This window comes from Thermobia domestica, chromosome 11 (assembly GCF_964235325.1).
Source record: "Thermobia domestica chromosome 11, izTheDome1.hap1.1, whole genome shotgun sequence".
NCBI lineage: Eukaryota > Metazoa > Arthropoda > Insecta > Zygentoma > Lepismatidae > Thermobia > Thermobia domestica.
Window position 1 is genome coordinate 128,422,032 of NC_137464.1, and position 144,179 is coordinate 128,566,210.

General features: G+C 36.7%; 1 protein-coding gene across 2 annotated transcripts; it reads left to right on the plus strand.

Moving 5' to 3' along the window:
* Positions 1-12,590: 12,590 nt before the first annotated feature.
* Positions 12,591-82,970, plus strand: LOC145664438 (uncharacterized). 2 transcript variants are annotated; one of them, XM_081731122.1, is made up of 3 exons: positions 12,598-12,817; positions 49,178-49,342; positions 77,205-82,970. In XM_081731122.1, exons 1-3 carry the CDS (start codon positions 12,638-12,640, stop codon positions 77,799-77,801), a joined length of 942 nt encoding a protein of 313 aa, XP_081587248.1. In that variant the 5' UTR covers positions 12,598-12,637; the 3' UTR covers positions 77,802-82,970. The 2 variants fall into 2 exon arrangements, with proteins under 2 accessions (XP_081587249.1, XP_081587248.1); XM_081731123.1 differs by lacking the exon at positions 49,178-49,342 and having other exon boundaries at positions 12,591-12,817.
* Positions 82,971-144,179: the final 61,209 nt, after the last annotated feature.

Below are 144,179 nucleotides of genomic sequence, written 5' to 3' on the forward strand. Positions count from 1 at the left end.
AGGTTGAGGTACCAAGTTGATCCTCCGAATGAGTGGAACATTCCCAGATGGTATCGACAGTTTGTAGATACATGATGTGTATGTAAAGGAAAGAGTCCTGGCCGCCCTCGTGTTCCTGAAGAAAATGTTGCACGAATTCAAACTGCTTTCCAACGTAGTCCTTCAAAATCAACTCGTCGTGACAGTCAGGAGTTACAAGTGCCGACATCAACAATTTGGCGTGTTTTGAGACGTCGCTTGTTTATGAAGCCGTACAAGTTACTGCTGTTACAAGCTCTGCGTCCTGATAACAAACGCAAACGTGTGGCATTTTGTAACGAGATTCTGGATGCTAATGACAATGATAACACTTTTGCACAACGCATCGTGTTCAGTGTTGAAGCGACTTTCCGTATTAGTGGTCAGGTAAACAAACAAAGTGTTCGAATTTGGGGCCTACAGAACCCACATGCAGTCATTGAACATGTACGTGCTTCGCCCAAAGTCAATATGTTTTGTGCGATATCCCGATCATCTGTTTACGGTCCATTCTTCTTTAATGGAAACACGGTTAACAGTCAGCAGTATCTCGCTATGTTACAAAACGGGTTGTTTCCGAGGCTGCACGAAGACAACTTCATTTTTCAATAAGACGGGGCACTCCCTCACTGGAGTCGCCAAGTGCGTGAATATCTGAATGAAACTCTACCGCGTTGGATTGATCATCAAGGAGCTGGCGACTTAGCATGTCTCAGCTGGCCTCCACGGTCTCGGATTTGAACCCTGTGACTTCTTCCTGTGAGCTTTCGTTAAAGACAACGTTTATGTACCACCACTCCCACAGAACCTGGAAGAGTTGAAGAACCGGATCCGTACTGCCATAACATCAGTGACGCAGGACATGCTTGCCCGAGTATGGGAGGAATTTGAGTATCGATGTGATATTGTTTGTGTCACTGATGGCTGACATATTGAACATCTGTAATTTGAACTTTGAACTGTAATTTGAACTTGAAAGGTTCGTAAATATGTGTGTAAAATTTCATATTCGTATGTCTTAAAGTTTCATAAATATATGCATTCGAAATATGTATATTCTTTTTGAAACAGGGTGTATTTGCGGGTGATTACTGCACGTCCGTTTTCCAAACAGAACAACGCACTAGGGCAGTGATGGGGAAACATTTGTTAAGAGGGCCAAAGAAAAAATAGGAAAATCTCATGCAAGCCAATATAATTTATGAAAATAAAAATGTAACATAGGCATCGTTCTTGTAATCCTAAACCCTATTAATGATTCAAGATTTTTCATAACCTGATTTGGACTGGAATGTAGTGTTCTCAGAAATGAAGTTAAATGAATATGTTCTGGCCTATTACTAATACAACAATTTCGAAAAAAAAATCTTCAATTTATTCGTTAGATAAGATTTTATGTCACGTGCCGGATAGATTCCTTTCAGGGAGCTAGTTTGCCATCACAAAACTTTTGGATTTTGAATAAATTCTTGACTATTTTTGTTTGCAGTGTGTACTGTGTAGTTGATAAATTGAAGTAATTGACGTGTGCACGAGTGTGAACTTAGCAGTACCACTTTTGAAAATTATAAATATTTGCATACCATACGTTTGTACTGTGTTTCTACCGGTTTGTACCGTAAAACTTTTCGTTTGTACCGGTCTCAAATTCGAAAAATCGAAAAATAAAGTGGTCCTGCTAAGTTCACGTGAACTTAGCAGCACCAGGATACAAATATCTACAAATCTGGAGATTTTTCTGTACTAATCGTTTGTTCTGCGTTTGTACCGGATTGTACCGTAAAACTTTTCGTTTGTATCTGTCTCAAATTCGAAAAAATCGAAAAATAAAGTGGTCCTGCTAAGTTGTGAACTTAGCAGCACCAGAATACAAATTTCTACAAATCTGGAGATTTTTCTGTACGAATCGTTTTTTCTGCGTTTGTACCGGATTGTACCGTAAAACTTTTCGTTTGTACCGGTCTCAAATTCGTGAAAATCGAAAAATAAAGTGGTTCTGCTAAGTTACGTGAACATAGCAGGAACACTGATAAATTTCTACAAATCTGAAGATTTTGCTGTACGAATCGTTTGTACTGCGTTTGTACCGGATTGTACCGTAGAAATTTTTGCTTGTACCGGTTTCAAATTGGGGAAAATCGGAAAATAATGTGGTCCTGCTAAGTTCACTTGAGGATAGCGGGACTATTGACTAATTTCCTCAAATTTTAAAAATATTGTAATGATTTTGGTAGAGTCAATAATGGACCGAGATTTTATTCCCTTCACCAATTTATTAAAATTTGATAAATACGAAACGTCTTTGACTTACAAAGAGCAATATAGTGTCTATCTTGTTAGTATCCAAGTAAGAGGAGAATGGGTGTTTTGCACTTGCCCCTTCTCTCATGGCAGTCTCGAAGGCACCTGCCGGTTCCGGTGAGTCTTGAAGGATAGCCCCCTCAGCTCAAGGCAGCTTCGCGAGGCTTAGTTGTAGAAAGGACCCTAGTCCAGTGCGATCTCGGAAAGGATAGTTGTACCCCTAGTCCAGTACGACCTCGGGTCGGTGTAGGTGATTTGATCAGTTGGACGATTGATGCTGGGTCCCTCGGTGGTCCTTCTTTTATTTGTCCTCTTCGGGTCCTTCCGTGAGGTCCGTCTTCTTTCGGCGTTCCTCAGTGTCTTTTGTGTCGTCTTCTTGTCTGCTGGGTTGTTTATAATCAATAGCACGTGATGAGTTGACACGTGCGTCTATAGTGATGTGAAGATCCTTACACCCCCACACTGGAAAAAATAGTCTGGAAGATTATTTTGAGAAAATACACAATTGTTATGAGAGATATTTATCGGCAATACAACACTGACACCTGTGGGGATATCGTACAGACACTGGAAGACACTATAAACACTATGATACACCAACATCACTATGAAAAACTTGTTAAATATACACATAATGCTAATAACACAGTAGTTTCGTCCCAACTAAGCAGGATCGAAAACAGTTTATCATTTAACTCAAAGTGGGCAGAAGTGTCATCACTGTTATTAATATATATATATATATCCGTTTATTAGGGATCGGTCACATCCGGTATGGGTAGTCTATATCGGTAGAGTCTTTCGTTGTATTAGTAGGCGCCAGTGAATTGAATTTACCTAATGGTGAAGATTTTTTTTTTTTTAGCTAATTGGTTAAGTTTTGTTTTGTAACGGGACTTATGGAAGATGAGGAAATAATAATTATTATTAGAACGAATGAAAAGAGAAGAACCAGTTATGCAATATAATAGCTTATTTTCTTAAAAAAAAATATAGAATGTGAATTTTTGGTCACTTTGTATAATGGAATTAGGAGCCTCATTGTATGAACATCCTGTATAAGGAGAAAAATGACGTATTAAGCATTCATGTATTCGTATTGAAGAGACGATGCTAGAAACAAGAAAGCATTGTATTTCGAGCTTGCAACGAGTAATGACTTTTGAAACTAAAAAAGCAGGGAGTAATCTACACCCCCCTCCCCAACACCTCTCCAAATTTCTTTACACACACCCCTGGATAGAAAAGGAATACTCCCCCAAATCCAATTGTATCAATCAGTATCATATAGGTTATTTATTACATCAAGTTAAAAAAGTTTAGCGTTTAGGAAAGAAGGCTATATTCTTATTTATTTATTTCACTTCAAAATACGAAGCGATCTCGTTCTTATGTACGGCTTCGAGAACCACATGACCTCATTCTTTCGGGCGGTGTTTAATCGAAACAATTCACAAAACAGACCGCTGATACCTACCCTCCTGGGCTCCGCGGTCGTTTCCGAGAAAAGAGATTGATGGACAGATGCAGATTACTGAAATTGGCAACGTTTTGAGCGGTCATTCACCTACCTCTTCCTCAATAAGGAAAAATGTGACAATATAGTAATAAGCCTATACCAAATGCAGTTGGTAAGTGCTACTCTACAACAGGCTCGCAACCAGACGGGGCTAAGGAGTGCCTAGCCCTCCCTAAATTTTTCATGTCCCCTCCAGACCTCAATACAAAATGCACAATTTAGATATTCGTAAGAGAATTTTTAACGACTTGCCCCTCCTAACATATTCATGGATCCCAAAGCTCTGTGGCTGGTTTCGAGCCTTCTCTGCAAGTGGTATATCAACGGATGAACGTTAGAAGGGTATAGTCAAGTCGTTTTTAGAAATGAAGAGATCGATCGAAGTAAGAATTATATATTTTTTAGACTGAGTCTAGTGTTATGCAGGAACGCATTTGGCGCTAGCTTAATTTTTGTAAAGTATATTTTTATTCACGTAAATTCATTGAGCGGAACAGGGCTCATAGCGAGCCACTTTTTAAACTAAAATTTAATTTTTTTCAAGTTGGTCTCTAAAAGTTACTTTTTTTCAAATTTGTCACTAAAATTAACTTTTTTGAGAGGTAAAATGACTTTTTCGTGTGATGTATGTTTTGCATTGGCAGTTTTCTAAGAAAAACATAAAAACAAATGGAAAAAGGCAGAAACTTGTTACTCATTACTCTCCTGAAAGCTTCAGTACTTGCTGCCACATGTGAAACAGTCAGCTTTATTCTCACTTCAGCTTTTATTCTTCCTAAAGCACAGTGGACGGTTGGTGGATGCTTAAGCTCTCAAGGTGGGGTTGAGAACCCTTCTGTGTCTATTCTTTCTTCTATCATAATAATCTTTTAGTTTTCTCTCGTAATAGTCAACGCTTCGTTCAACGTTGTGTGTAACGTTGTAACGCTTCTTGTATATTCTTAAGAGTAGGTAATGAATTTGAATATTTCACGTTTTTGATCGGAAATAGGCCAGAACTGGTTCCACTTACTCAGAAGCTTTTTACATCTGCTAAGTCTGCTTACCGTAACTACAAAGATACTTTGAAAACCTAAGAAAGGAGGAAGCTCAAAAAGAAGTAAAGAAGAAACAAAAGAACAAAGAGAGAGGTGATGGAGAAATTCACAAAGGAAAAAAAGGGCATGATGAGATTTTGGTCACTTTTTCGTGTGCTTTTGGCCATTTTTGGTCACTTTTCAACTATTTACAAGAGATCAGACCACTATGAGCCCTGGGATTATTAAAATTAGGGTATATTAAAAAAGACAAAACAGAAAGATACAACATTTTTGTAAATTGAAAAACTGGATTTCTGGAAAACAACTAAATCAATGAATAATTTTCTTATGAAAGATATTCAGATCCAATAACGTAGCCAGGAAGGGGCAGGAACAGAGATTAAGAAATCAAATAACATTACAACAATTAACGTTAACAACAGGCTTAGAATATTAAAATAATGAAATTGGAACTATGTACAGTATTAATTACTAAACGAATGTGATTTCAGCTTGGGACGAGGGAATTTTTTCCCAATTAATATTTAAAAAAAGCACCCACTAAAACTTGCTGGGTTGAATAAATTGAAATAATAGCAGAATTTTGCAAAATAATTAGACTACAATAATTTGTATGTAATCAATTCACATGTAATTACTGGGTAAAATAGTGGAGGTTAATTCCTAATACAGTGAAACCTCTCTTAACGGGCATCTCTCAATAGTGGACATCTTCGTAAGAGGACAAACTTTCTTATTCTTCCATGCCATAAATATGTGTGGTATGGTGTTATGAGAGAGGACCCTTCCTTTTAGGTACACCTCTCATTTACGGACAAATAATCGGTTTCACCGATGTCCGTTTTGAGAGATTTCATTGTATTACTTAGTTTATTAATAATAATAATAAATGCTCAAATGTGTGAACTTACTTTATTGAACCTACCACTGCGAAGAGCTGATATTATTATTATTATTATTATTATTATTATTATTATTATTATTATTATTATTATTATTATTATTATTATTATTATTATTATTATTATTATTATTATAAGTAGTATTGTCCGTTCACTCTAGGATGGAAGATTGTTTACAAACAACAATTGTAGTGCGAGCGTCAACACCTTGCTTCTCACCCCCTACATGGTAAATTCATGGTTGCCAGGCACATGAATCGCCGGACCGAATGTACCTACTTCTGCACAGTCATAGAACAATTGTTATTACTACATAAATTGCTGCTTTTGGGATGGCTGAGATATTAACGTTATGACAAATCGAGTTAGTTATTATGTAATACAATCTTACATATAATGCACACTCAATTTTGTACAAGTGTTCTTGTTCGAAAGTGTGCGAAAACCTTGTACGCCTGGCAATATTGGAAGCATGCAGCTTGTATTGTAAACAATAAACAGAGAAAGCGAACACCGTTAGGTTCGCTGGACAGTGTTGTTTTCATGATAAGGCGACAGAAACATCTTGCACTGATTGTAAACAGAGGCTGGGAATTTCGATGCGAGTATAGGTGGAAATATTCTCGCCACATTATTGCCTGTTGGTGAAGCTTTGCAATGTTGCAAACTGCCAAGTCTAGGATTTCATACTAATTGAGCGAGCTTTGAGAAGGATTAGTATGATGCAATAATTATAAATACTAACAACCATAGACTTAAAGTATTAGGAAATAAAGCATGCTGCTGTAAGAAGAATATAATACACATTAAATTACGTGTTCAAAGTACAGTATAAAGCGAATTTTCACATGTAAATATTTTAAAGCAGTGCGTATTTACCCTGTTTGGGTGCCCTTACCAGACACTGTGCAACACACAAAAAAAGGCATTAAAATAGATAGATCGAGCGTGGGCATGAACCCATCTCTGGCTGGTATTCCTTATTAAGGTTTTACTCAGTCCCACGAGGTGAATGCCTAGACGATAGCTTCTGTAAGGCAGGGGCGGATTCAGGACGGACTTCTGGGGAGGGCGGTGGGTTTTAGTACTGCTACTTAGAGCTACTTTTAAGAGCTCCAAACTCTGGGATGGGTTTTATTTAAATATATAAAATAAGAAAATTTCCTCTCCGGGGGGTCCTGATCGTCCCCTGGATCCGCCACTGCTGTAAGGCCAGAATTGGGCCAAACACTGAGGCCCCAGAATTGGCGGGAAATATATTACGCCAGAATGTTGCCAACACTTCCACGAATATTATGGTGGTGGGTTCCGATATCTCTTTTTCGTTTATATGTGTTTAAATTCATTATGAAGTAAATGTAGAAGTGATTCTTTCATTCTCTTTCTTTCTTTTTTCTCATTTTTCTCATCCTCGCTCTCTTTTCCTCACCTTCTTAAAATCTGAATACTATCCTCCTGTAAGATTGTTTCTCTCCACGACCCAAGGTTTAAAGAGACCAATTTGATATAGTTAGCTATTAGCAGAACTGTACCAATAAATTCATATTAGAGAAAGCGCCATAACTTAGATTTTTTCTGGGGGACAAGCATTAATACGTGTATTTGGGCCTCCTAAAAAAGTTTTTTCTCATTCTAAGGCCCTCCTCTTTCTGTCTTTCTCTTACTATTTATGTCTCCCGGAGCCTGTGGCCCTCCCTCACGGCAAGGTTTGCGGGGCCGTTACTTACGCCCCTATGCCGCTTCCATACATGACAGGGGACAATATTGACAAATCTCAAAACCATACGAATAAATGTTATTTCTAGGGCCCCTAATAATAGACGTTTCTTACTGAAGTGGGCCCAGGACTTACTTTTGTTTTATTTACCTTTTGTGCGCTGCTTTATGTAATGTAGTGAAACTGTTTGATGCTTCTTTTATAATTTCATGTTCGTATCGTATATGGATTAAGAAAATTTTGCCTCAAAATGGGCCCCTTCGAACGGCGAGGAACCTCCCTGGGGGGCAGTTGCCCCTCCCCTGCCCCACACAAGTTACGGGCCCTGATTAGAGAAGAGGTAAACTGTTTCGAAATTTACGCAACTTGCAAATACCAAACTCTACTAGTGCTAAAGTTGATGAGTTAGTGCCACTGTTACCACTCCGATAAGGGGAAAGAAGGGGAAGGACTGCTAAGATTCGCTAGCCAGTTTTTGTATCAAAACACAGCGCCAAGCTACAGTAAACGGACAATAGTAGTAATAGTAGTATTAATAGTAGTAGTAGTAGTAGTAATAGTTGCGTAACAAAATATACTATTTTCTTGTTTGAGTTTGTTTAAAAATTATAACACTATTCTGAGAGCACACACACCCTTTTATTTTCAACACCCACCCAAGTAAAAATTTCTGGCGTACTTACTGTAAAAAGGAAAGAGAAAACATGCAAGAGGAAAATCTTGCATTTTGCTACAAGAACGGAAATACAAATGTAACGAAGTTGAATAATAGAGTGAGATACAATTTATAGTTGAAATAAAGAAGTGCGAATTTATGTCAGTGCATCTTTTTTTTTTTTCGTTTCTTCTGTTGTTGGTTCCTCTTCTGTTCCCGGTAAGTACTTGGAATTTTGTTAAATTATTCTTCTTGAATTTGTGCCTCTTTTTCCTTAATTTTGTCTTCCCTCTGTTTGGTCCTCGTGAAATGGTTTTAAGCGGTCGACCGCAATTTCTTGAATTCTGTTCTTGAATTTAGACGGTAATTCTACTCTATATAAATTTGAATTAATCTTCTCCACTACGCGTGCCCGATCGTCGTAGTGATCTGTGAAGTGTTCGGGTAAACCTACTTTCTTTGTGGGATAATATACCAAAATAAGGTCCCCCGGATTATAAGTTGTCTATCTATGGCGCTTATCGTAAAACTGCTTTTGTCTGTTATACGCCTGTTCCAGGTTGTTTCGTACTTTTTTCCTGATGGCCGCTAGTTTATTTCTGTCAATTTGTATGTGTTGTTTTGATTCGAGTGTACATTCTGGCGGAGTCCTGAGTTCGTAACCAAATAATAAAAAGCTTGCAGAATATTTGGTCCCTCCTTGTACATACGTATTGATACCAAAAATAACATGCGGTAACCATCTTTCCCAGTCCGTATGGTGTTCTTGTACGAAAAACTTAAGCCAATTCTGTATGATTTTATTAGTTTGTTCTACTAACTGTATAGAAATATGATTATATGCAGGTGAGTACTTATAGACGAAATCGTACTTCTGCGCCAAATTTTGTAAACAAGTTGCTCCATGTACTGGGTGTCGGTCCCAACATAATGCAAAAGCTCCAAATTTGAGGATAACATCGTGTTCCAAGAATTTCTCTATATTTTCCGCATCTATGGCGTCTAATGTCTTTGCAATCACATATCGTGTGGCTAGTTCCGTGGCTACTAGTATGTACTAATTTCTTCCTTCTCTGCTTGGGAAGAGCCCTAGCTCGTCATATAACCATGTTCCTTGCTATCTCTCCCACCGGGTGATGTAATAATTCAGCTTGTTTCTTTTGTGGTAGTTTCTTTAGACGTTGACAATCTGCATACTTGCGTATCTTGTGAGCAAGATAGTTTTTCAGATATGGCATATAAAATTTATTGATAGCTGTTTTGTATGATTCTGAAAACCCAAAATGTGGACTGGCCGCCTGGCGGTGGAAGGTTGTAAACCACAAATTAGCTAGGGACTTCGATATGCATAAGATATGTAGTAATCCATAATCAGGGTGGTTTTGTTTTCGATATAAGATGCCGTTTGCAAGACAAAAAAATCTTGCTGATCTGACTGTGGAGAACTTGTCCGGCCCCTTTCCCTCTAAAACGGAAATGATGTCTTTGTAATTGTCATCCTTGCGCTGTTCCCTTGCGATATTCGGTAAAACCTCGTTATCTCCTGCTTCTACAGTATTAACTTGAAGGCTATTTGATTTAAAAGCATAGTAGTCTTCCCCCTTTTCTTCGTCATTTTCTTCTTTTTCCCCTTCTTTCTTAATATCTTGGGTTTGTTCGAGCCTACTGATTATATCTGCTGGGTGTTTGAATTCAGGCAAATACTGTATATCAAAATCATAATCAGCTAAGAATAGTTTATATCTTGTGTACTTCCCAACTTTGTCCGGCTGTGTGTTCATCGTCGCTATACACTTTGCGTCTACGTACAGATTAAATTTTCTATTTAGTAGAAAGTAGCGAAATTTGCGCAATGTGTATATGAGAGCGTACAACTCTTTTTGCCATATGCTAGCTTTCTCTTCAGTTTATGTCAGTCTTCGAGAACAATAAGTCACAACCTTTTCAGTGTCGGTTTTTGGGTCATAGCAGGCCAACATTCGAGCTATTTGCATAAAACTACTATCGCTATAGACGCGGATTTCTAGTGGGTCGTCAAAATGAGCTAGTGATGAAGCGTTTAGTATGCCTTCTTTCAATTGTTCAAAGAGAACGTCGTGATTCTCTCTCCATTTAAATTTAGATTTAGATGTTACTAATTGCTGGAAAGGCTCAATTTTAATCGTAAAGTCTTTTATGTGGGTTCTAAGGTATGAACATAGGCCGATAAAATTTTTGAGAATCCGCTTTGTAGTCGGTATCTTAAAATTTCGTATCTTCTTAGCTATTTTTAGAGATATTTTAATGGATTCTCCACTAACAAGGTGTCCTAATACATTAAGTTCCTGGTAGCCAATGTGTGTCTTCTTGGGTGATGCCCGTAAATCATGTTTCCTAAGCTTCTGAAATAATAATTCTAAATCCTGCAAGTGCTGTGGAAAATTATATGAACTGGTGACGAGGTCATCGGCAGAACTTGTAATTCTGTCTGGTAGTTCTTCCAAAATCATCCTAGTAGCCAGAGACAAGCTTTGACTTGAGGTACAATGGTCCACCGTACATCTCAAAAATTCAAATGATTTTTTACTATGATTGAGCTCGAACGTCATATATTTACGGCTCTTAGGATGCAACAAGATTTGGAAGTAGGGATCGAATCGAATCGAAAGATCGGCCGTGTTTAGAACGTCCTCTGTTGATTGAAATGGCACTGATAAATACTTGATATAACTGTTACATTTCTGCAGATTGGGAACTATCCGGAATTCGTGTGTGTTGGGCTTCTTGACCACCAGAAGTGGAGAGGCGAATTCGTTATTGTCTGTGGGCCTGATTATGTTTGCCATGATAAGGTCTTGAATCTGTTTATCTACCTGACTTTTGATGTTTAATGGAATAGGTGGGGAGCGGTCGTGGAATACGGCAGACTTAGAAATTTTAATTTTATGAACGTATCCCCTAAAATATCCAATGTCATCAGGAGCATACGTTATAACGTCTCTATATTTAAATAACAAGTCATTCACTGCTTGTTTTTGGTTTCTGTCCAGGTTGGGGTTAACGTCAAAGAAGTCTTTATTGAAAAGTGTTTTTGTGTATTTTAGACGTTCTTCCGTTTCCTTCGAGAAATAATTGAAAAAGAAAGTGGTCCTGCTAAGTTCACGTGAACTTATCAGGATCACTTTATTTTTCGATTTTTTTCGAATGTGAGACCGGTATAAATACAATCCGGTACAAACGCATTACAAACGATTCGTACATAAAAATAATCAAATTTGAAGACATTTATCAGTGCTCCTGCTAAGTTCACTTGATTTTTCGATTTTCCGAATTTGAGACCGGTAGAAACGAAAATTTTTACGGTACAATCCGGTACAAAGGTAGAATAAACGACTCGTACAGAAAAATCATCAAATTTCTAGAAATGTATCAGTGGTCCTGCTATGATCATTTGAACTTAGCAGGACCACTTTATTTTTGGATTTCTTCGAATCTGAGACCGGTACAAGCGAAACTCTTTACAGTACCATCCGGTACAAACGCAGTACAAACGACTCGTACAGAAAAATCATCAAATTTATAGAAATTTATCAGTGGTCTTACTATGTTCACGTGAACTTAGCAGGACCATTTTCTTTCTCAATTTTCTCGAATTTGAGACCGGTACAAACGAAAATTTTTACGGTACAATCCGGTACAAACGCAGTACAAATGATTTGTAGAGAAAAATCACCAGATTTGTAGAAATTTATCAGTGATCCTGATATGTTCACGTGAACTTAGCAGGACAACTTTATTTTTCGATTTTTTCGAATTTGAGACCGGTACAAACGAAACTCTTTACAGTACAATCCGGTACAAAGGCAGTACAAACGATTCGTACATAAAAATCATCAAATTTGACGAAATTTATCAGTGCTCCTGCTAAGTTCACTTTATTTTCCGATTTTTCCGAATTTGAGACCGATAGAAACGAAAATTTTTACGGTACAATCCTGTACAAACGCAGTACAAACGATTCGTACAGAAAAATATCAAATTTGTAGAAATTTATTATTGGTCTTGCTATGTTCACCCGTGAACTTAGCAGGACCACTTTATTTTTTTGATTTTTTCGAATTGGAGACCGATACAAACGAAAATTTTTACGGTACAAACACAGTACAAACGTATGGTATGCAGATATTTATAATTTTCAAAAGTGGTCCTGCTGTTCACAGTCGTGAAGTGTGCACCGTTTTCGTTTTTTATATCCCAAGAAGGAGGAGACAATGTTTTTCAGCGAATAGGTATACCAAACTTTGACCTGGTTTCTGTTTTAATTGATTATGTTTACGTATACGTCTTTACATAATGCTTCACTAAAACAAAAAAATGAAAAAAGGAAAGAAAGAGTAGAAGATACATCGTTTTGGGTCTTAATTCGGTAGATATTTGTTTTGGCGACTTTCGGGGCTGAATTTAGGACATTTTGTTAATAAGATTTGGTAACAGTGGTCGGTCAATATGGAGGAGGGAAAGGAGACTACAAATTTACCAAAAGATGATAGAAATAAGAAATGTAGGCACTATGTTGGAACCTGCCGTTTGTGTTTATCAAAAAACGGATTGAAAATTTATATATTTTCGAAGGAAGGAGAACGGCGGCAACTTAGAAGAAAATTACAAAAATGTTCATCAATTTTGGTAAATATTCGTACATCTGATAATCTGTCCAGTATGTAATAGAGAGTTTTCTCAAGCTAAAGTCAACTTCCTTACGTGGTATTGCTGTAGCATGAAGGTTATGAAAGGAATGTAACTACGTGAGCTTAGCGATTTAGGATATTTAAACGGAACGGTCAAGTTTAGACACTTTGATATTCAAAATGTACGGGTGAAATATATCAGAACAAAAAGGGATTTTGTGAGTAATTAATTTTTGAGAATTTATGCAGGCAAAGTGCGTATAATGTAAGTAGCTAATAGTAAAGAAAGGCATTACTGCTGATCGTCGCAGAGCACGAAAATCAAATAAAAAATAAATATTATCCTTTCCCACAAAATACTAGATTATGACCCTATCTCACTTAGTGATTATCGTTCGAAATACAGTGTAAACGTATGGCATAAAAACTACTGCATGAAATACCGAACAGCCTGTTCGTGGTGGCTATTAAAAGACAAATACCATCTAACCGAGTCAGGGCAGGAGAGCAGCATGGGGACCGATAATTATCAAGGAAGTGCGTCTGTAGGAAGCAGGCGCGTCAGTGGCGGTGGGTTTGCGCATGAACTAGGCTACTGGAAGAGCATTTGACACAAAGTGCATGACGTGTGTGTTGCACAGCTTTGGGGGCGATACTGAATTCCATCCAAACAAGTGCCAGAATGTACTAAATTCGATAGGTTTGGTTAGATGTTCCTCGTCTTTTCTGTAGTTTCAATTCGTTTCCACACTTACGATAAATTGTTCGTTTGTTTAGTAGACTGCCTTTCACTCAATTTTAACAAGTGGCACTCGTTATTTTTGGGACAGTTCAAATGAGATCGACAAATGATGGTTGCTGACAAAATTTATTTTTTATTTTTATTTTAACCGAAGTTTGTACCATATTAAGAAAGATGAAAACGGGAGTTAATTTATTTTTTTAGGCGCGCAAGTTTTGTCGTAGTGGCCATTTGGTATAGGCGCGTGAGTATTTTGAACTAGAGGACTGCGTTAGACTCTGTAACTTTTTACATTTTAAAGGCAATAGTTCAAAGCAAATCCATATGAAAGATAGTGGAATGGACAACATTCTGCGTGTGCACATTCAAACGTACTTTAGAATGTCGGAAAAAAAAAACTCTAACCTAGAAATGGTCAGGTCTGAGTGAAGCAATTTTATCCATTTGTTACTACAAACTATCGCGTCTTTTCAGCAAATTTGGGATTTCTCACTTTTGTCCTTCCTGAGATATTGTAGGTGAAAATACACGATTTTCGAAAATTAACAATGTTTAAAGTTTCCGAAAAATCAAGTATATGGTTCTCAGATCTGACACTTATTTGGGACGTTGTCTATTAACTAGTCTCTATGTAGACAAAAATTAAAGGTGAGTCTCATTTATTTCGTTTCAAACTGTACATTCGAAAATGTCCATTTCAATGTTTCCAACCTCAGTGTTCAGTTTTTTTTTGTTTTTTTTTTTTTCTCCGACGTTCTAAAGTACGTCTCAATGTGCACAGATCAGAACGTAGGATGTTGATCTCATTATCTTTAAAATCTAAAAAGTTACAGTGTTTAATCGGATCCTCTAAAAAGTGCAAAATACGCACATGCGCCTATACAAAACATCCGCTACAAACAAACCTGTGTCGCTAAAAGGCAGGGTTGGCTGGTTTAAACCAAGGTGGTTTAAACCATGGTTTAAACCAAGGTTTAAACCAGCTGGTTTTTTCAAAAAAACCAACTGGTTTAAACCGAAGAACAAAAAAATGTTCGTAAAAGTGTAAGTGTTTGTAAAATCTTGATGAACACACATTTGTGGGTTATCACGTTTCACTCCCGTATATTATTCGTATTATATTCAGACCTAAATTCCCCATTCATTACTCAAAAAGATCATACTACAAAAGCAACCTTTTTTTACAAGTTTATAAATGTTTATTTTGTGATTTTTTTTGTAGTTGTTAATATTGTTATGTAATTGCAATCGAAGAAAAATTCTAAATATTGTTTCGTTTCAATGTTTACTATTGATAAAATACATAGAAAATGCCGTACATTTTGTGTGTGGGGGGGGGAGGGGTCATACAGACCCCACGAGAGGCATTTAGTGAAATAAGTATCTTTGGTATCTATTTATGTATAAATGAGTTTGAGTCAAAGTGGACTCAAATAATTCGTATCTTTATTCACTTTTCTTATTGATATGCAGATTAAGTCGGTGTATTTCTTTAATTTGGACCAATAAAAGTCGTTGTTAACTAACTTGAACTAAATTAGTTCTTCAGTACTCCGTAGTACTTTGAAATTGTTCATATGTAATTCTGTGTAATGGTTTCACTTGTGCAACTGTTTATCTTTTTGTCCTTCTGAAATGACTCTTGACAGTTATATTAAGAAGCATGTAAAGATCAATACAACGTATTTTTTTTTTATCAGGATTCCTTCGTGAGTGAGTCGGCAGACGTATCGCATTTGTGGCCAATTAGTCCTGGTTCTGAGTTCAAATGGAGGACAATTTCTCTCGGATGTAACTCGAGAAGCGGTTTTTATTCCACTTTAAGCTTATGTGACCCCTTCCAGCATAACCCGGTTGTTGCATAATAACATCAAGGCGAAACAAACTTATTTCTGTCCATATATGATATGAATATATAGAGCAAATCATTTAAACCATAAAAACCTGGTTTAAACCAAAAAAAAACGGTTTTTTTGGTTTTTTTAATAAAAACCATGGTTTTTGCCAACCCTGCTAAAAGGTAAATAAATACCATTTTTCAACTCCCGGATGTGGTACAATCTTAGGTAAAAAATTAAATAAATTTTTGTCAGCAATGTTTGACCTGGAAATTGATCGATTTCATTGGATTGCCCCTTTTGTATAACCCAGGGTTGGCCGGTTTAAACCAGCTTTTTTTTTTTTTTTTTTTTTTTTTTTTTAAACCGAAAAATGTTCGTAAAAGTGTAAAATATTGATAAATATACATTTGTGGGTTATCACGTCTTACTCTCGTATAATATTCGTATTATATTCAGACCTAATTCCTTATTCACTACTCAGAGATTATACTACAAAAGCAGCTTTTGCTTTTTTTTAAATAAGTTTATGAATGTTTCTTCTCTGTTTTTTTAAATAGTTTGTTATTATTGTTATGCAACTGCAATCAAAGAAAAATTCTAAATGTTGTTTGGTTTTAATAATGTTTACTATTGATGGGTTAACTTTACAACGCCCACTCCAGCAGGTATACTCACTCACAAACGAGAAATTACACACTAATAATTTTATGAAAATGGATCAAAACTTACTTAACCTTAAGCTAACCCGTTCCTAACCCCTACCCTACTTATTTATATCTTATTCTACTCTACCCTACCCTACTCTACTCTACTTTTTAAAAGGGTCCTACTTATCGATGCACAACTGGAGCGTGTCTTGTAAAGTTTACCCCTATTGATAAAATACATCGAAATACCGTACTTTCTGGGGGGAGGGGTCATACAAACCCCACGAGAGGCATTTATTGAAGTCAGAAGTATCTTTGGTATCTATTTATGTATAAACGGATCAGAGCTAAAGTGGACTCAAATAATTCGTATCTTTATTCACTTTTCTTACTGATATGCAAATTAAGTCGTCGTATTTCTTTAACTTGGATTAATAAAAGTTGTAGTGAACTAACTTGGACTGCAGTACTTTGAAATTGTCCATATTTAATTCTGTATAATGGTTTCAATCTTTTTGTCCTTCTGAAATGACTTTTGACAATTATATTAACAAGTATGTAAAGATCAGTACAACGTATTTTTATCAGGAGTTCTTCGTGAGTGAGTCGGCAGACTATCGCATTTGTGGCCAATTAGTCCCCGTTTCGAGTTCAAATGGAGGACAATTTATCTCGGATGTAAGCCGAGAAGCGGATTGGATTCCGCTTTAAGCTTATGTGACCCCTTCCAACATAACCCGGTTGTTGCATAACAATACCAAGGTGAAGCAAACTTATTTCTGTGCATATGTGATATAAATACATAGAGCAAATTATTTAAACCAAAAGACCTGGTTCAATAAAATTTAAAAAAAAAGGGGGGGGTTTCAATAAAAACCATGGTTTTTGCCAACCCTGGTATAACCCGATAAAACTCATGTATAAAACACGATATGTCACAGTCTTGTCATTTACGCAACATTTCCACACTGCTTTTCCCATAAATCATAACAAGTGTACCTCTCCGCCAAATAGTCCCTTCCTCCTTATATAGTGCCACTTACAACATCAAAAACAACTTTTTTCTTAACTTCAGCTGTTCCCCTCGTCTGGCTTTCACTCACTCTTCCTCACAATGCAAACTAAATTCTCCAATTCATCTGGTAATTTTTCTAAAATTGGTCCAGCGATACAGCAGTTAACCCGTAAAGAAATCACTGAACAAAAATTAATACCGTGTACGATGTAATTAACATTAGAACCATGGTACTGTGACAAGGTGTTCCAATTTTTCCTTTGAAAATTTCTTTTTACCATCAAGTTTGCACTAAAATGTAATTTCCAAAGGCTTAAAAAATGCTTAGGGAAACTGCGTTTAAGAAAGGTAGGCGCAGGACATGTAAGGGCTAAGGACCCCAAATAAAAGCCATATAGGCTTAATAGGAAAGGATAGGTTAAGTTAGCTTGGCTCCCATCTGCGGAACAGCCATATGTAAGTCATATCTATTAATGTAGTTACAGTGTTAAAATTTGGGATTTAGTACTATGCAGGGCATACCTTTAGGTTTGGGGTCCAGCTTTTTATGAGAAAATAAAATCACACTAATTTTATGTTTTCTTCGGGTTAGCTTAGGTTTAACCAGAATTTGCATTTAGCTTCACAGTTTGTATAAATCCGACATTACCTTTAAAAATATGTGTACAACCCAATGGCAGAACTTTCTTTGTCTTTCTGCGATGAGCTTTTGCAAGTCACAAATTTTCTGCAGGAATTCGAAATTAAAAAAAATCAAGATGATACTATCATATTTTTATTACACCGTTACATGAACCATAATAAACAGTTTTCAGCGGTATCCCTAGTTCGAGTTACAATCTGTGAAGTCACATTTTTTGAAAGAGTTTTGCTAAAAGAAGCAGATTTAAAATATTTATGATACGATACACCGTATTTTGTAATGAGAGCAGCTTTAAGGAATTTACTTGTTTTTCATATCCTGATGAGGATCCATTTAGGATAATGTATGTAAGCAGGTCTTTTGTTCCAATATCATCACTAAGTCCATCCTTTGCTGCTGGCTTTTTCTCCATCACATTAGTTACCACTCAACCCCAGAACACACATGGCGTCACATATGGCCTCAGACAACGGTATACTAAAACAAAAACATTAACTTTACTGTAACAAAGTATTTGTCTCGGAAATCTGTTACTACAACTTTAAGGAGAGTCTTAAATTAAAAAAAAAAATAAAAAAAAAAAATAATAACTTTCCTTCATTTCTTGAGCTGGTTACCAAGTCTCGCGTAGATTTATTGAAAAGCTTGTATTCAAAAAATAATCTATCCTGATCTATATCTATCATAAACTGAAATGGGAATATATTCGCAAACTCGAAGAAGTTTGAAGACGACGGAAAATCCTTCTCTGCTTGCTCAACAGATACGTTACAAATAACATCAGTCATTAGTTCCAGCAGAAGAAACACTTGTGATTGTTAAAAATATGCTTTACACGACGTAAAACACAAGTTCAAACTATATTTATGCGAGTCGGTCGTGCCTTTAAGACAGGGACGCAAATAACCACTCGCTCGGGGCGAGTGGTTCATCGGTGCGGGCGAGTATTTAATATCATACCGAAGATAAGTAAATACATTCTATTGTGGGATATGGGCTAGTAGCTTTATTCTTGGGCGAGTAAAATTTTGTTGCTTATGTGCATCCCTGCTTTAAGACATCTACACATAGCACGAATGTTTTTTACACTTTTCTGCTAACTATTTTATTTCTTCCTCTGGCAATTTTTCTGCACAGGCACGGTAAATTTTCTGCGATCACATCGCAGATCGCGGCATGTTCTGCTATGGGGGTGTACAATAATCTGCTCTTGAACTAAACATCTGAACAAGTATTCGGCCAAATAACTTTCCATGCGCTCTTTCCTGTTTGCAAAGACAGGCACGGAATACTTTGCCCAACGCCACCTACTCGCAATTGTTTAAATGTGGACGCTCCTTTGTTCACCGTTTGCGAAAGTCGTTACAAAATGCTGCTAGTAAAAAATGATTTATCCAAAGGCGTGTAAAGTTTCATCTACAGCATGCACGACATCATTAGTGTCAAAATGAGTACCTTACAATTTCATTTTAGGCTTTGAAAAGAGATGAAAATCAGAAGGTGCCAAATCATGCGAGTAAAGGGTGGGGTAGCAATCCGTAGCTGCAGTCTTGAATTGTCATTGCGATGATTGACTTGTGACTAGGGGCATTATCTTGATGGAGAAACACACCTGCTGTTAGTTTCCCACGACACTTCTGTCGAATATTATCAGGCAGTTGTCGTAGAAGACATACATAGTACTCCCCAGTCACTGTTCGCCCGTTTGGAAGATCCCATCACTGTCCCTTCGAATCCCAGATAACTGTAGCCATCAGTTTCCCACCTGAGGGAACTGACTTTGCCTCCTTCGGAGGAAGATGAGGACTGTTATGGAAACACCCCCTTGGAATTTTGTTTGGACTCTGGTTGGTAATGGTGGACCCAGGTCTCATCTACTGTTATGAATCGAGTGCGAAAGGCATCTGGATTTGTCCAGAAGAAATGAAGATAGTCCCTTGAAATGTTGCGCCTGGTGAGCTTTTGATTAGATGTAAAAAGTTTTGGCATCCATCTCTCGGAAATCTTGCTCACTCCCAGATGTTGGGTTAAAATTCGGTCAACGTTTGCAGTAGATGTCCATTGTCTCAGCAATCTGCCTGATGGTCATTCACTGATCATTCATGATGATTTCATGCACTTTGTCGATGTTCTCTGAGAGTACTTCCACGAGCCTTCTGATCGAATATAATGTTCAATGGATTTTCTCCCACTCTGAAATGTGGTTGCTTATTTCTTCACTGTGACATATGAAGGGGCACTATCACCTAAAGTACCAACCATGTCGGCGTAGAACTCCTTCGGCCTTAAACCTTTTTTGTGGAGATATTCAATAACAGCTTTCACCTTCAGTTTCTTTATTTGGCCACACTTTGGTCCCTGTTCTTTCTTCCTGTACCTACAACAACAGAATAAAAGTCGATATTAATACCAAATTTGGTATGACATCATAGGTAGGTTCAATAAATACGGCCTTAAAGTATTCCATGTCTAGTTCTAATATTTCTTGGTTAGGCTTAGAATTGGTGTAACAACCCTAGTATTTCCTTGTTCATTTCGAACACCTTTCCACTTTCTTTTGTACACAGAAGTTCTACTGAACGATTAACACGAAGGTACTTGTAAACTTCGTCGTTAAGCAGTCATAGGCTTTCCAGCAGTCAGATATCGTCGTTCCCGTAAAATGTTGTCTTTTATTACTGCTAACATGAAATCTTTGTCTTTTATCAACGGCGAGTAGGAAAAATTTTGGGCTGTTTCCACGGTAAATACCCGTTGTCTTTCTATCCTTCGTCCTCTATTATATTTCTTTTTACCAAACTTCGACTCATCAATTTCCGCTACTTCGCAGTGCCCTCCTATTTGCAAAGAATTTTTGATCACCCAGTCAATATACACTTCTTGGCAATAGATGCACCAATCGACAAATGTGGGTCGGCTAAATTTCAGTTCGTGGCAAAATAGAACCTCTCTATCCTTACGAATTTTACACCAATACACAATAAATTATACAACTTTCTCAACAGATACCCTTGCTCCCTCGAAGAATGTACCTTTCACAGCAGACCTCTTCCAGCGACACTGTACCATTCACACAATGTTCACACCAACTATACTACTCAGCGAAACGAAACTACTCAGAGATAACGAAATAAGTCCGTTGCTATGTTTTAAACCAAAACCTGAATTTTTTTTTTTTTAGTCCAACCGAACTTGGGCTGAAATGTTGTCACCAATCAGTTTAGCGGCCCTGAAAACTATGGAATTGATACTAATATTGGTCGTTTTCTATTCTTTTTACATAGCCTATCTCGTGCATAGGGATGTACCGATATATTGGTGTCGGTGATATCAGCCACTTTTGGGAGTGTCGGTATCGGCAAATGGACACCGATATTTACCGATACATTCTCCGAACTATTTTCAGTTTGTTTAGTATTAACAGTGACACTTATATTTCATCGATTTCTTTTAGACTTAAAGTTGATCTAAATTATTATCAATTGTACAGTGAATTTTTTAATGCACATGTACACCTTTGATTTGCATTACTCGTACTCAACTAATATTTTTAGTCTCTCCGTGCCAAAATACTGGTGAAGAAAAGCCAAAGGTCCTCAGTCAGGATCGTGGGCGCCCGAAGAAAATTTTCTAGGTAGGGCCCATTTCATGGTTGCTATATTACGTCTGGTATTTAACATACGTGGTTTGCTACATTACGTATACATTTTCGTGAGCCAGGGGAGGCACCCTGCCTCCCCCTTCGGGCGTCCATGGTCAGGATAGTAAACCCGTCATTTGAATCCCAAACAAGACAGATATTTCGATTCCGAAGAAAATGCTATGGAAGAAACTCACAAGACGCTCAATTTGTCATTATTTTCTTCTACATACTTTTTAAAAACAATTAGTTCTAAAGTTAATAAATAGTTTTATCGTTTCAAATTCGCTTAAATAACCCTCTTTATTTTTTTATGATTCACCAAGCATAATTTTTTAAACAATAAAAATTTGTAACTGTAGTATCTGTTTCCAGAATATGTATACAGGGGTGAGGAGGGCAAGAGGAGGCAGTTGCCCTCCCACTTTTTTGAACTGACCCCTTAATGTATATAGTTTCATTTGGAAATGTGAAGTTTTTGTATGTATTACTGGTTCATAGAAAAAAAAAAATGGTGCCATATAATATTTGCCGTGGCGTGAGTACGTCTTGGTTATTTGTCTTCCCGTGAAGTTAAGAAAGCTATATGAATTGCGTTTTAATTGCCATGGAAAATAGCCCAAAAATTAACCTTTTCGAGCGCAGTAATTCCAGCGTACATTTGGAAGAACATTTCGCAAAATAAGAAAAGTCTTTCACAAGTTATTCTTTAATTGCACAAAAGTCGACGGTTCCTAAATTTTTTTTATTTTATTTTTATTTATTTATTTATTTATTTATTATTATTATTATTATTATTATTATTATTATTATTATTATTATTATTATTATTTTTGTAAGGCCTCCACATTCCTCTGTCGTTGCCAATTACTTTTGGACTTATTATAGGGCAGTCGCAACTTTTCCTGTGCCTTTATTTTCTCTCTTTTACTTTTATTTTCATTTATCTATCTTCTCTTCGGCTATTATTCCTCAGCAGGTTGAGGTGAGGCTTATTTTCCTAGCATGGCATCTAATACTTTAAACCATGGTGACTTCCATTTCAATTCAGGCAGAGCATGTACCATCACCATCTCAGATATTGTTGAAACTTTTTTTATAGCAACTAGACATGTTTTTAAGAGACCCATATTTTTTTGTTTTGTCGAAAAAAATTTTCCCGCCAAGTAATGGGCCACCAAAGACGGGGAGTACAATTTATGAATTGTAGAAGACATGGAAAATTGTCAACTTCGGAGCCTCACCATTCGGCTATGGAGACAGGTAGAGTTATAATTCTTGTTGTGGTATGTACATAGGGATATAAATAAACTATATTTTATTATAGTTTGGTTTGCGCATGCGTATCTTTTTGTACATAAATTAACAAATGAACGTCAATTTATCTGAAAAGTCGAAGTTCGTTAATTTTTTTCGAGCACTTCCGGTTCGAATTTTAAAATTCTGTTTTCACGTTTGGTAAGACCTAGTTACCAACTTTCCGAGAAAAAAAAATGTATCGCTGTGTGCAACCGTTTTGTCGCAAAAAATTCGAGAAATTGTAAAATTTTCAAAAATCTCCATATTTAGGCGCCATTTTCTAGAACACACCATCTTTTAAAATCCTGCAATTTTGACAGATTGTTCAACTTTACATGAATAATAAACACACCAAATACCATTCTCGACCAATGCTTCATGAATTAACTGCAGCCTTTTAAAGTTAGCGAAGTTTCGTTAACTTTTATGTCACAGTTAGCAACACTGGGAACAATAAAAGTGCAATGATTTGATGATGTTTGTGGTTCACATTCATTAAATGAAGAATAAAAGGTTTTCTTGACTGGTTTTTTTATTATTTTCATCAAAAGGCTCTCTGAAATAGTAAAATTAGCCTCCCCCTACTCCTCCGTTTTCTTAAACCGAAGTAATCTGAGGTGGAAATTACGATTACGAAACACACAAATTTTAAGTTTATTTGAAATGGCCATCCAATAAATTCTGATGATCTATAAAAAGCCTGAACTATTACCTCAGTGATAATTTGGAATACTCCAGACAAAGTCTCAATTAAGTGCGATATCATTACAGTGATCGAAAAAGGACAAAAAGTTAAAAAAATTGAAACGTTTTCTTACGCGTTCCAAACAAATTTACTGACTTTTTAAACAGCACAATCCCAGCATAAGAATGGATCACTCGGAATTTTATAGTATTCGACTAAAGTGGGTCAGTCCGCGACCTGCTAGGGAAGTGTGTGTGTGTGTGTGTGTGTGTGTGTGCATTGTGCAAATTTTAAGTTAGCTGCTACTGCGTTGCTACAAATCAAAGGTGCAGCCTGTATTGAAGCTGTCATGAGTGACCTATTTCCTTTAGTAGTATGATCCGTAGAAAATGACAGCTGTCTTCATCAGGAATGTGGTGAATGTCCTGAAGTGGAAGGAATAAGTGTGGAGTCTTTAATTATTGATCCTGATGAAAATGAAAGTGTTATGTATGCCATATGGGAAAACAATGATCTCGTTAAAAAATTGTGCCACTTTCTGTTTTCGTATCGTACATTGCTGGTTTAACTGTAAGAATTGTAATTCATGACTACGTCAAGACAATCCAAAGAGAATTAATTGCTACCGAAAAGCACCGTATAAAATTTCAAGATACAAATTCTATTGTACTTCATGTGGACTTCGTTGAAAACTGGACTGTTATTCTGCAAAGTGAAATTCAGTTATATCACTGGAATATGAAACAACTGACAGTTTTGTTGTAATAAACGACGATTCGGCTCATGTACTTATAGCCATAGACAAGATTCTAAAAATACTCGAAGAAAAGCGAAAATATATTTTATAGAAAAAGGTTTGAATACGTGAAAATAAGTGTCTACAATTTCCCAAACCGTGTCATTGATTTCTGATGGTGCTGCATCCCACTTTAAAAATCGCTTTCAGATGTTCGAGATGCAGGCAGGTCCGATAAAGCAGTGGTTTTGCAGTGAAACCGGCCATTCAAGGGTCTCTGCGACGGTATTGAGAAGGGGGGGGGGGGGGCGTAAAGAATGTGGCAACGCGGCATAGCCTTAGGCAAAAACAGATGAGACTGTGATTATGAGAAGTGAATGAAATGGAGGAATGCAGAAAGTGGGAGGAAACGGGATAACCCCGAGAAAACCCACGAGCACAGTGTTTGTCCACCACAAAGCCCACACGGCGTGAGCTGGTATCGAACCAGGGACCCCAAGCACCGGAGGTGAACGCTCTACCACTGAGCCACCACGCCCCCACTAAAACCGCAGAAGAATTCGTGAGTATAGTGCAAGTGCAAACTCCGAGTATTACTCTCGTTTTGTTGCCTGGAACTGAATTTGACGACTTCCGGAAGAAAAAAAGGGAAAGTATGCGACCGGTGACTGGTATTCAACGAAGTCGTCTTTGGCTTTCGGAAAATGACGAAGTTTTTATCGCAGTAACGGGTCACCATGAACTAACTTCATGCTTCCCCCAAAATCGAACTTCTGCAATTCCAAGTGTAGATTTAAAAAATCTGCAAAAAGGAACTTTTGTTACATACATATATTTATAGTAACCAGTGGTGCATAGCAGAAATATTATAAATAAATCATGAATTACGTGAAGTTGAAGTGCTGTTTATGCTTCCACATGGACCTTCAGCAGGGTACAGGTTTCCAGAAGAGCATAAGAGAAGTGAAAATAAGTGTTTTGTGACTATCGACAATCTGCTACGTAGGGGCGGATCCAGGACGGAATTCTGGGAGGGGGGGTTGTAATGCTGCTACTTAAAGCTACTTTTAAGAGCTCCAAACTCTAGGATGGGTTTTATTTATATATAAAATAAGAAAGTTTCTTCTTCTCGGGGGGCAATCGTCTCCCTAGATTCAGTCCTGGGAGTGAACCAACACCTACTGGAGCACCTGCATGGATACATGCTATTAGCGAAGAAGACACCAACCAAGCAAATGATTGGTCCATGTAAAAAAAAAAAAAAAAAAAAAAAAAAAAATAATTAGAGAGAAATTTTGTTTCCGAAGACCATTTCAAGTAAGTGAACTTGAAATTTGTGTGTTTCGTAATCATAATTTCCACCTAAGATTATTTCGGTTTAAGAAAACGGAGGCGTAGGAGGAGGTTCATTTTACGATTTCAGAGAGCCTTTTTGATCAAAATAATAAAAAACCAGTCAAGAAAACCTTTTATCCTTCATTCAATGAATGTGAACCACAAATATCATCAAAACATTGCACTTTTATTGTTCCCAGTGTTGCTAACTGTGACATAAAAGTTAACGAAACTTTGCTAATTTTAAAAGGCTGCAGTTAATTCATGAAGCATTGGTCGAGAATGGTATTTGGTGTGTTTATTATTCATGTAAAGTTGAACCATCTGTCAAAATTTCAGAATTTTAAAAGATTGTGTTTTCGAGAAAATTGCGCCCAAAAATGGAGATTTTTGAAAATTTTACAATTTCTCGAATTTTTTTGCGACAAAACGTTGCACACAGAAGCGATACAAAATATTTTTCGGAAAGCGGGTAACTAGGTCTTACCAACCGTAAAAACAGAATTTTAAAATTCGAACCGGAAGAGCTCGAAAAAAATTCTCAAACTTCGACTTTTCAGATAAATTGACGTTCATTTGTTAATTTATGTACAAAAAGATACGCATGCGCAAACCAAACTATAATAAAATATAGTTTATTTATATCGCTATGTACATACCACAACAAGAATTATAACTCTACCTGTCTCCACAGCCGAATGGTGAGGCTCTGAAGTTGACCGTTTTTCATATCTTCTACAATTCATAAATTAATGGCCCATTACTTGTCGGGAAAATTTTTTTCGACAAAACAAAAAAATACGGGTCTCTTAACATGTCTGGTTGCTATTTAAAAAAAAAGTTTCAACAATATCTGAGATGGTGATGGTACAATTTTATATTACGTTGATTATACTCTCGCAACGTGGAGTACAACAAGGCGATCCTCTAGGTCCCGCTTTGTTCGCCATGACAATTCAGTCCATAGTGTCTAGGATTAACACTGAATTAAATATCTGGTACTTGGATGATGGCACTATAGCAGGAGATCCTGACACAGTTATAAGTGAACTACACAATATTCGAACTATGGCAGCAGACATCGGACTACACTTAAATTTTATGAAGTGTGAAGTAGGATTTTTAGGAATTTCGCAAGATCAAATAGAAGTGTTATATTCACAATTTAAAAATTCAGCACCGGGAATACAACTTATCACAACCTCGTCAGCCTTTCTACTTGGTGCAGCTCTTTCACCTGAGGCAACACGTAATTTGTTAGTCGAGAAAACTAAAAAGTTAAAATTTTTCTTGTCACGTCTGGCCCTAGTCTCCGCACATTCAGCTTTTTATCTCCTTCGTGCGTCGTTCTCCATACCAAGAATAATCTATTTTTTACGCTGTTCTACTTCTTGGCGGGAAGTCGATTTACTAGAGAAGTTTGACACCGTTCTGAAATGTGGACTAGAATCGTTACTCAACTGTAACCTAAATAGCAACGCATGGATACAGGCCTCCCTTCCAGTTGATTCTGGAGGTCTTGGTATTCGTCGGGCTGTCGATTTGGCGTATCCTTCCTTTTTAGCGTCGTTCTATGGCTCCCGGCATACCATTGAGATACTCCTCAACCAACTGAATGAGCCTCACATAGAATTTGACGTCCAAGACTGCATATCTGACTGGTCTAACCTAGTTGGTTTAAGCCCTCCTGAAATAACGGGCAGAAGTTCGCAATCAATTTGGGACAAGCCAATCATCAAATTACATCAATCAGTGTTATTACAAGAAGCAGACAGTCAAGAGGATAAGGCTAGACTTCTCGCCTCCTCATCAGCAATTTCAGGTGCTTGGCTACAGGCATTACCTTCACACACCCTAGGACTGCACCTTCCAAACGAAAGTTTTCGTATTGCAGTTGCACTTCGCCTAGGAGTAGACATCTGTGAATCACACAACTGCTCTAAATGTGGTGCATCAGTCAAGCAGAATGGTCTACACGGTCTGTCTTGTATAAGTAGCTCCGGAAGACATGTGAGGCATTCGAACGTGAATGACATTATCTGGAGAGCACTCACATCGGCGGAAGTTCCATCTGTCCGTGAACCTGTGGGGTGTAACAGATCTGATGGCAAAAGACCAGATGGCATGACGCTGGTACCATGGAAGAGGGGAAGGATTCTTCTCTGGGATTTCACCTGCTCTGACACTTTCGCGTCATCTAATTTGACTCTTTCTTCATCTCGAGAAGGGGCTATTGCAGCCCGCAGAGAATGCGAGAAAAGAAGAAAATATAAAGAGCTGCTCAATAGATACATGTTCGTGCCCGTAGCCATTGAATCGAGCGGCATTTGGGGTCTCGAAGGGCTCAATTTCATCAAAGAAGTAGGCCAACGTATAACACATCTTACTGGTGACAAGCGGGCTACTACTTTTCTGATACAACGTATCAGCATAGCAGTTCAGCGAGGAAATGTGGCTTCCATTTTAGGTACATTACCTCCTGGAAAATTATTAGAAGAAGTTTTTCTTTTATAACTAACTGTTCAAAATTTGCTGTTTATTTTATATTTTTTTGCCTGAGTTGAAATGGAAGGCACCCCATGCCCTTTTATGCATCTTTTCTTTTTTTATTATATTTTAATTTTCATTTTAATTATTATTATTACTACAAAAAAACGGACAACCCTATAAAAGAATAATACATATATGCTTAAGATAATTTTTTTTCATTTGTCATTCATTGAAATTTCGTTGCACTATATTGGACTGCTTCCTCTACCGCCACCTGAAAATAAACTAAAAAGAGTATACAATAATAACAATATGGCTACAAGAGACACATGCGAAACAGATATTAGTTTGGTACAAGTTTCTTCTGAGTTTTTTCTGTCTTTTATTATTTCTTTTTATATTATTAGTATTTTGTTTACGTCTTGAGATCGCACCAAACATTCACAGTTAAGACACACAAATAACAATATGACACTAGTACTGACACTAAACACAAAACAAAAGTAGCGTCTTTCTATTCCGGTTTTCAATCCAATAATTTTCTTTTATTTATTATTTGTGGACAGAATTCTGTATGTTTTTTTTTCTTCTTTATAAATCTAGTTTCTGTTCTGTTCTCTCCTTCTTATGTTTTCAATTCTTCTATTCCACATGTTTCCCACTATGTGTTTTGTAAATTCTTGGAACTTCTGTAGCTTTATTTTATCCTGTCTGATGTTTTCCCGTGTATCATTTTTGAGTTCATCTCCGATATTTATTATATCTTCTCTAGTTATGAAATGCAGACAAGTCCATGTTACATGTTCGGGGTGTCTGGGCCATTCTGCAGATACATGTTTGGGTTTCTTCTGTCGTGATCCTATATAAATGTGACTTAAATGGACTGTGCCCAGAGAGGTCCAGAAAGATCTCCATGGTCTCCTTATTTAGGCTTGGCAACTCTTTCCTTGTTTGTATTTTCGGTATATTTTCTTTTAGTTTTTGTCTTTTACTTAAGCTTTCCCATTCCTGTTGCCATTTCCTTCCAATAATTTTATCTAACTCTGTCTTTTTGTTTGGAATTTGTCTTAGTATTTCTAAAATTTTTGTCCTTTCGTTATTTTTGTCCACATTTTATAAGCCTGTCATAGTACCTGAAAATGTATTGGTTCTTCCTGAGTCAGTACCTGTAGAGCCTCCGTTGACATGGTTTTTATTACACCTAGGGTTCTTATAAGTACCACTCTTTGGGCCCGATTTATTTTTTTGTCTTAGCTTTATATTCATAAAAAGTCTGTGGCACCAGACACTGGCACAATAGCTAAGTACTGACATGATCACTGTTTTGTTTGCAATATCCTCTTAGAGGTTTGGTAGTACCTTCTTGCTATTGTTAATAATTTGTGTGCTACTTTTTTGCTCTTATTCGTAATCTCTTCTATATGTTTTCCGTAATTTAATTTTTCATCTACCCATACTCCCAGGTACTTAAACTCTTTAACTCTATCTTTTTGTTGGATATCTTTAGAGTAGGACCCCTTTGGATTTTCTGTCCAAAAATTATATACTTCGTATTTGTTCCAGAAAGAGTTAAATTGTTTGTTGAACACCATTTTTGTAGCTTTTCGAATATATTTCCCTTTCTTTCTACTTCGTGTCTTCAAGATGCCGACAATACTATTGCTATATCATCAGCATAACCAACCACTCTTTCTGCTTCTTCAAGTGGATTGAGACATTTCAGACATGGATCTATTACAATATCCCACTATGTAGGATCAGATATGGATAGTTATATTTTTATTTGGTGCTGTATATGTTATGTTCCTATGGGTGCAGTAATCTGTCATCAATTCATACAGGGACTTTGGTACAGTTCGCGGCATAGAAATTGTTACAAAAATTCTAAGTCCAAATTAATAACAAACTCTTACCCCGTTTTCTTATGCATCCAGAAATACATGTCTCAATCGATTAGTTGCTTCTAGTACGATCCAACTCCTCTCCTCCTCTACCTCTCCTTGTCTAAAGGAGTATGTGTGACGTAGTACACTCTTTCCATTCAGACGAAAAAGAAACATGAATCAAGTTTACAATGTTATAGCTCTAATATAGTCTTTTTCATTCGTTTGTTCTGAAATATCTTTTAAGAACCTATTTTTAAAAAAAGTCACACAATCTTCCCATAGCTTCATTAATACCTTTAGTTTCATTCTTTTCCTTCTTTAAAGACTGCAAGCTAGTAACATGATCCCTAAGAAATCTATGGAAAATGCCAATAACGACAGTAAGTTTTCTGCTTCCTAAAGTCTGTAATGCACGCACAGAGCTCGAGAATATCTACTGACAGAAATGAGTGTTATTCAATGATTCATTTCATTTCTTTTCAGTAATTGCAAGTAAATGTTCCAAGAGCGTCATTTGGGCAGGACAGGAGGGTGTAATTTCCCCTCCCTTGAGCTAAATAAGTACATATTGTTTGAGCAAATGTATAGTAATAAACTAATAAAAAAGCGAAAAATTTTTGTCGGTGGAGACTACTCCTCCCTTCCGAATAAAATCTAAAATGACACTGCTTTTAGCAACAAACCTATAAAGTTACGATAGCACATTGCTAGAGAGCTTACATTTGGTTTCAAGAGTCGAAGGTTTGATCTCAAGCCATATGAGTTCCTGGGCGACATTGAGAGAGATTGAAATATGGAGACAGAGAGGAATGATTATATACACAGATTTAGAACTGGGGAAAAAATGATCGGACAGCGTTCGTATTATGACGAAAATTGTGATTTTGTGAAACAGAAGAAGGGAAGGTTTCGAACTTCGAGGATCACATTAGGCAGTTGTCGAATTAAGGTGGAGAACACTTTCGAGAACATCAGATGATTACGAATAGAGAGAAAGATCTTGAGAACTGAGGAATTAAGAATTTAAAAAATCTGCAGCTTCCGACTCGGGTTTCGAACCGCGAACCTTGTAGTTATCGAACCATGACTTTATCCATTCTGCTACGGAGAACTCTGTACTCATGCACATACGTTTCCTTTAGCTACGTTGAAAGCTAACTTAATGGGATATTCCAAAGTTGACTTGGTGGATGCGCCGTTCTGATAGGATATAAACCTCTTGTAACTTAGTTACAATGTGCATAATGAACTACTTCTTGTTCAGAACACTTTTTAGGGCAGTAAAATTTGTTACTATTGTGTTAATTAGGTTACATTTGATAGAACCACCTGATAAAGTAGTGCCAAACCCTGTCCGTCATTGTCTGTTAGGTGAATGGTTAATGTAAGTTACTCCTACGTGTATGGTCCGAGCTTCGAATCAAGACCATTCTTATTGATTATTTTCTTTTAGCTACGCTCACAATGTACATTCCACAAATTCAATTTTGAAGTAATGTAGTCACAGCTAGTTTAATTCGAAATTATTTTCAAATATGATATTTGTTATTACATGCGTTTCTTTAACTTGCGATATTTCGAAGTTGATATTAAATCTTACAACCTTAATGTAACTCATTTCCCTACTGCATATCATGAATGTTTGCACAGGCGTTAATACAAAATTCAGTTCGTATTGTAATGTATGGATATATATTTAGAAAGTTTGACTCAGAAAAAAACGTACAGTGCAACATTGACTCTTGGAGAAATTTCAAACGAATTTACTATACGTATAAATTACCATCTCAACAATTTACTGTGGGGGCTAAGACACTGAAACCATTCCAGGGAGGGAAAGGGGTTATAAGTAAAAAAAAAAAAACGTAATAGAATACAAAAAATATTGGTGTCAAATTCATAGTTTTTTAGTTCGAAGAGATGAATAGTGGCTACTAGATGACACTCCTCACTTGTTTGTAACCTTGCATAAATGGATTTTTTTTTTAAAAAAGCTTGCCCTTCAATATTGTTTTATAATTATTTTCTTCTGTATTTCTTATTTATAATAACATATTTCTATATATATATTGTATTCTATGTTATACGTTTGTTGTTTACATTTTACGTCTTACATTTGAAGAGGAGCTTTTGGCAATTCAGAGCAGCAGGGACATACACAGAATGCAGGCCTTGGTAATCCAGAGCTCCTGCCCCACGAAATCACTACTTTTCTGTAAATTATATCTAATTTTAGAGATGATGATAGACATTTTAGTAAAACATGCCCTCAAAAAGCCTTGTCTGCGACCCTGCAAAGCAGTGAAAATTTTAGAGTGCGAGCACTTAGTAATGTTTCCCCAGAAGTTACAACTCCGAGAATTTCGAGTGTGATATCAGTATTTGTGCATTATCAATTTTCACCCGCAGCGTATTGAAACGTACTAAAAAGCAGTTTTGGCTGATGGTTTAAACAAAAAAACGAAAAATGTTCGTAAAAATGTAAGTGTTCGTAAAATCTTGATGAACACAAATTTGTGGGTTATCACATTTCACTCCCGTATATGATTCGTATTATACTCAGACCTAAATTCCCCATTCATTACTCAAAGAGATTATACTACAAAAGCACCTTTTTTTTAATATATATAAGTTTATGAATGTTTGTTTTGTGATTTTTTTATAGTTTGTTGTTATTGTTATGCAATTGCAATCAAAGAAATTCTAAATATTGTTTCGTTTTAATAATGTTTACTATTGATAAAATACATGGAAATGCCGTACTTTGGGGGGGTTACAAACCCCATGAGTTGAGTTGATTTTAGTTTAGCGTCCCTTTCAGCAGCGAGGCTATATGAGACGTGGACCTACTGATTAACGTGGAATCCGAACCACATGAGCTCCCGCCGGGAATCGAACCCGGGTCTCCCACGCCAAAGGCGCGTACGCTAACCGCTACAAACCCCATGCAGTTATTGAAATCAGAAGTATTTTTTGTAACTATTTATGTATAAATGGGTCAGAGCCAAAGTGGACTCAAATAATTCGTATCTTTATTCATTTTTCTTACTGATACGTAAATTAAGTCGTCGTATTTCTTTAACTTGGACTAATAAAAGTCGTATTGAACTAACTTGGACTAAATTAGTTCTTTTGTACTCTGCAGAACTTTGAAATTGTCCATATGTAATTCTGTATAATGGTTTCACTTGTGCAACTGATTATCTTTTTTCCTTCCGAAATGACTCTTGACAATTATATTAACAAGTATGTAAAGATTAGTACAACTTTTTTTTTTTTTTTTTTTTTTGTTATCGGGAGTCCTTCGTGAGTGAGTCGGCAGACATATCGCATTTGTGGTCAATTAGTCCTGGTTCCGAGTTCAAACGGAGGACAATTTCTCTCGGATGTAAACAGAGAAGCGGTTTGGATTCCACTTTGGGCTTATGTGACCCCTTCTAGCATAACCCGGTTGTTGCATAATAACACCAAGGCGAAAAAAACTTGTTTCTGTCCATATGAGGTATAAGTACATAGAGCAAATTATTTAAACCAAAAAAACCTGGTTTAAACAAAAAAAAACACGTTTTTTGGTTTTTTTTTTTAAATAAAAACCATGGTTTTTGCCAACCCTGCTAAAAAGAAACTGTTCTGAAGTCTTCACTGGTTCCCCCTATGACCTCATGCCAATAGGGTCAACCTTGGACATATCCACATCTGAAATACAATCTTTTATGCCAGAGGTCACGAAAACTATCCATTCGACACAAATATAGGATATTTTCGATTGTTGTTGCCTGTCACTCTTCCATTGTCAACTCCATGCCAACCAATGCTTAATTTGGACTTACTCAGCATCCGCAGTGTCACTATTCATCTTTGCACATGAATTCGACACTAATATTATTCGTATTTGACGTCTTTTACATGTCATCTTCACCTCTTGGTAGGGGTGGTTTCAGTGTCGCGCTCCCATAACTATGGAGAAATTTCAACCAACGTAAGTATAATTATAAATTACCATTTGAAAAATAACTGTACAGGTGATCTTTTTCGGAGAGGAATTCGTTAACTATTTTTCGATACCAATGTATTGCTTTTTTTAAAGTAAGATCCTATACTCAAACACAAATCATGTCTTTCAAAGCTCTAATCGAAAACGAAACGAATCGTCGTATACATGTTACGTTTTTGAAGAGAAAAAGAGCAAAACGTTGATTGCACAACCGTATAATGGTATCATTTGCATGCAAATTTATAACTTATAAAACGTGTTGGCTTGATAGATGAGGGGTTAGTAAACGGGATTCTTCTGCTGGTTGTCCTACCTTCGAATCTTGTCCATTCTGGTTGCGTTTTTCTTTTAGCTACACTGAGTTTGTGCATTCCAGATCTTCAAGCTTGAACCAAATCTAATACCAGTTAGTGAATTAAAAGTAGCTGACATTATTTTCAAACACGAGACCTTATTACATGTTTTTCATTAGCTTACAGTACTCAACTTTGATATCAACTCTTCCATCCTTCATTTAACTCATTTCTTGACGTGTTTTGTTACAAAATTCATGAATCCTGACGGAAAAGTTGCTTTACCAGTTAATGGTGACTACTTTGACAGCAAGTGCAAAATATGAGAATTAAATTTGTCATATCTGTAGTTTCATGTTGAGAAGAAACAAACTTGTGAACCAAAGGTTTAAGAACAACTCAAGTTATTAATATAAACTTTGCCGAAGATTATTCACTTATATCATAAAAGAAATACGAAAGATTCTGAAACGAAGAAATATAACATACAACTTTGCAAGCGGAGGCAAAGAAACCTAACGTAACAAGACTAAAGACGAATTATTTACGGCGTGGTAATCGTGGTTGAGTTGTCAAGGCACTGCATCAGTAATCTTGAGGTTCGTGGTTCGAATCCGTGTCGCGCACTTTTTTTACTTGAGGAGTTTTTATGGCGATTGATCGGCGATGACACACGTTTTATTATATTCAGATATTTGAATACCCGGATGTTTCAATACTTCAACTATCAAAGCTTCAGGGATAATAATAGTAATAATAATACTTATTATTATCTCGTAGAAGATTAAAAACTAGGAGCTAATTATCGCTCCGGTCATACCGTTACAAGCAGAAACGTGACATTTGGCAAGAATATTTCTGTTTTGTTTAATGTTGCCCACGAGAAGAGAAATTTCTCATTTTGTTTCTAAAACAAACAAAATAACATGAGAATTAACATTTTACACTCGAGACGGGATAAGGGTAACTCAAATTATGATGTCGCTTTAGAGATGAGAATCGAGACGAGATGAAAAGTATCGTAAACATTTCTAGTCTTGTTACGATTCTCGAAATACTGCATGTCCATTGTTTAAGTAACAATTGCTCTGTAGACGGAATCTTATAAGCATTTTGTTACTTTGTATTTTACAGATCATTGAATTATGGTCTGTGTAGGTATTTTTTTTGTAAGGCTTTTATACCTACCTCTGCATATCCTAAAAAAATAGTATATTATATGCCTTACTGTTGAGCGATATTCAATTATGTCTATTACAGTTATTTTTCTTAAAACATACAGTAGAACACTTTCTACATGAAACGTTAGTGGAAAGCTTTTGTTTAAAATGTGGGTAGTTGCAGAGGTGTATCTTGAAGGTACGGAACCCATTTCTTCCAAATCCCTACGTTTAAGTGAGTTTCTCCAAATTTTAGGGCAACTTTAAAATTTTTAATACCGTTATTATTATTATTATTATTATTATTATTATTATTATTATTATTATTATTATTATTACTGAATATTTGAGACCTAAATATTACGTCCTATTCCAATGCAAATAAGCGTACTGAAGTAAAGAAAAATCAAAACAAATTTGTTGGGCCCTCTATAAGGATGAATTGCCTTATAAGAGATACTTTGGAAGGAAAAGAGGGGGGGGGGGGGGAGATGGTGTCAGCTACTGGACAATATGAAAATCGAACCTTCGGATGCCTTAACAGAAACTAAGTAGGATTTGTCTTCATCACGATACATAGTAACGCCCTTTCTTTGGGTAAAAGACATTGGATTATGTTTGCGTTATATTGATATTTTAACAAAATATATATACAAAAAAAAAAAAAAAATGTTCATATTTACCAATTTTGGTTGAACGAATATACGGAACGTGTTTGAAAATGACGAACGGAAATATTATTATTAGGTTTAGTAAGAGTGGAAGAACTTAGAAACAATTCCACAATGTCGTTTCAGACAAATTTATGACTCATACTAGATCTTAAGGATGACCGTTTTGTATTCATGAAATGTTTGCGAAACATGCGAAGTTTTCAGACAGTAGGAATCGAGAGTGTAGACTGTGACGTCATGTTGTTAGTTTTTCCCCTGTAAAGGAAGTCGTTTCAACTCTAACTTGTAAGAACGAGAGAAACTGACTATTTTTCATGTTATAATACATCAGAAATATCAACTTTGTAAATTATAAAATTTCTCTGAATTTCGTCGGAGACTCATCTTTCGTCTCCTTTAAAAAACAGTTCTAACAAATACAACTCAATTCACACAGCAGAAAAAAACTCGTACTGCCTTAGAAAATATTCCTAAAAGGGCGAAACTGTATCATGCACCCGGCGTAAATAACGGGAGTGTGGTGATGGAGTCCTACAGCGAAAAGGAGCCCACTGAAGTTTCGAAATTGCACTTTGGAGGTTTTTGTATACTTTCACACTTTTTCCTCAATGTCTAAAATGCAACTACTTGAGCCTTAGATGAAAAAGAAGTTGTGAAGGAGCTATAGACTGTAAAGTCTACTGAAAAGATTTATCACGTCCTTGCAGGAACAACTTTAAGTTTTCGAACAGTAATGAAGAACAAGATTGATTGAAAGTTTACCTTAGAATGAAATAGCTAAAGATCTAATCTTATATAACTCTCATTGATAGTAATGTTCCCTATTTGTTTAGACGCCTATTCTTTTATAACTTAACCTGTGGTGCATGGGGTCCTTGGTTCGATCCCCGCTCGCGCCGAATGAAATTTATTATGCACAAACACTGTGTGCATGAGTTTTCTCGGGTTTCTCCCGTTTCCTCCCATTTCTTCATTCCACGATTTTATTCATTTCTCAGCATCAGCATCACCATTAGCGTAATCGGTATAAACGTGGGATGTAAACTTAAACATTTCATTTCATTTTTCTTTTATAACTGTATCTCACTTTTCCTATGACGAGAGCAACATCTAAGCGAGCATTCAGTGAATTAAATCACTAAAACCTATATTCATAGCACAATTGTGCAGATGAAATTAAGCCCTTTGGCAATTTTTACCATGGAAAGCAAAAAAAAAAAAAAAAAAAAAAAAAAAAAAAAAAAAAAAAGCAATACATCGATATCGAAAAAGTAGTTAACGAATTTCTCTTCGAAAAAGATCACCTTTACAGTTATTTTTCAAATGGTAATTTATAATTATACTTACGTTGGTTGAAATTTCTCCATAGTTATGGGGGCGCGACACTGAAACCACCCCTATCAAGAGGTGAAGATGACATGTAAAAGACGTCAAATACGAACGATATTAGTGTCGAATTCATGTGCAAAGATGAATAGTGACATTGTGGATGCTGCGTAAGTCCAAATCAAGCCTTGGTTGGTATAGAGTTGACAATGGGAGAGTGGCAGGCAAAAACAATCGAAAATATCCTATATTTGTGTCGAATGGATAGTTTTCGGAATCACTGAGATGAAAGGTGATATTTTAGGTGTGGATATGTCCAACGTTGACAATATTGGCATGAGGTCATAGGGGGAACCAGTGAAGACTTCAGAACAGTTCCTTTTCAGTGCGTTTCAATACACTGCGGATGAAATGTGATAATGCACAAATACTAATATCACGCTCGGAGAACTTCTGGGGAAACATTACTAATTGCTCGCACTCTAAAATTTTCACTGCTTTGCAGGGGCGCAGACAAGGCTTTTTGAGGGCATGTTTTACTAAAATGTCAATCATCATCTCTAAAATTAGATATAATTAACAGAAAAGTAGTGATTTCGTGGGGCAGGAGCTCTGGATTACCAAGGCCTGCATTCTGTGTATGTCCCTGCTGCTCTGAATTGCCAAAAGCTCCTCTTCAAATGTAAGACGTAAAATGTAAACAACAAACGTATAACATAGAATACAATATATATATAGAGAGAAATATGTTATTATAAATAAGAAATACAGAAGAAAATAATTATAAAACACTGTTGAAGGGCAAGCTTTTTTTTTTTTTTTTTTAATCCATTTATGCAAGGTTACAAACAAGTGAGGAGTGTCATCTGGTAGCCACTATTCATCTCTTCGAACTAGAAAACTATGAATTTGACACCAATATTTTTTGTATTCTATTACGTTTTTTTTTACTTATAACCACTTTCCCTCCCTGGAATGGTTTGTGTCTTAGCCCCCACAGTAGATTGTTGAGATGGTAATTTATACGTATAGTAAATTCGTTTGAAATTTCCCCAAGAGTCAATGTTGCACTGTACGTTTTTTTCTGAGTCAAACTTTCTAAATATATATCCATACATTACAATACGAACTGAATTTTGTATTAACGCCTGTGCAAACATTCATGATATGCCGTAGGGAAACGAGTTACATTAAGGTTGTAAGATTTAATATCAACTTCGAAATATCGCAAGTTAAAGAAACGCATGTAATAACAAATATCATATTTGAAAATAATTTCGAATTAAACTAGCTGTGACTACATTACTTCAAAATTGAATTTGTGGAATGCACAGTATGAGCGTAGGTCAAAGAAAATAATCAATAAGAATGGTCTTGATTCGAAGCTCGGACCATACACGTAGGAGTAACTTACATTAACCATTCACCTAACAGACAATGACGGACAGGGTTTGGCACTACTTTATCAGGTGGTTCTATCAAATGTAACCTAATTAACACAATAGTAACAAATTTTACTGCCCTAAAAAGTGTTCTGAACAAGAAGTTCATTATGCACATTGTAACTAAGTTACAAGAGGTTTATATCCTATCAGAACGGCGCATCCACTAAGTCAACTTTGGAATATCCCATTAAGTTAGCTTTCAACGTAGCTAAAGGAAACGTATGTGCATGAGTACAGAGTTCTCCGTAGCAGAATGGATAAAGTCATGGTTCGATAACTACAAGGTTCGCGGTTCGAAACCCGAGTCGGAAGCTGCAGATTTTTTAAATTCTTAATTCCTCAGTTCTCAAGATCTTTCTCTCCATTCGTAATCATCTGATGTTCTCGAAAGTGTTCTCCACCTTAATTCGACAACTGCCTAATGTGATCCTCGAAGTTCGAAACCTTCTCTTCTTCGAAACCTTCTCTTCTTCTGTTTCACAAAATCACAATTTTCGTCATAATACGAATGCTGTCCGATCATTTTTTCCCCAGTTCTAAATCTGTGTATATAATCATTCCTCTCTGTCTCCATATTTCAATCTCTCTGTCTGTCTCTCTCAATGTCGCCCAGGAACTCATATGGCTTGAGATCAAACCTTCGACTCTTGAAACCAAATGTAAGCTCTCTAGCAATGTGCTATCGTAACTTTATAGGTTTGTTGCTAAAAGCAGTGTCATTTTAGATTTTATTCGAAAGGGAGGGGGAGAGTCTCCACCGACAAAAATTTTTCGCTTTTTTATTAGTTTATTACTATACATTTGCTCAAACAATATGTACTTATTTAGCTCAAGGGAGGGGAAATTACACCCTCCTGTCCTGCCCAAATGACGCTCTTGGAACATTTGCTTGCAATTACTGAAAAGAAATGAAATGAATCATTGAATAACACTCATTTCTGTCAGTAGATATTCTCGAGCTCTGTGCGTGCATTACAGACTTTGGGAAGCAGAAAACTTACTGCCGTTATTGGCATTTTCCATAGATTTCTTAGGGATCATGTTACTAGCTTGCAGTCTTTAAAGAAGGAAAAGAATGAAACTTAGGTATTAATGAAGCTATGGGAAGATTGTGTGTGTGTGTTTTTTTTTTTTTTTAAATAGGTTCTTAAAAGATATTTCAGAACAAACGAATGAAAAAGACTATATTAGAGCTATAACATTGTAAACTTGATTCATGTTTCTTTTTCGTCTGAATGGAAAGAGTGTACTACGTCACACATACTCCTTTAGACAAGGAGAGGTAGAGGAGGAGAGGAGTTGGATCGTACTAGAAGCAACTAATCGATTGAGACATGTATTTCTGGATGCATAAGAAAACGGGGTAAGAGTTTGTTATTAATTTGGGCTTAGAATTTTTGTAACAATTTCTATTCCGCGAACTGTTCCCCCATTTCTTTAAATTGCTGAAATAGTGATGGCCACCATAGGTTATCGAAGGCCCCACTTATATCTACGTATATTACTATCTGATATTTTTCTTGCTTACCCTTCTCCATTAGTTCCAAAAGTCTCCTTATTGCAGTCTCAGTACTTCTTCCTTTCCAGAAACCATGTTGTAGTCTATCATTTTCTATATTTCTGTATTTGTTTAATCTTTGTACGATGACTCTCTCGAAGAGTTTGCCAATTGTATTTAGGAGTCATATTGGTCTGTACGCTTTTGGATCGTCATTCATTTTGATTATGACTAAATTGGCTTTCTTCAGTTTTTAGGTACCCTTCTCTGTTTTAGACACAAGTTGCACAGCCTCGGTAAATATGGTGCCCATTTCTCCATTTGATCCTTGTATATTTCTGATTCTGTATTGTCCGGTCCCGCGGCTTTCTTGTTTTTCAGCATTTTTATGTATGCTATTATCTCTTCATTCGTAGTTTCTTCTATTTGTTCATCATTTCTCGGTGGTATTTTCATCTGGTTTCGTGTCTGCCTATGTTCGTCGTTGTTTTTAGTTGGGTCGTAAGTCGGTAAGAGCTTTGTCATTAAATAATTTACTGTATTTTCCCAACCCTTGATATGTTCTCCATTGTCTATTTTGAGGGTAGAAAGTTTTGTTGGCTTGTTAACTTTGTTACTAATTATTTTATATGGTTCGCCCCATATATCTAGATTTATGGTTTCCTTTAAAAATGCTTTCCAACTTTTTAATTTTGTTTCTTTTAGTTTATCTTGATATTTGTTTTTAGTTTCTCTATATTTTTCTAGTCTTCTTTGTCTGAGTTCGGCATCCCACGTTGCTTGGTATAATTTCCTTGCTTTTCTGGTTTTCGTTTTCAGATTTTGCAACTCCCCATTCCAAAATTTTTTTCTTTTAATCTGTTTGTCATATTGTGATGTTGTTTTTGTAGAACTTTTGATAGCCTTTATTATTTCGGCTTCTATTTTTACTGACAAATCATCTACATCATCATTATCATTTATGTCCGATAAGTTTATGTTTCTCCAAAATTTTTCCCAGTTTATTCTTTTGGTGTTGTAAATAAGTGTGTTTTCTTGTGCTTTCATATTTTCGTTCACATTTATACCGTGCATCTCGAACATAATAACATTGTGCTCACTTAGCGTGGCCGTATCTAAAACCCTCCAGTTGCATATTCTGTTACTTAGTTGTAACGTTGATAATGTTACGTCTATATTCGATTCTCCACCTTGCGTGTTTCTAAATGTTGGCGGATGTCCTTCTTCATTTATAACCACTAGCTCATTTTGCGCGATCATTTCTTCTAACTTTTTCCCTTTTTCATCCGTATTCCAGATTGGTGATTTAGCATTTGCATCCATACAAATAAGTATTTCGTCATTTTTATGTTTCGCATATTTTTGTCAAATTTATTAAAAAAGGTTCGATGTCCAGGCTAAACTGACAGTAGCAATTTATGATTTTGCTAATTGATTTTGCTTTTGTATACTTTGTTGACATGTTCTAAGAGATTGTGTATGATCCTAAAATGTTTTTTCTTCTTTCTAATAGTAAGAAATATTGATTAAAAATAGAAAAATGAAATGAAATCTTTGAGTTTTACATCCTACTGTTCTGCCGGTTAGGCTAAAGGAGACGGTGATTATGAGAAATAAATGAAATGGTGGAATGAAGAAAGTGGGAGGAAACGGGAGAACCCCGAGAAAACCCACGAGCAGTGTGTGTGTCCACCACAAAGTCCACACGGCACGAGCTGGGATCGAACCAGGGACCCCAAGCACTGGAGGTGAACGCTCTACCACTGAGCCACCGCGCCTCCCTTGATTAAAAAGAGAGTAATAAGAAACAACTACCTTTTCCATTGTTTTGCCTACAGCATTTATGATATTTCGCAGTTACAAATTGGTGGTAAAAGAAAGTTTTTCAAATTGGTGGTAAAAGAAAGTTTTTTTTCTTTCATTTTTTTTTATTAGCAGACACAACAGTGCCCTTTTCGCAGACGCAACAAAGCTAATTGTCCATGGATCTCTAAATTGAATTAAATTTAATGTTTTAAAACTCTTGTTTTTATTTACTATAACCGCCATTGGTTTCTCTCCTGTGTTATTTTTGTTCGGTATCTCCTCCGTGCCTGGTTTATCACCTGTGTTAGTTTTTTTCGGTTTCTCTCCTGCATAGATTATCTCCATTGATCCCATTGCTGTTAATTTATTGTTTTTGGTGTAGGCATCTTGTATGAGAATAATATCTATCTCCTCTTTTTTTGCTAGTTCTTGAATCTCGTCCATGACCGTTATTGACTTTTCTGCGTTGATCTGCATGATTTTCTTATTGTTTGTAGTTAGTTCAATCATTTTGATGATCAAGGATTAAAAATTTTGACGTGGCAGTGTGGCAGCTCTGCTTTGTGGTCAAAGACGATTCTCCCATATTGTTTAGCGAACTCTCTATACACCTTTTGCAAGTCCAGTGTCATTTCTCTTCTTTTGTATACTTTGTTGACATGTTCTAAGAGATTGTGTATGATCCTAAAATGTTTTTTCTTCTTTCTAATAGTAAGAAATATTGATTAAAAATAGAAAAATGAAATGAAATCTTTGAGTTTTACATCCTACTGTTCTGCCGGTTAGGCTAAAGGAGACGGTGATTATGAGAAATAAATGAAATGGTGGAATGAAGAAAGTGGGAGGAAACGGGAGAACCCCGAGAAAACCCACGAGCAGTGTGTGTGTCCACCACAAAGTCCACACGGCACGAGCTGGGATCGAACCAGGGACCCCAAGCACTGGAGGTGAACGCTCTACCACTGAGCCACCGCGCCTCCCTTGATTAAAAAGAGAGTAATAAGAAACAACTACCTTTTCCATTGTTTTGCCTACAGCATTTATGATATTTCGCAGTTACAAATTGGTGGTAAAAGAAAGTTTTTCAAATTGGTGGTAAAAGAAAGTTTTTTTCTTTCATTTTTTTTTATTAGCAGACACAACAGTGCCCTTTTCGCAGACGCAACAAAGCCCTTTTCGTTTGCTTTTTTCTTTGAGCAAAAAACAAGAAAGAAACAGTTGAGAATGCTAGAAGAGCATTGCAAGAACGAACTTAAAGAGGATTGATTTGTTAGAAATTTATATGAAATTATATATTAAATGTATTTGATTAAATTCAATAGATAATATTTGGAACCCGCGTATTGGGGAATCTGTTGAATTAGCTACATTGAGCTATCACTAACGTATTGAAAATGAAGATATAACCAGTAGTCACCAGTTACTATTTGTTAACAAAATGTTTACCATCCTCTTAGGAATTGATCAACACCAATTTAATCTCTCTATGACTTACGGTTCCCGAGATATCGCTCCTTAAATCTCCCGAAATCGGAACATTTCGGCCAATATATGGGGAACGGTGACCAGTTGGCCAGTGGCAACCGGTTACTATCTAGTACCAAAATATTCACCATCCTCTTAGGTATTGATCAACACCAATATCATCTCTCTATGATTTACGGTGCCCGAGATATGGCTTCCTAAATCTCCCGAAATCGGAACTTTTTTGGCCAATATCTTGGGAACGATAACTCATAGAGAGATGATATTGGCGTTGATCAATACCTAAGAGGATGGTGGACATTTTGGTACCAAATAGTGACCGGAGGCCACTGACCAAATCACACAATTTTCCTGACAGAATTTTAAGATGTTCATGAGCAAGGAATCAAATCTCTTCTTAGTTCTTCGTTGTTTAAGAGTATAAAGGGCTAATACCTACCTGCGTTGCTCTTGTCAATTTACTTAATATAATATGAAATACTATATGCGGTATTTTAACTGAAAAAATCGTATCCTATCAATTATACAACCTTTCGTCAAACAAAGGGTTACAAACAATCAGGAAAACTAACATTCATATTCAAATATTCAGATCATATCTTGCTCCTCCCCCCACTTTTAACGTCCAATTGCCGCCACTGTATGTATGTAATAGAGACTAGTAAATGCAGTGTAACTCTCAGTGTTCATTATCACTAATGTCCGGATTTATATGTAATTACATATTTTTTCCTTCATATGTAGGTTCGTCAAATCCTTAAATGTTTGATTCACACCTGTAGGGTGCTTCAACTCAAGTTTCATATTACATATTTTTACATATTTTGATCAGTATTACATATTTATATGATTTCTACATATTTTTTTTTTTTTTTTTTTTTACATAAAACAATCTAAAAATTTTGCGTTTACTGAAATTTTAATTCAAAATAAAAAAAAATAAACTCTTCAACTGTGCAAGGCTTGCATCTAGATTCAATTTTGTCATGCCTATCTTTTCGTTTCTTTACCGAAAGAAAAATCTCTCTCTCTTTTTTTTTATTTGTCAAACCATGTTTCGCAGGATTTTCGCCGATAACAAAAAAATATAAGAAGAAACAAGTAAAAATCCTCCCTTCGGGGTACATTAGCAGCGCCCTTTATTCCCAACTCTGGAGGAAGACAGATCACGTGCCTGACAGGCGACTGGCCAGGAAATTCCTAAAATGAAGTCTATTTGATTGTTGTTTGAAGTTAAAACTGTGTGCTAGGGTGCTTCCAGGAATTTACTGCAAGAGTTCGTTCTAAGAAGCTGCCAACAATGTCAATATCATAGCAGGTAACCTAAGTTTTCAAAGAACTTCGCTTGTTCAACTGAATGACAGGACGACAGTACTCTAGTATTGCAGTTGCAAAACGCACGTGTTCTGTATTGACCGTCGAGGTTAGAAATGGCTCCGGTTGCCTCAACTTTATCTGCGAAACTGCGGTCGTGGGTAACTATTGATGATGCGTTTACTACGGACGGTAAAGTGGTGTTGTGCCAAGTATGATTAAAAAATTGGATGTTCAATGAAATCTCAGTTAGAACATTTACAAAGTGCACTTCACGCAAGAAATAAAAATTTGCGAACTGAAAAAAAAAAGTACTCTTGGCGCAAATGCTTCAAGATACTTCAATGAGTATGCTTCAAGGTACTTCAGTGAGTGAGTTTTTCAAAGACTTGTGCCAAGCTATGATAGCAGCAAACATTCCTTGGAACAAAGTTCAAGTGCCAAAATACCGTGCTTTTCTGGAGAAGTACTGCGAATTCCTGACAAATCCACTCTTCGAAAGTGTTATCTCGAAGTTTGTTATAGGTAAGCTATAGATACCATTATTGCAGAAATAGGTAGTTCTTATGTTTGGATTTCTGTGGACGAAACAACAGACGTTTTGGGACGTTATGTAGCAAATTTAGTGATTGGAAAGTTAAGTGAAGATGCTCCATCTAAATCCTATCTTATTGCGAGTAAATTGCTGAAACACACGAATTAATCCACGATTACTCGCTTTGTAAACGATGGTCTTATAGTGTTGTGGCCGGGAGGAGTTCAGGAAGAAAAAGTCCTTGTTCTCTATACAGACAGTGCAGCGTACATGTTAAAAGCGGCTAGAGCACTTACAGTTTTTTACCCTCACTTAATTCATTTCACCTGTATGGCCCATGCTCTTCAGGCGTGTTGCTGAAGAGGTGAGAGACAACTTTTGCGAAGTAAATCAACTAGTTTTTTCCACGAAAAAAATGTTTGTTAAGGCGCCACAACGTGTTCAAGTTTACAGAGATCAACTGTCAGACGTGCCACTTCCTCCGGAGCCTGTGCTAACGCGATGGGGCACTTGGATACAGGCAGTACATTTCTACAATGAATACTTTCAAAAAAGTAAGCCTGTTGTTCATTCATTTCCATCGGAGTCTGCTGTGTCAGTTGGCATTGCTCAGAAACTGTTTAATGACTCAAAACTAGCGTGTGATATCGCATACATAGACAGCAATTTTGGTTGGCTACCTACAAGCATTAAAAAGCTAGAGAGCTACAAGCATACTGTTGGGCGGCCTCTTCCGGAATCCATGGAAATCATAGAGGATGCAAAGAGACTGTTGCAAGGTGTGTGTGGAGATGTAGGAGAAAAAGTTCGAAAGAAACTAAATTCAGTGCTGGAAAGTAACCCGGGTTGCGACAGCCTATTGGCAGTGTGTGAGATTCTCAGTGGCGAAACAAGAACCCCCTCCCAGAAGATATTTCCCGCAACTACATCCCCCTGTTGAAATACGCTCCTGTTACCTCATGTGATGTGGAGAGATCATTCTCTGCATACAAGAATATTTTATCCCATCGCCGACAAAATTTTACTTCTAATAATTTGGAAATGTACCTTGTAACCCATTGTGCATCAACACACAGTTAAACTGCAGGCACATCTTTTGTAAGTACTTTGTTTCAAATTAAAAATGTTCATTAGTGGAAATATTCTTCAATCTTAGTTCAGCTGGTATTGTTTAAAAGATATAGGACTGTTTTTTACTGCATGAAATAAATATATATAAAACAATACATTTCGTCTTAAGTTGCTTTTAGTATTTAAATTTGTATATTGCGTATAATTCATTTCAAGATTGGGCCGTGGTGACGGATGCGCATTTCGTGTAAAAGGTTCTAGATTTGAAACGGGACCTCACCACACGACATGAGATATCTGACGTAAAAATGCCATATGCATTGCTTTTCTCGGGGCTTTCTTGTTTCCCTCTAGCCGATTCACATCTTTCATTCGCGTCTGATTTTTATTCTCCTGCAATCAGTCACGTCAGTGACGTATGGCTATCTTAGCTGTTCAAGTATTTCACTTCATTGGGGAATTTGCATTAAGCAGGATAAAGTGTAGTAGATTTTCCTTTTTATTTTCATAATTCATTTAAATATTGCATACTCATACGCGTGTTAATATTAGTTTTCATAAATATGTAACATATGTAATACTACATATTCTTATATAATATTACATATTTCTTACATTTGTAAGCGATTTTTGTTACATATTTAGGGGGTTGATATTACATAAAAATCCGGACTCTAATTATCACTCTAAATATCAGTCACTGAGTCTTAGAATTAAGTTTACACTATATAAGTATTTGTTGTTTTTTAGTTCATTTGATGTGAACTGGATTAAATTTAGAGGAAGTACATTTTTTGTGTTGAACCTAATAAATAAATAAATAAATAAATAAATAAATAAATATATATATATATATATTTGTCTTTGTGTCAAATTTTGGCCTTATATCTAATATACCCCATTACAATGTTGATCGTTTCATTATTCTGAAAATTCCTGATAATATATAAGAAATGTGCCCAAAAGTATCGATATCGGGTATCGGTGAAAAAGTGGTATCGGTACATCCCTATCGTGCGAGGGATCCCTGGTTCGATTCGAGGGTGTGAGTTAGTAGTGGACAACTTTTGTATCCATGTTTTTTCAGAGTTCTCCCGTTTTCTCCCCACATTCTCACTGCATCAATGCTTTCATAATTCACTTCATTAATCATCCTGCTTTCATAACTCACTTCATTAATCATCCGTCACCTTTAGTCGAAAGGGTATAACCGTGGGATATTAAAGATTTATTTTTCCTTGTATTGATGTTGTTTAGCAATCCCTTTTTAAATGTATTCATTATTAATATAGATGTAGATGTAGTAACAGGAATTTGCGCGTGGGGAATTAAGGAAAAGAGTGTTGTTTCGTGCAAATCTTCAAAACTTCTATGTGTAGTATGACGAGTATGTGCGACATGGTCGTATGAGTTCTGTGATTTCATACATATTATATAATATATAAAATTATATTTTATATATTAAGCAAGTGAAAATGAGAACAGAAGAGGCGCTCGAAAATATATCACAGGGATAAATAAATTGTGTGGTTGGTTGATTCGGGGTTTAGGGTCTCGTTCATCATTGAGGCCATGCGAAACGTGAACCTACATCTTAACATGCAGTCCGAACCACATAAACTCCCATCGGGAGTCGAACCCAGGATGAATTTTGGCACAGTGAGGTTAATTATATTATTTTCTGTTACGTTATACTGTAAGAATATGCGTATTTTATTACTTCGAACTAAATTATAGTGCCTTTGTATTACATGCTATACTAGTAATGTTGAATTTTTCCACTTCAACACAATAAAACTCTATTGACTAGTTTATAATTTGAAATCCCTTATCAGCAGCATGGTTACATAAGAATGGACCTACATTGTAACGTGTAATCCAAACAATTTGGGTTTCAACCGAGAATAGAAATTCGAATCTCGTATGTTAACCATAAGCTACAACAGGGCTCTAGTATAAAACCAATTAATTACTGACTAATAAACAGTGAGTTGCTGTGCTTCTTGTAACTGAAACTGAATATATTATATCGTGGAAAATGACCACTGATGCGTGCTTCGTGAAGTTTAGGACATGTGGAAATGTAGATGCGTTGTATTTCATCGCGTATAATTGTAAATCAATTTTGCTTGTGTTTCAAAATATTTGCTAGTAATGTTTCTTTTAAAATACGTGAACGAGTGAGCAAAGATATGTTAGAACAGTTCGTATGTCACTGGTGAAAGTAAGACACAAACTACGTTCAATTAAGGTCTTTAGAGCAAGGTACGCAGTAATATATTCGATCTCTTATGACTGCGGATCAGGATCAATAGGGCAAACGATTTTACAATGCAAATCGTTGATAGCAGCACAAATGATAGATTGCCTGAACCAAAAAGACAAATTGGGATTAGCACAATGCGCATTAATTCAGAACAGTAATCTTTCAGTGCTACATTAGGATAGAACTGCGAATTCCTATAACTGACTGATATGAGATCCTTTGGAAATAAAATTAAGTACTTTAAAAAATTTAAGAATATTTTCTTATGAACAATTGAACTTGTTTTGTTCAATTGTTCTAACAACGTTTTTGAAACATCTTTCTTTCTGTGAACAATTATATGATTTATTAATTCTTAACAATTTCATCGAAAACGGTTGTAGCTTTTAAGAACCTAAGTAGAATGGATTTAAAATGATATTAAACACGGATGAAACAAAAATCATTTTATTCATTATAAGCACTGACCTTGTTTAATAGTACAACGTTAAATTAAGAAAATTCTAAAATTTATTTTGTGTTTTGATTACAGATTACTGAAGAAGATGGTCTTTCCAAATTAATTTGCCATCGATGTATTTATAAAATTGAGGCATTTTGTGACTTCAAAGATAAATGTAAAAGTTCACTTACTGCTTACCAAAGGAGACGTGAGGTCTTCTTAAACGAAGACGTGTTAGACATAAACAGAGAAAAGGTAATAAATAGATAATTTATATATATACATATAAATGCCCAAAAGAACTAATTTTATTAGTAACACTTGCGAAACAGTTTTGGCATTGTAATATCAGATACGTTATGAAAGATCAATTCAAGAGTAACAACTTAAATATGAAAACACAATGAAAGGAGGTTATTCTCATCCAAGAGCCAGTTAAGTTTTTTTTTTTCTTTCTTCCTTCTCTTTGGACATCCATTTGTACAAAACGTAAAATTTTAATTTTTAATTAAGCGTTAGTCACATACTTGCCACAATTTTTTTGCACAGGTGCTCTGAATTTTGGATACCTTCCTGGCAGGAGCGTAATTTCAGATTTTGCTTTGGGGGGGGGGGGCAAGACCCCTTGATATAAGTAAAATTTCGCGTTTTTCACTGATTTACTACTATTCTATTGATAAAATCTATATACACCTAAAACTCAGGGGGAAGGGCAAATGCCTCTCCCTGTCCCCCCTAAATGACGCCCCTGCTTCCTGACGATGTTGTGAGGTTTTTAGTAGTTTCCTTTTTCATTCTTTCTGTTGTGTTTCGTCCAGCACCTCTTTCTGTAACTCATGAATTATAAGCCGATTCGTTCAGTTCATCAATATTGGAGTTGTTAAAATTATTCAAATAATTTGTTTTGTGTTGTTCGAATATTCGTTTTCAGTATTCGAATAATTATTTGTTATCCGAACTATTTTAATAATTATTAGTTACCCGAATAATTATTTTAATTTTAACAATACTAATTAATACTTTCGTGCCATATTTCTTAGTCCATCGAGCTTCTTTTCACTTCCGTATTACACGATCTCCTTTTCCTCTCCAACCCTTATATTCTTTCCCAATCTCTTCTATGTCCTTTTCTTATGACCGATCACTATATATGGCATGAAGTGTGTTTGACACCTTCAGGTAAGGCCGCTACAGTAACCAATTAATTTGGAGCTATTGACGTTGAAAATGTAGCAACTCTAGTATACAATTCATCCAGCTGCTGTTTTGAGCATACAACTCAATATTTCTGATCATTTTTGTATACATGAAGAAACACAGAGAAAACAACCGTGACACTAATTCAGTTTTAAGCGTCTTACAAGAATTCTTATTGCTCTTCTTAGATACCTCATTTTTCTCAGAACCACGTAAGACGCAGTTCTTATTTTCCCTTTCGTTAGAGAGCTCCTTCGTGGCTAAGCGGTTAGCGTAAACTCCTCTGGCGTGAGAGACCCGGGTTCGATTCCCGGCAGGAGCTTATGTGGTTCGGATTCCACGTTAATCAGTAGGTCCACGTCTCATATAGCCTCGGTGCTCAACGTGACGTTAAACTCAAAATCAACTCAGCTCAACTCCTTTCGTTAAAACACATATTTTAAAGGCTTACAGTAACTAATAGAAAGTACATTATATAAGCTTGCAAAGAAAACATCTTGTCTTGATTTTGCTTCACATCTTTATGCAACACCAAGGCTATGAACGACAAGGTCTACTATTTATGTGGGCTCCTAGTCACGCCAGTGCAGTGATTGAACCCGGTACAGTTCGGAGGTGCATAGAGGTCATGCAAGGTCACCTTGCACAAAACTCTTCCCCACAAAACTATTTCGTTTCCAATAGAACTGGGGTACGGCGCTACGCCATAACTATATATGTATATTATGTCAGATGGCGCATTTGTTTAGAGTAATGTCGTTTTCTAGGAACGAAAAGCGAGATTAGATCGACATTGTTCTATTGTATTACTCGTATTGGTAGTGCTATAGATGATTCCTTTCCGTTTGACTGACAGCTAAAGGCTTCGGTTATGAACATTCTACAGCGAGGAACGGAGAGGGGCAAGGAGTAAATCCATTTGTGACTCAACACGACCGCTCTTAGAAAGGAATGCTTTGTTTCTTATTTTCTTCGTCACAGTCAACTACATCTGGTAGAATACAAACTTCGATTTTCTATGTGTATTCGTGGCCCTGAACTTGCATATATATCGCCTGTTTATTTCAAGAGTGACATAACTCATAAATTGCCCTTATTAACTTAAGGCATAAAATGAAAGCTGATATTTATCTCTGGTAAAAATGTTACACATGTGCTTCCAAAACTGGGCATTAGAGAGCACTTGTGTCGTTCTTGCGCCAATCGTTTTCACTGCGTTTCAAAACTTTCAAATACTTCTCCTGAAAAGTTAGGAATTGTGAGTTATGTCACTCTTGAAATAAACAGGCGATATGTATTATTGAAGAAAGTTTATTGAAAGAGAAAATTTCCTTAAATTCCGTTATGCAAGGCAATCATTTGTTAAGTTTCATATGCAGTGGTAGGTTATTTTATTATAAATATGCATTAATAATAATCAACAAGCTACTTATCTGCACATTACGATGATTTTAGTATTTTACCACATTTCCTTTCAATGAGTAATCTGATCAATGAAAAATACACGCTTTTTACAACATAAACGATAAGTGTCTTCTCTCGATTTCTAAATAAACTGAAAGAGTAACTAACTGAAAGTAAACTAAAATATGCAAACAAATAAGCAACTTATTATAAGAGAGAGAGCAACGTAACTTATCTTTAATGAGAATTTTATATGGCGAGTTCCATCTTGAGAGGCTTGTCAGGTACTATATTTTTGGTAGAGTTCCTTTTCCCTCGTAGAATACGCGTTTTAGTGAAAATGGCATGCGAAAAACTCGCTCGAGCCAAAAGCGCTAACTGCATTCAGAAAATCGTTTCATACGATTCAGTCGTTTTTTGGTGATGTAACGGAGAAAGACAACTTAATTTTGTTATATAGATTGATTAGCAAATGTTCCCACGTGTTATTACGGATAATATCGTTGTGTGCATATGCTACTGAGTCTTACCTGGTCTTAGGAGCACAGAGCACACTGAACGTTCTTGTCTAGATGAGGTTTCCGTACCTGCAAACCTAGAACGTATCTTCATTTTTATGTTATTAGGGAGAGCATTTTGGGTGAATGAAATGAACACAGATTTCGAGGAGGAAATGTGTGAGTATAAAGGAAACATTCATTCACAGCAAAGGCAGTGTGTGAGGCTTTAATGCAAGTGTCTTTGTTTCTTAAAACGAATCTAATTTGAAATTTAATTCCCGATAAAATTTTGGGTTAGTGTTGGATTGGAAACAACACAGCCTAAAAGGAAACATTCAGATATGAGAGCAGAACGGAGAGTATATGTAATAGAAACTGCAACTGATTCGGATTTGCCAATAAATGAGTACTACTTACGGATTTAGTTCCATCCATTCCAGTTTGTTGTAGTCTGTATTAACACTCACACTAGCACTTCACTAATCCACAGTTCCTGAAGATTGTTAAGTGGCACTTGTATTAGTCCGAAAAATGAGGTGGGAAGGTCTTTAGTCCATTAAGCATCTAAATTGCTTGGAGATCAACTCTGGGCGACGACCAATTAGGAATCTGGACTCCAGCATCGTTGACTGCAAGGCAACGATCTCTTCCTTCTTTTCTGTATGGGCGAAGTTTTCGGCGACTTTCCCTCTTTTGGGAGGACCACGAGGGTGTCTCCTAAGGTTCTAAAATACCCTAAAAGTCTATGACAGTCCTTTTCTCATTTTAGGTATTTTCTTCTTCAGATTCGTATATGCTTTAATAACAAAATAAGACACATCGGAGTATCTCGCACACAGAGATGTTGCGAGTTTGAAATATCGAGGTAAAAAGCTTAGTGTTACAAGTTGTTGCTTCTATTTGTAACTTCGCTTGGCGTTGTTCGAAGGATCTGGCGTCTCTATCTCAGCAAATCAATTGCTTGTGATGAGAACGTTCTCTTCAGTGTATTTCCATCTTATGTCTGCAGTTTCGTTGTATGTTTTTTTTTCTTCTGCTCTATCTGCATGTTTGCTTCCGGCTAATGTTGAACTATTGAAAGCTAATTGCATGTGACACGAAAAGTAAACGTTTCTATGCAATGGAAAATTAAATTTAGAATAATCGCGTTTCTTTATTATTTCCTTTGTACTCTTTCTGATTTATTTTGTTTTCCTTTTAGAAATTACAAATTAGATCTGTTTTATGATATTGTACGTTCCTCCTCCTGTGTCTTTCGTATAGAATTCATCTGAACTCGGAATCTCATTCGAAATTTGAATACCTTTCATGGTCATCTTAGTGAATTACCTCGCCCCTTCCCTTCGTTTCTAGATGAAGTATCATGTTTAATTATTTTAAATGGAAAGCCCAAATACAAAAATTTATGTCTAACCTTAAGGAATTCCGACAAGTAGACATCATACTATACATATTTGGTCTAGGAATTAATTCATGCGGTTGGTACGCACACATTGAAGCTGTAGTACAAACACAAAATACATAAATACCTTAAGAAAAATATTGTCCATCGCTAGCCACCACTTTCGCCCATCTGTCAGGCAATGTACGGATTCCGTGGCGAAAGAAGTCCTCATCCTTGGAAGCGATGCAGTCAGAGACCCATGTTTCGATATCTTCTGAAGAAGTGAACCGCTGTCCAATCAAATCGTTGTTCATGCAATCGAACAAGTAGTAGTCCGAAGGAGCAACGTCTGGTGAATACGGCGGGTGGGGTAAAACTTCCCATCCGACATTTTCTAAATAGGTTTTGACCGGTTTTGCGACATGTGGGCGAGCGTTATCATGTTGAACAATAAGTTTATCATGTCTGTTCTCCCATTCTGGTCGTGTTCTGGCCAGAGCTTGCTTCAAACGCATTAATTGTCGTCGATAACGTTCTCCATTCATAGTTTCACCCGGTTGCAGCAGCTCATAGTACACCACACCTTTCATATCCCACCATATGCACAGCATAACCTTTGTACAGTGAATATCTCGTTTTGGTTGTGATGGACCTGGTTCACCTGGTTTCCCCCAGGCCTTTTTTCGTTTAGGGTTCTCGTAATGGATCCACTTCTCATCACCCGTAATAATTCGATGCAGAAACCCCTTTCTGCTCTGTCGTTGAAGCAGCAATTCGCAAATGGTTTTTCGTCTTTCAACGTCTCTGTCTTTCAATTCATGTGGAACCCAATGTGACATCTTTTGAATCATTCCCATGGTTTTCAAGCGTTTGGAGACTGTTGTTTGATCAACGCCTAATGCTGCTGCAAGTTGTTCCTGCGTTTGACACGAATCCTGCTCGAGCAATGCTGTCAATTCTTCGTCTTGAAATTTTTTTGGCTGTCCAGCTCGCTCTTGGTCTGCCAAGCCGAAATCACCACTTCTAAACCGTGCAAACCACTTCTGACACGTTCGCTCAGCTAGAGCATGGTCACCATACACTTCCACCAAAATACGATGACTTTCAGTCGCACTTTTCTGCATGTTAAAGTAATGCAGCAGGACACCCCGCAAAAACACTTTATCAGGCACAAATTGCGCCATGTTCACTTAACTACAAACTGGTGTTGTTGACGCTTTAATCCACTGCCCTATACTACGAACGATACGCGATGACAGGGGTTTGCAACACATGTGTGGATACACGGAACTGTGGGACGCTCCGTTCGTTGCGCCATCTCTTGTCCACCCGCAGGAATTAATTCCTAGACCAAATATGTAATAACTGCAACTCTCATCCACCTTCTGCGTCGAATTTCCAAAAATAAATTCTTAGTAGTTCCTAAATATCTCATATCCTATGTACTGTTCAAATTTAAAGTCTCTAGCTTAAACATTTTAGCCTAGGCGCTGATCTGCAGTCAGTCAGGACTTCTTATTTTGTATATAGATATAGTTGCACAACCTCCAAGAAAGTCAACTAAAACAGTCAAAGTGGTCAGTGTGTACTGTGTATCTCCCATACGTCCAACTAAATCTTTCTCATGTATGCATCGTCTGAGAAAAAATCCGGGAAAAAGCACACCAACTCACATGTACAGTCCTCCACAGTTTGTTATATACCAATATAAAACCTATAGAGATTAAGTTTAAGCACACCACTCAAAATAATTGTTGAAAAGTTATAATTGTTTCAATAATTTTCTTTTTATAGTCCTCTGAACAATTTGCGCTGGGTGACATGATATACCCCACGTAGCACAGATGTAATTCAAGGGGACCAACAAAACTAATTGTTGAAAAATTAGAATTCTTACGCGATTTATGCATGTATACTGCTTTCGGACATACGGTATTGAAAACTACAGTACAAAAACAAGCCAACTAGTGCTAGGTGGCCATTAAACGGCATGAATCCTATCGAACTGAGTCAGGGTAGGGCGAAGCTGATGTGCCTGCACGATGGCGCGGGGGTGTCCGAAGGGAGAACACACATCAGCCACGGTGGGTATAACACGGAAGCAACGGGAGTGAAAATACGTCGTGATACGAGTTTCTATAGCTTACAATGGTTTCATACTAGTAACTCTACAGGAGTTGTGGTGACTCAGTGATAGAGCGTTCACTTGTGGTGGGTGGGATCCCTGGTTCGATCCTAATTCGCACCAAGTGGACTTTGTAGTGGACGAACACCGTGTGCGTGGGTCTTCTCGAGATTCTTCCGTTTCCTCCCACTATTCATTCCATCACTGCATTCATTTCTCAGTATCACTGTTTTCTTTAGCCTAGCCGGAATAACTGTGGAACTGAAAGATTTCTGGTTATTTCATAGTAACCCTACACTTGTAAATATAAAATACAGCTGTGTTACTGCCACCTGCTGACGTTTGTCTCTTATATACATGTCGTTCCATGCAAAATATTAACCCATATATTCCCGAATTATTTTTCGTCACGGATTTCGCTGATATTTATAAATATTAATTAGTTACAGGATTGGAAAAAATAGTTTTTTTTAAAAAAAAAAAAAGAACAAAACGTCTTTAAAACATGAAAAAGGTGTTTAAAATGTTTTAAACATGTTTTAAAACACACACGAAAAAAAAACATGTTTTAAACATTTTGAACAGTTTAGAAAATGATTTTAAACATATATTTTAAAATAGGGTAATAACTTATTTGTTAAGATTTATTTCTCATTACTAGCAATCAGTGATGTTACTCTAATTCTTTAACAACCGGTTCTGTATATATATATATATATATATATATATACAGCGTGGTAGGAAACTCCACCGACAAAATTCGGGAGGTGATTCCCGACACCGAAACAAGAAAAAAGTCCTGTTCCACTTTTCTCTAGGACACATACTTTCGGAGCTACATGATGCGGAAAACGTGGCAAAATACACTTTAGAGCGCTATATCTTCTCTATATTTCGAATAATAGAGGCAAGGCGGCATTGCCACCTCAAATGAACGAAACTTGCTCTATTCAAAGATGGGTATGTCGCAATCGTGAAATCAGTGCACAAGGGATTCCCCAAAGGAGGGTAGGAATTCCCAGATAAACTGTCAGGTAAAGATACGTCAAAATAGGCGTGAATGGATAGGTTTCCCACCTGGTAACCATAATTAGTTGTAACCATATCGAGATCTCAGAGACGAATTGATGGACGCGCCATATTAGGTATGTGTGGTTGCATAACCACCAGGTACTGATGGTGACCAACAGTGAAGTTGTGGATATGAATTATGGGTGAATACACTTCGGGAGGTGACTCCACAACTGGAAACAAGGAAACAAGTCATGAACAGAAGTCGAAAGAGGCGGCGTGTTCCAGCAGGAACCGAGCAAAATATCGCCCACACACCGTGGGTAAAGTAGAATATCTCCCGAACGAATTGAGATAGTGACGTCGGTCCACAATATGAGAAAGAAAATCATACTCAAGGGAACTGATGGTGCAAACTGAATGGAGCAAATGGAACTGCGCAATGGGAGTCCATACAGGAAAAAGGGGATTCCGCAAAGCAGACATGGTAGGGGCAGTGAAAAGTGAAACAGACGTATGTACGATGACGTGTTACGTATGGCTTACGTACGAACTGTGGGGTGAGAGCTGGAAAAGTGGGGATTCCCCATTGCAGCGTCGGGGACCAATTCAAGGGAACGCCGCCGGACATGGGTGTTGGTGCAGCGGTTCCGCAACAAGCAGAGTATGCAGACATTGCAGGGCCGAGAATCGCTGTAGGCTCTACGGAGTAGGCAACTGAGGCATGGAAGACATGGACAAAAGAAAGCATGCGTACAGACAAACGACTGTATTTTCAAGGATGATACACTACAGTTCGTACTGATGTTCGTAATGAATAAGTATCACAAAGAATGACACTAAAGGTTTCAGACGTCTTACAACAGTCTTACCTGTGGCAACACTAAAGAAGATGGTCAAAATAACGTCCACCACTCTGAACACAGGCATTCACACATCGTCACACAGACCGGCGCACACGTCGAAACGTGTCTGGCTCTTCCCGCAAAGCGTCACAAGCGGCTCGGACGCTTTGTTCCAACGTTTGGATATCAGGTACCGGAGTAGCATAAACAACAGTTTTGAGATGCCCCCATAAATAGAAATCCAGAGGGTTTTTAATCCGGCGACCGGGCAGGCCATGGCATAGGACCGCCAAGGCCGATCCACTTGCCCGGGGAAACAGTGTTCAAATAATCACGCACGGAGCGACAGAAATGCGTCGAGGCACCATCGTGCATATACCACATACGTTGTCGTAAGACCAATGCCACATCCTCCAGAAGTGTAGGAAGTATCTCGCGCAAGAAGTTCAAATAGATAGGCCCAGTGAATCGTTGTGGAAGAACAACTGGTCCAATGAGATGGTCACCCAGAATCCTTGCCCAAACGTTGATACGAAACTGGTGCTGGTGGCGGACCTGTACCATTCCATGTGAATTATCCACAGACGACTATTATGAAAATTCTGGATACCATCCCTTCCAAATTAGGCTTCATTTGTGAACAAAATGGAGGAGAGAAAACCGACAATTGTTGCCACCAAATGGAGAACCTGATTACAAAAGTCCAGCCTGGGAGAAAAATCCCCTGGCGATAGACCCTGTACCTGTTGCAAATGATAGGGGTAAAAATTTTGGCATGAAGGATCGACAACACCCTCTCATAATTGACATCATGCTGACGGGCAAGCTCCCTGGAACTTACACTCGGGTCATCGAGCACATGTCGTAAAATAGGTTCTTCGGCATGCACAGTGCGTTTCTCACGTGGTCTTCCCGTGTCATACATGGCAGGGTGAAAAATTCCGGTCTCACACAAGCGACGAAACAGCGTTGCAAATGTTGTATGATTCGGTTAGCGTATATTGGGATATCGATCGTTGTATAATCGGGCTGCCTGCCTACCATTTCCATGTGCTTTGCCATACACAAAAATCATCTCGGCCTGTTCCTGATTGGTGTAATGGGCCATTGTCACAACATACTACACTATGAACGTGATTCACAACACAGAACATAGTAGTTGCGCACTTCTACTTCACGGATGTCTTTGACAGACAAGGTAGGTCTGCTCAATGGTGATGTATTGTCTGTTGGTTGTGCACTCAGTGTTTCTTCAATGCTAACTCCTTGTGCATCGGAATGACCTGGACTGAAAACTTGGGGGTCCTCTGGAGGCAAATCAACGAAGTACGTATGTAGTGTGGTTTAGCCGTATGGTAGCTATGGCCCTCCTGTTTGTGACCGTGCAATGTTCCCGAAAATAGTCAATGTTTTGCTGTCAGCAGTGTTCGAATAAACGAGGGGGTGCAGGGGAAATCACCCTCACGTAAAAGCTTATCCCCAGCTTATATCATGAAAATAACATAGTATCCCTGGCAGGAATAATTAATACCACTGCATTGTTGGTTACCATCAGTACTTGGAGTTATGGATCTTCACCACAGCGAATTGAAACTATCGCTAATTTTAAAGTTTTTTTTTTTTTTAATAATATCTTGAAAACAAATAACATTATTGGAAAAACAAAAACATAGTGCACTCGGCATGGTACAACTAATTATGGTTACCAGGTGGGAAATCTATCCATTCACGTCTATTTTGACGTATCTTTACCTGACAGTTTATTCGGGAGTCCCTACGCACCTTTGGGGAATCCCTTGTGCACTGATTTCACGATTGCGACGAACCCGTCTTTGAATAGAGCAGGTTTCGTTTCTTTGAGGTGACCATGCCGCCTTTCAAAATAGAAGAGATATAGCGCTTTAAGTGTATTTTGCCCCGTTTTCGGCATCATGTAGCTCCGAAAGTATGTGTCCTAGAGAAAAGTGCCGGTGTCGGGAATCACCTCCCGAATTTTGTCGGTGGAGTTTCCTACCACCCTGTATATATATATACCAGGTGCGTCATTTATAATATCAAACCTTGATGACGGAGAAACCAAAAGAGAGAGAGAGAGAGAAGCGAAACTTTGCACGAAGCAGGGGCACATTGGTAGATGTATTATTTGACATCACCGGATGAACAGTGTTGCCAACCCAATAGAAAGTTATGATTTTTTAAATGGAACGACCTAAATTGTATTTCATAATTGAATTCAACACAAAAAAGCGTTACCAACTTCTGCAGCGCAAAATTCTCAGCTTTTACAAAACTCCGAATATCTCGGTAAGTACTTGACTTATCGACTTCAAATAAACGTGAGAATGCTTCTTATGACATACCAAATTGTCCTATAAATTTTAAACCGTAATGTACTTATGGACTTTTTCGAGTTATTGCACCATATCCAAACTCGACTTTTGTCTTTTCTGTTATGTCAACACTGTTTAACGGACCCATCTAAACTTGGCGTAAATTTAAATCGTTCTGGCCAATATTTAAATTATTGTGCAAAACTAGTGTGTACCTCACTCCCTGTGTGTGCAAAAGGCGTTTAGATGTGACACATATTTGTCATTTCGCGAGAAGTTTGCAACACTGACCTGCGGGTGGCTATCTTTCGTCTTCCTTTTTAGTGTTGAATTCAATTATGAAATACAATTTAGGTCGTTCCATTTAAAAAATCATAACTTTATATTGGGTTGGCAACACTGTTCGTCCGGTGATGTCAAATAATACGTCTACCAATGTGCCCCTTTGTATAGTTGCTTCGTGCAAAGTTTCGCTTCTCTCTCTCTTTTGGTTTCTCCGTCTTCAAGGTTTGACATTATAAATGACGCACCCGGTATATATATATATATATATATATATATATATATATATATATATATATATATATATATATATATATATATATAGAGAGAGAGAGAGAGAGAGAGAGAGAGAGAGAGAGAGAGAGAGAGTAGATGGATAGGTAGATAAATAGATATAACTCACTTAGGAAACAAACCGTACAAGGACAAAAGACGGTTTTTTACTGGATACCACAAGTGACAAGAAGCGACCTACACAGCATTATAATACAAGGTGGTGTGACGAAATTAGGTACTACTGCAAATATTTAGGAAACAAATTACCCAACATAGATGGTTGTCAAAAAGTATTGGAAAGACCTTAATCCAGCAGTGGATGGGCAAGTGTTGATAATATGTATGCGTTTCAAATATACGTAGACCTAAATATCTCTTTCACTACACTCATGTTATCCCAGTTTTCATTCTTGATATCTGAGCATTTGAGATTAAGAAATAAATCGCTTATACTTTGTTTCTCGGAATCATGTTTAACCCTTTAGCTGTGAGAATTTCTAAAAACAAAGATAGTTAAACTAAAATTTACGGTTCCTGAGTATAACTGGGTAAAATTTACTGTTATGTCTGGTTATAACAAACGATTCTGTGAACTCGGAATATTTAACAACCGATTCTAGCGAATCGATCGGAACTGGCTAAATAGCACCACTGCTTGTAACCGACGTTTTCATTTATTTTATCCCTGTTAAGACTACAATGTTTTGGGTACAGAATATTTCAGTATAGATTAGTAATTCTCAACTTTTTTCATATTACCACCCCCTTTTATTACACCCTCTTGCCAGTAACTCTCATAAGTACTTTCTTGGTTGTAATAAGCTTTTTAGGTAGATTTTAAAATCTACCTACTATGGAGATTTCACACCACCTATCAATATACATGGTGAAATAAAAGTCCTCACCATCCTTGTGTGTTGAGAACGGGTTGAGGGAGAATGATGAAACTTGAAAGTGGTCTGACACATCAGATGATGCTATGAAGCATCATGGCGGCCATCTTTGATTGCAATTCGAAATTTCAAATGCAAATGCATTTCAAAGTTACTGTTTCTGAAAGTTTCCTAGTTATGTCCTCAGGGCTAAACTCACGTGTCGTGAGGCGGGTGAGATTTTAGTTGCAAAATTTCATTACTATTTCAGAACACTGATGCTAATAAAATTATTTTTAAATAATAAATTTTCGAAAAGTAATATTTGCAGCATACTTCGCGTTGTGTTAACTTTAGAATATTTTCTGCAAGCCTATGTAATTGGTTCCTTTTTTCAAGCCAATAATTTATTGGAGAAAAGGCGTTTGGGGCGTTCAGAGCACAATGGATCCAAGTCCATTTTCAATAAAGTTCAGTTTTACATAGGAAATTAATTCTGTTTCAAAACGTAATATCTTCGCAGTCAAGAGTCCGAAATAAATGTAACTAAAACCACGTAAAATGGCGTAGGGTAGTTTCATATGACAGCCGCTATACAGGGGCATCAGTGGGGCAGGAGGCAGCAGCCCCCAACCCCACCCTGAATTTCAGATTTTAGGGACAGTAGGGCAGTTTTAGAAACCTTTAGATAAGCAAAGTCCAACAGAACAAGTTTGAGGTCCTTACCAGGGTTACCAATCGTCCCGATTCTGTCGGAACTGTAACGATTTGTGACTTATTTGTCCCACGTCCCTACCGGACATTCGTCGGGACACACATTGTTCCGTTTTATCGATTTTCAAAGTTAATTAATATTTTACTGGGCCATTTTTACAAAGAACTAACATTCTTTTACATGCAGTTTTATGTACAGAATCACTTGTAACAAATGTGTTTTAATTTGACTCATAAAAAATAGCAGCTCGTCTTTAATTTATAGTTATTCCCTAATTGTTTTGAGTTGATAATCCAGCCGATTATGATGATAGTATATTCCATGCAGCACTAAAAATAGTTTTTGCAAACTCTTTTAAACGTTGTTTATGTTAAATAAATTACAATTAGTTTGATTTGAATTTTTTGCATGACAATAGCCAAAGAATAAGACTTGATTTCAGTAATACTTTTTGCCAGTAATTCCTTAACAATGTTATGTACTCATTTGTGATAAAAAAAAGTCTATACAATTTTCTCTCTAAACTTTGTTTATATTAAATAAATTGCAGTTGTTTTGGTTTGAATTTATTGCATATATTGCTTATACTTAGTAATGAGCAGTGGGTGGGAAAATAAAAAAAATAAGATGCCGCATTCATTCAGGTTCGTGTTATTCAGCTGATTATTTACATTGTTTTCAACGACTCGCCGTATGTGTAGTTTTCTCAGAGGGAGGGGGGGGGAGCGGGTTCCAACACCGATTGTTCCGTCCCGATTTTTTCTTAAGAGAGGTTGGCAACCCTGGTCCTTACACCGAATAAATACGGAGGAAATATAGATGATCAAAACTGGAACGTTGCTTAGGTCCAATTTCCAGAATTTTAAGCAGGCCCGAAACTCGAAAGTAGATCCACCTTTGAAATCCGAGGCCAAAAAATAAACAAGAGAGCAATTTAGGCCTATAGTTCCTTACGGTCAATAGAAATGGTGATCAAAGTCTGCATTTATTCGGTATAAGGACTTTAAATTTTTTCTGTGGATTTTGCTTAGAAAAGGGTTTCTAAATCTGCATTACTGCTTCCAACATCTGAAGTTGAGGCTAGGGGGCGGATGACCTCTAAATGAACGCCCTTCTAGCAGCAATCGTATAAAACTCTAGATTGCACCTTGTCGTGTAGTTTTTCTTTCTTTCATTTTGGATTCTTTCTTTCTCTAAAGATGTATATATGAAGACTGAGAACCAACACTGTATCAACGAATGTCTGTGATATTTCAGAAACACAACTTAGCAAAGAACCCTTTGTTTGTTTTCTGAATACAACACAAAAACTTGTTTCCATTATAATTCTTTTATTTATTTTTTAGTATCAGTTGTATCAGAAGTCCAACCTTCTACTACGACACTTTATGGCAAGTTAACTGATAAGCATGTAAACAGTACAAATAAACGTTAAAAACAACGGGAAAAAAGAGAGAAAAGAAATTGTAGATCACCACATTGACCTGCTGTAGCCACGAAAAATCAAAACATTCACACTAAGAAAATAGTCTTTTGAACGAGAAGCACTTTTTGACCATTTTCTTTCTCTGGCATTTTTTTTTTTTTTTTTTTTTACAAAAATGAAATAAAATAAAAATAAGTATATGTTTAAAACAAGTCTTAAAAAATACACGTGTTTAAAACAAAATGTTTAAAACGTATATAAAATTTGTTTAAAACAAAATCAATTGTTTAAAACAAATTTTAATAATTTGTTTTAAACAAAACAACCCTGATTAGTTAGTGTCAATAATTGCTAAACTGGTGAAAATAATTTGATAGTTCCAATGAGTGCATCTGTAGGGGAATGGGTCGAAATCGACCCCATGGGAATATCATGGTTAATACTCTGGGTTGTTTTCGAGCCTGTGGAAAGATATGTATAGGCTCTGTGTATATATTTGAAATATGTGTTTACCTGTAATGCGTAATTTTATTTTATTTTATTCCATTTCTTTATTCGCCTTTCCTTTCTATATCCACGTTTTTCTAGCTATTTATATTCCTCATAGATATATACTTGTCTATGTATTTTTCTTTTATATAATACATAGTTTATGAAAAATGTCGAAAAAAAAAAAAAACACCTTGGAACAAATTTTTGTTTTAAGGAATTACAAATCATATATTGAAATGTCTCTTTACTAATAGGAACAATGCACATTGAAAACATTTTTGAATACAACAATATACAGTAAATATAGAAATGTTTTTTGACAATGTACTTTGTAACCACTACTAACTGTTAGATGCATTCTAGTTGGTAACTCCATACAGTTCCCAAGAACTATCTTTTCGAAGCATTTGTCATGTAAAAAGACATTACAACGAGAACAATAAGCATTTGTTTTATTTTACAGTAAGCAAAGCTTGTTGTTCTTTCAATATTTTGATGGTGTGGTCGACATTGTTTTATCTTACACTAGCTTCAAGTTCTTTTGGAGTGCGTACAGAAAGAGTTCGCGGTCTCCCTTGCATATCCATTCCTTTGCCATATCTACTGAATGTAGTAATTGTAGTGCTTCTAAATTGCACCGAGTCACAATTGTACCCATATTTTCGTGTCATTATCCAACAGTTTACTACTACCATATTAATAATCCAAAATAGCAATGGAAAGTATACATATTTACCTCTTTTTGCGATTCTATAATATTGTAAGTTTTGGTCTAGCCTATCCACGCCATCCATATTAGCATTGTATAAAGAAACGATAGCAGACATTTGTAACTGAATTTTGCCTCCAGCTGCTGACGAGCTTTTAGACGTTACCTTCAATGGCGCAACACCATTAAAGGAAGACAGTATACATCGGGACAGCTTTAAAGGGCTCTTTCCCCAACCACTGCTTCTTCTCACCCCCACAACCCTCGGTTAGTCGTCGCGAGCGTGTAAACTGTCACTGCTCTCAGTGTTGCCGTACCTCCGATCCACTTGTGTAATTAAAGTCCGGCAAAATAAGGAGAAAGCTTTCCTTCCTATTCTCAGTTAACAACAAAAATTAAAAAAAAATCAACTAGGAAATAGGAATTGAGGCAACATAGGTTTTTAGCCAGAAGGGATCATAAATCTCTACCACGTGTCGCGGAGACTAGTTAGCGGAAGGTTTAGAGGGGTGGACAGGGTTTTCAGAATTCCTGGAAAAAGAGCCCTCTCTTTCTGTCCCAATGTATAATTATTTACTCTGTTATTATTTACTCGAACAGCTGCGATGCCTGAATTCTTTCCAATTTTGAAATAGTATGTGGCTCTTGGTTTCTTTTGCATTTGTTTTATATCTACTAATGAGCAATTTTCAAGCCTTGTCGGTCTAACTGAATCAGTTGCCTCATAACCCCGTCGCTGAAGCTCTTCAACTAACTTGTCAAAAAAGAATGAAAATGATAGGTGAGAGAAATTTTGTGCTAACATATCAGCAAATTTCAGTACAATAGAACCACCAACACCGAAGTTTTTGACGTAAGTATTGGTATCCGTGTCATTTCCTTGATACACATCAAAACCTATAACATAAGCCAGTCGAGTAGACAACACCCATACTTTATAGCCCGAACATATTTTCCTTCCAAAAATTGTTTAGGTCCATGTCTTCCATAATATGGATTAATTGATTCGTCAACGTAAACAATATACTCTATGGGGGAGATTGTCTCATTCATGTCTAGTTGTTATTTGCCACTTGAATTGCTACCATAATTTCGTCGAACTTGTTACGTCTCATTGAGTTACAAACTTGAATATTGTGGGTGTCATGTGAATTTTCCTAGTACATATGTCTAGGAGGCAAAAGTACGTAACCACTCAGTGTAAGAATAGCAATAAAAGTACGAAATTCCGCACATTAAAGAGAAACGCTATGTTTTCATTTCATTGTTATGTAGATATATTTCATAATAAACGAATTTGCTGTAGTTTTAGACTCACGAAATAGTGTATCAGAAATCAGTATAAAGAATATAGGAACATTTTATGTCGGATGCTACATTGAAAAATTGATATCTTCCTTTGCATTTTTATTAGTGAAACACGATTTAATATACAGTGGAACGTAGCACGTACAACGAAAAAGAATAAACACCACAGGTTTTAGATTTTCAAACTATGCTTTGCATAAAAATTGGAAGTCCTATAGAACTCCCATATTCATCCATCTGTCTGTCTACATATGTCAAAGTAAAACTGGTAGGAAATATCGAGAACCGGGATTTTGGAATCGACACAGGTCCCAATAATGGCTTCATTTCATCCACTTACCCTCTGTTAAAAGCGGAAGTAGTAGAAACCAACATTTCCGGTTTCAGCGTTGATCGCCATAGAAAAAAACGATAATAGATAGCGACAAACCGTTTATTGGAATCGACTCAGCGTCCCAAGAAAAGATACTATATCCACTCGTATTAATCTACTAAAATCGGAAGTGGTAGAAGTTGGTAGACTGGAAGCGAGACACCGAAATTGATTTAGTGAGCGCGGGAAATTGCATTGAAGAATGTACTTATTTAGATTCTTTGTCAGCAGTGATAAAACTTACTCTTTAAAGTGGAATTTAAGTAACTGGCTTGCGCTTGCTGTTTTACCAAGCACTGAACCCGGCACATCGTACGTCAAAGGCACGCGTGCTTGCCACTAGATCAGCGAAAAAAAAAAATGGCCGTGTTTTGCGTTTGGGGGACTATGAAAACTCCGAATACAATAGAAGCACTATGGGCCTACCTGGTAAAACTTAATTTTCCATTCCAGCAATTATGTCACAATAATGATACTACGTCCCATAAAATTAGTTAACGTAGAGGTCAAAAGGTGCGAGACTATAGGGTGGTGTGTGGTTGGCACATCGGGTTCCTTTGTTGTTAGTCCCAGCTTTCTAGACCGGATGCAGTAATTCACGGTAGAAAATGCCAGAAAATATACCTTTCTATTACTATTAAAGTAAATAATTACACTCATTCCCTCAATGTAATACTTATTTGTTTAACTGTATACAGACAGCTGATCCGTGGAAGAATCGTTGACAATAATAAATAAAATAAACATGACAAATCCGAAAGGGAAAATAATAGGTAAAAGTTTGCGTCACACTGTTCATTTTGCTGGGCACGCCAGTGTGCCGTGTTATCCGGTTGTAGCACACTGGAATATAGTGTATGGCTTTCTAATTTTTCCCAACTATTTTAGCTACTTCAGTTGAAATGAATCTATAATAATAAGAGAGTGAATTTAGTCTTCTTACCCTTCGATTTAGAAATAAGGTCCGCTAGAATTCTATATATAAAAATAATAATACTCAAAATTTTATAGATTAGTTTGTTTTATTCGAAATGACATACTTCCTGCAACTGTTTTTGTTGGAATTATTTGAAATCAAATCTTTAAGTTTTACGACCCAAGGTTATATCGGCTAGGCTAAAGGAGACGGTGATGATGAGAAATGAATGAAATGGTGTAATGAAAAATGTGGGAGAAAACGGGAGAACCCCGAGTAAACCCATGCACATGGTGTTTGTCCACCACAAAATTCACTTGGTGCGAGCTGGGGTCGAATCAAGGATCCCATGCACCGAAGGTGAACTCTTTATCACTGAACCACCGTGGCCCCTCTGAAATATTGCTTAATATTCAGGAAAACCTAAGTCAATAAAATAATAATAATAATAATATAATAATCATAATCTTAAATTAAAAACTCTAGTTTAGTGGCATTGTCATAATTCCACAAATTAAAAAGAATTTGTTTACTTCTCATGTAAGAGTAGAAGGACTTAATCCCTGTTGCTTTCAATATACGAAGAAAGTGTCCAACTGTCAAATGATATGCTACATAAAATGCCCTATGCAACATAATGTAGTATAGAGTCATCATTTCTAGGTTGTCTAAAGAACACTTTTGTTTTAGCAAGAAAGGAAGAAAATAGAAAATGCTCAGTTTTAGTCTAGTAGAAAGTTTGCAGATTTAAGGGAAAATGCACAGAGTTGTTGGATATTAAATGTAGTTCGGATTAATGGAGTAAGACACCTTAAATAGTTTGTTGTTTGAAATATACTGGGAGTGACCAAGCCATTATCTATGGAAATATCGAAAAAGATACGTTAGTGGTGTTAGTTGCAAACTGTTGTAGAAATGAAAAATTTAAGGAAATCTCTAAAATTCTGAAATCACAGATCCAAATTGACTGACTGTTAACTAAAACTGCTAAATCTGACTAAAGCAAAAAAAAAAAAAAAGTACTAATGACCTGTGTTACAGTTTCAGACATATCATTCTCATATAAAAACTACGATAGAAGTAAATTATGAATAAAGGTAAATTTACAGTTCTGGAATACCAATAAATGATTTTGTTAGATGTAAATTTTGGGAAAACTTTTTGTTATAAGGCTTTAGATTTATTTATTGGTTTGTTTGTTTATTAGCTTCCCCATGCCGTAAACGTCGCCAACACCTAGTGGCCCACTTGCCAATAAATGGCGATCGTCGATATAGCGACGCGAAGGATTGTCGCTAGTGTGCCACTAGTGGCAGGGATTCGTCAAGTCGAAGCAGATATCTAGAATCGGGGGTATTGAAGTTACCACCGCGTAACAGCGAGGACTTCATTTTGATCCGCGCTCCTTTGATTTGTCACGGAGAATCGCAAAGGGACCAACACCAACTATCGCCAGTCATGTGCATGCGGTTATCATTATATATTATTTTTCCCTGACGAATTGTTATTAAAAGGACAATACTTGAGTTCTGGGGGTCAAGAGTAACTCCTGTCTATACATCATGAAGTGAAAAATCTTGAGATGGGTGCGTATAATTGTATGAATTTAGATGGCAACTGTCGTCGATCACTAGCAAATGAATATGGGAGAACTATGAAAAAAGTAAATAGACACTTGCCATTATCTTATAAAATTACATGGCGAGTGCATATGATCTGATTCAAAACAGTTATCGTCAAATATACACGATTAAAGGAGCACTCTGATTAGAAATATTAAAAATATTAAAACGATTTATCACTCTACAAGCTGTGTTTTCATAATCACCTCCGTGGCGAATTTGGAAGAACATGCAACTAGTAACCCTAAGGTTGATGGTTCGCGCCCAGCTCAGGGTACTTTTTTTTTATTTATTTATTTATTTATTTTTTTTTTTTTTACTTTTTTAAAAATGTTTTTAGACTCACCTTATAGGCGATTTAACGTATTTTAGGGGCATAATTTTGTGGTTCGTTGGCGTTCCGTCACTTCTCTGCCGCTGGTGGTATAATTTTCAAAACGGAAGTGGGACTACCGCCGATCGTCGCTGCGGGACTGCCAATTTTTGGGGACATGTCGCTAGTTGCCTATCGGTAGTCCACCGACGCTTACGGCATGGGGTTTTCCCCTCACAAGTGAGGTAGATTGTAATCGACCAAGAGTGTTTTGGAAGAATGAGGAACATCTTCCGACTTCAACTTCTGAATAATCCGTTTAGGATCAAGTCGAATCAAGGCTGCCCCACGGGAAGGTAGAACATGTGAGACAGTCGTTCGAAGCACTACGCTCGAGAGCCTCCGTCTCATTCAAGACTTAGACACTTGAGGAAAAGTAACAAATTTATTACTTGTAATTTATTCTTTGAGCCAAAGTATTTTGCAATAAACCATCGTTCTGTAAGATATTTTTACGATTGTATACTATTAATTTCGAAAATTGTACTCATAATATAATTTCCCATCATGGGTTTGAAAAAAATCAAAGTTCGAACAAAGAAAGATCTCCGATCCACATGTCTCTTCATGTTTGATATGGAAGTCTCATATTCATTATTGATCCTTAATTTATTTTAGTCCTAGGCAACGCAAATCGACGGGATGGTTCTAAGTGAAAACATTCATTTAGATGATTAAGTAATCAGGAAATTCCTGGTGTTATTTCACGAAACACAACAGATCGTGAGGGAAAAAAACATTTTGCTTACCAGGGGGAGGGAGTAAATCATCTGCTTACGTTTGCTTAACGATACAATTCTAGTTCATGTATATGCTAGCTTTAGAAATACAGTAGAGTTTCGCTTATCCGACATAAACAGTCAGGCAGAATGCCGGATAATATGGATGTGTTAAGAAAAGACCTATTAAAAGTAAAACTTATGATATAATTTTACATATTACGCATCTAATAATCATGTTTTATAACAAATAAATGCACTGCACTGAATCAGGGACGTATCCAGCGTGAGAACCTGAGGGCTGTCACCTTCCGAAACTCAAGCAATTTTAATACACTTGCTTTTACCCTTTTGAGGTTCTTTTATATCAGTTTACTTGAAGTCAGTTTCCAACCTTTGGACAATGTTTTGTTGTCTTGTTATAATTCTAAGAACATACCATAATGCCATTATACCAGGTGGAATTAAAAAACAGTTTTAAATAGGATTAACATTTCGTTTCCGTTCTGTTTTGAACTTTAATATATTAGAACGATACACTCAATGTCTTCTTGCTATTTTTGTTATGTGATAAACGTAGCAGAGTTTTCTTTAGTTACATTTCTCTCGAAAATATGTTTCATTTTGTTTGTGCTATAATGCAGTTTCCAAAGTAAACCGGTTTATGAATGAAAGGTAGGAAAAATTTTAAGAGAAATACAGAGCTGTTGCATTATTATTATTATTAATAATAATAATAATAATAATAATAATAATGTTTTAAAACAATAGACTTACGTGCTTACGAGGATTCGTGTTGGGGCCCCCTCCGAATAGAAAACCTGAATACGTGTCTGCACTGAATGATTGACAATGAGTCAAGGTGTAGACGGGCGCGCTAGGCGATGGACTCCAGAGCGTGAAAAATAGATTAAGACCACAACTTGCAGTTCTTCTTGCCGATTGGTGCTATCTGCAATGATATGTCGGATCATACGGTATGTGGAACAAAGAAAGGTCGGATAAGCGAGACCATGGTGTATTGGTGTTTCACGCACCTAAACCTGTAAAATGTTTGTATAAACAATTATCTTTCACTCCCTAGTTAAATTTGTGGGTATGATCACACACCTTGCCTTATAAAGTATAGTCTTATAAAGAAAAAATATTTTTAGCTGAAAGCTAAAGAGAAGCCAACTTCAATAATTTACTTTTTTTTTTTTTTTTTTTTAATAATGGCAAACTAGTCCATTTTATCACGATAAATCACGTTTGGTACTAAGATGTTTTTTTCTGTCCGTATATATCCTTCACACTTTGTTGGAGACAAAATTGTGTTTTTTTTTTTTTTTTTTTTTTTTTCAAGAAAACAGGATAAGAGAAGCTATACAACAGCATGAACTGAAAACAATAGCTATTACCAATAGTACTCTAATCCTGGATAAATACGTCATTACAGCAAAATATCAATAAGTTATGTCTTTGATTGCTTTGGTTCTTATTAACATGAAAATTATAATGTTTTCTAAAAAAAAAAAAAAAAAAAAAAAAGGATGGGATGCGGTGGGATTCGATCTAGTGTCAAAATAGTGTAAGAACTACTAATCCACCACACTACCCACCTAACCACAGAAACTACTTTTTGCTTGTTCTCTTTTTCTTAACAAATAAATGCTAATATCCATAGCGCATATCACTTCCAACCTCAAGACAAGAGATTTCCTCTTTGTTTCTATATTTCCGTACGACATCTTGATTACAGAAGCAGACAATCCACACACTAGATTTTAACCAATAAATGCAACATTTTACTCCACTATCCAGTTCCTTGATCCAACTCCTTGACTTCCCTACTGAATTCCCTCCGCAATCGCGCTCTGCTACTGAAAAAATCCCTAGAAATCATGATAGCCAGTATACACAAAACCGAGCATAATTTTTTTCTTATATTTTTATTATTTGATTATATTTTTTGGAAATATCTCCTTAGATGGATAGCTTTCTATTATCTCCACATACTAATAACTGAATTTTACCCATAAACGTAAGGAAAATGGAATAAATGCGAAAAATCGTGAGTTACAGTATACGCGCAATTTTTATTGCGCATGGGAGTACATATGTTGTGAAGAATGAGAACGAGATTTATGCTCATATGCGAATGATGCGCTGTGTAAAGAGCGCAGGTTCAGCTAGTACTTACATTGAAAAAGTGAGTGGTTTCTTATTCTAGAAATTTGTTAATCTACGATTAAACCACTGTATTTCCTACTTGTGATTTCTAGGGTAACTAGATTTATGAGCCTAAATGAATAATGTGCTACGATGGAAAATGAAAAACATAAGAATGCCTTAAGCTAGTGGTCTCGAAATATTTTAGGTTCAGGATGTCCTTAATGTGTCAGAATTTTCCACTGTCTTCCAGATGTAGAGTATTAATCTAAAACTCAATTTAAATCCAAACATCGACTGCTAATTTATTGCAGCCCATAAGCCAGAATCAATGAACAAACAATTATGAAACTTAGTTGAAGAAGCGACTTCGAAACAAATTCTTAATCTCTCTAGAATTCCCAATTGAAAATTCCCAATTGAGAATTTCATTATATGCAAACATTTCATACACCTGGTGCTGGGTTGATCTTAGTAGATATCTTTTCTGCCCTTTCTGAAAGTCTCTAACTCCATATTGAACTATCATGCAACAGGCATGCCACATAACACATCTTTGTTAACCCAATAACTTGCATAATTACAGAGGCCAGTGGAATGGCCCTATAGTCAAGCTCTTTTGGAGGTGGAATAGTGTAGTTGGGAACGTCTTGTAGTGTGAGGATTGCTCTTGCATGATGGTTTTGCATCCACCATCTACACCTGATTTATGTCCCGGTGATAATTCGAAACTACGTTAGTATCAAGTATAAAATTCGTGTAGATGACAAAACCGTAACAGTTTGAAAAAATAAAAGAAAGAAACTAACGCAGGTCACTCTGTTAAAATATTTTAATATATGAAAAAATCGATTATATGTGAAGGAGAATACTGCTCAAGTTGTAATTGTTATAAGATCATATAATTACAATACATTCTAAGAAATGTAGGTTGTACCATTTCGTAAATCTTACTTCAAATTGATTGGTTGGTTTCAAGTTGAACTTCATTTTCAGCACAAAGGCTATATGAGTCATAAACCTACAGGTTAACTGAATCCTAACCTCATGAGCTCGCATTAGGAATTGAACACCGGCACGGGCCATCTGCACCGAAGGTGCGTATACTAATTATATAGCTTCAAGGTTACTCTTAATACAGATATTGTCCTGCTTTAATATGTGCATGCTTGATCGATGTGCATTTATTTTCATGCTTTTGAAACTAAAACGGTTTCTTTACAACTATGTGTAAATATAACGAAGAAAAGACATTTAAACAAAGTAACAATCCAAGTGTGAGCAGTAAGTTAAAATATCAGGTATACTGTAGTGCATACCGATGTAATAACGATACATTTGTTTTATCACATTTGGCATGTCTATTTTTATATTGAATTCCATGTAGTGTAGTGTGTATTCTTTATTTTCCTTCAAAACAATCTTCCATTGCCTTTATGCCTATTTATGGCTGATGTCACTAATCAGTCTACAATCTCGAAACGTATAGATTCGACATTTTTGAATATTTTACATGTCATTTGCTTCCCACCCTCATCCCTTAATCCTTCCCTCCTTAACAAAGAAACGAAAAAGCTCTCTATTTTTTTTTTTTTTTTTTCGAAAAACTTTTTCTCAATAAGCGAAAAACATCAAAAACCGAATATTTTATTTCCAAAAATGAAAAATCATCGTGTAAATTCATACTCTATTTTCTGTGTAAATTTATAACCATCCCTAATCCTCCTTAAGATATGCCCTTTAATAAAAGTAAAATGACAAAAATCTAGCCCAAGGCAAGTACTAAGTGTCTTTAAAACAATTAAAGTGTTCAGCCCTTTTTTCTTTCCATGGTGCGATCACAAATAGCAGACGCTTTGATTGTGACTATATATATATATATATATATATATATATATATATATATATATATATATATATATATATATGATAACGAATGATAACGGCGCAGTGGAGCTTCGTACAGGACCCACTTCTCATCACATGTCGACACCCTGTCCAGAAATAGCTCCTTCCTCAGACAAGACAGCAAAGAAACACAGATATCTGCTCGCTTGCCTTCTGGCCCGGAGTCAAATCATGTGGGATCCATCGACCAACTTGTAGTGCTTCCCAAGTTGATGGAGGTGCTGCCGAATGGTTTCTCCACTCACACTAAATTCTAGTCCCAGTTCCTCACATGTCTGACTACTGTTCGCCTCAATTGCTGCCTGAAGATCTTCATTTTGTACGTGTGTTGGTCTTCCGGCACGTGGTGCGGCTTCGAGTGTTTCATTACCGTCCTTAAATTTGTTAAACCACCGCTGCACTGTCCGCGTAGTCACGACACCCTCACTAAAGACCTGGCATATCTTCAGCAGCGGCATTTGACCCCAGTTTGAACTAGGGATGGGCAAAACCGGTTTTTCCACCGAAACCGGTTTCGGTTTTCTCCAAAAACCGGTTCGGTTTTTCACCGAAACTGGTTACAGTGAAAACTTTTGGAAAACACATAAAACTATTTCTGTGGAAACGGAATCGTTATCTGGAGAACAACAAAACACTCTTCTGGTCAGAAATAGAACAAATTTTTGAAAAAACCGGAACCGATTTTGAAGAAAACCGAAATCGGATCCTGTAAAAAACCGGTTTTTGTGCCCACCACTAGTTTGAACTCGTATAGCATACACGCCCTTATAAAGCTCTGTGGAGGTCCCATGTTCACTCTATCCTTAGACAAGTTCATGGTGTAACTGAACTGCCACAACTAGGTAGTATGTTGGATATACCCACACCAACAACTGAACTTCGCCTTATCTCCATTCGGCTACAACTCACGGTGCGAGGGCCAATTGAACACAGATCTCCACAAAAAGCAATAGAAATTCTTATTTACCTCTGTAGAATACAATTTTTTAGATGCTTTGCTGAAAGACTGGTTGTTTTGAAATTTCCGTTATATAAACTTGCCACAGGCGCGGCAAAATATATAAAACGCATATCGGCGCTTCAAATCTTCGTTTACTTTCTGCTCTATTAAATCTATATTTTAACAAAGTACGCGTCATAAAATTCGCAATACTGACATTCAAAATAAATGTGGTTTTATTTTCTTTCTTGAAGTCTTCAACCCTTTAGGGAAAAATTAACGGTTTTGCAGTAGCTCTTATACAGAAGATGGGTAGAGTGAGTCACATGCTACAACAGATCAGCAGGAAATTTTCAAATATTCTTGCTAGTAGTCTGCTGATTTTGTTATGTTTGTGATAAATTACTCCTCGATGACCCTAAAGGTCACCAAAGAAAGCATGCCGTGAGGACACTCTAATTTACAATGAAATTATTAACAGTACATGAGCATAGATGATAGTCATTGAAGCTTTTTTGTAGTTATGATGTCACTTCCATGTCTCTTTTTAAAAATTGTTTGAGATTTAAAATATAAATCTAGTATCAAAATTACAGTAATTTCCTGTACAATAGCTACGTTTTGATCGCATATAGTATAGCCTGCAGAATTACGGTATGCATACGAGAGTAGACCTAATTATCGTACAATTTCCAACCCTACCTGTAAAAAGTGTGGTGAATATGAGTCATGAGGAAATTCATAAGGATCTACTGTCATATTTTTGGGCTTAGTCTCCGGATCAGAAGTCTACAAACTGAGGAATGGTAAATTTGGGGGAGAACAGCATGTTTTGGGAGAATTGTAAATTTGGAGGGTAGAATGGTAAATTTGGGGTGGGGGTTGCACATCCCACGTTACGGAACTTAACCAAGACCTCTTTGTATTACGGACGCCTACACAACTGCGGGTAATAGATCAAACAGCATTAGAACAAAAGTAGTACTCCAGAGACTATTATTAAGAGTACGAAAGAAGGTTTCGAAATTGGTTTACGCTATTCGCCTTAAGGTGATATGAACACTGAAGACAAATCTCGGGCAACGATATCAGTTGCCATGAACAGGGACCGCCTGGAGCAGACTATAACGACACGCCTAAGTACGCACCAGTTGATATCAATTGACAACATAGGTAGGATTATACCAAAGCACTGTGTGTCATCGTCTTCGTCAACTGCGCATGCCGAAAGACAATTCACTCTGTGTCAATAGTTTTTGTAGAATTCTCGTGACGACAGGTGTTGGTGTCACGTCGTCGCAAATGGTGAAAAATAGATCTTTGTGAAAATTCTGCCATTTTTTTAAATTTTATTATTCACAGTTACAACCAACCAATAGGCACTGGCAACTATGGAAGATTTGAAACAACAGTCATGTTATTCATATTGTTGAATATCTATAGCCCACTGTTCTGAGCACTCCTTCTAGAGGCCCTGCAGTGGATGACGACCTTTATGCTGAAAAATTGCAGCATGTCCGTGATATTACGCTAGCTACAGAAATGCCCGGCTTTAATAAACAGAAAGAGGGTTTAGCTTCAGATCGATACCCGTGCCACCGATCACAATGTTATCCTGAACTTCAGGAATTGCTAGGATTGAAATTGGTGCAATATCCTGTCCATAGGTCAGACCTCGTTTCAGATTCTTGCGCATTTCGTACAAGGACGACAGGATATACTAGTTCGTAGCCTCCAGATTAGTCAAATATTATCAGTGGAATTGTCTCTTTGAACATTGTCAAAGAACTATCTAACTCAGTGTACGTATTTTGCAGGATAACTGCAGAATAAGGTAAGTCGTCACGTGTTTCATATAGTATCAATGTTTCACACACGCACACACACAAAATGAACCAAATTATGACTCATCCTAGTGTTAATTGGATTTGCTTCTTCTCTTAAGAAAAAGTATGTTTTTTCAATCCATTAGGTGTGGAATCTTCATTTGAAATGTTCAGATTGTATGATCCATGGCCTCTGACAAGTTGAATTTTGTAGAAGAAGAATGCACATCTTTTAAGAAATAAAATATAAAACTACATTATATCTGGAACAACAGTTAACTGTCTGCAAAATTTGTGTAGAGTTAAATGAAGGCTGGAACAAGTAGTAATAGTACTAACACTTTTATTAAGATCACATTTCTTTTTTCCATGTAAATTGTGTATTGATAAGACAATTTCGTTTCATTTTTCAGGATTTAAAAAGAGAGAGAAAATTAGTTAAAAACATATGCCCTGATGCTTTAATTAAAGAAGATGAGCATCACGAAGGCCTCCAAAATTTCCCAGTTTCCAGGCTAAATATTTCTGTTGACCCTGAATATACTTTATGTAGTACTTCTGAAGTAAACTCTGACTGTTTTTCTCCACGACTGAAAGTTTGTGATCTTTACGAAGAGAACACTATGTTTAATATGCAATCTGAAAGTGAGCATACAGTACATTCTCACACAAGTATATCCACACCTTCTACTGATTTAATTAAGCATATATCTGATCAGTGTGGTGAAGACAATGAGGAAAGAAACACAACAACAGAAGGTGATTGTGAACAAAAGTTTTCAACTGATGATAACGGAAGCTATGATGCCACTAAATGTAAGCTACTTACTCACAACCCAGAAATCAACAATCTTCAGAATTCAGAGAATTTAATTAATGAAAATGCAACCTCTAAAATACTACAAAACACAGTAAAGTATAGCGATCAAACTCACTCAAGGAATGTAAATGTCGATTCAGTAAGTGGTGATTTCTTAGAAATTGTGAATCATAATGTGCATAAATCATAATTGCTTTTCAGTTATAGAAAATGATAAAGTTCCACGGATTAAAGAAGAATCAGTTTATTTTTATTAAATGAAATATCTCATAATACGTTTATATATTGACAGAAGTTAATTGGGTTATTACAGAAAACTGCTTGTTTAATCTTTTCCGATGAAGTAGGTGTTCTATCAGAGAGCTTTAGGGTGAGACAGTAATTTCATACCACCCCTTCAGTGTGTTTCGTATTGCCCATAGAGGTCTTGAAACAAAAGTATGACATATCAAATTGCGAGTACCAGATTTAATTTATATTATAAAATTGAAAGTGACTATGTTTGTGACTCTTAATCTCTTGAACCGCCCGACCGATCTTGATCAAATTTTTAACATAGATGCGGTTCTGGCCTGGGAGTGTTTTTAGCTACGGTAGAACTTAGGGTCGGGGAGGAGGGGTACATAGAAAAAATAAATAAAACATAATAACTCTTGAACCACCAAACCGAACTTGATCAAATTTTCAATGTAGATGAGGTTCGGAACTGGGATGATTTTTGTCATTTCACTTTGACGGAGCAACGTAGGGGAGGGGGAGGAGGGAAAGATATACAAGAATCAATAAATATAAAAATAAAAGTGACTATGTTCGTGAATTAATAACTCTTGAGCCGCCCGATCGATCTCAATCGAATTTTCAACATATGAAGTTCGAACCTGGGAAGTTTTTTATCATCTCATTTTGACAGTAGATCTTAGGGGAGAGGAGGGGAAATATATGAAGATAAATAAAACTTAATAACTCTTGAACCACCCCACCGATCTCGATCAAAATTTCAACATAGATAAGGTTCGGGCCTGGGATGTTTTCTTCATTTCACTTTTACAGTGCAACAAAGGGGAGGGGGAGGGATAGATATATGTAAAAAAAAAGTAAAAATAATAGTGACTGTTTTGTGACTTCATCACGCTTAAAACACCCGACCGATCTTAAATTTTCAATATGGATGAGGTTCGTACCTGGGGTGTATTTTATCATATAACTTTGGGGGTAGAACTTAGGGGAGGGGACATATATATATAAAAATAAAAATAACTCTTAAACCACCCGACCGATCACAATCAAATTTTCGACATAGATGATATGGTTGAAGCTGGGGCCTGGACATTTTTTTTTAAATATTTTCACTGACGGTAGAACCTAGGGGGAAGGAGAAGGGGAAATTTATATATAAACATAAATAATACAACTGTTGAACCACCCAACCGATCTCGATCAAATTTTCAACATAGATGACGTTCGGGCTTTGGATAATTTTTATAATTTAAATTTGATGGTGCAACGTAGGGGAGGCGGAGATATATGTAAAAATAAAATTGAAAGTGACTGTCTTTGTGACTTCACTCTTGAACCAATTGACCGACCTCAATCAAATTTTCAACATAGATGAGGTTCGGGCCTGGGATGGTATTTATCTATTCACTTTGACGATATAACTTAGGGGAAGGTGAGGAAGGAGTGAAAAATGAGTAAAACTTAATAACTCTCGAACCAAACGATCAATCTCGATCAAATTTTTAACGTAGATGAGATTCAAGCCTGAGATGTTTTCTATCATTTCACTTTGACGGTAAAACCTAGGGGAGGGGAAGGAGGGGATATATATAAAAGTAGGATTTATATATTTATAGTAGGATTTTCAGAGACCGTTAAGTCATCAGGATTTTCGTCCTTTTGTACATAGTCAGAGATACTTCCCTGGCTGATTTGGTGCGTAAGAACAAAATGTTTTGAAGTATTAGTGCGAGAAACACAATGTGCTTGTAAAACGACACTGACCTGAGTATGTATATGCAGACAGTGTATTTTTCTACTGGAGGTTTTTTACTGATGAACTATTTTTAGCAATTCGAGAACAACATTGTTTGCTCATGGCGGGACCCGGACAAATCCGTCAGATGATAAATCTGCCAATTACCAAATGCGCCAAACGCAAAAATGACCAAATGTGCCAATTGTGAAAATGGACAAATTGCCAATTATCAAATTTGCCAATTACCAAATCTGCCAAATGCGAAAATGACTAAATGCGCCAATAGTGAGAATGGACAAATCTGCCAATTGACAAATCCGCCAATTACCAAATCTGCCAAACGCGAAAATGACCAAATGCGCCAATCGTAAGAATGGACAAATCTGCCAAACGGAAAACATCCAACTCTGTATTATCATCAAATTACTGGATAATCTAGTAAAAAGCATACAGAAAGAAAGTATTTATGAATATCAAGCAAGAAACTAAGAGTAATTAATAGAAAGTAATCAAATCATCGCCCAAATATTTGAGGATTTGAACGAGGTAACCATTTAGAATAACATTAACGTTTTCTTAGTGGGGGAGACCGGGGCTGGTTGGCAGCAGGGGCTGGTTGACGAACTGCATATAACTCCTTCATTAATTAACATAATGAGCTGTTGCTGCTGTCATAAAAGAGCGACCTATGAATGCAGCTGCCACCTTCATATGGAATTTGTAACTCGTGGATAATTGTGTCTATTAGATAAGGAGTGTCTTTGCCAGTCTGAAGTATTCTTTTCAGTTCTCCGTCACAACATCACAGAATCGTCATTACTTGGAGTACAGAGGTAAGTAATATAGCATTAGTTAGATCTGAACTTTGTTTTTATAGATATTGAAACAATAAAACGTAAATGCCAAACAATTCCTGAGTAATTACGACTTTTTTGCACAACATGGGCTTGGGGTTACTTGACGTATAGCATTTGGGGTTGGTTTGCAAGTGCACCGAACAACCTCGTGTGAAATTTTATTTCATTTTACTTTTATTGTTACATTGTTTGTTTTATTGTTATGTAGTTTACAGTTCTACTAATATTTTACTTCAATGTTATAGAATAGCATGCACGTATTGGATTACTGTAAAAATTTAGAAATCCAGATAAGACTGTATGCCGGACTCTGAATTTTCTGAATAGGCCTAATTCTCAAGATCAAGAATATTTTGTATGTGCTCTTTTGTTACAGAAATAGAGGCCTAGCTATTGCTTTTTCTTTCTTTGTGGAAAGTAGGAAATAAACTGCATTTCTCGATAATTCAGCTAAAACATATCTTAGTTTCTCTTAGCTACTTTGTGAGCAGCGGGAAATAAACTACCTTTTTTGATAGTTCAGTTATAGTTCAGTTTAATTACATTCAGTTTAATTATAATTCAGTTTAATTTTGAAATAATATGAATAATTAACCTACACCAAATCATGTTAAAACTAATGTGGTTTGATAATCTTGTAGCTTTCAAAATCATGACAACCAAGCTAGAATGAAAGAAAGAAGTTTTTATATTTCATAATGCTGATTCTTTTAAATGTTGTGAATAAAAGTCATTTCTAACTTCAAATAGCCTACTTCATTCAATATATACCAGGGAAGCAAGAAAGTTCGTGCGCTTTTATACTATGAAAGAAAGCTATCAATTACAGGGTTTTAACGGTTTATTTATTCGGCAAAATAGCCTCCATTTGCTTCTACAATCTTCTCCCAGCGCTCAACAAGCTTGTAAATGCCAGTTTTGTAGAATATTTGTTCCCGAGACTCGAAAAACTCAGCAACTGCATTTTTGACGTCTTGTTCAGTCTTGAACTGCCTGCCACGCATAAAGAAGTCCATGGCCAAGAATAAATGGTAATCCGAAGGGGAGACATCTGGGGAGTAGGAAGGATGAGGTAGAAGCTCCCAACCAAGTTCTGAGATTACCTCCAGCGTCTGTTTTGTGGTGTGAGGGCGCACGTTGTCCTGGTGATAGAGCACACCTCTTCTGTTCACTAGTGCTGGCTGTTTCTGGGTCAGTTTGGTGGCTACCGTTCTCAGTTCTGATGAGTACACATCTTTGGTAATTGTCTTACCACGTTCCAAGAATTCGTAGTGCACGATACCGTTTGTAGTCCACCAAACACAGAGCAAAACCTTACGTTGATGGATATTCGGTTTTGCAGTCAAAGGCTTCGGATCATCCGGTGATAGCCAATGGTATGACAGTATTTATTCTCATACATGACCCACTTCTCGTCACAAGTTACTATACGGTCCAAAATTGGACAGATTTTGTGTCTCGTCAACAAAGATGAACAGATATTCAGTCTTAGAACTTGGCTCCTAGCGGTCAGCTGGTGAGGGACGCACTGGCCGAGTTTCCAGGTCGTCCCCAACTGATGCTGACTTTCCCGAATTGTTTCCCTGCTTACCTCGAATCGGTGAGCAAGTTCCTCACACGTTTGACTGGAATCATCTTCAATAGCGGCTTTCAGGCGGTCCATATACACTGATTTAGCCCTCCCAGAGCGAGGCTTATCTTGCAAGATCTCGTCACCAGTTGAAAAGGTCTGGAACAATTTTTGTGCTGTACGTTTACTTATTACACCCTCTCCGAACGCAACACATATTTTTCTAGCTGCTTCAGCACCATTTGTCCCCAATTTAAACTCGTAAAATAAACAAGCTCTAAAAACTTCATTTGACACTGACATGATCACGAGCGATTTTTACACACCACACTAACAAATGCGTTGTTATATTCACCGTGGCTGATGCGTCAATGAATAAACTTTCCCAAACAGTCAAAACTTTCATGCTACGGTGACAGATGTCGCCGCAGCAGCCAAATGGAAGCGGGAGGGGTTCAAAAGCGCACGAACTTTCTTGCTTCCCTGGTATAATAGAATTTAGAATTTAGAAAAATAACGTTTATTTCCAATAAATCCAATTTTTTTGTGTGTGTGTTTTGCTATATTTAAAAAGTATGCCAACTAGTCCCACAATATCAGCCAACCAGCCCCTTAGTAGGGATCGGTTGGCATACTCCGTTTTAAAAGAAAGAAAAAAAATATTTCTCGAAAACTGTAAGCAACAAAACAAAAACAAAAATTGAATTTATTAGAGGAAACATTGGTCTGTCCGTACACATCCATTACATTGCACAATCTGCTCATAAACAAATAAAGAATGAAAAGTTGCCAACCAGCCCCGGTCTCCCCTATATGTTTAAAAAGTTGGTTATTTTGTGAAAACAGGAGAGACATATGATGTAAAAGTTCAATAAATTGTACATTCCCTAACGCAATGAGAGATAATTTGCTTGTAATTATGTTAATTTTGATGAAAATATAACTGTTAAAAATGAATGTTCTTGTTATTTGCTGAAGTGATTGCACCCTTTCTGCATTGAGGTTATATTTTGGGGGCGCCCTGGGGCCGCGGTGGCTCAGTGGTAGAGCGTTCAACTCTGGTGCTTGGGGTCCCGGGTTCGATCCCAGCCCCCGCCAAGTGAACTTTGTGGTGGACAAACACCGTATGTGTGGGTTTCCTCGGGGTTCTCCCGTTTCCTCCCACTTTCTTTATTCCACCATTTCATTCATTACTCATCATTATCATCTCCTTTAGCCTAACCGGCATAACCGTAGGACGTAAAACTCAAAGATTTCATTTCATTTCATTTGGGGGCGTCCGACCTCTTGGACATTACCATATATACATGTTAAGTTGGCAATACTTCTTAAAATGACGTAGTTGCGAGAAATTTTTAAAGCGATCATTGCTTGTTTTCGTACCTTTGACACTTGACCAACAGTTTTTGGTAGTTGCGATTACCACATATTCTCCTAATTTCACGACTTAGCAGTATTGCCAACTTTAACATTCGTTATCATATCTCCTAAACGGTGTAAAATATCAAATTGCTGTAAACGGAATTATGATCATTACATCTTTTTGAAAACAATCTACGTAATTAGATGTGATACTTATCTCAGCTCTTTTTCGAAATAAAGCCCTTTGCAAGAAGTCAAGTTTTGAATTCCTTGTAGCTTTTTTCTTCTGTTTGATAGAAAGACACCATATGCTGACCATAGTATTCGGCACTAAGGTGCTTTCGATGTGCGATGCACCATTCGTCCCACTTGTGTCATTAGTGTTGTAGAGACCTCCAAAATTGGGAAGTTTCTGGATTTTTATGATATTATAGCATAATTAGTTTGCAACACTGAACAATAAACGTGGTATTGTTTGTTTTCGATTTGTATGTAGACTTAAAATTTGTAATAACTTAACGTAGTGCTATTCAAAAAATACAACTTTGTGTTGAGTTGGCAACACTTTTCATCCGGTGATATTCCTTTCTACAATTGCTTCATGCAAGGTTTCGCTTCCCTCCATCTTTTAGTTTTTCTGTTATCACGGTTGGACATTATATATATATATATATATATATATATATATATATATGCGAAATGGTGTCTAGTAGTAAACCAGAAGGAGACCCGCACGCTGAGAATTAGTCGACGACGTATGGAACCGTTCGGGCTAGCCATTTATGTCCTACCGTACCTCCTAGTGGTGCAGACTGGTAACTTCCTGTCCACGGTGAAACTTACAGGTTTCCCTAACGATAGGAAGATGAACAGGGGGGCTATCACGAACATGCCTGGCCGACACGGCAATTTTTGCCAAATACCTTCAACTTGTTTAAACAATCATGATAGGACATAATAAGCCAAGATCCTCATTCTCCGGAAGCCGAACTGTGTCTGGGCAAGGCAACGTGCATAATCACATGCAGACAGAGGGTGCTAAGAATTCCCGGAGTTATGGACTAGGTTGCCATTTAAAACTGACCATGGCTACATACAATGCAAGATCCCTGGCTTCAGAAGCAAGATTCCGGGAGTTGGAAGAAGAGCTACAGAAAGTCAACTGGGACATCGTCTGATTGAGCGAAGTAAGAAGGAAAGGAGAATAATTAATCGAACTGAAGAACTGACACTTATTCTACTACAGAGGATCAGAATGTGGCAAGATCGGCGAAGTGGGATTTCTTTCAACGAAAAATTGAAAAACAAGGTCCTCGAGGTAGATAGTATATCTAGTCTAGTAGCAAGGCTTGTAGTCAAACTCTCCCAGAGATATACACTACAAGTGATTCAAGTGTACGCACCTACCACAAGCCATTCAGAAGAGGAAATGGAAGATAGGTTGTTGTGGAAAAGAGTTGGAAAGACCTTCATCCAGCAGTGTGTTGACAATGGTTGTCTATGCTTATATATATATATATATATATATATATATATATATATATATATATATATATATATATATATATAATATTTCCAGTGAAACTTGAAAAAACCGAAACTTGAATATAACGGAAATTCCTCACAGTCCTTATCACTGTTATTCCTTCGAGTAAAATTCGGACCCATCGCTTTCAGTTTTATACAAGTTTAACTATATATATATATATATTAGCTAAAATGCTAGCTCTTCGCACAGTATGACGAAGTTTGTGAAAAATATTTGAATCCCCCAACTCCCCATATGATGCTCATTTCAACGATTGATTACCCGGTTTATCTCGACTGAATCTATTCTTTGTTCATGTCATACTCACTGTGACTTTTTATTTTTGTAACTCCCCCTCACTTCCCATACCAGTGGGGGCTATTATTTTACGGTAATGGCATTGGGAGTCACCATTCATCTCCGTGACCCCGAAAACTATTAATTCGACACTAATACCAGTCATTTTCGATTATTTGCATATGTCGTCTCCCTGTGACCCTCTTGGGGATGGTAGATGTATCTCACCCCTACATTTTTTCCTGGTTATAAGTAATATGTGTACCAAGTTACGTTAAAATTGCTCCGCACGTTCCAGAGTTATGCTAGACAATATATAGATACATACAGACACACCTACATACATTATTTTTTACATATCTTCCTGTGACCCTCCTAGGGATGCAAGGGTACAAACATCGTTTTCTCTAGTTATTTCCGGCTCCTCCCACTTTCGTAATTTCACCACTATCGTCTTATTTCTTAAATTTGTTACATAATCACTGGAAAAAAAATCAAAATGTTGTTTCTACTCTGTCTACATCTCGTGGTGTAGGCCAATGTTGTGGTTGCAATGAGGTACCTAAAAGAACACCAAAAGCAATTCTACTAATGTAATGTCGTATAATGCATTGCCCTTCTTCCTAAGATGCCTTTATTGACATGTAATGGGTTCTAATAACTTTATCAAGAACGTGGTATGTATAAGCTTTAATGTATGACATTTTAGAGAACATTCGTAAGACATTAAAATATTTATACATGCCATTAAATGTGTCATTGTGACTCTATATTATGTTTGCAATTGTAATATATATATATATATAAAAGAAGGTGACTGAATGAGAAATGGAAGAAGAATACATGTTGATTTCGAAGTTATACTACTTACTTTATAAATTTATACTTTGTATCTATTCTCAGGTTATGAGATGACTAATGAAAAATATATAACTACAGTAGTTATGTAAATCAAAGAAATGTGAGTCGAAATGTTAAGTTTTGTGTAAATAAATTTATAGTTATAAACACATTTATAAATAAATTTATAAGTACAGAAAAAGAAACATGCCATACACATCGTTATTTTAGAGAACCTAACCTATTCATTGAAAACCGTAAAGTGAAAATTGTATGTAAGAGAATAACACACAAATAATAAAGAGAATATATATACTTTATATATACTGTATTAGAAGTATGCAATTTGTGATACTTTTATTGAGGTTATAGCATTTGTTCCAAAGGACCAAACTGAACATGCCCATGAAGATATTATACTGAAATAAATACAAGAGAATATGAAGATAAATATGTGAGTAATGTATCGGCTTATTGTATATTATTTAATCCTAAAAAGAATGTAAATGTATGTCGAGGAAATATTATCTTGTAAAGGACAAACTGCGTTTCTTTACTAATATGACCGCAAAGGGGGTAACTGTAGCAAATATTATTGGAAAACGGGTATTTGGGGAGCCAGTTTATTTCTTTATTTATTTTTTATTCAATTATGAGTATTTCAAGTTTGAAGTTACCAACGAAGTGCCTGTGGTGCACCATCATGTAAGTAGCCAACTATGAGAGGGATACACTTTACACAAAAGCTCTTTCAATTTTCAAAGGGCCTGTGACACATCCATAGTGTGTCTGGCCCACAACAATCGATTTTGAGGAAACTTGGTAGACTAATAGGACACTTTGCAGCACTAATGTAGCTAGCAGGAATTTGTCGAAAGAACTAGTTTTTGAGATACAGTCGATTCATTAAAGACGGCATTTGTCGTGATATCTCGGGAACGGCTCCATGGAAAACAAGCAAACTTTGCAAGCCATAGTAGATACATGATAGCTTTAAAATGAATTAAAACGAATTTTCTGTACCTGCGCATAATGCGCAAATAATTGTGCGCATGTTCATATCTCGAAAACGTGAAGACTGCGATATATTTTTCTCTTGCTTAGTTTGAATTACATGACAAGTATAACATAATGCAAGAAAAAAACTAGACTCAAAGGTGAGCGTTTTCAAGCAATTGAGGTGAGATGATGTTGGGGTGGTCTGCTCCCGGACACTCGCCTCTAGTTACGCACTTTGACTTCTGTCATACATTTCCATTACACCCGTGTAGAAGTCATATAGTTAACGTTAATAGTCGCCATATTCGGGGCGTAGTGATATCAAGTACTGTAAGTCATCAATGTTACACATCAGTAAACAGTATTAAGAGAGCGTAAGGAAACACTATCAGGCCTATAGTCGCGGTCTATTCGAACACATCAGTGTGATGCAGGCATATATGCTTCAAAGAAACGTGCCAAAATCATAGGTTATAGGGTTTACTTATATATAGTTAGTGTGACCATGAGACGAAACCTTTGGTGTTGTCTCATCTCGTCGCAAACATGAGATGCTGATGTCGTCTCGTGTCTTTGTCTAGAAGCCTGTGCCTGGTGTCGTGTCGTCTCGTAGAACATTACGAGAAACCTCGTGATAAAAATGAAGGGAAAACCGACTATATGCTAGTCGTGACCCGAACAAGCCTGCGTAACTACCGTCGTGGATCTCTTACGTTAGCGTTTGCTTTATACAACTGGGTAGTATTGCTACGAGACGAAACGGGATATTGGGGCTGTTGCATCTCGTCTCCTTACAACACTGTCGCGTGTCTCGTCTCGAAGTGTTTGCTCGTTATCGAGACGAGACGAGACATGAAAAAGGGCTCGTCTCCAGGCAACACTATATATAGGTAACCCTATGGGCTATGATTTTGGCATGTTTCTTTGGTGCATAGATGTCTGCATCACACTGATGTGTTCCAATAGACCGCGATCATAGACCTGATAGTGTATCCTTACGCTCTGCGCAGGTGCAGACAATTCGTTTTAATTTCCTATCTACTATGGCTTGCAAAGTTTGCTTGTTCTCGGTGGAGCTGTTCCCGAGATATCACGACAAATGTCATTTTTAATGAATCGACTGGCTCTGAATCGAATCTCAGAAACTACAGCTTTTTGGACAAATTCCTGCTAGTTACATTAGGTTTGCGAAGTGTCCTATTAATCTACCAAGTTGAATCAAAATCGAGGGTTGTGGTCCAGACACCTTATGGATGTGTCACTGGCCCTTTAAAAGTAGTGGAAGAAACAATAAAAAAGGACTTGAACCATATAAATATTGTTACTTTACTATTTCAACAAAAACGAAGTTACAACTGTGCTGACGACCTTTACGGGGATGGAGATTTAACAAGTTTGGTTGGACCTCGCATAGAATTTGTGTGAAACACCATGAAATCTACGAGCAGCCCTGTCTATGACTGACCTAATTAAGCGGATGTCAGCTTCTTTTTTATATTTTCGAAATATGTATTCCTTATTATAAGTAGAAGAATGCAGTTGGTAATACGTTAATAATAAAAAGTCTTCAATAAGAATCTATAATCTTTAATAGAAAATGGATAAGGAAAGTAAGAAGAAACGCAATTATTATAGCAATAATAACATCGTTAATAAGTAAGCAGTAGTTAGTATAATCATGACTTGTTTACAAACACGTATCTTGAGATCTTTTTTGAGTAGTCTATTTAGAAAGTTTAGAATATTTAGTTTTTTTTTTCATATAGTTCACTGAGAGAACTTTGTTGGGTTCTTAGATTGTAGGAACTTTGCCCATATTACAAGTAACTTTTGTCCTGACCTGATTTACAGTCGTGAAATTTAAAACCGAAAGTTATAACAGAAGAAATTGTTTTACAACTATAAAGTTTGGTATTTATTTTTTGTACGATCTTGTACTTAGTGAGAAATTCTAATTTGTAATTGTGAAAGTTGTAATATTTGAAAGAATGTGAAGAAATATTTTTTCATAGCCTTGTAAATAATAAATGAAGTTAATAATTTAAGTAAACACTTTTGTAATTTTCTTTAAAAAGATTCTAAAGGACGGCTTATATTTTGATGTCCCTATTCAAATTACCCATCCCGAAAACAGGTTCGGATTCATTTTAACCAATTTAAAAATACTTATTACAAAGACTTTTTAATTAACTTGATGTTATTACCTACGATTACAACTAGCATGTTCGAAAAAGTGTGTGTGTGTCACCTTACGAAAAGACAAGCAAGCTGCTAGTTCGCTACTGCCAGGACAATGAATGAAAGCTGTCACTAATTATTGGCAACGAAAGATTCAGTTGTTAATGCAGCATATTTTTTTAATAAACTAAACAGGTAAACTTGTACTCGAGCATCTCTGTTTTATTGGTTCGATGTGATTTATCGATTTATACATATATAATGTGCTTGACAATGGCATTTTTAAAGGAAGAAAATCAATCAACATTCTGGACTATATCTCATTAACTGAGAAATGTAGTCTTAGAATTGGTGTAATAAAGATCTTAATGACAGCGACGATGACTTCTGTATAACTTTGGGGAGGCATTGAAATATGTGTAGTTCCTTGTCACAAATTCGAATAAAGATATCTACATCCAGCGAGACCAATCTCCAAGATCAGCGCGCATGGTTAATGACGATATAAGCCAGTTTCACTTTTATATCAGTAAGTAGCTGTAATAAAGCATCAATTTTCATATCTACGAATAGGATATTTTTCTACATGTTCTAGAAAAGTTACATGGGATTTTACACGCACGTTTGACATTTTGTTTACCTCAATATTATCAATGAAATGATATGTGTCTCGTCATTGGAAGATTGTTAGGACAATGCGTGTCGTTCTTGGAAATATGTGTGTTAGTGTTAAGAGAAATCAAGAACAAAAGGTAATATCCGCATCTCAGGAGGTTGCAAGTCTACGGAATTCGATCTTCGCGACCCTTCCAGCTGAGTTTCTCCACCCACTCCTGGCTGTGAAGATTTTTTTCAGGGTGGCCAGTCTTATATATACAAACACACGACTAACTCTATTTCTTGAAATGGAAGGGTCTTGGAGAAAACGAAGCAAAGGAAGGGCAGATAGTGTTAGGGGTGTGCATTGTCCATTCTCAACATGGCACTTGACACAATCTGTTTCACATTTATCACATGGCTACTGGTTCACATTTGTAAAGAATATTCTCATTTCACGATAATTTAGAAATCGTTTTAAGTCCTCCCAGTGAACTTTTTTAAGTGTGTATCCATTCGTGCTTCAAGATAAAGGATTATCTTCTCACTTATTGACAATTCATCCGTAGAAAGTATCCTACAATATAGAAAAAAAAAAAACTAAGAATACTAACTGCAACTTTTTCGTTTCATTTGACCGAGATCCCGCCTCTATGTTGGATACCAAATGCCCAAACTCTTCCTGTTTTCCTTTTTCATATCAGACAAATACTGGGACCGACACTTAGAAAAGCTTGAACCACTTTCTTCCTCATTTTATGTCATAAAATGTAAGCAGGTATTTAGACTTGAGATAAAAGTATACGTGCAAGATGCCAACAAAGGAAACAATGTGAAGTTTAGTCTAGTGGCATTTTGATGTTGTCCAACAATTGCAAGTTTTCTCACCTTTCTACATATGAACTTATACATAAGAATATTAATTAATAATAATGTCTCAGCTAAATCTATTATCCTTAAAAGCATTATGACGCAATTGAAATAGATAAATGCCAAACATTTTCTAAGACCCCCCCGCCCCCAAAAGTATGTCTTGATCCCGGTCGTGTGGTAAGAAAGTTCTTTAGAGAACTCTTTTTATTGCACTTATTAGACATAGCTGTCCGTCAGATCGTTGCACGGGTTTTGCTCTATCTGGCTACCGGCCTGGCCTTTTCCTTTAGTTATGATTTAGTATAGAATTGAAGAACTCTTTGGTTTTATGTGAGCCGCAAACTGAAACAACATAACCTAAAAAGATGAACTCGAAAAAGTTTTCTAATTACTTTTCGTTAATAATCAACAAAGCACCACTCCATAATCGAAAAAAGTAGTGTATATTATATTTAAGATAAAGAGGCATATATTTAAGATATGATGGCTGAAATTAAAGAAAGATATTTTATTGCTGCGGGTGGGGTAGTTATAATGTATGTAATTACTTGCATTGTATTCCATTCTTAATCCTTCTTTGTTCATCCTTAAAGTGAACATTTTTAAAAGTGAGCATTTTTAAAAAGTACTCTTAATTTGTAATTTATTTCTTATATCCGAATGTTAGTAAATATATAGTTTGTACGTTAAAGGGCATATATTTAGAGTACGAACAGAAATATCATTTGATTGTTACCTTTCTGTTTCTGCTCGAGTTTTTTCATTTCTGTTTTTCAATAATCTTTCAGAATGTCTCATTCCGTTTATTACTAAATTCTACTGCTTGTTTGTATGCCTGATAAGTATTTCTATTAATATGTATATAATTTTAATCAGTGTGAAATTTGTTCAGATTCCGAGTCAAATCTGATCAAGTGCCCCTAAATTTGCCCTTATTAGCCAAGTATAACTGCAACTGAAATGGATAATTTTGGATCAAATCGCTCACGTTGGTAAGTTGTTGGATAGTTGTTTCATAACCGTAATTACAAGTATCTCGATACGATACTAAAAAAGAAAGGAAGTTATATTTTGAGTACCATTGACAATTAGTTATTGAAATTTTGTTAACAAAACTAAAACTATTTTTAAAAAATGTTTGGAAAAACTTCCTTTAAAAACTGTAGGCAGCTGTTACACCGACAAGATAAACATTTGTTGACAATTTCCTGTTTTGACCAATCAAAAGCAAACATTTGCATTCATGTTTCAACTACATACTATATGTATCCCAGTAACTACCCTTCAGTTTTGTATAAATTATCCCGATTTGCATTTCCATCATTAATGTTCGTAAGTGCTATAAGAAAGTTTTGGGAACTGTATTTTTCAAACAATCTCTCCAGACTCTCCCTGTACTCTAATAAATTAAACTAGGGAAATGAGTAGCATATTTAATCTCAAATACAATATATTCATTGATGTTTTTCAAACGCTTTTTTTCTCCTTCATTTTAAAAACTAACAGGAAGACGGAATTTCTCTTCTCTTTAACTGCTGGCTAGCCATGTGTCAGGTGTCACTGAAGCTTGATTTACAGCATCTCCTCTCTCCAAATGATCAGAAGGGAACATTTCTTTGGATTTCTACACAAACATGGCATTCACCATATACCTGGCAACTCTGAAAAAAAGTTTGCTTTTGGAGAATAATAAACTATCGTAAAACTTTTCAGAGGGCAACAACTATACCCTCTACTCTCCGCTTCCTCACCCCGCACTTGTATTCTCCTCTGAAGGGGACAGTACAATCCGATTGTTAACAGTTAATATTTTTCACTTTAGGAATCTGTTATCAGGATCACAGAATTATTTTATTCACTAAGCATACAAGTTACAAAACACCAGTTACTAATGTGTATTTACTAATAGATGAAAAGTGAACTCAATTATACTAATTTTCCTTCTATATTAACTAATCTTCGATCATACAGGGTGTCCGAGAAGTCCTTCCCTGATTACAGAAATTGATAACAGGCTAGAAATAAGATAGAAATATGAAACTGGTGTTGAATTGTTTACAAACTATAAAAGTTTTGGTCACATCAGTACACTTCCACATGAGCACCCTTGGTAGCACGTAGCACATCTAGGCGATATTCAATTTCCATCCACACATTAGCAAACATCACTGGAGGGATTGATGCAACGACTGTGGTTATTCGTTGCTGCAGGGTTTCAAACGTTTGTGTAAAATGTCATGGATAGAGCTTTTTGGCATCTGTAATTCACGTGAGGCCCTGCGCACCGATTTCTTAGGACTTCTCAGAAAAGACTGCCGCACAGCCTCCACCGTGTCTGCTGAGGTTCTTGCTCGACCAGACCTCGGAAGGTCAGCGACCGACCCTGTGTTCTTGAACTTCTCATACCAGGCTTTAATGCTCTTGACATCAGGTGGAGTCCTCCCAAATGTTGTCTGGAACTGTCTCTGCACCGTGGTTGGTGATCGTGTCTCATGGTACCACAGGACACACTGTGCCTTCTCCTGGTTGGTTGGCATGGCTTTTTACTTACGTACTGCAAACCTAAAACAAAAAAAATTGAGACTTGGTAAAACAGAACAAACCTAACACAGACAAAAACTTTTATAGTTTGTAAACAATTCAACACCAGTTTCATATTTCTATCTTATTTCTAGCCTGAGTTGTCAATTTCTGTAATCAGGGAAGGACTTCTCGGACACCCTGTATTTAATTCACATTAAACAGGGTGTCTACTGGTCATGAAAGTCATGAAAGTCATGAAAAAGTCATATATTTTGCTTAGTGGTCATGAAAGCCATGAAAAAGTCCTTTATTTACCCAACTGGTCATGAAAATCTGAAATCTCAGAGTATATTTTCATACTTCATACTTTTATACCTCATACTGCATGTACTGAAACAGTTGTATCAGGTCAGTAATTGTGAGAATTTCCCCCACCAGTTAGTGCTGGCTAACTGGTACTTTACTGTCTTCCTAGCTGCTCCCCATTTCATCTTCTAGTCTCTGTAATATAGTAACAACTTTTTACTGTCCAACTTTCTGATCTGCTATTTCTTCACTTCTAAGAAATGTAAATTGTGTATTTTTGGGCCTTTAGACTTATGCAAATAATATTCTTCGTTTGAGTTTGCAGATTTTAAATTTGATGATCTATTTTTTTAAAACGAATTTCTTTTATAATTTGTTTTGTCTTTGGGCAGTTCTCTGAGTGCTTAATTTCAGACAAATTTCTGCTAGATGGATAATTATACTCAGAATTAAAACTTCAAATACAGTATAGAGTGATTCACTGGTAAGAGCAGACCCGTATTTAGGTAAGTGCTATTCTGTGCTCGAGCACAAGGCGGCAGAATTTTAGATTCTTTCTTTAAGATTCACAATAAGTGATATTTAAGATTAGCAACCCGCATAGTTCCGATGCACCACTGATGATAGGGGTTTATTATTACTAATGATAAATTTTTATCGCCATGGTCATGAAAATTTGAACAAAAAGGTCATGAAAAGTCATGAATTTACTTTCTGGTATTCCAGTAGACACCCTGTTAAACGTATTAACTACATAAAGAGAAACTTGCTCTGAAAACACTCGTCAACAGTGAAAATGCTTCGGAGATAAAAGTAAGCAATTCTTACTAATTTTAGGGTGCTGATAACGAATTTGAAATTAGTTTTTGAAGATTGGTTCGGGTTTCAAAGAAATACGTTATCACCCAATGTGCTCTGCTGGGCAAATTAAGGGTTCGTGGCAACAAGAACTATCTACTTATTTCAATCAACTTCCAGTGTTTGACGGTTAGTTTCATTGCTATCCTCAGGGACATACGCAGGGGGGGGGGGGTCCTGAAGGTCTTGACACCCCGACTTGTTTGTAAATTTAGTGTAATTTTAGGTGCCATTTTACAAATTTTAACATAATTTAGCTTCAAATTGTATTTGGACCAACGAAAAGCTTAGGGCCTCTCCCGAAATAAATTCCTGCGTCGTCTCTGGCTATCCATATCACTCACATTTCATCGCTAACAAAGAAGTATCAACCACTTCACGGTTTAGCTTATATTGAAGAGTTTGCCAGAGAAAACATGTTGTGTGACGTTCTTTTGTAGTTACAATTTGCCATCTCGAACGTATTGGTGAGATATTGGGTGGGTGGGTGGGTACTGTTATTATTATTAATCTTTCTATGACTATATTAAGCAGAAACATGTCGCGTAAATGTGTTTGCAGTGCAGAACAAATTGTTTTTAACGAAGTGAAGCGAAAAGTGGAATTTCGCTCCTATCATAAAGAAAGCCTATCACTTGTACTTTGGCTGTAAAGTGGGAGATGTGGACAAGAAGTGAGCACCACATATATGTTGTAATACATGTTCTACAAATTTACGGGACTGGCTACACGGAAAAAAAGGCATGCGTGCCATTTGTAGTTGAAATGATACGGAGAGAACCGACAGATCATACTTCAAAGTGCTATTTTTGCATAGTTCTTCCAATTAAAGGTTATCCAAAAAAGAAAAAAAGTGGACTGCTATTTATTCAAATATTCCTTGAAACGTTCGTCACTGTGCCACGCTCTGAAGTACTAAAGGTTCCACAACTTCCTGTACCTTACTCCGGTGTTTTACCCGATGAAGAGCAAAAGGCAAACCATGTCGACCCACATTGTGACTCAAGTGCCAAGGGTCCCGGGTTTTATTCCCCTGGAATCAACTTTTTTTGTTTTTTGCTTGAACCAATAAAGTAGCCACTTTTAGCTACAAGTAAAATGTTAATTCACTATGTGTTTATAATGAATTAAAACAATAGAAATATTCAAATCAGTTGTAAAATCTTTCAATGTTCCATGTTAACTACCAACGAAATGTAATCTATTTCGTAAATATTTTGATATCACGAGTTATATTATGGTTACCACAGTCGTTGTGTAAAAATGTTCTTGACGCTTCGTGTCTATATCTGTTGACAGTATGTGTACTACAAGCACTGGCGCAAATGGACGTAGGGATGAGGGGGACATGTCCCCTTTAATCTTGAAACTGAGCGACTGTCCTAATAATCCGATTTGAAATGTGAGTTTTGGGGAGAAATATGATGATTTGTGCCCGATTGCCACAAAGGAAAATGAGATGAAATTAATATCCCCCCAGAATAAGCCGCCTCCCAATTTTGAAGACAGCTCTGCTCCCATGATTCTCCACAGTATTGTTTTTCAACTTCAAAAATATTTTGAACATCGCTTTAAAAATATGGGAACGGTCTTACCCGTCCTCCCCCAATGTTGGAAACAGATTTTCGTCGTTTATTGCAAGGGGAATAAGGGAGAAATCTCCTTTGGTTATAGTATCATCCAGTATTACGAAAGGAAATTTCCTTCTCATCCCGCTTGTAATTCTCACACTGTCAACAGATGTACACACGTAGCGCCAAAAACATTTTTACACGACTGTGTAACCATAATATAACTGGTGATATCAATATATTTACGAAATAAATTACATTAAGTTTCTAGTTAAGTGGAACATTGAAAGATTTTACAACTGATTTGAAAATTTCTATTTTAATTCATTATAAACATATGGTGAATTAACATTTTACTTGTAGTTAAAAGTGGCTACTTTATTGGTTCAAGGAAAAAACGAAAATGTTGACTCCAGCGAGAATCTAAACCGGGACACTTGGTACGTGAGTCACAGGTACTACTGATTCTGCCACGCCGTCACTTGGTAAACTTGCGCAACGTACGACATATGGGACGAGTCGAAAATTTAAGACGCTTTTTCTCTGGTATACTAGGCCATTGCGCTCTCCCAGTTTGTAATATGAATACTTTAAATGTGCACTATCACCTTGAGTATGATTTCTCCTTGTGTGATACGTTCGGTAAATCAGTTACATTAAAGAAAAGAAAAAAGTGGTCTAAAGCGCTTGCGCGTAGAGAATTTGAGACCCTGTCGACCTAAAAAAAAAATCTCCCTTCGCGGTTATTTCTTCGATCATGCTCAAAGTGGACTAACAATGTTTTAGTATTTTTTGTCCTTCATATATTGACAATTCCCCAGGAAGAATCTTCTGAAATCGCCAATGCTTATAAGTAGTTTTTCATTACAAATCAAAGGGTAATAATGAAAGATTGAACATATTTAATATTTTGTTTTCAGCTATAGATTTTAGATTTGCAATTCATATAATGTTCCATTCTAATCGAATTTAAAAGAAAAGTAGGTGCCAAAGACTTATTCAAAGAAATATTTCCAGTCCTCTAATGAAAATACTAACACACTTTGAAAAAAAGAATACTCCTTACAGGGTTTGAACACACAAACTTCTGATTGCCAGACTATTGAGCCAAACCGCGCGACTATTTTGTATTCCTTCACAGACCCTCTTTTGACTTTGTGTAAAGTGGTTTTCTGCTCCACACTCGCTTTTGTTTATGTCGGTACGACTATAAGCTCGTGGTGAATATTTGGACGTTACAGGTCTTGCAATGTATAAAAGTCTCTTTCGTATAAATTACATTCGATTTTAAGTCCTAATAACTTACATACAGGAGATTAAATCTGTGAAATGATTGGGGTTGAAGTGAAATGAAATGAAATGAAATTTTGAGTTTTACGTCCCACGGTTATGCCGGTTAGGCTAAAGGAGACGGTGATAATGAGTAATGAATGAAAATGGTGGAATGAAGAAAGTGGGAGGAAACGGGAGAAACCCGAGAAAACCCACGCACACGGTGTTTGTCCACCACAAAGTTCACTTGGCGGGAGCAGGGTTTGAACCCGAGACCTCTAGCACCAGAGGTGAACGAGGGGTTGAAGTGATCGTAAATGTTTTCATAGTTAGGAATCTGGATATGCAAACCCACTTAACGTGGGGATTTATTAATGTCAAATTTGGTACCGTGCAATGTCACACTGGGACTGTTATAATTTGTTACTTTGTATTACTTACTATAAAGTCCGGTATAGATCTAAACGTTGAAGATGAAGAGAGAACAGAAACGATAAAAGCAATATAATCTTACCTAAATTGTAAAATATTGTATTTAATAATAACAGTAAAGTAGAACAATGTGCACCTTTTCTTATGTTTACTATTGATTTGAGAAAGAAGTAAGGGGAAAAAGCGTGATAGTGCGCTAAACTAAAACGGAAGTTTAGTTTTACGTAATGTCTGCTTTTACATGACTGTAGATGTTCGTTCAAGAATGCTACTTGCAAACTATTCCAATGTGTTCTTCCCAGACACAGGTAAGTAGAATATACTTCCGTCTAGTGAATCTTGACGGAGGTGCCATGGAATAGGGGTAAGGCACTGAGCGTCAAATCAAGGAGTTCTGAGTTCTAATCTTCCCTACAGCTATTTTTTAAATATGGTTTCTTCTATATAGTGATTGAAACCTCTGCATTCAAATCAAGTGAGAAATCTACTAGAATATATTTGTTAGCGCCCCTGAAAAGGGCTGTTTTGATTATTCAATTAATAGGATGTTCGATGTCCCTCGGCATTAACCGCCTGGAATCTTCTCGGCATCCCTTCAATGAGAGTCCGAAGGTAACGCTCGCTTTCAGCAATTTGTTTCCAGACAAATTAAATTCCACAATTCTGTTTCATGATGGGTGACGGATTAGGCCAGTGTTCCTTCACAACTTTTAACTTCCGCTCACACATTCTCGATCGAGTTCATGTCGGCACCACGCGGAAGCCAATTCAAAACATCCACATCAGCCTGCTGCGCCAGCCAATTTTGAACTACCCGAGACATATGGACGGGTGACCTGTCATGCTGCAAATGGATCACCCCATCAGAATAAAGCTGTCGAACAGATGGCAGCATGACATTCCGAAGAATGTGCACATACTGTTTACCTGTTAGACGTCCCTCTATCTGATGGAGTACTCCTAAGCCCTTTGACGTCAACAAACCCCAGGCAGACACCGAAACACGCCTACAGTGTCGTCTGTGGTGGACATATCGCGGGTCATACCTGGTTCCTCTTGATCTATACACGACAACTGGTCCTGAACTTTCAGAGACGAACACGCATTCATCTGTGAAGATCACATCGCTCCAATTCCGATACCTGTTCGTCTCTGCAAATTCAAGACGCAATCTAATATGATCTTGTGAGAGGACTTCCTTTCTTGCAGCATGATGAGCTTGAGGACCCACTGTCCTAAGCCGTCTTGTAGCAGTAGATCGGGAAGCAGGACAATTTGATATCTATCTCAGTATCCGGGAGGTAGTGTGTCGTCTCTGCTGTCCAACAGCAATTAGCCAATTATCTTGCTCTTGTGTTGTAACATGTTTTCTCCCCCTTCCTGGACGTCTGGCAGATTCTCCAGTTTCCCGATACCGCTTTACCCATCGTAGAGGAGCCCTTGTGGGAGCTCCAGCATTTATCGCTGCTTGTGCAACGCTAAAGCCGACATTTACGAGAGCTAAAATGCAATCCTTTGGATTCTTGTCCATTATCTACAACAACGTGGTTTGATTAACCTCTGTTACAACCAAACATCTCCAAAGAACCTGTGTGAATGATTGATAGCTACACAATATATTGACAGAATGCCAAGTTTTAGCACTGAAGCTGCCTTTAGGCAAAATGTCATGTGACTTTCTACTAGTTTCTGTACTTTGTAACATAGTGTTTGTTAAACAGGAACAACGTCAGTTGCTTAGTTCTTTGTAAACTAACTGATAAGACGATTTTGTCTTTTACAAAAATTATATTTGTCAAATTGCTGTTTACCTCTTTATTCATAATAAAAACAATATATCCAGATTCAGGGAAGACCGCAGAAATTTTAATAGAAGGCTGAAAACTACTTTTATCATTCAGATCCTATATTATTTGAAAGTTACTATTGCTACGTATAAAAATGAAAACTCTGTTCAACATTGACTGCATATAAATCAAGGAAATTTTAATTTAAAAAAAACGTAGTTTTTACACCATTTCAAAAGTAAAAGTAATATAATTACTAAATATTGCATTCATTGAAACACACAGGGGTTGCAAGCAGCGTCGTAACTTGGGTCTCTTTGAAACCTAGTTGATACTTATAAAACTATTTCATACTCCCTACTTACGAGAAGGGATCAAATATAAACGGGATTTTTGTCCCTGAACATCAACAGTTGGTAGGACTGGCCGCGTGCTTCTGCAATGTTTAGGCGGGACCGCTGGGAGTGGAGAGAGCGAGCTGTTAGATATTTCCCGCCATTTCGTCAGAACCGCTCATGATGTCGGAGCAACAAGTGCACCCCTCCACTGCGCAACGCATAGTTACAAAATTTCTTGCTCGTGAAGGAGTTACAGCGGCAGAAATTTGCCAGAGATTGACTGCACAGTTCGGGAATCAAAGATTGACAAGGACGCGTGTGTATGCCTGGCAAAGAAAGTTCAAGGAAGGACGAGAACGTGTAGAAAATCAGGAACACGATTGCCGTCCTCGGACCAGCATTACGGACGAAAACATTCGTGCGGTTAAAGGCATTATTGACGACGATCGACGAGTAACTTTTTACATGAGCGACGCACAATAAATGCTCAATACTACTGCGAGCTGTTGAACAAGGCGAGAGTTGCATATCGCCGCAAAAGACGAGACCAATCGATTCAACAGATCCTTCTCCTGCACGACAATCGACGACCCTATACTGCAGCTCAAACTGTCTCGAAGCTACAGAAAATTCACTGGACTACATTTGATCATCCTTCGTACAGCCCGGACATATCGCTCTGCGATTTCCATTTGTTCGGACCGCTTAAAACAGCTCTACGAGGGCAATGATTTGAAGATACCGAGAATGTGGAAGAGTTCGTGCGCAACTGGCTGGTGACACAACTCTGTTCTTTTTACGATGAAGGCATCAAAAACCTGCCCATACGCTGGAACAAATGCATTTCCAAACGAGGAAACTATGTGGAAAAATAAATTGTAAGTGCCTTGTTGTATTCAATAATTGAAAATAAAAAATCTTGTTTATATTTGATCCCCCTCGTATATTAAGAATTATAAACAATAATATCATTCTACCTTTAAAGTAAAAAGTAGCAGGAAAAAACTTTCGCTTTATACGTCTCAACCACCCTGCTTTTAATAATAAATAATCCTGTCTACTAAATAAATTATTCATAATTAAAAATATGATTTACATTTTTTAGAAGTCATATAAGAGAATTTTTCGCACACTCTCCTCCTCAACTTAGGGTGAGATAAACATAATTCATATTAAGTATGTAGTGATAAATTAGGAAAAAGAAAAGTAAAAACTTTAGGTTTCTTAATAAAAATAACTTTTTATACTGTTTATATATAACGCATCAGATAAAATGCGTGGGGCAGGGGGTTGATATGAATAAATTGATCGATCGATCGATCCAGGCGCACTAAAACTAGTTACGCCAATAGATGCAAGGCATCCTCTTAAATGTGTTTGAGAGGGTTCGAGTCCAAACTCAAGTAAAGGCATTGGAGACCCGGGTTCGACTCGCGGTGGGAGCCCATGTGGTTCGGACTCCACGTTAATCAGCAGGTCCACGTCTCTCAGCCTCGCTGCTGAAAGGGATGTTAAACTCAAAATCAACTCAAGTAAAGTTAAAAGAATGAGAAAGTTTTCAATTGTTTTGGCGTATGCAATTCTACGTTAAATAAAAAATATATTTGATAATGGAAGCATCGACAGAAATACAGTTTCCAATAGAGCAAACCATCGACGAAGATTTGTTTCTATATAAATATACCTATTGAAAGTTACGTAATGCAAAAAATGCTATTTTATTGCGGGTGAACTTGAGGCTTCTGGCATGGGAGTTTTCATCCACGTAATATGTGTTAATGTAATTCGTGGTTTAAAAAGTCTTTTAAAAATTAAGGAGTAAGGCGAACTCGAACTGTCGCGCAGAAGACATGTAATTTACTAACTCGCCTCGCAACCAACTCGGCCAAACACTTAGGTTACACTGTTCACATTTTTTTTTTTCACTCTATCTATAATGGACTAATCTTAAATTCGCATTACCGATTCGGGTTTTCTAACGAGAATTATTATGTTGCAACTAAATTTGAATGTAAAATCCTGACTTAATTAGTATTTAAGGACTTTGCAGTACTATGTGCAATTAAAACAGAAATATTGTGAAACCTCGGTTTCAAACTTCACGTCTACCTTGATTCCAAATACCTGTGCTATAATTTCTTTGTTCATACGAATGTTTGTAGGAGCCGAAAGTTGCTATTGATTTCTATTTTTCGCTTATATCATCTTTATTTCCCACTATTTTTCCATAAAATTTTAAAGAAATATTACTTTCTAACTTCTTTCTCCCATGAACACACAAAGAGAAAGTCATACATTACGAAAAAAAAGTTATTGCCGAAAAATGTAAGTTACAGTATACGCGCCATTTTTTTGAACATGGTGGTACGTACATGTGCTTACTTGGGACGATAGGAATTAAATTGAGATGGACCGAGAGAAAGCGAACTCAACGATTGACACATGATGTATGCATTGCAGCCATAAAGAAAGAAGTACGGAACATCTTTCTTGATACATTTGCTTGCGGAAATTATTTGTAGCGGTCCGGCGGTATGCGTTTGCATAGATCTGCACCCATCAAAAGAGTTTAGTAATGAACCAAAATTCTTCATACAATACAATTGATCAGCAAAGTTTCTGCAAACTATCAATTATAACTCGGGCGTCAAAGTTACATTCTAGAACAGGAACTCAGCTTGTTAGGGTTTAGGTCTGTGTATATCGGACAAAATGTTACTTGCATTTTATCGGGCAAGGTGTTAATTTATAGTAAAAAACAATTGAAGGACGTAACTATATTAATGTTTATGTTTGTAATGAAAATTAGGTTCAAGAGATTGCGTTGTAAACACTAAGTATTGGGGAGCTTTGCTCTCAATTTTTATTCAATTTTTACTGTAATTACAATTCATTATTTGGACAATTTTATTATTTGTTACAATCTTCGTATACTGTTTTTCATTTTCAATATGTTCATACGCCGCTTATCCTTCTTTGTTACATTAATAGTGTGATAAACAATTATGTTTAAAACAGGAAAATTCGACCATCTTGGGACGTGCCATTTTAGTACACATTCTTGTTTCAAACCATTTATAATTAAAACAAGTATAGTGACGTATACCACAGGGCTCTAAAGCTGGGACTTCCTTTATAAATCTCCCATAAGGGAGGTAACTGAAACTGAAAACTAAAATTAGGTTGAGTTGGAAGAATGGAGCCATATATGACTGAGATTTTGGTAGTAAGTTTTAAGTGATTAAAGAGATTTGAGTTCAGCGTATATTAATCATTCGATGAGTAGTTAGCTTGGAGAAGCTACAACGCATAAAATACAATATTGTATTATTTGAGAAGTTTATCTCTCTAAACCTTAGTGGCTGTCATTTGTATGTGTATTTACCCAGAGTCTTATATAAATATTAAAGATTGAAATAGGCTTGAGTAGAGTTTCGATTGGATTAGTAGTTAAACATATGGATAAATTTAATAGTAAACAATCAGCATTTAAGTAGACGGCGTAGGGCTCTAATAACTCAAAACAGCTAATAACCAATCTTGAAGATCTTAGTTTTACAGGGTAGCGCTCGCTTTTACCAAGACTAAACTTCCAAAAGCAGGTATTTGTTTCCTGATTGAGACTCGATAGTCAACATTTTAATGGATACCTGAACTAAACAATCAAGAGTCTAATTCCTTGCAGGGTGGCTCCGTTTATTAGTTGGATAATAATACAAAGTTCACGAGCTGGGTATAGTGTTTAAAAATGTCTATTAAAATAATAACGCACATGATGAGCGAGCTTCAATCGACGCGAAGAAACAACAGATAAATACTTTCACTAGACTGGGAGGACTCGAGTCAGTCCGAATACAGGTTCAGGTTGATAGGTATGTCTATTTGGTCTATCTGTGAGTTACGAGTTAGGTAGGCACTAGTCATAGGATTGCTCCAACCTAGAGACTATTCGAACTGACACCAAATAGGGGAACAATGGAACTCTGACCGTCAGCTCCCTAAGAAGGCCAGCAGTTTCTGGAGAGAACTCGGACTGAACCCAAGCTTTCAGAAGCAAAGTGCCAAGTTCGAAGGGAAGCAACTTTGTCAGTTTCCTAAATAGGCCAGCAGTATATAGGATGAATCCATGAATCCGAGCTGATGCCAAACTTTCAGAAATAGAGTGTATAGTTAGCCAAGAGGATAAGGTAGAGTGACTTGGCTAGGAAGTCTGGCAGAGAGACGGCAAGCATGTACCAGGAATAAGGCTCGGTCTGGGATAGGTTGTACCTAAGACATTGCGAACTCAGTCTAGATAGCACGACCTTGAGGGACCCAAGAGCAGGGGCGCAGAGTGCCGATGAGGCGGAAAACATCAGTTTATAAAGAGTTCGAAAAGCTTCGCGCTCGAAAGCAATCTAGGTGGCATGCGGAAAAATGTAACGTTCCAGTCATTGCACTGGGCCCATAAGGTTAAAGGTTGGTCATGCGTGCTAAACAAAAAGTCCCCTGGGGTGGAACAAGTAGTTGTTACCATCCTAAAAAGAAAGTTGATTGGTGTGCGCACTGCACAAGGGCCAAAGTCGAGTTCATGAAGTTTCCTCTGCGTGCAACCAAAAGACGTTGATTGGAACACGTCATATGAGCTAAGCAAGAACATACGTTGATTGGTATACGTCACAAAAGATAAGCACAGCCGTGGTAGGCTGGTGGAGCTTAGTAGAGAAGAAGGATTCTGATGTGCGCATGCGTGTCTATGGTTGAATGTCAAATTGACCTTGTGGATGTGTGTAAGTTACCCAAAGCTCTAGATGGTACTATTACATTGAATAATACACGAATTATACATAGTACAATATAGTTGTTGAGCACAATAGGATTTTATACATTTGTAATATTGATCACCTTTCATATGAAGAACAGAGACTGTTAAAACATACTTAACATCTATATATTGAGGAAAGAAAATATACTTCTTTCTCTAGCTTGAAAAGCAAGAAAGGAAAGATATATATATGTTCTTGCTTAGCTCATATGACGTGTTCCAATCAACGTCTTTTGGTTGCACGCAGAGGAAACTTCATGAACTCGACTTTGGCCCTTGTGCAGTGCGCACACCAATCAACTTTCTTTTTAGGATGGTAACAACTACTTGTTATATATATATATATATATATATATATATATATATATATATATATATATATATATATATATATATATATATATATATAAAACAGATTATACAGGCTTCTTAATAAGATTCTACCACTAATAATACTGAGTGATATTTTAAAAACTTACTGATATAATTTTGGTCTAAAATTTCTGATTGAAGTCCGATTTTCATGCGGTTTGTGGCAAATGATCAAAGAAGGATGGTAGATTTGTGGAACTATGTTAACTTTTTAAATTCATCCGGCGCAATATCGGCTACGCCTCAAGAAAAACAGCAAATGTTCGCCAGTGTACCTTACAATTGGAATGAGGTGTGGTGAGGTATGGAGATTTGAGTTTTCATCGTTAGATGGCAACCTCGTCAAGGTCAATAAGGAATACGAAACTGGGCTGTTGTATTCGAAATTGTGCTGTACAGTTCTGTGCTACTGTGTGAGTATGATCAGGACACAGTGAAAGTATTGTACTCTTAGTCGCAACATGAGTTTATCGTTAAAAGTTTTTGGAGAATGGAATCTGTTGTTGCTACGCAAAGAGCATTTAGAAACAAATTTGTCTCAAGTTCTGCCCCAGACAGAAACATAACATCGCACCCCTACTAGAAAAGGGTCACATCTCGAAATTCAATGTTTTTGGAAAACAGCGTTTGAAATTTCAAGAAGCTTAAGATATTTCTGCTGGCTAGATAGGGATGCGCACGAGTCGAGATTTAAGCCTGTCTCGACTCGTCTCGAGAAAATGTTGTCTCGACTCAAAAATATGTTGCTGTCTCGACTCGACAGTCTCTGTCTCGACTCAACTCGAATTCGAGTCGAAACGTCTCGAAATTCGAGTCGAGACAAAATATACGAGTTAAAATATACACACACATCAGCCAGACCATTATGACTACCTACCTAATTGTTAGTATGTCCACCTGTTGGCACGAATAACAACGGCAACGCGTCTTGGCATAGTCGCAATGTTCCTCGGTGGGTCGCTGGAGAGAGTTGGCACCATATATGCACACACAGCTCATCTAATTCCCGTAAATTCCGGGGAGGGGGCGATGGGCCCTCACGCAACGTTCAATCACATCCCAGATGTGATCGATTGGGTTCAGATCCGGAGAGTTTGGGGCCAGCACATCACTTGGAACTCGCTCCTGTGTTCCTCGAACCACTCCATCACACTCCTGGCCTTGTGACATGGTGCATTATCTTGTCGAAAAATGCCACTACCGTCATGAAGGTAGTCATAATGGGAATGAAGGTGTGTACGTAGTCTGCAAGCAGCGTGCGACACCTCGTCCGTCATGGTGCCTTGCTCGAGCTCCACTAGACACATGGATGCTCACCTGAATGTTCCCCAGATAATAATTAAGCCGCAGCCAGTTTGTCTCGGTCTCGCAGTACAGATGTCAAGGAGCTGTTCCCTTCGAACACGACGTATTCGCACCCTCACATCGTCATGATGAAGAAGATATCGGGATTCTACAGACAATGCAACGCTATGCCATTGTGCCAAGGTCTAGTGGCGATGGTCACGTGTTCATTTCAGTTGTAGTTGCCGATGTCGTGGTGTTAACATTCGCCATCGTTAGGAGTGTTCGGTGCACTGTGTGTTCGGACTAGTGTTGTGAAGACCTGTAAAAAAACGGAAATTTTGGGTAAAAAAACAGCTTTTTACGGTTTTCCCGAGCTGGGGAAAAAACGGAAAATTTGGGTATTATCAGAATCATCATTTTTGTTAATCACAGAATCATTTTAGTTAATATGTTAAATCAAACATATATACTTCATTGTTCTATGTAAAATTCCGGAAATTTTGAAACCATTAGCAAAAAATCATTCGTTCGAATATATTCTCAAAAACAGGAAAATATAGTTTAAAAACTATTTGTTGGTCTGATGCTAGTAATCTTACTTGCTGTAACATGTCTGCAACATATACACTGGGAAGTCGAAAATCCGAACTAATTGGGACCACAGGTAGTTCGGATTTTCAAATTGTTCGGATTTTCGAAAATGCCATTTAGGCTTACATATACTGTACGGTATGTTCTTCAGTACATACAGTAATTACAGTACCATACGTAAGGCTACTTACAATTAATGTTTCTGAAGAACCTGCTTGTACTCTAAATAGCACTGTTCTTGTAAGTCACACAAAACTTATAGGCCTAAGAAAAAATAAAAAATAAAAATACATGACAAACAATTACATATAAATGAACTTTTGCAAAAACACTGACTTCACATAACGTCGATGGACACGCTATTGTTTGTTTATCGCTAGCGTTAAGACAAAATGTAAAAAGCTTCTAGGAACCGCGTTCGGATTTTTTACGTTAGGATTATCGACGTCCTACTGTATGTACAATGTATTTCCCTAACGGAAAAATACTTAAAGCAGCAAGTTTTAATTCTACTTTACCCATACCACACAAGTGATTAAATTTGAGCAGCGAGAAATATATTAAGTGAAACTTCCGTTAGTTATTATTACAGACTAACAGAATATCCGTTCTTCGCACGGGGAGAATACGTTTCATTTTGGATACAAAGGGCACCAAAACTGTCACCAATGAACTTGTGGAGCACTGGATAACTGGATAAAACTGCAAACTATGGTTTAGCCTCTCCCTTGATCATATCCTGGATCCGCCACTATATATATATATATATATATATATATATATATATATATATATATATATATATATATATATATATATATATATATATATATGTATAATGCTCAAAAAATTAGTTAACTCATATATATCATACAAGAAGGAATGCTTTAAGATACACTAGAAAAATGGAGCACATACTGGTGTTGGGGCACGGAAAACCTTGTTCACATGGCTCATGACACAAGACGGTTATTTGTGCACCTCTCGAACTGCTCACAAACAGGCAAGGCAACAACACTGATTGTTCCTTAATATGTCATATGATCGCTTCGAATAGCCAACAGAGTCTCGCACCTGCGTGGCATGTATTCAATCAGATTATCGATGAGTTCTTGGGGGATGTTGTTCCACTCATCCAGAAGAGCGACTTCCAGCTCTGGAATGGTTGTTGGATTTACTGGCCTAGCGGCAATTCGTCTGCCAAGCATATCCCAGACATGTTCAATTGGAATGAGATCCGGAGAGCATGCTGCCACTTCATCCGAGCGATACCCTCAGTATCCAGCATCTCATCCACTAACCGAGCTCTGTGAGGACGAGTATTGTCATCCATGAAAAGGAACGAATTACCAATGGCACCAGCATAAGAAAGAACAAGAGTTTTCATGATCTCATCCCTATATCTGAGAGCCGTCAAAGAGCCACTTCGGATGATGTGGAGCTCAGTACGCCCACCAATGCTGATTCCTGGCCATACCATCAGTCCACCACCATGATACTGGGATCTTTCTCGCACAAACATGGGATTGTGTCGTGTTCCACACTCTCTCCAGATGAAAACACGTCGATTATCAGGCTCCACACTGAATCCAGACTCGTCAGAGAACAAAACATTGCCCCATTCATTGCGTCCCCACCCACGATGTTCTTCCGCCTACGCTCTTCGATCAACACGGTGTCGTGCAGTTAATGTGACACACACGATAGGCCTACGTGTGTAGAGACCACCTTTTCGAAGATGATTGCGGAAGTGGATATTGTGCGTCCTGTTGTTGTTCGGAAGGCTCGCGGGAGCAGAGTTGTATTCGGACGCCGGTTTCGACGGGGTGTTAACAAGAGATAACGATTGTCTCTGGCTTTGGTTGCTAGTGGACGGCCCTGTCCTTGTCTTCTTCGAACACTTCCAGTTGTTTGAAATCGATTCCATAATCGTGAAATCACACTTTGTGCCACTCCTATTAGGGCCCATACACGTAAATACATGCCTGAAGAAACAGCTCGACTTGCTTGAAAAATTATAAAACTACAGGCAAGTTGATCGTGTATGGCCACGTTCATTCATGTTGAAAGTTTTCAAAATCTTCTGAAAACATGCTTGATGTTTTTGCCGTTCAGCATGCATGTTTACCGTGTATGGGCTCGTTCATGCAAGGCGACTGTTTTATATTTAGGTCCGCCAATCACGACAGCGGAAGAAATCACGTGACTCTCTCCTCCGTCACATGCCAAGGTCGTTGAAGATGAATGGTCTGCGTTATTCCTGGAGCATCAAAACATAGAGAGAGAGAGAGAGAGAGAGATGCGTTACATGACAAGGGATTCTGTGCATGAATTTATTCAGGTATACAAAGAACTAGGCCCCTACCATGTTTTTGGAAGGAAAATCAAAAAATTAAAAAAAAAAACTACTGTGTGGGGAATGACGTAAAGAATTCTGCATATGAAAAACTAGAAAAGCTGAGAGAATTTCAACCTCACTCCACACTTGATGGGTGTTAAAAGAAGGATAAATACGTTGCGCTCCAACTACAGAAGAGAGCACACAAAAATTAGAAAAAGGAAATTAAGTGGTTCTGCCGCTCATGAAGTTTACATGCCGAAGTTATGGTATTACAGGAGTGTAGACAGCAGGTTTATATAGGGGGGCGTTTTTGAGTAGGGACAGCTACAATGTACAAATCCCCCCAAAAAATGTGTTACAGCTAGAGATTTTGAGGGCTGAAAAAACGGAAAATTTTTGTTTCCGTCCGAAAATCTAAACACACTGTTTTAAAGCTTTTTTCTTCATAAATATTACCAGGTAGTTTTTATTATACTTAACCAAGAACTACTGCCCCGAACCAAACGTTATACCTTTGTGCAAAACTATTTCAATCCAAGCCCTTGTACACAGAACCTATCTACATAAGACTGATTTTTTTAATTTCATTTAATTTCTTTAAAATTTCCTGACAAAAATATTTATTTATTATTCGTGACTTAAAAACATTATAATTATTTTATTAACAGCTATATATCACTTCCTGTTTTACACCAAGTGGAAAAAAAGCGAATAAAATTCAAACTGAAAATTTGAATTAAAACGTTGTTTTTCACCATATTTTCCATCTGATAAAAAAAATGTGTTTTTTAAAACACTCAGTTTAGTGCGATAGTTTTGTAGCAGTATTTATAGTACCTTGTTGAAACGTTTGTCTTCAAACTGTCAAATATAAAACAGGGGAGGATCCAGGACGGACTTCTGGGGGTCGGTAGGTTATAATACTGCTACTTAGAGCTACCTTTAAGAGCTCCAAACTCTGGGATGGGTTTTTTACATATAAAATAAGAAATCTTCATCTTCTGGGGAGCTATCGCCCCCTCTGGACCCGCCTCTGATATAAAATCGCAGTAAATTGTGTAATCTGCTGTTACAAATATATATATAAATATATATATATATATATATATATATATATATATATATATATATATATATATATATATATATATATATATATATATATATATATCGAAGTCCATTTGTTTGTTATGAGTTTATATTGACACAAATCTAAAGAAAAATTACACAAAATATTATAAATGGTGTGGAATAATATAGTTCCATTATCTAAGCCATTTACATCCAATTTGGACATGTTGGCGTGGGAGACCCGGGTTCGATTTCCAGCGGGAACTAATGTGGTTCTGATTCCACGTTAATCAGTAGGCCCACGTGTCATATAGCTTCGCTGCTGAACGGGACGTTAAACTCAAAATCAACTCAACCAATTTGGAAATGATCCGCACAGGAGCACTAGATCAATCGATTTGTAGCAGATGTGGTAGCAAGCTGTGCATTTGGTCATTCCTTACACAGAAGAGATACCATATTATTTTCAATCGGTAAATAACTTAACGTAAATTATTAATTATATGTAAACTTTGTTATATTTAAAAGACTGGAACGATATAATTTTACGATGATGTTTTAAAAGCTGGTCGTTTAGGGGGTCCAGGAAATCATTTGGGGGGACTGGTCCCGACGCCCTCCTCCCCATGGCTACACCCCTGTGGTATTACGATTAACTTTAATTTTTATCGAATCAGGAAGAAACACGTGTAAGCAAAAGCAACCTAGATGAACACAGCAGTGATTAAGAGCCTGATGAGTCATCTCCACAGGTAATTAAAATAAAATATTATTGCAACTAGTTTTATTTTCACACTTATTCCTGTGTACTGACATGTAGAATTAAGAGACCTCGATGGTTACTACTAGTTGGTAGCAAACATATTGTCTTACCATTCGACTCTTCATGGTCTCCGTCTTCCACATTTCTCAAACAACTTCTAGTAAGTTGGACAGCATGTTGGTGCGTGTGTGGGCAAAAAATTCTTCCAACATGCATGATGAGACAAATCTTTCATGCATGTTGGTCATGCAAGTGTGTACATGTACAGCTTATGGCATGTGCCACCTCCAGCTGTGACTGACCAGCTTCCAACCTGCCGATAGCTCGCCATGCCAACGATTCTGGCAAATCACGTTGTTGTGCAGTTTCACTATGTAGATTTGTGACGCACTAAACACAATGAGAACAAAGGTATCCTGGAGCTGGAAGTGTTGGCAGCGCCACACTACAAAATAATATCTGGTAGCGCCACGTCACTGATCACGTGCACAGATGTTCCAAACGATTCGTTTGCACGTTGGGCCTGCATGATTTTAATCTGAACTGGACAAGATACAGTGTTCTCACATTATTCGTAAGAAGTTTTACATGTGTTTTCAGCTGAACCCGTAATTTTTTGATCAGTATATATATATATATATATATATATATATATATATATATATATATATATATATATATATATATATATATATATATATATATATATATATATATATATTAGCTAAATATACCCATTCTTCACATGGAAGTCAAGGCCTGTGGAAGTATTACCCTCATTTCCGCGACCGCGAAAACTATGGATTTGACACTAATATCGGTCAATTTCGATTACTTTTACTTGTCTCGGTCCCCCCCCCCCCGCTGACTCCCGGCCCACATTCAATTGTAGCTGAATTTGCAAATCATCGCTAATGGAAGTGTCACTATTGATCTCAGCGACCGCGAAAACTATGGATTTGACACTAATATCGGTCATTGTGGATTACTTTTATATGTCTCGATATCTCAATCTCCCCCTGGTGACACAGGCGCGGTGCCGCATAGCATGAATTTGGAAATTAATGTGATCGGAGTTTCACCATGATTTCAGCAACCGCGAAAACTATGAATTCAACACTAATATCGGTTATTTTCTACTACTTTTACATGTCCCGGTAAACGACCCCTGAGACCTCCTGGTTCGAATATTGACAAAATCGTTTAACTCTGGTCTGGAGCCTGGACCAAGGTATTCGCGACTAAAATTTGGTAACTCTTGGTCAATTTGTCTGGTTCCCAAGCCGGTTCCCGTAAATGCCCCCCGCTGAGACTTCCCTGGTTCGAAATTTGAAAACAACTTTTCGTCTTGATTTTCGGATAGGCCAAGGTACACCTGACCAAAATTTGGTAACTCTCGGTCCACTCGTCTGGTCCCCAGGCCGCACACAGACGGACAAACACACAAACAAACTTTTATTTTATTTATATTAGACAGCTGAATATACCCATTCTTCGCATGGGGGCAGTATTTGGAAGACAACGCCTGTTGAAGTATTATCATTCATTTTTGCGACCGCAAAAACTATGAATCTGACACTAATATCCATCATTACTTTTACATGTCTCGGAATCCAACCAGGGGGTCTCAGGGGGGCGTTTACAGGGGCATGTAAAAGTGGTATGAAATGGCCGATATTACTGTCGAATTCATAGTTTTCGCGGTCGCTGAAATCAATGGTGAAACTCTGATCGCATTAACTTCCAAATTCTATTCGAGCCGGGGGGGGGGCGGATACCGCCCCCCTGAGACCCCGCTAACTCCCGACCCGCATACAATTGTAGCTGAATTTGCAAGTCATCGCTAATGAAAGTGTCACCATTGATTTCAGCGACCGCGAAAACTATGGATTTGACACTAATATCGGTCATTTTCTACTACTTTTACATGTCCCTGTAAGCGCCCCCTGAGACCTCCTGGTTCGAATTTTGAAAATAAAAAACAAGATTCGTCTTGATCTGGGGCCTAGGCCAAGGTACCCCTGACCAAAATTTGGTAACTCTTGGTCCACTCGTCTGGCCCCAGGCCGCATACAGACAGACAAACACACAAACAAACGGTTTATTTTATTTATATTAGACTAGATAGATTCTTGCAAATTATGCCAGATTTTCATATTATCTTTCCAAACTAATTTTCAAGACCCGCTCCTACTTATCTTTATATATATACATTATATCTATATTTATATCTATAGCGCGTCTCAGTCTTAGATTGTAGTACAGAGTAAATAGAGTGCGCTGTTGCCACATTTCTTTCGCCGTATGTTTTCTTCTAAAGAAAGACAAGAAAGACTGAAAGAGTGCCTGACTCTATAAATAAAGCCTTTCTCAAATTCATATATTTTCATCGCTTTTGCCATTCCATTTGCGCAAATTCATTTAGAACGTCGAATTGGAGAGTATGAAACAACCGTCTAATAATTGTTTGTTAGGTAGGGGATTTCCTTTTATGATGGTTTACAAATCGTTGCAATAAAAGTTTAATGGGAACAATACAAAATCGATAAAACGAATAGAAAACTTATGATTGAAATAAATGGCAGGCTAAACTGTTTCAAACAGAAATTTCCCGTACCGATTGTGCGGCAAGCTAAGAAATAGCAAAATATAAGATACTGCTACTGAACCTAAATAAGAGTGTTGGAGTAGGGATGATCGTAATATGTCACGAGAAAATATAACGTACGAAAACGCTCATTGGTCTGTGTACGCAAAATATCCGCAAAACTAATTTCGTTTGTCAACCAAAAGTTACATTGTAAAGTATATTGTGAAGGCGGCTGCTCCCCACTTCCGATGGTTTAGATCTGATTTTCCCCGCAGAAGAACAGTATGATATTTAACAAATACCAGGAGGTCTAAATGGAACATCGCACTATAATAGAAATTATAAATGCATTTGTGAATATTAACGAAAGATTTGTAAATTTGAAATTAAAAAAAGAAGAAAAGAACACATGCTAAATACCTTTTAATCAATTCCGCTGCTTCCGCTTAAAGGTGAAATCCCTTCCATGTATTCAGTCTGTAGTTGAAAACCCGAAGAACATGTGTCGAATAAACCCGAAATGTAAACGTGAAATAAAAGCAAGGATTAGAATAGCGAAAGAAGCCTTTAGGAGGAAAGAAAGTCTGTTTTGTGTGACCTTGAATAAAGAGTTGAAAAATAGACTCATAAAATGTTTCGTGTGGAGTATTGTACTGTAATAGTCAGAAACATGGTCATCACCCAAAAAATGATTTAAAACGTCTGGAAGCTTTCGCAATGTGAGTGTGGAGGAGAATGGAGAGAATTAGCTGGGTTGAACGAAACACGAATAAGAGAGTATTAGAAATGGTGGGGGTCAAAAGAACAATTTTAGATATAATTAAGAAAAGGAAGAGAAACTGATTAGGACATTGGCTAAGAAGAAACTGTATCATGAGGATCGTGCTAGAGGGTATGTTGACAGGTAAAAGAGGGAGGGGACAAAGGAAACTACAATTACTGGACGATATCAAAATAGAAAAATCACACGTGAAGACGAAGAGGTTAAAGACCGTGGATCATGGATGCTTCTCAGTGCCAGCAAGTGACCTGCCAAAAATGGCAGAACACCTATGATGATGATGATGACAAAATGTAATGGTGAATAGACACTGAACCTCCCTGGTTTCTATACTCATTTCTGACACTTCAGACACACAATGTCAGTCTGGAAACAGAAGAAGAATGAAAAGAAACCCTATTATATCTGTTCTTAACAACCGCACAAGTTGTAACTTTAAATCACGTAGTGACAGCCAACAAGGTACAGATCGTTAGACGAGGAAACAAAACCAAACAGAATTATCAAACCCTCCGAAAATTTATTTTGTTTCTTTCATACTTCCTAAAGAAACATCCGGGAAAAGAACAAAAAGCCTTTTCATTCTTCTTTTTTTTTTTTTTTTTGAGCTCATGAAGTTATTTGTTGCTAATGTTTTTCTCATCTTCATCTGCGTATTCAAAGTAAATAAAGAAGTGGAATTACAAACGAAAATAACTTTTATTGTCAAAATTGTCAGCATTCAAAACAACATTAGGGACCACGTGCGAACTGTAAATGAATCAGTTACAAAAACAAATAACTTTTTATCACTAGGAGTCTGGAGTTTTATTATTAACAGATATTGGTCTGCTTTTTCCCCTTCCATAGATATTGACCTGAAGAAACAGTTTATTTTGTTTGAGTACCAATTGCATTTTTGTGATTAATGTTATTGCTAACTGAATTACTATCCTGATTCAAGTGTTTACTGTACTTACTATTCGTCCGCGGTTGAATATGTATATATATATATATATATATTGGTGTTATTATTTTACCTTACATTCTCTCAGTAGCGTAAGTAAGGACGAATGGGCTTCCCCGCAAAAATGTTAAACGGACCCCTCTTTCCACATTCATGAGTCACGTAAAATTTAGAGAGAACAGTTTTGACTTTCTATGTTCTATCTAGTGAGTCACAACTTGCTCATATGCAAAAAAAATGCACATTATTATTATTATTATTATTATTATTATTATTATTATTATTATTATTATTATTATTATTATTATTATTATTATATTGTGCTATAGTTTTCGTCTATTCTGCTATACCAAATTCGAGAGTCTACGACATCTGACATTTTTAATGAGGTGTGGTCGTCCCACTTTTTGTTGTTTGGTTCGATGCTGGTTTCACTGTTCTTTTCCCATCTTTGAAGTACATAAGCACGGCAGATCGCGAAAACTCGACAAGTCGCGTTGTTTCCGAAATGAAGCTCCCAGCCACTTAGTCACCCTGATATATCGTCGTCCTTCCCCATTCAAGGCACAAGCATCACACTGACTAATCGAGTGAGATTCTTGTCGTGTTTGGCGCGCGGTTGTGTTATGCCTTGTAGCTCTTATCTCAGCCCGATGATTTCGTTCAAAAAGTAGCGAGTGGTCATAATGTTTTCGCTGGTCAGTAAAAGTTTTGTTGGCATTTAATTTACTAAATAATCGCTCAGGTGTTACCGTCTTCATAGGTAAAAATGAGATATAGTTGGAACATCACATAATTTTTAACATCTTAACATTATAAAGTTTAACTTCGAAACTGAAATGGGCCTCTTTCTGTTCTGGGCCTCTCAATATTGCGGGCCCTGCAGGCCCTTTAGTTGCGCCACATCATTCTCTCTACTCAGAAGGATAGGGACAAATAGAAAAGTCAAAATTCATTTTGTCCATTTTTCATGCATCATACACTTCAGAAAAAAAATCATATAATACTGATATGTAAGAAAATATTAGTATTGTTTGTCTGTTTTCTGTATACAAAGAACCATTTAGGTTCTTTTTATCTCATATTCTGGTAATAATCAAAAAAAGAAAAGAGTTTCATGTGATAAACGTACGAAAGATAATTTGTCAACGCGATGTGAATGACGTTCTCTGCAACCTAATTCCCGTTTTTCGTACAAAACTCTATTCCTACCTGCAAAAAGAAAAGATTTATGTTACTCATCAGTGGTTGAGGTTTTGCCCTGCGGCTGAACAACACGGCTTGTATAAATAGACTCTGACTGACTGCAGGTGCACGAAAAAAAAAAAAACTGTTGGATTCCTCTCCCCGCCCACTTCAAGTGTGGATATCCTGGACACATTCAAACTGAGCGGTACGATCTTTCAGTTCTTCCCAGTAGAGGTACCAGCAGTGATTGCTAAATGAAAAAGTGAGCATCTGGTGGCGAAAAGGCGAAGTGCTCGGACAAGGGGGAGTTCACAGGAACCTTAAGCTGAACGTGAATATGTTTCTCGTAAGGCAAGGGCCGTAATAAATGTAAATAAGGTTCTCATTATTATATAAAACACATAAGTATTTATTCCGTGTAAAGAACAATATAATACAGTAAATAAGCAACATCATAATCACTAACGCCCGCAGGATTTTTTCCAACGGGAGGGGGAAGTCCGATTTACAGTTTTCGTTTTATTCCCTATATATATTAACAGTCATAACATTTATCATTGATAGCGTATATCGTCTTTCGCCACTGTAGCCTATTATTCAGAACATTCATCTCCAGACATGATGTCGAGAGAATAGAAAGAAATAGATATGAACAGTGGTGTAACTAATTTTACTGCGCCTTGGATCGATCGATAATCGATTTACTCATACTCTCCAGGCCCCCTGCCCCATGTATTTCAGCTGCTGCGTTATATATATGGTTCCATGTCAGAAGGGCCAGACAAAAGGGCAAAGACAGAAAGACCCAAGTCAAAAAGGGCCCTGCGTCAAACGGGCCCGAGTCAAAAGATCTCCGCAACAAAAGGGCCCGAGTTAAAAGGCCCTGCGTCAAACAGGCTCGGGTCAAAAGTGCCCGAATCAAAACGCCCCTCATAAAAAGGACCCGAGTCGAAAGGTCTCCGCAACAAAAGGGCCCGAGTCAAAGGGCCCCGAATCAAAACGAATTTCATAAAAAGGGCCCGAGTCAAAAGGGACTCCGCTACAAAAGAGCCAGAGTCAAACGACCCTGCGTCAAAAAGGACCGAGTCAAAAGTGGCCGAATCAAAACGCCCCTCATATAAAGAGCCATAGTCAAAAGGAGCCCACGAGAAAAGAATCCCAGTCAAATTGCTCTGCGTCAAATGAGCCCGGGTCAAAAGGGGATCCGCTACAAAAGGGTCCGAGTAAAAGCGGCCCAAATCAAAACGCCCTTCATAAAAAGGAGCAGAGTCAAAAGGGGCTTCGCTACAAAAGGGCCCGAGTCAAACGGCCGAACGTCAAAAGGTCGCGGGTTAAAAAGGCCCTAGTCAAAAGGGGCCAAATCAAAACGCACCTTATAAAAAGAGCCCAGGTCAAAAGGGTTCCACGACAAAGTACCTGAGTTAAAAGGCCCTGTGTCAAACGGACCCGGGATCAAATAAAGCCGGAGTCAAACGGCCTCGCGTCAAAAGGGCCCGAATCGAAAGGTCTCCTCAACAAAAGGGCCCGAGCCAGAAGGCCCGAATCAAAACGCCCCTCATCAAAAGGGCCATAATGAAAAGAGTCCCACGGCAAATGGACCCGAGTCAAAAGGCCTTGCATTAAACGGGCCTGGGTCGAAATGGGCCCCGCTACAAAAGGGCCCGAGTGAAGTCGGCCTCACATCAAAAGGTCTCCACAACAAAAGGGTTCGAATCATAACGCACCTCATAAAAAGGGGCCGAGTCCAAAGGGGTCCCCCTACAAAAGTGCCCGAGCCAAACGGCCGTGCGTCAAAAGGTCGCGGGTTTAAAGGGCTGGAGTCAAAAGGGGCCGAATCAAACCGCCCCTCATAAAAAGATCCCGTGTCAAAAGGGTTTCACGATAAAAGGACCCAAGTCAAAAGGCCGTGCGTCAAACGGACCCTGGTCAAATAAAGCCGGAGTCAAACGGGCCGCGTCAAAAGGGCCCGGGTCGAAATGTTTCCTCAACAAAAGGCCCGAGCCAGAAGGCCCGAATCAAAACGCCCCTCATCAAAAGGGCCCGGGTCGAAAGGTCTCCGCAACAAAAGAGCCCGAGAATCGTTTGTTAACACAACGCAAAAATTTGAGATTTAGATAGGGATAATAAACAACAATTATAATGAAGTCTGCAGAATTTTTGTGTAGACTGGTACGGAATGACAACCAACGTCAGTAACAGAGGCGACTCTTGAGGGAAGTGACATTGGTAAAAATTAACATTTTACGAACGCAATCCACAAGAAGTTAACTGCGCAAATGTATGGTGGAATTTCATTTACGGTGGAAAACATTAAGCGTGTTTGCACACGATACCGACAAAATCGGAGGAAGCCCCGATAATATCGATGTCGGTGTCGGTGTACTTTGCACACGTCGCCGACAATATCGGTGGAAGCCCCGACAATATCGTTGCCGGTGATGAGCGAAGTAAGCGACACACAAAAAATCTTCTCCATGAAAACAAATAAAAAAAATAATAATTGGGAAAATTCTTTTTTAAAACAAGGACTACAAAAACTGTTCTGAAGAGGTGTGGAGGACAGTACAAAACTTAGAAAAAATAGTCCTATGCCTAAACATGTTTAGATTTAACAGTGCCGTTTTAAATAGATGCTGTAAACATATTATTTTCGTTTCGATGAGAATTGATGCTGCTGTACATTGCAAACTATATTAGTTTTAATTTTTGTTGGAACACTGTTACATATTGTATGTATATTATTTTGTTTTCCATGCAATTAACATTAATGTCATAGTAGATTAAATGATAAGATTCAAATTAGTAATTCTGTTTTATATTGCTCTAAACATACACTGGCGCAAATCCCGGGGGAATGAAGGGGACATGTCCCCTCCAATCTTGGAACTGGGGAGATTGCCTCCCCCCAATAATCCGATTTGAAATGTGTTTTTTGGGAGAGAAATTTGATTGTGTCCGATCGCCAGAAAGGAAAATGAGATGAAATTAATGTCCACTCAGAATAAGCCTCAAATCTGCCCGCCTCCCAATGTTGAAGACAACTCTGCTCCCCTGATCCTAAACAGCATTGTTTCTCGACTACAGAAATAGTTTGAACATTGCTATATATATAATATGGGAACGATCTTACTCGCCCCCCCCCCCCAATGTTGAAGACAGATTTGCGCTGTTGCATACATACCTATCGTTTCTCAATTTTTGTCCATGAACTAAAAATCCTGGACAAGGCTTGCATAAATTTCTGGCCATGCTTTTTGCTTTTCAATTCTGTCCTTGAAAGAGTCTGTTATATTATCCCATATGCAAGGTCTACATTCGACAAGTTCAATAAGGGTTAAAATATCAAATGAAAAAATTCCTGCCATCTCTAAAAATCTAAGCAAAACTAGAAAGATACGAATGCAATAATACACAACCTTTTCATTCAGTCACTGTAGCTAAACTGCAGAACTCTATCAGGGGGTCGATCCCGGTACGAAGGGGAGAGGGAAAACTTGGATACATAGCTTTGGTCTTTGTTTTCAATTGCCATTCCACAAATTATTTTTAAAAAGGGGGTGGTGGGATAGTTTTGGAAATGAGAGGAAAAATCTGCAATAAGTGAAGCATGAAGTCACATCCCTCTTGTTGAGATCACAATCAAGAAAATGCCAAATGAATAACTTGTTCTTGGAGCTTTGAAAAGAGTGTTTGATTGTGCTGATTTCGTTTCAAAATAATAATAATAATTCTACTTTGACTTGTCAACAAATATTCTATTCAATCATTGCTTATTGAGTGGAACCGGGAAAAGTGATCTGCACACAATTGTGATGAAAATAAAAGAAAGTAATAATAATCAGGTTTTTTTTTTTCATATGCTTATGTTCACAGTGTATCAAACTTTGAAAATTACGCTTAAGTTAATTTCCAGAATGTATTAAAATTTAAAAGCATTAATAGATTTAAAAAATATACCATCAAAGAGTGTGTGTGTGTGTGAGAGAGAGAAAGAACAAAAATAAAAAAAAGGAGTGGAAAATAATCAAGAAATTGATTATCTAAATTTCCAATATTCTATTTGGTAATAGCTATTTAGAGGGAAACCAGTACTCTTCAGACTTCCCACACTTTATATTTATTTAATAAAGGGAATTAGCTACTCCAAAACAGAGACTGTAAAAAAAATAGTAAGCTGTTCCGAAGTTGTTTATAGGACAAGATAATAATAATAATAATAATAATAATAATAATAATAATAATAATAATAATAATATACAATTGTAATAGAAAAAATGGAAACAACAAAATTCCAAAAACAAGAAACGAAACAAAAATACACAGCGCCTTGTCACTCACTCTCTTCATCTAACCCGCTGGCCGGCCAACATTATCGGTGGCGTGTGCATCCAATCATAAGAAAACATTGCCCTCGACAAAATCGGTGTCGGCGATACCGCCGACAGTATCGGGGGCTTGGCCGACAGCATCTGCGTGTCGGAGGATCGGCCGATAATATCGGTGGCGTGTGCAAGCTACGATTTGAATACATTGAAGTCGATTTCACCGCCGACATTATCGGTGGTTCCACCGATATTATCGTTGCCGTGTGCAAACGCACTAACGGTCTCAAAACAAAAGATCAAACAAAACACATCAATCACTTTTCTTCATTGCTATGCATATTGTGATTATTATTATTATTATTATTATTATTATTATTATTATTATTATTATTATTATTATTACCATTTTTATTAATAATAATAATATGCAAGGTCAGTGGTAGCCCATGCCTTCAAACCAGTATACGCCACTCTTTGAAACTATGAACTCTACATTAACATCGGTCGTCTTTCGATCATTTTATGTTCGAAGGTGTGCAAGGGTGTCTTACCGCTTCCCTCAAAGCATGAAAAGCATGCAATATTTTCGCGAACACAGCCAGGGGCAGAGAGGGAGTGACACGGAACACACACAGCTTGCTGTGTAGCTGCAGTGGATCTATGGGTAATTATAGTTGCCCTCTTGTTACAAGGCGTTCAGTCAAGTAGTAGGTATCAAGGTCAGTTCCTGCAGTTGAACACGAAGTTGATCGTTAGGAAACAGAAGCATAAAACTAGTCTCTTTTGTTTACCTTTTACGAATATTTTTTACCTGTATGCGTACAGGTCACATCTGGCGTAGATTTAAAAGGCATGTTATGTCAAGTATATATTCTCCAAAAGATATGAGTACTCAAAAGGCAAAAATCTATAGCTACTTTTGTTTTCCTTTTTCTATTAGCCAGTGGAAGCGTTGTTTCAACATCCTTCTTGTAGCTTGCTTAGCATTCACTTCCTCTTTTTAGTTGAGCTTTCGGCTATGAATACTAGGGATGGCCGTATATTTCGAAAAATACTTTTTCGAAAAATTAATTTTTCGAAAACGAAAAATTTTTCGAGAAACGAAAAACGAATTTTTTTCGAAAAACGGAAAACGAAAACTACCGAGAAACGGAAAACGGATATTTTTTGTAAAACAAACTGAATTTATTTCATTAGATAGTACTTCCAAACTATAGTGTACTATGCATACGTATAGGAAGTCTTATAGAACGGCTATGTTCATCTGTCTGCCTATCCATCCGTTCGTCTGTCAGCTGGTATCAGAGCAAGAGCGGTAAGAAATAGCGAGAAGCATAGGTTTGCAACACGAATAGATTCATCTCATCCATTTGACTTTTATTTAATCCAGAAGTGGTAGAGATCTATCGCTTTCTGCTACATTGTTGATCAACACAGAACACAAACGGTAACATATAGAAAGACGCGGTTTTCCAGAACCAATTCAGTCTCCCAAGAATATATTCAATGTTCGCCCTTATTACACTTGCAGCTTAAGCTATGCATAAGTGTCGGAAGTCTTTAGAATGGCTTTGTCCGTCTGTCTGTCCAGAGGTGTCAGAGCAAAACAGTAACAAATATTGAGAAGTCGTTTCTTGCCCCTAAAATGAGAAGTCGATTTGGAGCCCCTAAAATAGGTTCGATCTCCTAAATAAACCCTCCATTTAAAACTGTAAGTGCTTCAAATACCATTTTTGGTTTCAATTTGTATCGCTATAGAACGAAAAGTGTAATAGATAGCGAGAAGCGATTTATTGCAAACAATTTAGCGTCTTAAGATAACATACAACTATCCACAACATTCAATCAAAACCAGAAATTGTTTATATTTACTATTATTTCCGGTTTCAATACTGAATTACGCGATATCGAGATCTAGATTTTTGCAATCGATTCAACTACCTAGAAATAGCTCTATCTTTTCCATTAATCCTCTATTCTGATCGGAAGTTGTTTAAAATAATCATTTTCGGTTTAACATTGATCGATATAGAACAAAAATAGTAATAGATAGCCACAAGTGTGTGTGTGTGTTTTTTAAAACGAATCGATACAGCGTCTCAAGAGTATATAAGCTATATATCATCTCAACGCACAATACTATCGAAATTGAAAGTGGCTGAATTTACTAGTATATTCAATAGGGATTCAATACGGATTTTTATAAAGCAAAAGTTTGAAGAAATAGTGATGCGGTTTTTCGCGATCGACTAAGCGTTCTAAGAATAGGCTCTACCTTCTCCCTTGATCTCTATTCACACCAGAAGTGTTTCAAATTAACGATTACAAGTTTCAACATTAATCGCCACAGAACAAAATTGGTAATAGATAGCGACAAGTGGTTCACCTAAAATCGATTCAGGTTCTCAAGAGGAAATACAATTACAATCCGCAACACTCTACAAGGGCAGAAATGGTTGAAGTTTATTACTATTTTTGATTTTATAGCTAATACTAATTTCCATTGAGCAAAATCGGTCAGAGATATCGAGATGCATTTAAAAAAAAATAATCCAGCGTCTCAAGAATAGATTCCACCTTCTTCGTTAACACTTTATTTGAACCGAAAGAGTTCAAATTAACCATTTCCGGTGTTAACACTTGTCGCGATAAAACAAAAATTGTAATACATAGAAACACGCAATTTTCTGGAATCAATTCAGGGTTTTAAGAGAACATATCGTCATAACCTGCTTCACTCTGTTGTATACGGAAACTTGAAATTTACTACTACTTTCGGTTCGAATACTTATATTCATAGAACAAAAACTATAAAAGATATCGAGAAGTTTTCTAAAATCGATTTAGCATCCGAAAAATAGATTCCGTCTCCTCCCTTAACCCTCTATTCAAGCCGGAAGTGGTTCAAATTAGCCATTTCTGCTTTCAATCTTTATCGCCATAGAACAGAAACGGTAAGTAATAGCTAATAATGGCTTTCTGATACGGATTCAGCATCCGAGGAACAGATTCTACCTTTGATCTTATTAATCTATTCCAACCAAAAGTTTTAGTTGTGCTACTTGTTGTACTGAAGTTTGAATATTCAATTCGCATGGATTGCTAGTCTTAGTTTTTTTTAGTTTTACACTGTGAAACGAAACTCATTTGTTTCTCTACCAAAACAGGAAGTAGGAAAAATGTATCACAATCAGGGGGATCCAGGGGTCGATCGCCCCCCAGAAGAGAACACTCTTATTTTATATATAAATAAAACCCATCCCAGAGTTGGAGCTCGTAAAAATAGCTCTAAGTAGCAGTGTTATAACCCCCGCCAGAAGTCCGTCCTGGATCCGCCCCTGATCACAACTCCCGGTTTCAGTATTGATCACCATAGAGCATGGTAATAGCGAGAAGCATGAATTCAGTACCTTCGCAATAGACTATCTCCAAGTTTTATCCTGTGGTAGAAATTTACTACCACTTCTAATTTCAATAGTGATCACCATAGAGCAAAAATAATAAGAGATAATGAGATATGTTTATATATATGAATCCAGGATTCGAAGATTGCCATATCGATCGCTATCCCTCTATGTAAACCGGAAATAGTGAGAAACTACCATTTCCGATTTCATAGTAAAGAAAGACGATAGCCGGAAGCAGTTTTTGATATGGATTCTGTGCCACAATGGTAGTTTCCATCTCTAAGTTTAATGCAACCGAAAGTGATAAATACTTACTATATATCTGGTTACAATCTTTTTTCTCATAGAACGAGAGAAGTACTAGGAAGCGACAAACGTTTCTTTTAAATATATAATTTCATTATTCCAAGAAAAGATTTCAAGCCCTGCCATTGGTCTAGTGGCTAGCGCGTAAACCTTTGATGCACAGGGTCCCGAGTGGTAAAACATTGAACGTGTTATGGTGGTTCGGATTCCACTTTAAAATGTAGGTCCACGTCTTGTATAGTCTTGCTCGATACTGAAAAGGGACGCTGAACTTCAACAAACAACCAAATAAAAAATTTTCATCTTAGTAGTATTCTTCTACTGAAGTTAGTAGCAGTAAAAACTAATACGAAAACGAAGACCCACCTTTTTAAAATTTGAATTCTCGTTTGATGAGATTATTATAGTCAGATACTTAGTTCTTTGTCCTACCGTATATAAAACATCTTTAGAACAAATAAACCATTCAATAGTATTTTATTACTATTAAATAGCCTATTTTTGAAAGAATCAAATTGTTTTTGATACTGACTTAATTAGTTACAGAAAATAAGAGAAATGAATGGGGGATCTTAGTGAGAAGTCTTTAGTATCAGTACATATAATCACTTCATGTTTCATATTTTGTTAAAATCAATTGTTAAAAGTGAATTTATTACAGAGTTGCCTGACACTATCACGATCAGTTTATACAGGATCCTTCTATTTGGTAATTTGTTAGTCTTTTTTTTTTTTTTTTTTTTTACATTATAAAATATACTGTCGGGCTAATTGCTGTATCGCCGGACAAATTTTAGGAAATTTACCGGGTCAATTGGAGAATTTATTTAAGTTTATGAGGAAGAGTGATTGAAAATCAGGTAAGGGGAATAGCAAAAGCTCAGATAGTGATTGTATTTGCTGATTGTTTTTGATGTTGTAAGCGGCACTGTATGTGGAGGCGGATGGACTATTTCGCGGAGAGGTACACTTGTTTTACTATACGGATCCATAGATTGTAAAATGTATAGATAAATTTGAGCAAATCTTTAATTTGCCCATTTCATGTCGAGAACAGAAACCAACAAACCCCTGTGGGGCTTCTAACCCGTTCCTACTACTATCACTACCCCTACTCCCACTACTACTACTACTACTACTGCTACTCCTACTCCTACTGATACTATGGATCCGTATAGTAAAACTGCGCATCTAATAACATAATCTAACGTAACTTAATGTAATCCAACCAAATATAACCGAATGCAATATATTTTGCTCCATTTTTTCGATTTTCAAATTGGTCCGGCGATTCAGCAGTAATGCCATATTGTCGATAACACATTAATAATCACTATTAGTAAATAATTATTTTTTACTATTCTGTAAAATATAAATTTTACACTGTTTACCTTTGTGAATTATTATTTCTAATTTATATCCCTCAAGAACCGAGAACCAAGGGTCTGTGGATCACAATATTTCATGCTGAGCTCGCACGCGTACCAGACTCGTTAAAGTCTATGACCATATCAACTTTGGCCAATATCGGATGAGGTTAACGCGTTTTAATGAAATTTATTGATTTAACTAAGTTCAAGTCCAATTTTTCTGGACAGTATTTTGAGAAAAGAATACAGCTACAGGCTAGTCAGAGCATCAATGCAACTGTGTACTGTCAGCAGTTGAGCCGTGTTCAAGAAAAATCTCAAGACTCTGGAGCCAGCACTTCTGAATCGCAAAGTGGTCCTCCTGTTACAGGACAACGCTAAGCCCCACGTGGCTAGGATGACCCGGGACACCATTCTACACTGGATGGGAAACACTATTGCATCCGCCATAATCTCCGGACGTTGCACCGTCCGATTACCACCTGTTCCATTCCTTGGACAATCAGCTTAGAGGACGCTAATTCAAATCCCTAGTAAAGGTGCAAAATGCACTTGATACCTTCTTCGATTCACGGCCCACCAAGTTCTACCGCGATGGAATACATGGCCTTCCAAAACGTTGGCAGAAGGAGACTATTTTTGATCTTCCAGGTATGTCTTAGGTTAAATATCGATGTTTGAAGGTCTTGGGTGAAGAAGCGACAGATCTTTCTTGGTTACTTTTATAGTTACTAAGCTCGTCAAGATCTACCACCGTACCAAGTTTGGTAAAAATTGGATGAGTTCCATCTTTCGCACTTTAATGAAATTTCTTGATTTCACTGATTCCAAACCCAACATTGATAGCTAATAACTCAGGAACAAAAAGTCTGTACATCATAATATTTTACATGAGCTTCCATGCATACCAAGCTTCTCAATATTTACAATCCTACCAACTTTCGTCAAGATCATTTGAGTTTAATCAAATGCGACTTAGTGAAATTTCTTGATATCACTAACTTAAAACACAAATTTGATTAGCAATAACTCTGGAACCAAAGTCCCAAACACCATAATATTTAACGTGTGTACTAAATACTTTGCAGTCCATAACCATACTAATTTTGGTCGTGATTGGATGAGTTTCATCAATAGTAGGCACTACACACTATCCTTTCATTAGATCCAAATCCAAGGAGCACGATAGCTCAGTGTTAGAACGCTTCCCTCTTGTGCATTTGATCCCAGGCCAAGTAAGTTCGTGGCAGACAACATCGTGTCCGTGTATTTTCCCGGGATACTCCCATTTCCTCCCACATTATAATTCCACGAATTCCGAAAACTTTTCGAGAAACGAAAAATCATTGAAAAAGGGAAAACGAATTTTTTTCGAAAAACGGTTTTTTTGAAAAAACGAAAAACGATTTTTTTCGAAAAACAAAAAATATTTCGAAAAAACGAAAAACAATTTTCTTTTCGAAAAATGAAAGACGGAAAAATTTCCGAAAAACGAAAAACATTATTTTTTCGAAAAACGAACGAAAAAACGAGAAACGAAATTTCCGAAAATCGAAAAACAGATTTTTTGAAAAAGGCCATCCCTAATGAATACCACCGCGACAAGTCGTGATTCTTATGATAGTGGCGTATTTTCGTCCGGAGAAATTATGGAAATAACACTGTTCAACAAATTTTGATCGAAAGTATGTAAATTCTTTGAAATTGCTATTTTTACATTCATTTAAGCATAATATGAAAGGAAATGATAATAGAAGAATTTTCCTAGCTCAGGTTGTGAAAAAACGCCCCTGTACAACAGTAGCTGTATATATACAGATGTATTAATATTGATAGAACAGGGTGTCTACTGGAATACCAGAAAGTAAATTCATGACTTTTTCATGACTTTTCATGACCTTTTTGTTCAAATTTTCATGACCATGGCGATAAAAATTTACCATTAGTAATAATAAACCCCTACCATCAGTGGTGCATCGGAACTATGCGGGTTGCTAGTCTTAAATATCACTTATTGTGAATCTTAAAGAAAGAATCTAAAATTCTGCTGCCTTGTGCTCGAGCACAGAATAGCACTTACCAAAATACGGGCCTGCTCTTACCATTTAATCACTATACTGCGTTTGAAGTTTTAATTCTGAGTATAATTATCCATCTAGCAGAAATTTGTCTGAAATTAAGCACTCAGAGAACTGCCCAAAGACAAAACAAATTATACAAGAAATTCGTTTTAAAAAAATAGATCATCAAATTTAAAATCTGCAAACTCAAACGAAGAATATTATTTGCATAAGTCTAAAGGCCCAAAAATACACAATTTACATTTCTTAGAAGTAAAGAAATAGCAGATCACAAAGTTGGACAGTAAAAAGTTGTTACTACATTACAGAGACTAGAAGATGAAATGGGGAGCAGCTAGGAAGACAGTAAAGTACCAGTTAGCCAGCACTAACTGGTGGGGGAAATTCTCACAATTACTGACCTGATACAACTGTTTCAGTACATGCAGTATGAGGTATAAAAGTATGAAATATAAAAATATACTCTGAGATTTCAGATTTTCATGATCAGTTGGGTAAATAAAGGACTTTTTCATGGCTTTCATGATCACTAAGCAAAATATATGACTTTTTCATGACTTTCATGACTTTCATGACCAGTAGACACCCTGTAGAACATTTAAGCAAAATCCTTGTAAAAACCTACATTTAACTTTTTTTTTATCTATTTCACTGTGATGTGATAAGCTGGGGAGATAAGAAGTACCCTAACCTATAGCTTTCTATACCCTTGTACTTCCTTTTTCAAAATTGCACAAATACCAGTTTCACAGCGATACAGAAAATAAAGTAACCGTGGTCAAGTTAAACATTAACAATTACGAAATAAAAATCAGTATTAACATCAAAACCTGAAAAATATGTACAAATACCTTTTTGTGCAAGAACTACACTGCAATGTAGACAAAAGTTTCAAGTGATCCCTTGTACAGGATTATGTTTATTTATTTTGAGCGTCTTCGCTTGGCTTGCCTTTTGTAGGTTACATCTGGAGCATCCCTTGCAATAGTCCAACAATAGTCGGCCAATATGTTAGAACTCCACTTTCCCTCATATCTCTTCTTCATGGCTGCAATATCTTGATGGAAACGCTCACCATGTTCGTCACTTACTGCTCCACAATCTTCGGGAAAGAAGTCTAGATGTGAATGAAGAAAGTGGAGTTTCAGAGACATATTGCAACCAAGATTTTCGTAGCACAATAACAACTTTGCTACCAGTTGTTTGTAATTTCTTGCTCGGTGTCTTCCCAAGAACTGTGAACAAACACTCTTCAAGCTTTCCCACGCAGCTTTCTCCTCACCTTGGAGAATTTCGTCGAACTGGTGATCTTTGAATAGTTGCCTAATCTGTGGCCCTATGAAAACACCCTCTTTAACTTTGGCATCACTTAATCGAGGGAATTGTCCTCTTAGGTACTTATAGGTCTCATCCTCTTGGCTCATGCTCTTAACAAAACTTTTCATAAGACCTAATTTAATATGTAGAGGAGGAAGCAAAATTCGGTTACGATCTACCAGTGGTTCATGCTGCACATTTTTCACTCCCGGCTGAAGAGTTTCTCTGGTACTCCAATCACTTTTGCGGCAATGAGATCCACGATCTCTACTGTCCGATTCACATATAAAGCAACAATACTTTGTATACCCTAACTGCATACCTAGCAACAGTGCTATTACTTTAAGGTCCTCACAAATGAGCCACTGAAAATCGTAATATTTAATGGCTTGAAGTAAACGTTTCAAGTTTTCATAAGATTCCTTCATATGAACTGCGTAGCCTACAGGAATTGAAGGAATTTCATTTCCAATATGTAAAAGCACTGCCTTTAAACTCACCTTGGATGAATCTATAAAGAGCCTCCACTCCGTAGGTTCGTAATTAATTTTAAGTGCAATCATTAGACCATTTGCATCTGTACATGCCACAAGTGTGTCTTCCATAGTAAAAAATGAAGTGAACATCTTTTCCCTATTCCGATACACTGAAATATTTACTTTTTCCTGCAATAAATTCCATTGCTTTAAGCGTGACGCTAAAATTTCGGCTTTGCTTTTCGAGAGGTCCAAGTCTCTGATTAGATCACTTAGTTCCTCTTGAGTAAGTCTATGTGGTTCACATGGAGGTTCTTCTACAACAAACGTAGGGTCCTTCGAAGTACTTGATTCAGGAGCTTCAACTTCTTGATCATCATCAGAAAAAATATCGTATTCTTTAGGTGGGTCAGGAACAGGTAGTCCTTCTCCATGTGGAACAGGGCGAATTGCAGAAGGAATGTTAGCATGGATCAAGGCCCGCTTCTTCTTCGTGGAAATTCGCTTCTTGACGGAAGGAACCATACAAAAATAAGTCTCTGATGTGGTCGCTTGGCTCCCTCCAAATCATGGGCACTGCAAAAGGCATTGAGCGCCCCTTCCCATTAATCCAATTTCTTAGATTGCTGGCACAAGTGTTACACACAATGTGAGGTGCCCAAGATTTATCTTGGTCTCCAATTTTACAACCAAAGTAATATTGATAGGCTTTTCTTATTAGTGGTGTTATAGTCTGCTTTTGTGAGGAAAATGTCACTTCCCCACACACGTAGCAGAAGCTATCCGCACTGTTTACACAATTTCGTGGCATTTTTGTTTATTGAAATCCTCAAAATGTCACTTGAAATAGTTCCGACAACTATTTAAAAATATACATTCGAAATACCAGTATTTTTGCGTACTTGTAGTTGTATTTTTATGTCCTGCACTACACAAACGTCACACCCAAAACGCTGATAACTGCACTAAACCTGTCTTTTCTAACAATAGCAGAACACTACTGAGATAAGGAACACAATGAAACCAAGCGTTCATATAGTTTCTTCAGTGTTGCCGGATCAGTGTAACATTTTACCCCAAACGAAGCGAATATATTTATTTTTAAAGCTTTATTATTAGACATGCCTGTAAAACGAAAAGTAGAGCTAATATTCGAAAATAACTTTCAAATTCGTGATTAGCACCACAAAATCAATAAGAATTAGCTGATTTTGTTCAATTTACATTTTCGTTGTTGAACAGTGTAATAAATAATGTAGACTCCGATGCTTTTGAAACGGACGATGAATGTAGTTTGTACGAAGATTCTAGCATCAATATATGTGACACACATACCTCTTTTCATATAACATCACTGCTGAACGGGACGTTAAATTCTAAATCAAAACTCAACACATACCTCTTTCTATTTAAAAATATTGTGTGGTATACAATATTCGGAATTGAAGATGGCTGCCATGATGTGTACTAAATCATTTAACGCAGTTTATACACCAATGCCAAATTGTAAAATTTGTTTTTCCTCCGTCTATGCGTCTCTTTGTTACAGCCCTGTCATAATACTTTCCCTATTTGATACATATGTAAAACATAGCACACCCTGTCTCAAACAGATGAAATGTCAAAAATGAATTCACATTCTCATTTGTGGGGATATTCAAGTCTAAATTGAAGTGTAAAATCATAACCTTTTACATTCAAAACAATATTGTGTGATATGCAATATGGCGGAATTCAAGATGCCTTCCATGGTGACCACACTCCAAATCAATGCAATTGACATGTCGTTATTATTGTTCTGTACCAATACTTTTCAGTAACCCTGTATACAGATCCACATATGTCTTCTCACAGCAAAATTAAACTAATGTTTTCCACAGAATATTTTTCATACTAATATGTATTTTTATACTTTGATCCAGGAGTAGAAATGGAATTTTAGAAGAAAGAAGAAAGTCAGCAATAGATAAAGTTTGATTGGGCTATGTCACGAGAATACAAACTCAGAAAGACGGTAGTTAGGGGCGGACTGGCCAGAGAAGTCTTAGGTCGCAATCGCGGCCTAGGCCCTCTAAGAAAACAATGATGAAAGAATAAAGAAAGAAAGAGAGAGAAAAGCTAAAACAAAAGAGAGCTAAATAATTCGGTAGCTCAGTGTTATTATGCTACCAACACACACTCCTCTTCCATCTTTCCATCAATCAGTAAGTTATCTTTTTCAATAGGGTCCTTTTGTTACTAGATTTGTGGCTAGGTCCATATTTCACTATGGTCTTTTATTATCAGAAACTGTGATTCAGTTTGTACCTGGGGTCTTGGGCCCTTCTTTCAATATATTGGACAGTTGGGGCCTTCTTTCATTACATTGAGAAGTTGGGGCCCTGGGCCCTTTATTCATTATATTGGGCAGTTGGGGCCCTTATTTCATTTCATTGAGCAGTTGCGGTCCTAGGCATGCTTCTCATCATGTTGAGCTGTTGGGACCTGGGACCTCTTTTTCATAATGTTGGGTAGTTGCGGTCCTTTCAAGGTTGAAGACTGGTGCCTGGTTTGTAGCTCGGTTCATATTTAACCACAGGCTGATTGGTTCTTTATGGATGTTCATACATCTTGTAGGTCTATATTTGATAAGTCAAAAATGGAAAAACAGCGAATTTTTAAAAATTTATTTTATATCAAAAAGTTTACAAAATAACAGGAGAAAACAGTGAAAGACGCCAAAAAACGGGCATTTTCAACATAATGGTTGATTCTATCCAAGATGTTTCAGGGTTTAATTAGCTGGATATAGTAATTCTCTACGTTATAAACGGTCAAGTATTTGAGCGGCTGTTAGCAGTTGTCGTAAACAGCTTGGGCGTCTCTGGTGGGGGGACGAGGGGGACGCGTCCCCTCAATATTTTGAAGTACAAACTATGCAATATTTTGTTCTAATTTAATTTATTTACTAACGACAGAATAACATATAAATAATAATAATTATATTTATTTGTCATATAATAGTCAGGCTGTTAACAGAGTTCTTGATATGCCTCACGGGGTCCGTGAAGGTAAGCAGAAATGTAACAAATGGAATTAAAGATAAACAGGTTGGGCTAGATAGTACCATTTAAATAACTTTCTTTGATGTCCTCCCCAAATTGTATATGCCAGAGACGCCAGTGGTAAACAGTGACACTACAAGACAAGTAACTTTTAATTAAATCAAAAGAGTACTTTGTGACGAAAATGTTTTGATGTCTGATATTGAAAGTTGCTCTTTTGATGGAGCTGCTAACTTCAGTGGCTGCTATTAGGGAGTTAGAGCATTACTGGAGAAGGATAATTCTGAAATCATTTACACCAAATGCATGGCTTATGCTCTTAATTTGGTTATGACAAATTCGACTGAGTAGATCCCTGAAGCTGCAAATTTATTTGAAACCAGTGCCGTGTTCTGTCTGAATACTACAAAAGAAAGGATGTTTGTAAGAAAATGATTGATGCAAGCCACGAGGGACATGACAGACTACGAAATGTTCAACAAGTTGGTACGACACGATGATGGAGCAGAAACAATTCACTGAATGCAATAGTGGACACTAAAGAGTTTCGCTACGAAACATGAAGCCAAGACGAGGACGACTGTCTATCATCAAGATTTCTTTCATTTTTATTGTTCCTCAATGATGATGTACAGGACAGGGGTTTTAATGCGAAATCAAAGTTTTTAAGCTAAACTTTGCTGAATAAATGGACAGAATTTAACACTGTAATGAGGACTTCTGTGTTTCAGGACTTATTTACGGAAACGGAGCCTGTTTCAAAATACCTAAAGTCTCACGGATTGGACTATCTTACAACCTGGAGATTTCTAGACAATTTGCAGCAGCAGCTTCAGAAGAAAATAGAGGCAAAAGATGTCTGTTTAATGCTTTACGAAAATACAAAAATATTTTGTGTGAAAATAAATCAACAGCTTGCGCAATCTGGTGTAGAGATAGCAATGGAAAAAGACTTTCTGCACAGAATAATCTTAAAGAAGAAGAAAATGCTAGGAGAGCAGATGAACTGGAAAAGAACTTAAATATAAGTGAAAATGATTTTTTTCAGAATAAAAAACTTCAACGAAAATTCTGAATACAGCTGTTACATGTGTCAGTGATAGATTTCAGCAGCCAAAAGAACTCCAAATACTGGAACCCAAGCACTTTTCAGAAATCAAGAAGAATGATGTATCTGCAAGAGCTTTCAGAGTTCTTGCGAAAAAAAAAAAAAACTAAATATAAAACAGGAGAAAATATACAAAGAGCTCGAGCAAGTAGTAGAAAATGGATCGATCTGGGCCAACCTAGGCCAACCTAGGACAACTCACAAGCCCCTGGGAAATTGAGCACCGTACACCGTGAGCCCACGGTCTTTTACGACCTCCATTTTAGGGGTGAATTTATTCCCTTTTATGAGCACTTTTTAGGGGGTATACTCGTTCTCTTTTATGACCACTTTTTAGGGGGTGAACTCGTTCCCTTTTATGAGCATATTTTCCAACCCCTACGAACACATAGCAGAACATCAGGCTACGTAACATAACGAACATACAGCAGAGCAGATTGAACTCGTTCCCTTTTATGAACACTTTTTCAGGGGTGAACTCGTTCTCTTTTATGAGCACATTTTAAGGGTGAACTCGTTTCCTTTTATGAGCACTTTTTCAACCCCTATTTTAATTACGAACACATAGAAGAGCAGATAACACATAAGAGTACTTAACACACAGCAGAGCAGATAACACATAAGAGTACGTAACATAACAAGGGTGTACTCGTTCTCTTTTATGAGTATATTTTTCAACCCTTATTTTAACATAGCAGATAACAGATAAGATTACGAACACATAGAAGAGCAGATAACACATAAGGCTACGTAACACACAGCAGAACAAATAACATATAAGAATACGTAACATAGCAAGGGTGAACTCGTTTTCCAACCCCTATTTTAACATAGGAATTTATTCCCTTTTATGAGCACTTTTTAAGGGGTGAACTCGTTTCCAACCCCTATTTGAACATAACGAACATAACAGAACTAGTAAAAGAGTATGACTTATTTTTCAACCCTTAATTGAACATAGCGCATCAAACAGAGACTACGAAACATAGTGAAGATTAAAGGGTGAACTCGTTTCCTTTTAGGAGCATATTTTCCAACCCCTATTTTAACATAGCAGAACATAACGAACATAACAGAACTAGTAAAAGAGTATGACTTATTTTTCAACCCTTAATTGAACATAGCGCATCAAACAGAGACTACGAAACATAGTGAAGATTAAAGGGTGAACTCGTTCCCTTTTATGAGCATATTTTCCAACCCCTAATTGAACATGGCAGATAATACATAAGACTACGTACTTTTTCCAACCCCTATTTTATCATAACAGAAATCACACAGAGACTACGAAACATAGCGAAGTCCACCTCTATTTAAACATAGTCCATTTTAGGGGTGGACTTATTCTCTTTTATGAGCATATTTTCCAACCCTTATTTTAACATTGGTCATCAACTATTACAAGTTCCAAAATAATGACCGTCGAGGTCAAAGGTCAAAATACTTAAAAGCTAATAACTCGAAAATGGATCCACATACTCAGGTGCTGTTCCCACATTTAGTAATTGGTCATCAACTAGTACAAGTTCCAAAATAATGACCATCGACGTCAAAGGTCAAAATACTTAAAACCCAATAACTCGAAAACGAAGCAACGTATTGAGATGGTGTTTTCACATTTAGTAATTGGTCATCAACTACTGCAAGTTCCAAAAATAATGACCATCCAGGTCAAAGGTCAAAATACTTAAAACCTAATAACTCGAAAACGGAGCCAAATATTGAGGTGCTGTTTCCAAATCTAGTAATTGGTCATCAACTAGTACAAGTTCCAAAATAATGACCATCGAGGTCAAAGGTCAAAATACTTAAAAGCTAATAACTCGAAAATGGATCCACATACTCAGGTGCTGTTTCCACATTTGGTAATTGGTCATCAGGTACCACAAGTTCAAAAATTAGTGGTCATCGAGGTCAAAGGTCAAAATAGTTACAACCCAATAACTCGAAAACGAAGCAACGTATTGAGATGGTGTTTCCACATTTAGTAATTGGTCATCAACTACTACATGTTCCAACATTAGTGGTCATCGAGGTCAAATGTCAAAATACTTAAAACCTAATAACTCAAAAACGGAGTCAAATATTGAGGTGGTGTTTTCACATTTAGTAATTAATCATCAACTAGTACAAGTTCCAAAAGTAATGACCATCGAGGTCAAAGGTCAAAATACTTAAAACCTAATAACTCGAAAACGGAGCCAAATATTGAGGTGCTGTTTCCACATTTTGTAATAGTTCATCAATCACTGCAAGTTTCAAAATAATGACCATCGAGTTCAAAGGTCACTAACGAAAAAGAAAGCAAATATATGCCATTTTAACTAGCTGAGAATTATAGGTCTTCTTGTACTAATTAAATAAACGAAGGAATATTGTACCAATGAGAAATGTCATTTTTCTAGACCATGTTCTAATATTTAAACAAACGAAGGGGTGAATTTGAGTGACCTATTCAATTTTGCACCAACGAGAAATAACTGCGTATTTTAAATCATTTTGTACTATATAAAGAAACAAACAATCGGATAAATTTAACCGGCTCAGAAGTTCAATACTATTTTGTACTCTTGAGTGAGCTTTCCAATTTTGTAGCAAGAAGGACCATTTTTTAAACTAACTCAGAATTTCATTTCATTTTTGTAATACTCAAATTTGGATGGAGTGTTTAGTTTTGTGCGAACCAGAAAATTTTGATTGGATTATTTCCTTAGGTACCAACTGGAAAAAGTGAAGGGCCATTATTCAAATAAACGAAGGAATAGAGTATTTAGTTTTGTACCAACTAGAAAAAAAGAAGTGTAGTATGAATAAAATTTAGGTGGACTATTTTCTTTTGTACCAACTGGAAAAGAGAAGAAGAGCTACTTTAACTAGCTCATTATGTACTGTTTAAAGAAACGAAAATTGACCATCATGTAACTTTTGAACTACTGAAATGTTCTATTTTTGTATCAATCAGAAAAAAAACAAAGAAGAGCCATTTTAACAAGTTCATAATTTCTGTAACGAAAGAATAATTTTGATGTTCTACTTTTTATACCAACGAGAAAAAATGAACTAGCTGAATATTTAAATATACGAAAGAATAAATTTAAGTGACCTATTCAATTTTGTACCAATGAGAAATGGCTCAACAAAAGGCGAAGAAGGACTATTTTATATAATTATGGAGTATTTAGTTTTGTACCACCAAGAAAAAAAAAAGAAATTGCACCACTTTGGAGTATTCAAACAAACAAAGGAATTATAATTTGTGTCAACTCTAAAATCAATTAAACGAAGTAATGCATTTGAGAAACCGAAGTTGAGTATTTTATACCATTTTGTATTACCGTATTTCAACAAACAAAGGAATAAGCAAAAAAAGGATCATTTTATATCATTTAAACTAGTCTAGTAAACGAAGGCATAAATATGAGTGAGCTATTTAATTTTGTAGCAACCAAAGGATCATTTTAACTAGCTGAGTATTTTCACGAAAGAACAAAATTGTACTAATCAGAAAAAGCGAAGAAGACCCATTTTAACTAACTGAGAATTTCTGTACCTTTTTGTACTATTTAAACAAACGATGGGATAAATTTGAGTGACCTGTTTTTTGTACTAACCAGAAAAATCGAAGAAGGTCCAATTTAGCTAACTCAGAATTTATGTACCTTTTGTACTAGCTCAATAAACGAAAGAACAATTTTGGGTGTTCTACTTTTTTATACCAAACAAGGAAGAACCCTTTTAACTAGCTCAAACACAATTTTAACTAGCGCAGAATTTCTGTAACGCAAAAATTAATTTGGATGGAGTAACAAGAAAGAAAGCAAAGATATGCCATATTAACTATTTAAATAAACGAAGGGATAAATTTAAGTGATCTATTCCATTTTGTACCAAGGAGAAATGCCATTTTTATCTAGCTTAGAATTTCTAGTGCATGTTGTATTATTTAAACAAAACGAAGGGCTAAATTTGAGTGGTTATTCAATTTTGTAGCAAGAAGAAAAAGGAAAGAACTAACATTTTGTACTAATCAAATAAATGAAGGAATATTTAGTTTTGTACCAAGCAAAATAAGAAAAAGCAGTGAAGGACGAATAAAATTTGGATGGACTATTTTCTTATGTACCAACAAAAAAGAGAAACCGAAGGAGTAATAAATTTGGGTGACCTATTCAGTTTTGTACTACTAAAATAAACGAAGGAATAAAATTGAATGTTCTACAGAAGAAAACGGAGAAGGGCCATTTTATTTAATTTTGTAGTACTCAAATATACAAAGGTATAAATTTGTGTAACCCATTCAGTTTTGTACTAAGCAGAAAATTTGTTGGATTTTTTTAAAAAGACCATTTTATCTTTTGTATTCAGATTTTCCGGCTACTTTTTGCGCTCTACAAATAAACGAAGGAACAAATTTGAAGGAGGCTCATTTTAACTAATCCTGCTGCGAGTAGATCAATGTGGCATTATTGTGACTTTCATTTTCAAATACAAATTAGAAACCCACTAGTACAGGGAGTCGATTCAGTAAAACTCGTTATTCTTTCTTCTACGGTCTTCGGCATGCATTTTAGACCAAGAGCAGCAAGATTAATATTCGATACTTGGAAATTGACCCAATAAGCATTTGTTAACTTTATCCATATCTTAGAATTTATGAGGTTACAGCTAGTAAAAGAAAACGAATAGATAATTTTGAAACAGTTCCATATGGGTAAATACTGTAGTAGTGGAAACGATAGTTTTTTTAATTAAGTACAGATAAAGAGAGAGTGTGAAAAAATGGATAATTAAATTTTAAATCATTATTATTATTATTTTAGAGGTCAAAGGGAAGAATAAATGAATTTGAGTGGCATATGTACGAACAAGATATGCCATTTTATTATATTATCGTGTGCTGTTTAAAAAATTTTAGGAAATTCACTACTCAAATAAACGAAGGAATTTAGTCTTGTACCGGGTAAAAAAGGAGTGAAGAATAAATAAAATTTGAATGGAATGTTTTCTTTTGTACCAGCTGGGAAAAGGGAAGGAATTTAGTTTTGTACCATTGTAACAAACTAAGTATTTTGTACTATTTGTACCACCGAGAAAAAACATTCAAATAAATTGGGATAGAATATTTAGTTTTGTTTGTTTAATAGTCGCTATTATCGCTTCTTTCGCTATGGGAGAACACATGACACTTTGGATGAGCTACTACAGTTTTGGAATCACGGGTGCGAGTTCAGGCCAAGTATCCATAGTGCAGATTTACTTAGTTGTTTTACACGATGTGATAAAACTGGCCTTCTTGCGGTATCTCCTGATACCTATCTGTTGGACCTCGCAGTATTTGGAAACTTGGTGAAAAAGAATAACAAATGTTTTTTTCTCACAATAAAGCTATACATACAGAATAATCCATTATGGCAAAAAATACTACTTTCTCCTTATGCTTATTTGGAGTAGACTTAAGAGAATTTTGGTGGTATTACATTATACTTCGATTACAAGAACGATACATTGTGTAAGAATTTCCAATTAATAGCGGTATTGCACTGTATTTATAAAATAATAATAGTCTGTAATAGTGCAGTTTATTTTTCGAATGAGAGTAGGTTTTACAAGAACATTAAAACTTTTTAAATAGGTTACATTGCACAAGAGTTTTAAAGGTGTATTGTAGTGTACCAGCAATAATGATTTCTCAGATTTAAGGTTAAATTAAATGAGGAAGAGGTGTACAACAAATTGTGCAAAAGTATTTGGGAGATATAAGTAAGAAGTACTAGGATGGAATTAGCAGATGTACCAATAGAAAAATTTCAGAACATCTACAAACAGAATATTAACACTATTTGTAACAACGATGATTCCGTGGGTGTAGATTGTCTTAGATGGAATACAGGTAATTCTTCCATTAAAATTTACAACAAATTTATTTGCCAAATTTTGTTCCTTGTTCAGACAAGCCTTTACAGGGTATTACAAAATTGGAAGCAATTATCTTTAACTACTATACTGATGAGTGGATCCAATTTTACACACCAAAGAATATTTTACGGATATGGATAAAGTTAACAAATGCTTATTGGGTCAATTTCCAAGTATCGAATATTAATCTTGCTGCTCTTGGTCTAAAATGCATGCCGAAGACCGTAGAAGAAAGAATAACGAGTTTTACTGAATCGACGCCCTGTACTAGTGGGTTTCTAATTGTTGATCCTCTTGTTTAATCCGTATGTATTTGAAAATGAAAGTCACAAAAATGCCACATTGATCTACTCGCAGCAGGATTAGTTAAAATGAGCCTCCTTCAAATTTGTTCCTTCGTTTATTTGTAGAGCGCAAAAAGTAGCCGGAAAATCTGAATACAAAAGATAAAATGGTCTTTTTAAAAAAATCCAACAAATTTTCTGCTTAGTACAAAACTGAATGGGTTACACAAATTTATACCTTTGTATATTTGAGTACTACAAAATTAAATAAAATGGCCCTTCTCCGTTTTCTTCTGTAGAACATTCAATTTTATTCCTTCGTTTATTTTAGTAGTACAAAACTGAATAGGTCACCCAAATTTATTACTCCTTCGGTTTCTCTTTTTTGTTGGTACATAAGAAAATAGTCCATCCAAATTTTATTCGTCCTTCACTGCTTTTTCTTATTTTGCTTGGTACAAAACTAAATATTCCTTCATTTATTTGATTAGTACAAAATGTTAGTTCTTTCCTTTTTCTTCTTGCTACAAAATTGAATAACCACTCAAATTTAGCCCTTCGTTTTGTTTAAATAATACAACATGCACTAGAAATTCTAAGCTAGATAAAAATGGCATTTCTCCTTGGTACAAAATGGAATAGATCACTTAAATTTATCCCTTCGTTTATTTAAATAGTTAATATGGCATATCTTTGCTTTCTTTCTTGTTACTCCATCCAAATTAATTTTTGCGTTACAGAAATTCTGCGCTAGTTAAAATTGTGTTTGAGCTAGTTAAAAGGGTTCTTCCTTGTTTGGTATAAAAAAGTAGAACACCCAAAATTGTTCTTTCGTTCATTGGGTTAGTACAAAAGGTACATAAATTCTGAGTTAGCTAAATTGGACCTTCTTCGATTTTTCTGGTTAGTACAAAAAACAGGTCACTCAAATTTATCCCATCGTTTGTTTAAATAGTACAAAAAGGTACAGAAATTCTCAGTTAGTTAAAATGGGTCTTCTTTGCTTTTTCTGATTAGTACAATTTTGTTCTTTCGCGAAAATACTCAGCTAGTTAAAATAATCCTTTGGTTGCTACAAAATTAAATAGCTCACTCATATTTATGCCTTCGTTTATTAGACTAGTTTAAAATGATATAAAATGATCCTTTTTTGCTTATTCCTTTGTTTGTTGAAATACGGTAATACAAAATGGTATAAAATACTCAACTTCGGTTTCTCAAATGCATTACTTCGTTTAATTGATTTTAGAGTTGACACAAATTATAATTCCTTTGTTTGTTTGAATACTCCAAAGTGGTGCAATTTCTTTTTTTTTCTTGGTGGTACAAAACTAAATACTCCATAATTATATAAAATAGTCCTTCTTCGCCTTTTGTTGAGCCATTTCTCATTGGTACAAAATTGAATAGGTCACTTAAATTTATTCTTTCGTATATTTAAATATTCAGCTAGTTCATTTTTTTTCGTTGGTATAAAAAGTAGAACATCGAAATTATTCTTTCGTTACAGAAATTATGAACTTGTTAAAATGGCTCTTCTTTGTTTTTTTCTGATTGATACAAAAATAGAACATTTCAGTAGTTCAAAAGTTACATAATGGTCAATTTTCGTTTCTTTAAACAGTACATAATGAGCTAGTTAAAGTAGCTCTTCTTCTCTTTTCCAGTTGGTACAAAAGAAAATAGTCCACCTAAATTTTATTCATACTACACTTCTTTTTTTCTAGTTGGTACAAAACTAAATACTCTATTCCTTCGTTTATTTGAATAATGGCCCTTCACTTTTTCCAGTTGGTACCTAAGGAAATAATCCAATCAAAATTTTCTGGTTCGTACAAAACTAAACACTCCATCCAAATTTGAGTATTACAAAAATGAAATGAAATTCTGAGTTAGTTTAAAAAATGGTCCTTCTTGCTACAAAATTGGAAAGCTCACTCAAGAGTACAAAATAGTATTGAACTTCTGAGCCGGTTAAATTTATCCGATTGTTTGTTTCTTTATATAGTACAAAATGATTTAAAATACGCAGTTATTTCTCGTTGGTGCAAAATTGAATAGGTCACTCAAATTCACCCCTTCGTTTGTTTAAATATTAGAACATGGTCTAAAAAAATGACATTTCTCATTGGTACAATATTCCTTCGTTTATTTAATTAGTACAAGAAGACCTATAATTCTCAGCTAGTTAAAATGGCATATATTTGCTTTCTTTTTCGTTAGTGACCTTTGAACTCAATGGTCATTATTTTGAAACTTGCAGTGATTGATGAACTATTACAAAATGTGGAAACAGCACCTCAATATTTGGCTCCGTTTTCGAGTTATTAGGTTTTAAGTATTTTGACCTTTGACCTCGATGGTCATTACTTTTGGAACTTGTACTAGTTGATGATTAATTACTAAATGTGAAAACACCACCTCAATATTTGACTCCGTTTTTGAGTTATTAGGTTTTAAGTATTTTGACATTTGACCTCGATGACCACTAATGTTGGAACATGTAGTAGTTGATGACCAATTACTAAATGTGGAAACACCATCTCAATACGTTGCTTCGTTTTCGAGTTATTGGGTTGTAACTATTTTGACCTTTGACCTCGATGACCACTAATTTTTGAACTTGTGGTACCTGATGACCAATTACTAAATGTGGAAACAGCACCTGAGTATGTGGATCCATTTTCGAGTTATTAGCTTTTAAGTATTTTGACCTTTGACCTCGATGGTCATTATTTTGGAACTTGTACTAGTTGATGACCAATTACTAGATTTGGAAACAGCACCTCAATATTTGGCTCCGTTTTCGAGTTATTAGGTTTTAAGTATTTTGACCTTTGACCTCGATGGTCATTATTTTTGGAACTTGCAGTAGTTGATGACCAATTACTAAATGTGGAAACACCATCTCAATACGTTGCTTCGTTTTCGAGTTATTGGGTTTTAAGTATTTTGACCTTTGACCTCGATGGTCATTATTTTGGAGCTTGTACTAGTTGATGACCAATTACTAAATCTGGAAACAGCACCTGAGTATGTGGATCCATTTTCGAGTTATTAGCTTTTAAGTATTTTGACCTTTGACCTCGATGGTCATTATTTTGGAACTTGTACTAGTTGATGACCAATGTTAAAATAAGGGTTGGAAAATATGCTCATAAAAGAGAATAAGTCCACCCCTAAAATGGACTATGTTTAAATAGAGGTGGACTTCGCTATGTTTCGTAGTCTCTGTGATTTCTGTTATGATAAAATAGGGGTTGGAAAAAGTACGTAGTCTTATGTATTATCTGCCATGTTCAATTAGGGGTTGGAAAATATGCTCATAAAAGGGAACGAGTTCACCCTTTAATCTTCACTATGTTTCGTAGTCTCTGTTTGATGCGCAATGTTCAATTAAGGGTTGAAAAATAAGTCATACTCTTTTACTAGTTCTGTTATGTTCGTTATGTTCTCCTATGTTAAAATAGGGGTTGGAAAATATGCTCCTAAAAGGAAACGAGTTCACCCTTTAATCTTCACTATGTTTCGTAGTCTCTGTTTGATGCGCTATGTTCAATTAAGGGTTGAAAAATAAGTCATACTCTTTTACTAGTTCTGTTATGTTCGTTATGTTCAAATAGGGGTTGGAAACGAGTTCACCCCTTAAAAAGTGCTCATAAAAGGGAATAAATTCCTATGTTAAAATAGGGGTTGGAAAACGAGTTCACCCTTGCTATGTTACGTATTCTTATATGTTATTTGTTCTGCTGTGTGTTACGTAGCCTTATGTGTTATCTGCTCTTCTATGTGTTCGTAATCTTATCTGTTATCTGCTATGTTAAAATAAGGGTTGAAAAATATACTCATAAAAGAGAACGAGTACACCCTTGTTATGTTACGTACTCTTATGTGTTATCTGCTCTGCTGTGTGTTAAGTACTCTTATGTGTTATCTGCTCTTCTATGTGTTCGTAATTAAAATAGGGGTTGAAAAAGTGCTCATAAAAGGAAACGAGTTCACCCTTAAAATGTGCTCATAAAAGAGAACGAGTTCAC

Excerpts from the sequence above, each read along its gene's own strand:
- LOC145664438 (XM_081731122.1), top strand. The coding sequence starts at position 12,638 with ATGGAGGAGGGAAAGGAGACTACAAATTTACCAAAAGATGATAGAAAT. Across the intron at positions 12,818-49,177 it reads AAAAATGTTCATCAATTTTG|ATTACTGAAGAAGATGGTCT; the intron begins GTAAATATTCGT and ends TTTTGATTACAG. Across the intron at positions 49,343-77,204 it reads TAGACATAAACAGAGAAAAG|GATTTAAAAAGAGAGAGAAA; the intron begins GTAATAAATAGA and ends TTCATTTTTCAG.